The sequence below is a fragment of the Paramormyrops kingsleyae genome, chromosome 6, assembly GCF_048594095.1.
Source record: "Paramormyrops kingsleyae isolate MSU_618 chromosome 6, PKINGS_0.4, whole genome shotgun sequence".
NCBI lineage: Eukaryota > Metazoa > Chordata > Actinopteri > Osteoglossiformes > Mormyridae > Paramormyrops > Paramormyrops kingsleyae.
In genome coordinates, this window is record NC_132802.1 from 27,170,714 (window position 1) to 27,292,919 (window position 122,206).

General features: G+C 41.9%; 6 protein-coding genes and 1 non-coding gene across 15 annotated transcripts; 3 read left to right on the forward strand and 4 right to left on the reverse strand.

The window, feature by feature from the left end:
* The first annotated feature begins 10,748 nt into the window (after positions 1-10,748).
* On the forward strand, positions 10,749-26,428 carry slc26a10 (solute carrier family 26 member 10). The gene is made up of 18 exons (XM_072712957.1): positions 10,749-11,334; positions 12,932-13,042; positions 13,176-13,333; positions 13,474-13,638; positions 17,571-17,723; positions 18,226-18,308; positions 18,746-18,893; positions 18,972-19,085; positions 19,473-19,550; positions 19,670-19,765; positions 19,859-19,965; positions 21,037-21,106; positions 22,017-22,196; positions 22,366-22,420; positions 22,735-22,826; positions 23,114-23,168; positions 23,631-23,737; positions 24,794-26,428. Exons 1-18 carry the CDS (start codon positions 11,076-11,078, stop codon positions 24,830-24,832), a joined length of 2,070 nt encoding a protein of 689 aa, XP_072569058.1. The 5' UTR covers positions 10,749-11,075; the 3' UTR covers positions 24,833-26,428.
* A 7,074-nt stretch (positions 26,429-33,502) lies between these two features.
* On the reverse strand, positions 33,503-48,348 carry LOC111860628 (beta-1,4 N-acetylgalactosaminyltransferase 1-like). Its single transcript, XM_023844488.1, has 11 exons — positions 48,124-48,348; positions 38,642-38,882; positions 37,477-37,626; positions 36,307-36,413; positions 36,110-36,147; positions 35,784-35,964; positions 35,547-35,639; positions 34,966-35,153; positions 34,731-34,871; positions 34,175-34,412; positions 33,503-33,768 (listed from the first exon to the last, which is right to left on the reverse strand). The coding sequence occupies exons 2-11, from the start codon at positions 38,845-38,847 to the stop codon at positions 33,569-33,571; spliced, it is 1,542 nt and encodes a 513-aa protein (XP_023700256.1). The 5' UTR covers positions 38,848-38,882; positions 48,124-48,348; the 3' UTR covers positions 33,503-33,568.
* A 1,528-nt stretch (positions 48,349-49,876) lies between these two features.
* On the forward strand, positions 49,877-54,770 carry LOC111860629 (uncharacterized). Of its 6 annotated transcripts, none has more exons than XM_072712964.1 (6): positions 49,877-49,974; positions 50,276-50,381; positions 52,697-52,741; positions 53,015-53,441; positions 53,685-53,903; positions 54,326-54,770. In XM_072712964.1, exons 2-6 carry the CDS (start codon positions 50,279-50,281, stop codon positions 54,378-54,380), a joined length of 849 nt encoding a protein of 282 aa, XP_072569065.1. In that variant the 5' UTR covers positions 49,877-49,974; positions 50,276-50,278; the 3' UTR covers positions 54,381-54,770. The 6 variants fall into 6 exon arrangements, 5 of the variants coding, with proteins under 5 accessions (XP_072569065.1, XP_072569067.1, XP_072569063.1 ...); XM_072712966.1 differs by having other exon boundaries at positions 53,015-53,117; XR_011991933.1 differs by having other exon boundaries at positions 52,697-53,117.
* A 48-nt stretch (positions 54,771-54,818) lies between these two features.
* Positions 54,819-68,918, reverse strand: LOC111851085 (G2/M phase-specific E3 ubiquitin-protein ligase-like). 4 transcript variants are annotated; one of them, XM_072712959.1, is made up of 15 exons: positions 68,059-68,918; positions 59,715-60,571; positions 59,453-59,583; positions 59,055-59,364; positions 58,793-58,872; positions 58,606-58,649; positions 58,438-58,494; positions 58,259-58,336; positions 58,024-58,110; positions 57,444-57,760; positions 57,188-57,369; positions 56,569-56,741; positions 56,126-56,340; positions 55,295-55,385; positions 54,819-55,216 (listed from the first exon to the last, which is right to left on the reverse strand). In XM_072712959.1, the coding sequence occupies exons 2-15, from the start codon at positions 59,854-59,856 to the stop codon at positions 55,150-55,152; spliced, it is 1,974 nt and encodes a 657-aa protein (XP_072569060.1). In that variant the 5' UTR covers positions 59,857-60,571; positions 68,059-68,918; the 3' UTR covers positions 54,819-55,149. The 4 variants fall into 4 exon arrangements, with proteins under 4 accessions (XP_072569060.1, XP_072569059.1, XP_072569061.1 ...); XM_072712958.1 differs by having other exon boundaries at positions 54,819-55,385; XM_072712960.1 differs by lacking the exons at positions 59,453-59,583; positions 59,715-60,571; positions 68,059-68,918 and having other exon boundaries at positions 54,819-55,385; positions 58,438-58,462; positions 59,055-59,189.
* An 11,088-nt stretch (positions 68,919-80,006) lies between these two features.
* LOC111851103 (U1 spliceosomal RNA) lies at positions 80,007-80,170 on the reverse strand. The gene has a single exon (XR_002839939.1). It is a non-coding gene; the product is annotated as a U1 spliceosomal RNA (small nuclear RNA).
* Positions 80,171-82,396: 2,226 nt separating this feature from the next.
* On the forward strand, positions 82,397-92,986 carry LOC111851097 (glycoprotein-N-acetylgalactosamine 3-beta-galactosyltransferase 1-B-like). Its single transcript, XM_023825646.2, has 6 exons — positions 82,397-82,965; positions 83,418-83,479; positions 83,692-83,750; positions 84,786-85,051; positions 87,401-88,065; positions 90,184-92,986. The coding sequence occupies exons 4-6, from the start codon at positions 84,823-84,825 to the stop codon at positions 90,469-90,471; spliced, it is 1,182 nt and encodes a 393-aa protein (XP_023681414.1). The 5' UTR covers positions 82,397-82,965; positions 83,418-83,479; positions 83,692-83,750; positions 84,786-84,822; the 3' UTR covers positions 90,472-92,986.
* A 24-nt stretch (positions 92,987-93,010) lies between these two features.
* Positions 93,011-95,852, reverse strand: tac3a (tachykinin precursor 3a). Its single transcript, XM_023825647.1, has 7 exons — positions 95,741-95,852; positions 94,893-95,022; positions 94,642-94,747; positions 94,404-94,430; positions 94,258-94,311; positions 94,069-94,141; positions 93,011-93,134 (listed from the first exon to the last, which is right to left on the reverse strand). The coding sequence occupies exons 2-7, from the start codon at positions 95,001-95,003 to the stop codon at positions 93,116-93,118; spliced, it is 390 nt and encodes a 129-aa protein (XP_023681415.1). The 5' UTR covers positions 95,004-95,022; positions 95,741-95,852; the 3' UTR covers positions 93,011-93,115.
* Between the last annotated feature and the right edge of the window lie 26,354 nt (positions 95,853-122,206).

The following is a 122,206-nucleotide window of genomic DNA, read 5'->3' on the forward strand; positions in this document are numbered from 1 at the left end:
GCAGAGTCCCCATCATGATATAATTAAGAAGGTATAGAGGGTGGTTAATTGTATTTAATAATGAATACTTTATGAACTTTATTCTGTGTTCCATTAGGCCTAACTAATTTTAATGGAATCTAAGATTAGAACCCTATAGAAGAAGGTTTTAGCTTCAGTCGTCCAGTAAGTTCTTAACATGTTCATTGTTTTTAAATATATGGCTTCAGTGTACATTATTCAACTTTTTATTTCTACAATTTTTAATAAATGTTTGACTCTAATTTCACCTGATACCCATTCAGTATATTTTAACTACAAGTCACATGGATTTATGGAGGGAGTACTAGCTTTAAGCAAATTGAAAAGTACAGGTGATTAAAAGGATGTAAATGTTTGAACAAAATGCTTATAAAACACAATGATTAACCAAAATACAGTCGGCTTAATATATCCATTGTAGGATGTTCACAGCATATTTAAAATCCTCTTAAAACCATAGACTTTAACCTCATCTGGATCATTCCCAAAAGGTAGTGAGTGCTTGAAATATTTTATATACACTAAACAACTTGTTTACTTGAATATATTTTTCCAGTTCTTAAAGTTAAAAGCATTTCCAGTTTGGTAGTTCATAAATAAACTTTGCTGCAATTCTTTCAACAGTGTGAGTTGGGATAAGAGTAATTGGTGTAGGTGGTGGGTTCATAAACATAATTCCCTCAATGTAATTTCCTATTGGGCGTCTAGTGAAGGCGAAGTCTGTCGGGGCTATTTTTACCTCCGGCGCCTTATCTTGTCTGTGGGACAAACAAGACAGTGAACGGCCCCTCAAGTAGATTGAAGAGAGGAAGGATGGCCGTGTGGCCTGACCTGACCTTCTGTTCTCCCAGGAGGACGATGTATGGTTCTGATGTGGGTTGCAGCTCTCCCCTTGGCATTATGCCCCTGATATCATGGCATAATCTATTCTGTAAACATGTACGTTTGTCACAGTTTGTGGTCTTCAGGGTTGCCTACTGATACAGGCAGCACACCTCTCTGTTTGTTACCTTTTGACATACAGGAACCAAAGTATAACAGCCTTGCTAGAGAAGCAATGTCAATGATCACATAAGGATATGGAGACTGACACGGCATGCGCACACAACCAGCCAACACATACCAGTGTACCCTGAGCCATGGGGTCCCTAGCCAGGGTGGAGAGAGGGACAGCAGGGCTAATGATGGTGACAGGAGAGGCAGGAGTGTCGTACATCCACAATGATCCTGGAACCAGATGCAGGAGTTGTTCGTTGACAGTGGGGATAGGGCTTTTGTGTTTTACACCAGCAGTTAACAATATTCTCTCTGAGTAGAATGAAAAAATGTGAAAGTCTAGAATGCAAGATTGGTGAATGACAGACAGCAGACAGATGGAAATGGGGAGAAGAACAGAGATAGGGGCCTAGGTGCAGCGAGATGTCCAGCCTAATGGTTAAGGTCAAACCAGAAGGACGGGTCTTGGGGGGGTCAGGACAAGCATCCCATAAAGAAGATAAAGAACAATAGGAGGAACTTAAAAGACAAAAAATGTACAGCAGCCCCTCCCAGGCTAAGAAGAATGTAGCGAGCCAGCAGATAATACTGCTGCATAACCCTGGGGATGCATAACCTTCAAGGAGTACAGTGGAAACGCATGAATATGAAAAGCGTTTTCATGTCTGGCACTCATTAAACATTAAGGTATTTATTTATTTCATTAATATTTACATAACACAGTCATTGCGACCACAGTCAAAGTAGCTAAACATATCATCCCTTCACAATTAAATGTTAATATCCATTAGGGCAGTATTTTACAATCCTTTAACTAGTATTTATATTACCAGCAATAACTACTATTTACTAATGTTAACGTGAACTACTAGAAGTACTATTACTTATTATTATAGCTGTTGTCATGTTTTTTTTTACATTGTTATTAAAAAAGTTCAGTTTGTTTGAATGAGATAATTGTTACACTCTCTGATCCTGCACTGCATTATTAATCATTTTTATAACTTTTCTGGTTTCTCTTAGCTGTCCATTTCTTGGTGCAGATGGACTACCTTTGGAAATGAATAGTTCATATCTTCTTCCATTCTGCACATTTTTCTTTTTTACTGCTCATTTATAATATCTTGTTTAAACAGTCACCAAGCGCCAGTGTTCTTTCTCCACATTCATAGACTCTCCAGAGCTGATCGACACAATAGATGCATTCCATCTTATATCGCAACATCTTTGCATGGGCCAGAAGTGAATTGTAGGAACAGAGGAGCCAGGCAAAAACACTGCTTATACTTCGGCATATCATTAATCAGTCTGGAGAAAAAACAAGCTAGAAACAAAATCAGACAAACACCTTGAAGGGCTTGTTATCCTGAAGTCTTTTGTTTTATTTAGCTGTGTTTTCATTTTATTCAACTTCAGCAATCTACACCCACCAGCGAAAATAACTCAGCTTCAAATTTAATATACAGGGTCATGCATGGACTGGGGAGTGCATCTGAATGGGGGCATTGGGGGTCATGCCTACTTATCTCTTTGCTTTCAAAAAGCTCAAATATAACCTTCTGCCTTTTCGCTTTTCTTTTTTAATTATTAATTGTGTACACTTTTTTTTGCCTCGTAATGCATGTTGATTTGACTAATGTTGTCAATGAGGTAACATTAAATACATGGTAGATTTACATTACATTTACATTAACTGAACCTTCATAATGCATTAAAAATGAATTCATAGAACATTTATAAGCAACATGTATGTATACCTTAAAATTCTAACACACCTTAATAGCTTTAATATGCATTAATAAAAACATTATATAATTATATGATTATACTGTTTCTATTAATGTATATTACAGCTGTCATGTATTGTTCACTGCAAGTAACTGAATGCCGTGGTCTAAGGCATGTAAATGTATACTTACATGCTGCTTATGAATGTTCTATGAATGTACCATAAATGCATTATGAAGGTGCACTGAATGTTCTATGAATGTATAATGGTGCAGTTAATGTAAAGTGTTACCCATTTTTGTTTTTTGGAAAGCATGGATATAATTCAAACCATTATTAATAAAATTTCATCAGTTTGGATTAAATTATTTGTAGATTATTATTTCGCCTCCAATTCTGCGGTCCATAGGGTCATGTAGGTTATAATTTTGCATGGTTCACAACAAGTAATGATAGGGTGACAGAACATGCAACAGCAGCCTGGTAATAATCATTAAGTAATTAATCCTGTTGGAAATAAGTATATGTTGCATAAAATGCAGGTCTGTTTTGTGTAAAAAGTGTGAACATGCAGGTAGTGGGATAAGCAGTAATATAAAGACTTTTGTGTTCCCAACGAGAGGTGAGGGAGACAAGAAACTCTGCCACAGCTTTAAAATTCTTAATACATCTTTCTCTTTTATATTAGGGGAGCCACAATTATTACAAGGATTTTTTTCTTGATGTAAATAAGAAGTAGTGGGCCAATGGCCCAACTGTTCGTAAGAACAAAACAGAGCATAGTGGACCATTCATCATTAATTGATTAAATATCTGAGTAGTTATTTTATTGGTATAATTCATTTGCAGTCTATGGTATCAAAATATAACACTGCAGTTGAATTGTATTTACTGGAAATGCAGGTTTGTAACCTTATTCTCACATATACTAGTCAGCCATAACATTAAAACCACCTGCCTAATATTGTGTAGGTCCCCATGTGCTGCAGATCCTGTACAGTATGTGCTGTAAGTTGCAAGGTGGGGCCTCCTTGGATCGGACTTACAACTTCCCACAAGATCTGTCGTTTTGGAGATGCTCTGACCCAGTCATCTATCCATCACAATTCGGCCCTTGTCAAAGACCCTTGCCCATTTTTCCTGCTTCCAACAATCAACTTCAAGAACTTACTGTTCACTTGCCTAATATATAATGGCACCCATCACAGGTGCCATTGTAACAAGATAATCAGTGTCATTCACTTCACCTGTCAGTGGTTTTAATGTTATGGCTGATTGGTGTATTTCTTCAAAAGGTTTCTCTTTAATTGAGTTAAAATGGGGATACAGTTACCATTGATTAAACAAAAGCTATTTAAATATTTGAAAAGGCTCAGTAGCAGACACTGATTCAAAATATTGCGCATCAAGAAACACTGATGACATCATATCTCATCACCATCGTGACTGTAATGTTGGCAGGCTAAGACTGGTACAGTATGATTTGGTTCCACCCAAAGGAAAGGCAGCGGGCAGCTGGTCCTGGGAGAGTAGTAGACAAGGGCTCCATACGTGTGGTTCTGCACGAAGCCTAGCTCCTCTCTGGCTGGAAGGATTACATTTATGGTTCAGCCTTTGGGAGAAAATCAAAACAAATTCCCTAATTGCATTGTATTATTGTTTCGTTTTTCATAAGAGGTTGACTGAACTACTTAATAGATTGTGATCTGTCACTCCCTTTTTCAATTTGTTTCAACACAAGAAGATGTGCGTCTCCGTTGGTGGGTTTTTTTCTGACATATTTTGTAAGCCTTTAATGATCTTCACCATGATCTCTGTGGTGTCTCGTAGAAAACTGCCTCACCCACTATGAAATACTAGGGTTAGTTATTACATATGTGGGCGAACCAACCATTTTATTTAATTTTTTTATTTTATTTTTATATTCCCTCCAACACCCCCCCTCTGCGGAGGACTGCTTTATTTCTGTTTAAATATTTATTTATTTAAATTTTCTTCCTCATACTTCCTCAAGAGAAGGAGAGGGGGAGAGAGAGGGGGGGAAAAAGGGAGAAGAAGGGGGATAGAGAGAGAGAGGGAGAGAGAGAGAGAGAGAGAGAGAGAGAGAGAGAGAAAAAACAGATAATCTGCTTCACTGTCTGCTGAAGCGAGAAAACAACAACCAACATTTTGGACCTCTGATTCTTGCCTGTGTGTTTTCTGCCTTTGATTGCCTTCTTATTACTGACCTTTTGCCTGCACTTGTGTTTGACCTTGTTTTCCTTTCCTGCTTCTTGACCATGACATGTGCTTCCATATTAAACATCAACTAGTTCTCCACTTGGATCCTCTCAGGGCGTTCATTAAATAATACTTTGCCTGTTTTATAGATGCAGCTGAAGTGGAACAGAGGCTGACATGGCAAAACGATGAAATGCCACAGCTTTGGTGACCATGTATTGACATTGGCTTAATTCCCCACTACAAAATGAGCTTGCCTGTTGTGGAGACAAACAAGACCTGGAAAGGTAAATGCAGATGTCGGTGGTGGTGAACAGGTTGCGAAGGAGACCAACCTGAACCCCAGTGTTGCTCGCAACACGGATGTCAAGCCCTGAGGAGGAGAGACCTGAGCCAATGCAACTTGGAAGACCTATCAGCCCTGAGAAATGTCAAAGGTGGTTCCAGCACCAAATTTGTTTGAACTGTGGAGGGGCTGATCACCTCCATACCTGCAACCCAGTCTGTCCTGCACAACACTGCTGCCCACAATCCACTTGAGTGAGAACTTCCGCCATAATCAGTGTCTGTCACAGTCAATTTACTGTCCAACTGTCCTATGCAACTGTTTATCTGTTCCAGACTTAATCAATTCAGGATCTGTGGGTAATTTTGTTGCAGTGCTCCAGCTGTCTTCCAATCATCCAATCTGAGATATGATCAGTGAGTTTTTAACAGTCTACATTGATGATTTGCTTATTTACTTCCTGGACCAGGTGTCACATAGATGTCATGTTACCCAAGTGCTTCAAAGAATGAGAGAATATCACCTGTTTGCCAAAACAGAAAAATATGAGTTCCACCACCAGATAATTTCTTTCTTAGGTTATGTTGTAGGACCAGGAGAAGTACGGATGGAGGAGAGCAAGGTACATGCAGTGCAAGACTGACTAACTCCAACCATTGTAAAGGAACTTCAAAGATTCCTAGGGGTCTCGTTAAGTCTATCCTCTGGACACCATCACCAATAAAATGGTTAAACAGAAATCCTGAACCAGGAGATAGGAATCAACCTATGACAGTACTGCTCTTCTGACCATATGGACTGGAGTTGTTTCCTGCCATGGGTCATATATGCCCAGAACTCAATTTATCATACATCACTAAAACTGACCCCCTTTCACTGTGTCCTTCGGTATGAACCAACTTTGATCCCATGGACGATTGAAGCTTGTGTTGTTCCTGCAGTTGATATCTGGTTTCATCAGAGCACACAAGTGCAGGAGAAGGCTCATACTCGGCTATGGCGGGCCACGGACATGCAGCAGTGAATCGCTGACTGCTGTCCCCAACTCACACCACATTTTCATTCAGGGCAATGGGTATGACTGTTGACTCGTGATATCAAGTTGTGGTTGCCATGTTGAAAAGTCAGGCCATGCAAGATCAACCCCATCATCTACCAATTGCAGCCTCCATAAAAATTCCATATTGTACCTACCATTCATGTGTCCTTGTTGAAATCTGTCTTTATTGGTCCCATGGTATCTCCCACAGAGCTGTCGGTCCCTCCTCTTCTTTTGGAGACTGGGGGACCCAATGTATTTGGTGTGCATCCTCTTGTACTCTAGATGCCTGAGGGCAATTATTGAATACATGGTCAACTGGGTAGGCTACGGTCCTGCAGAGCAATCCTGGGTTCCAGCACGTGACATCCTAGACATTTTCCTGACTGAGGACATACAACACACGAACTGGATTCACCTGGCTCCTTATCCTTGTGGGAGGAGGACTGTGACATCTATATCTGACTAATCACAACCATGCTCAGCACCTGAACATTCCCATCTACAGCAACTGTCATCCTCAGAGTGCTGCACAGCACCAACTTATTCCAAGTGATGGTCTTCATGTCTTAAACCGGCTGTGTCACCCACAGTGCAAAGTAATGAGTTCCTGCACCTCACCACGTGTTTCTGTCTGCTTGAGAGCTGTGCCGTGTGTGACCTGTTTTTTCGACATTTTGGACCTCTGATTCTTGCCTGTGTGTTTTCTGCCTTTGATTGCCTTCTTATTACTGACCTTTCGCCTGTACTTGTGTTTGACCTTGTTTTCTTTTCCTGCTTCTTGACCACGACATGTGCTTCCATATTAAACATCAACTAGTTCTCCACTTGGATCCTCTCAGGGCGTTCATTAAATAATACTTTGCCTGTTTTATAGATGCAGCTGAAGTGGAACAGAGGCTGCCATGGCAAAACGATGAAATGCCACAGCTTTGGTGACCATATATTGACATTGGCTTAATTCCCCACTACAAAATGAGCTTGCCTGTTGTGGAGACAAACAAGACCTGGAAAGGTAAATGCAGATGTCGGTGGTGGTGAACAGGTTGCGAAGGAGACCAACCTGAACCCCAGTGTTGCTCGCAACTCGGATGTCAAGCCCTGAGGAGGAGAGACCTGAGCCAATGCAACTTGGAAGACCTATCAGCCCTGAGGAATGTCAAAGGTGGTTCCAGCCCCAAATTTGTTTGAACTGTGGAGGGGCTGATCACCTCAATACCTGAGGCCCAGTCTGTCCTGCACAACACTGCTGCCCACAATCCACTTGAGTGAGAACTTCCGCCGTAATCAGTGTCTGTCACAGTCAATTTACTGTCCTACTGTCCTATGCAACTGTTTATCTGTTCCAGACTTAATCGATTCAGGATCAGTGGGTAATTTTGTGCCAGTGCTCCAGCTGTCTTCCAATCATCCAATCTGAGATATGATCAGTGAGTTTTTAACAGTCTACATTGATGATTTGCTTATTTACTTCCTGGAACAGGTGTCACATAGATGTCATGTTACCCAAGTGCTTCAGACACTGAGAGAATATCACCTGTTTGCCAAAACAAAAAAATGTGACCACCAGATAATTTCTTTCTTGGGTTATGTTGTAGGACCAGGAGAAGTACGGATGGAGGAGAGCAAGGTACATGCAGTGCAAGACTGACTAACTCCAACCATTGTAAAGGAACTTCAAAGATTCCTAGGCTTTGTGATCTTTTACAGGAAATTCAACTGGAAGTTCACCTCCACTGCAACCCACCTAACCACTATGACCAAGCAAAAGTCCTTACGATTCACCTAGACAGGGGAGGCATAAGCCACCTTTCAAGAATTAGATACACTTTTACCTCGGCCCTGATCTTCAAGCAACCCGATCTCACTCTGTCCTTGACAGTTGAGGTAGATGCGTCAGAGGTAGGAGTCAGAACTGTGACCTTGCAGTGCCATGGTTTGCCTTCCATGTGCTCACCAGACCACAGTGACTGAGACCATCCTGTTTTTCTCTGTCAAGGTAGCTCTGGTACATTGAGAAATCATGGACTGACTCCAAGACACCCATCAGACAGCCCCCGGTCCTCCAGACACTCCGGTGGGAAAGCAGTACATACCTTTGGTAATTCATGCCCAGTTATTACAATTGGTACACACCTTGTTGAACTCTGTCACCCTGGAATAACCTGGACACTGAACACCCTTTCCTGCAAGTTCTGCTGGCTATCAATGATAGGTGATTTTCATTATGTACGCTCTTGTCCTATATGTGTTTGTTTCTCATCAAAGCCCTGGAACAACTACAGATTCCCCAAAGACCATGGTCCCATATTGCCATGGACTTTATAACTGACCTATCCCCCTCACAGGGGTACACTACCATCCTGGGGTTGTAAACAGATTTTCTAAGATGCCGCTTGATGCCTTTCTCTTGGTTGCCTGCTTCAATGTCGCTTGCTGAATGTCTCGTTGACCAGGTCTTCTGAGTCTTTGGGATTCCATAAGACATTGTGACATATCCCAGACCCCAGTTCATGTCCAGGGTCTGAAAGGCCTTTTGCACCTGACTGGACACCATCACCAATAAAATGGTTAAACAGAATGCCTAAACCAGGAGAGTTTTTTCGACATTTTCGACCTCCGATTCTTGCCTGTGTGTTTCTCTGGTTTTGGTTGTTTCGCTGATTGCCTTGCCGTCACCGACCTTCTGCATTCACCTGCCTTTTACCTTTTGGACTCTGTTTTTGGCTTGCTTCCCTGTTCTGCTTCACTGGTTTTGACCCTGCCTGTTGGACTTATCATTCCATGTTAACCACCAACCAGCTCTGCACTTGGATCCTCTCAGTGTCTTCATTACAGTAACTCTGACTAAAAACCTTCATTTCACAATTTGCTTTTCTTGCTGACTACTATTCAGGGTTTTATTAGATGATATCATTTTATTACGTTTTGAAATATTGATTTCAAAAATCATATATAAAGCATGTAAAAGCACAATAAACATATCCATTAATATGGCATTTCACACACTACAAGTGTTTCATACTTGTTTTTAGCAAGTATTATTATGAAAAAATATTTTATATTTTAATTTAAGTACTTGACTGACAATTGCAAGAGTTAAATAGCTCTACATATTTGTGATGAGAGTCTTTTTTACTATTTAATAATTTAAAATAAATGTATACAAAAGTTACGTATTTGAAGATTTTGAAACTACATATGAAGTGAATTATATAACATTAACAGATGTATTTTGTGATGTTACAGCACTATTTATATCTTATACTTTTTATATCTTATACTTTTTATATTGTTGTTCTGTAAGAAAAAACTATTTGGTTTACAGTTTACAGATTAACACTTTTAGATCTTTTTCAGCAGCTTTACATTTGACAGTGTATGAAATTTGACTACTATAAGAAAACTGTGAATAACAGTCACAAGTTACAAACATTTGCTGAAATTGCCATGAAACAATTTAATTTATAGAACATGGCAATATTAATTGAAAATTGCACAGTGGTAGATCCTGTGCAGTTGCCTACCATAGACATAATGCATGAGTGTAATCATCATGCATGAGTGAAACGTATCATTCTTGACCTCACACAGGGCTCTTCCTGAAACCAGATGAAGGTCACAGTCAATCTGACTAGATGGGTGAGCCCTTAATGTGCTAATCTTTCTTCATCAATCATCCAGGTACTCATCACCTCATCCCAGCTGTGACGTCATCAGAGGTGCCACACAGCCACCCACTCAGCAGAGGCAAACCTTGGCTTGATCAGTGGAGCACACCGTCCGTGAGTGATTAGATTTCAGTGAGGCCACTTTGCCTCCAAACAGCATTCACTGTTGCCATGTGATTAAAACAGAGGGTCACTGAAAAGAGACATCAGATCCCATCGGAAATGACCACTTATTGTAATTGTCGATAGAAGCGGTGTGATGTTACACCTACAACTGAACCTCAATGCCACTTTTATTTAGGTGCAGGTTTACTTAGGGTGACCAGATAATCCATGTCAGGGAGGACACTTTGAGCTACTTCGGGCTTTACAAACTACTTTCAAACTGAAAGGCCCCTGTGCTTGGCTAAATAGTTCAGCTCTTCCTGTGCTTTGACTGGTATGTTTCCTTGAGTGAAAGACTCATCCAGATGTTTCACATTAGCATTAGTGACACATGCATGATTATAGGAGACTGACCAATCAGCACACAGCAAGAACTCAGCGCTTAAGTGAAATCCAGGTCCCTTTAATTGAAATGGTAATTTACAATTCCTGTCCTAGCTCAGAGTGTCCTCCCTGACATGGATTATCGGGTCACCCTAGGTTTACTCAGAGATGTACATTCTGTCCTCCTAGTGCCCCAGACACCGATTAAAAGGGAGGGGCCTTGAACAATTAAGAACCATAATAATTTTCTGGTGGGTGTGTTTGTGTATATGTTTGGTTTAGAAAGAGACTTTCTTTCCTGCACTACTGAACAAAACGCCTTGAGCGGTAGGACCCAGAGGACCTTTAACGTCTACCAACACTCTTGGACAAGCGCACCTCAAGAGACCTCAGCCAAAAAGGGCGTAAGAACCTTTCCAGAGCGATTCAGTCGCGCTCTACAGAAGCTTAACACTGAACCCATTTAAATTAGCTTCTGACACTAACAGGAAAGTGGAATGGATCTCCTTACCAAAACTTTTCATATAAGAGGTCTTAGCAACTTTTCTTTGTAACACTTGGCATGACAATGTTTCTTGCGACAACGCGTGGACAGTGATTGAAGAGAATCGTCCGGGAGCGCAAGATGAGCGCATCAGTAGCCGTATATAGGAATATCTACACGGAAGATCAGTTCAGACAGTCGTATGGTACTGAAGTTGCCCGCAGTGAGCGACTGCGGGACAAACTGGCCGAGAGATGCAGGTGCTCCCGGGCGGCGTGGCTCCACCTGCTGAGAGAGCGGGTCCCGATTTTCAGCTGGCTGCCCAAATACAAGCTGAGAAAGTGGATATTAGGAGATACAATAGCAGGATTAACTGTCGGTATCCTTCACATACCTCAAGGTGCGTTAGATTGATACTTTTGTCACATAATTAATCGGTAAATTAATTTGTTTATTTGTGCTGAAATTATTTTCATACTTAACTGAGAACGGAATGCTCGGAGCAGTAAAATATCTACATATTACAAGCAAATTATTAGATATCATTTATTATTTATATAAAGATGTATTTCACAAAGTTATATTTAGCTTTCCACACTGAAGGCGCGTTTCTTCATATAGCAGCTTTCTCATAGGGTATCAGTTATTATCGGGATGACTAAAAATATTAATAACGATTATTCCTGCAAACACATTAATTCTGTCAGGCCGGTTACAGGAGGTATATTAGTTTGTGGTAACTTATAATAATGAATCTACTTTAAATGATGATGATGATTACTACTAGTAGTAGTACTACTAATAGTAGTAGTATTTTGCTTTTTACCTGTATTCTTCATTCACAACGATCATAAAATGAAAATAATTACTGTTAGCTGAGATGGCAATTACGTAACATGTAAATAACGTTCGCAGTATTATTTTTTGAGACTTAATACATGATTATTTTTATCTTTAAATATAATTAAATGCAATTACTTGATCTTCTATTATCCTTTTGTAAAATTTATTTTAACAGACGGGCCTGTTAATGTATTCCCTCATTTAATTATTTTAATTAGTTCATTTAATTTGACGCCTTTTAAATTATAGGACACATTACGGTCCCCGTGCAAGGTACATAAAATGTATTTTGTCTTAGTAAAAAATAAATGAATGAATGAATGAAGAAAAGTGTGTAAATACATTTGCCTGAATATACTACTTGGAACAGGTGCATGTGAAATTGGTAACCATACTGTCTTCATTTTTAATAACTGCTTAGAAAATACATATATAGTAAGTTTGGGTCATGTGTTTGCAGCAAGTTCAGGAGCTTTGGTTTGTGCATCAGAGATTCCATCCTCTGTAGATGCTTTTTCAGCACCTTTATCTGCTCCTGACTAATTGCCAGTTGTTGTACTAATAGGAGAATCAGCACAATGTTCCTAAACCAAGGAAATGACCAGCTCCAGATGAACCAGATATTCTTAATAAACTTAATTAATCTGCCGTGTTTAGAAGTCAAAATGGAGATAAATACATAAAAGTGACCGGGATCAGTTAGTTACTATGGTGATCTATATAATTTTCAATGAAGATACTTGTGGGTTTGGTTGAGATTAGGGTCTGTAGGTCTGCTCTTAATTTATTAACTGAGTTATATCTTTAATCTGCGTTATATATGTTGGCATAAGTGCGTCTCATAACTGAAAACGTATCAAATGTACTAATAATTAGAAAATACTGTACAGAAAAGTTTAACTTATACACCCACAGATAAAACAATACTAAATCTCAAAGAAAAATTATTATTTACAAGCCTACTTAAATATAAAATTATACTCACAGATCACTCACTATAATAGGATGATTTTGGTGTTGGTCTCTGAGTCCCGTGTTGTATAGAAGGTGGTTTACAGAGACAGACCTGTGAGGTAGACTGTCTTGTGTAGATGGATTTGACTGACTGACTGATTAAATGAGCCTCACCTCTATGCCCCCCTCCCTTTGTACAGGAATGGCATTTGCCCTGCTGACTTCAGTAGCCCCCATCTACGGCCTCTACACCTCTTTCTTCCCTGTCATCCTCTACATGCTCTTTGGCACGGGTCACCATGTCTCCACAGGTCAGCACAGCTGTTTACTTATGTAGACATGCATAAATGAAAAACTGTATATGGAACGCAATATATGCTGTGTATTCTGCTTGCTTAAAGTCTGTATTAAGTTGTTCGGTGCGTGTCTATGTGTGTGAGTCAGGTACCTTTGCGGTGCTGAGTCTAATGACCGGCTCTGTGGTGGAGCAGCTGGTCCCTTCACCCCTGCAGCTGAACAGCAGCAGCACGGAAGAGGCAGACTTCGAGGCGCAGAGGATCGGCGTGGCCTCCGCAATCGCCTTCCTGTCTGGAGTTATGATGGTAGGAATGTGACTCTCTAGCCCCTCCGAGGGGCAATGAACGCAGTGTCCTGGCTTCAGGGTTGTTTAATTGACATCTGTGTAATACTGACAAACAAGTAATGTTTCTTTTCTGTTCCCCCTTCACCCCGACTCCTCTAGATCTGTATGTTTTGCCTGCAGCTGGGCTTTCTGTCTACGTACCTGTCAGAGCCCATAGTTAAAGCCTTCACAAGTGCTGCTGCTTTCCATGTCACCGTCTCCCAGCTACAGAGCATGTTGGGACTCAGGCTGCCTCGCTTTACGGGCACCTTCTCTCTCTTCAAGGTGAGGCAGCAACAGTCCTGGCCAAAAGTCTTGAGAATGACACAAGTTTTGGTTTTCACAAAGTTTGCTGCTTCAGTGTTTGTAGATCCTTTTTTTCAGATGTTTCTTTGGTATACTGAAGTATAATTGCAAGCATTTCATAAGAGTCAAAGTCTTTTATTGACAATTGCAAGTTTATGTAAAGAGTCAATATTTGCAGTGTTGGCCCTTGTTTTTCAAGATTACTGTGATTTGCAGTCAATCAATTTCTGGGCCAAATCCTGGCTGATGGCAACCCATTCTTGCATAATCAATGCTTTGAGTTTGTCAGAATCTGTGGGTTTTTGTTTGTATACCCTTTTGAGGATTGACCACAAGTTCTCAATGGGATTAAGGTCTGGGGAGTTTCCTGGCCATGGACCCAAAATATCAATGTTTTGTTCCCCGAGCCACTTAGTTGTCACTTTTCACTTATGGCACAGTGCTCCATCATGCTGGAAAAGGCATTGTTCATCACCAAACTGTTCTTGGACGGTTGGGAAAAGTTGCTCTTGGAGGATGTTTTGGTACCATTCTTTATTCATGGCTGTGTTCTTAGGCAAAATCGTGAGTGAGCCCAGGTCTGCTGAGAGTGACGCAAGACTGATAGTAGTGCTCACCTTTTCTTCTCCGGACAATATTTTTTCCTCAGATTCATAAGAAAAAATGACTTTACCCCAGTCCTCAGCAGTCCAATCCCTGTACCTTTTGCAGAATATCAGTCTGTCCCTGATGTTTTTCTTGGAGAGAAATGGCTTCTTTGCTGCCCTTCTTGACACCAGACCATCCTCCAAAAGTCTTCGCCTCACTGTGCGTATAGATGCACTCACACCTGCTTGCTGCCATTCCTATGCAAGCTCTGCACAGGTGATGCCTCGATCCTGCAGCTGAATTAACTTTAGGAGATGGTCCTGGCACTTGTTGGACATTCTTGAGCAACCTGATGCCTTCTTCACAACAATTGAACCTCTCTCCTTGAAGTTCTTGATGATGCGATAAATGGTTGATTTAGGTGCAATCTTGCTAGCAGCGATATCCTTGCCTGTGAAGCCCTTTTTGTGCAAAGCAATGATGACTGCAAGTGTTTCCTTGCAGGTAACCATGATTAACAGATAATGAACAATGATTTATAGCACCACCCTCCTTTTAAAGCATCCAGTCTGCTATTCCAACTCAGTCAGCAGGACAGAGTGATCTCCAGCCTTGTCCTCATCAACACTCTCACCCGTGTTAACGAGAGAATCACTGCAATGATGTCAGCAGGTCCTTTTGTGGCAGGGCTGAAATGCAGTGGAAATGGGTTTTTGGGGATTAAGTTCAGTTTCATGGCAAAAAGGGAATTCATCTGATCACTCTTCGCATAACATCTGGAGTATTTGCAAATTGCCATCATAAAAACTGAGACAGCAAACTTTGTGAAAGTTAATATTTGTGTCATCCTCATAACTTCTGGCCATTGTCGTACAAGGTGTTATTTCACGTGTTATTTCAGTATGTACCAGATAGCTAGCAAAAGGCTACATGATAATTAAGATGTTTGTTGTAATGACAAGGATCCTGATTTGAATATGATGGCCAGTCCTGTAATTCCTGTTATATCAGTCAAGACATGGCATTTTAGCTGTAACCTGCTGGCGGTTGAGGGCCTTGCTGAATGGTCCACAGACAAGTGGTTGTTCTGCTAAGGCCAAAGCTTGATCTGACAACCTTCTGATCACGGGCATAGAGGCTTAACCCGCTCAGCCACTCACCCCCCCCCCCCCAACAAAAAGGGGTGCAATCAAGGGACAGAAGCAGGCAGAACCAGAATCCTTTTATTTACCATGTGCAAGTACAAGGAATCGTACTAATTTTACCCCATAAGAAAATCAGAAACTTAAAAAAACTGTTGATAAGGAACATTGCTTGATAGCACACATCAGCTTTACATATCACATAAATTAATGCTATTATTCATCAAAGTTGATTGAGTTAGTGGAGCTTGGTATATGCTGCTGTGGCCGCAAAATCATGGAAGTTTCAGAGGAGACTTGAAGTGTAGGTGGGAATAGTGATGGCTCAGCTGCCAAAACTCCTTTTGAAAAGGAGCTACTGGGGACAAACAAGGTAAAAAGATGTCGGTGGTGGGGTGGTACTTTGGCAATTTTACGTCCAACACTCAACAGACTGGTACTGTAAACTCCGCCAAGTTCTTGTGCCAACTAAAACTCGAAACACTGCCAAACAATTTCATCACCAGAAACTTTGCCATTCAGCAGAACATTCAAAATGCATGTGCTTACAGTCAGACACCAGCAATTACATTTACATTTACATTTACATTTACAGCATTTGGCAGACGCCCTTAGCCAGAGCGACTTACATAAGTGCTTTAAGACTCTACAATGAATTTTTCCCGATACTAGCTCAATAAAACCAAGGCTATGAATACCATCGATTTAATACTCTGTTGGGAAAGTGCGTTTTTTTTTATTTTATTTTATATAAAAGGAAAAAACTGAGTATAATGCCAGAAGTGCTAATTCAGGTATTTCTGGAAAAGGTGTGTTTTAAGTCGTCTTTTGAAGACATTCAGTGACTCCGCTATTCGGACATCTAGGGGGAGTTCATTCCACCAACTTGGTGCCAGAACAGAGAAGAGCCAGGAGGTGTGTCTTCCTTGTGCCTTGAGGGGTGGTGGGACCAGTCGAGCAGTGCTGGAGGATCGGCGAGATCGTGGTGCAGTGCGGGGTGTGATGAGGTCTTTTAGGTAGGATGGAGCCAGATAATTTTTGGCTTTGTATGCGAGCATCAGTGTTTTGAATCTGATGCGGGCAGCCACAGGAAGCCAGTGTAGGGAGCGCAGCAAAGGAGTGGTGTGGGAGAACTTGGGAAGGTTGAAAATAAGTCGAGCAGCTGCATTCTGAATCAGTTGGAGGGGACGAATGACGCTCAGTGGTAAACACGCTAGAAGCGAGTTGCTGTAGTCAAGGCGGGAGATGACGAGGGACTGAACGAGTATCTGGGTAGCCTGTGTGGAAAGAAATGGACGTATCCTTCTGATATTAAACAGGAGAAACCGACAAGAGCGGGAAACGTTAGTGATATGTGAGGAAAAGGACAGACGATTGTCCATGGTAAATTAGGGTTTCTACTTTCACTCTGAAGAAAGGGGGAGGGGTGCCACTCCCCAGGTCCCTGAAAATGAATCAGAAAAGAAAATTGTGAAATATGGGACAAGTTGTGTCCCATATTGGTTCAAAACATGATGATTCCATAAAAATACGGGACAGCTAACAACTCTACCAGCAATGTCAAATCTGTCCCCTGGAATGAGCAACGAGACAGTCAAAAAAAACATCTAGCAATAAACTCTACAGTCCGCTCATGACTAGTGTTATGCCCAATGGCTACATTGTATTTGTGTATGATTCGTTTATTAATATCAGATTTCAGTGTGCAGACCATTCAGTGTCTTCTTTCATTTTCTGAATCTGTATATGGGCAATTTTGGGAGAATTTTAAGCAAAAACATACTTGAATTATATTGTGATGACTGCTGATATGAAGAAATGACAGTGACAAAACATTTTGCCAAACCAGTCATCCCTAAATACTGTCAAATAAATAATAAAAAAAAAACAATAAATAGCTTCAAGATAAATAAGAGAGATAGAGAATAAGAGAATGGGCTATCACTAAAAATGCAAACATGCAGGCATATAAATAAGGGTGAGATGACAAGATGTGGGCTACAGACAGTTTGAGGGGTGTGCAGATAAGCTTTGAGTCAGTGGGAGTATATGCAGTGCATAGAGATTTGCTGTAGTCTTATAATAAATAAATGCTGATGCCTTGAGATACATACAGTATAAAATTATATTATTGTAATGGGAGGCTGTGTTACTGGAGTAAACATTCTGTGCTGATGACAGACCCTGGCCTCCGTGCTGGAGAACCTGCCCCTGACCAACCTGGCGGAGCTGGTGATCTCCCTTGTCTGCCTGGTTGTCCTCGTGCCGGTGAAGGAGGTGAACACGCGGTTCCGGCACCGCCTCCGCACACCCATCCCAGTGGAGATCCTCACTGTGAGTCTGAAGCCGTGTCTGCTTGGGGAGAAAAGGAGACACTTAATCAGCAAGGTTCCTGGCCCTGTGAATTTCATCACTTAATTACCGGACCCGGATTGGCTCGCGATGAATTTGTTAGAAATACAAAGAGTCACGGGATTAAAAAAGGTTTTACGTTAGATTGTGTTTTAGCACGTTGCGTACTGATTGTTGGTCCGATACTCAGAATAATAGAAAAGATTTCCCCTGTCAGATGACCATAGTAACTGTTTCAGTTTAATTATCAAAATAGCATCAAGAATGGTGACCTCCTGGTTAAAATTATAAGTTTAAATCCACATAAATAATACTTCGTTTTCTGGGTGACACCCAGTGTTCCCTGACTCTCTAAGCTTTTAGTAAGCTCTGCATCATGTATAAGTAGGTAGCTATGCTTTAGGCTGTTACCAGGTTACCAGGTTACCTGCCAGGTTAAGCACCAGTATCACCCAGGGCCTGTTGTTCTTGCTTCCCCCTGCAGGTTATCACCGCCACAGCAATTGCTTATGCTTTTTCATTGGACTCAAGATACGACATCGAGATAGTGGGAACCATTCCAGCAGGGTAATCATTTTTAAGGTTTTCCACATAACCGTAAGTTATTTAGAAAGTGTGTTTATATATTTTTACCCAAATATTTTTGGACTTTTTGAAAAAGTACAGGGTGAACCACCATAGATTATGGGGGGTGGGAGGGTTGTAGCCCCCCCCAATAATCAAAATCAGCCAATAACAAGCCCCATTAAATGGGTGGAGACCTCAACCACCCCCCCCAATGCTCAATCCAAAGTTTTCTGGGGCCCCAGGCAATGCGTCACTTGGGAGGCCCCTGTTCTCACCCTATTAATGATCATTTCCCCTCCCCCACAACCCAGAAAATTTGGGGGCCTGCGGTAACTGCCTGTTCGGCCTATAGCTGGAACCGGCCCTGTTTGAGTCCTTATTGTTAGACTTAGCTGAAAATGAACTGTTTTTAAAACTGGCTTTGCTTCTGTTGGTAGTTTCCCGCAGCCTCAGCTGCCTGCTCTGGATAAGCTTCCGCTGGTTGCTAGAGACACCGTCGCCATAACCTTCGTGGGCTACGCTGTGTCCGTCTCACTGGCTATGATATATGCCGACAAGCATGGATACTCAATACATCCCAACCAGGTACAGCCAGAGCCACACAGTCCCGCACTAGCAAGTCCTAGAGAAGTCAAGCTTCATGCCTGTGCATTTGTGTTCCAGGAACTTCTGGCACATGGAATCTCCAACACTGTCTCCTCGCTTTTCACCTGCTTCCCTAGCTCAGCCACTCTGGCTACTACCAACATCCTGGAGAGTGCAGGGGGATATACACAGGTAGATCTGTCTACTTCCTTTTGCAGCCCTTCAAACAGATGTTTTTCACCCTCCTTGTTAAAAAAAGAAATGAACGGACCAAGTACCTAATAACATCTAATCACATTAACTGACCATTTAACTAGAAAGTTGCAAAGTCCCAATGCCAAGAAAACCAAGTCAAAGTGATTTGCAGATACAAAAGATCACTGAAACTTACCCATTAGTCCAGTCATGTGTATAGACGTTTTCCTGAAGATGCTACAGAAGTTAATCTTCCCACTGATTTGGTCTCTTTTAGTAGATGATTTTAAGTAGTCCTGCAACATGACTTCATAAGTCCAGAAATAATGCTATTTTGTAAATTTGAGTTGTCTAAATTTGAATGTGATTTTCCTTTGTCTCCAGCTGTCAGGCTTGTTCACTAGCATGGTGGTGCTAATTGTGTTGCTGTTAATTGGCCCCCTCTTCCACTTCCTGCCAAAGGTAGGATCCTAGATGACAGAAGACTTAGCAGTGTTTATGTGAAAGAGAGAGATGGAAAAATAACTTGTTTGTCAGGCCAGCTGACTGATAAATATCTCTGTTCCCTGTTGTCTTCTCAGGCAGTGCTTGCCTGCATAAACGTCACCAGCTTGAGGCAAATGTTCCTGCAGTTTAAGGATCTGCCAGATCTATGGAGAATAAGCAAGATTGATTTTGTAAGTGCCTCTTGCTCCATGCATTAACACACAGACACACACACAGGCTTCCACTTTGTTGGGGAAACTTACACCTTTGCAATGTGGTTGAAGGTGGTGTGGCTAGTGACCTGGTTGGCAGTGGTGGTCCTCAATGTTGATCTGGGTCTAGCTATTGGTGTTGTCTTCTCCATGGTGACAGTCATCTGCCGGACGCAGAGGTGAGTGGTGGACCATGATTTGAAGTAGTCCTGCAACATGACGTTATAAGTCCAGAAATAATGATACAGTCGAACCTCGGTACAACGTACCCCGTTTATAACGTTTACACCAATACAAAGTTCAAATTTCAATGTCCCGAATTCGCGTAATGCATTATTCCATTTGCCGGTATCGCTTAGAACGTACACCTTTACAGCGTAAACTTCGATATAACGTATGATTTTCAGAGGAAAATAGGCAAACTGACCTTTGTTACAACGTACAGCCTCATCTTCCGAGTGCACGCACAATTCAGAATCAGCTGTTGCCGGCCAGCTACATCGCTTAGCTACGCCTAACTGTATGAAGCCCCCTTTTTTTCATGGTTTTGCATGGTGTCATGGTATCGAAATTTATTTCAGCCAATTGAATCATACAGGTGCATAATTTCGGTTTGACATTCGATTACAGTAAGGCGATTTGAACGATAAGCCGGTGTTCTGTCGATATATGCTACCTTGTCGAAAAATGCTAACATGGTGCTAATCGATAGCCCTAACCCTAACTCTTACCCTAACCCTAACCCCCCAAAACCCCTAAAACCCTTACCTTAACCCTAACCCTAACACCTAAAACCTAACCCTAATCCCAAGACGGTGGGATTTTGCGTTTTTTTTTCGACAGAACACCAGCAGTGGATTTTGCGTTATGTCGGCTGTCTATGAGTAACTGATATTAACCTAGTTTGAAGAATATAGTTCCTATTCAAAATAGGAACTATATTCTTCAAACTACACAAGCTGTATATCATAGTGTCAACTTGAGGGGTGTTTTATAAAAGTTTTTTTATATGCATTTTGTGTTCCATCATTAATTTTGAGGGACTTGGTTATAACGTACTATGGTTATAATGTACAAATTCTTAATGTCCCCCGAGGTACGTTGTAACGAAGTTCTACTGTATTTCTTAAATTTGAATTGTCTAAATTTGAATGTGATTTTCATGTGATGTAGTTACATGTCATGGCCACACTGTGCAGAGGGGCAGTGTTGCCTTTGCAATGCACTGCAACCCAAGTGACTTCTTTCAGGGCTGACTGCTCAGTGCTGGGAAGGGCTTCAAACACAGAGATCTACAGGCCCATTGAGAATAACAACAAGGTGAAAGCACATCGTATGACTTTCCTTTCCATCTTTGCATCATTAATAAAGCTTTAGTATGCGTGGTGTGTTGTGGAGTCCCTGACTGGCAACATAATTACAGAATTACTTCAATAGTAACTATGAAATGTTAGGAGTTATTCATAGCTACATAAATACTTAATCAAATGCAATTATTTTACAAATTAAATGTTAATTGATCAGTAACCAATCTACAAGATTATATGATAATAATCTGATGTAGAAACTTTTTGCACTTACACTTATTGAAGCCCTTAATTTTAACTTTCATAATTTAAGGAAACTAGTAAACTTTAGTGAGTTAGAGGCATTTTATTTAGTACATAATGTACATAATTTTATACATAAAGCACACAGTGGATATGGTTAATTAAGTAAATGTTGCTGTGGCATGTTGTAAAGTCTTGAGTAATAATACAATTCAGTAACTAAATACTAAATAAATGTCAGCATTTACCCTAATGCTGTGCAGAGACCTATTGAGGGGCAGGTGCAAGCCTCAGTACCTTTCAAGGGAAGCACTTTAAAAGATTTAGGCAAAAGAAGGAATTGCTTAGGCCAGAGGTGGCCAATCTTACTGTATGCAGGTTTTTGGGATAACCTGTAGGTCAGCTGTTCAAACCCAGGTGTGAGGACTCTTCAGCCAATCAGTCCTCTAATTAGTAATCTAATTAGGGAGTTGCAGCGAAGACCCGCATACACACCGGCCCTTTGCGGATAAGATTGACCACCACTAGCTTAGGCAATGTCATCGCCCTCCTCTGCACATGCCTGTTTGCTATACTGGGTGAGGCACCTGCTCAGTATACTCACTTCAGTATATAATCACTTACTGACCATCGCACTGAAACTCAGCTGGTTTTTCAATTTATCCTTTTGTTTCTCTCAGTGCTGCGAGGTCCCCGGAGTGAAGATCCTGACCTACAATGGGCCCATATATTATGGAAACCGTAGTTTCTTCCGGGAGGCCATGACTCGGCTGCTGAGCCTGACCCCGGAGAGGATCCGAAGCATAGAGAAAGCCAGGAAGGCTCGCGAGAGAAGGGACAGAGATGCCATCCCCACTGTGGTCAGATTCTCATACTTATATCCAGTGGAATCTAGACTGTTTAGGGAGGTTCTGTTGGGTTAAACTAATGATCAAAACTAATGGACAAGTAATACTTTAAAATAACCAAATGTGATTATGGATTTTTTTTGCATCTTAGTCACTTATATCATCATTCTGTGTCGTTCAGGAAAGCGGCGTGGCTAATACATCTTTTTCTTCTGAAAACGAATTCTTCAAATCAGGTGAGTTTAATTTAATACATTGTAATAAAAGAGCAAACATTTTTAAATCAAAGAAATCTGTGAAGACTAATTTTACATATAGTATTTATCAAAACAATTACATAGCAATGTAATTGTTATTTACTTGTAAATATTATAATTATATTCTTTTAAAAGGGCATATATTTAGTAGTATGAATCGATCCTAAAAAAGTTTGATTCCATGGATAACAAATATGGTTTGTATATTTTTCTTGTTTTAAATTATTTCATGGAATTGCACATAGTTTTCAGCTCCAGAATGTACTGATATGATTTGCTTTGGCGCTGGACAGACAATGCAGCTGACAGTGAGGTTCAGGTGGCGCTCATTGACTGCAGCAGTGTGAATTTTGTTGATGTTGCTGGAGCCAAGTTATTCATTCAGGTAATGTTAAGTGCAATGTAAAGACCGCTACATGTTTCATATCCTCACACAATCAGTAAAGCAATATTCTTACTTGTAAGAGTATTTTTGGTAACACTTTACTTGTAGGGGCACAAATAATGTAGTAGCACACAAGTAAGAATGTATTAATGTATTAATTAACCAGAAAGTGTCACTGATCCCTTCATTCACCTTTAATCAGTCATGATTAGGTTATTTCATGCAGTTATTATATTTGTTCATGAGTTACTAAGTTAAAGTAAGGAGTTACTGTATTTTCTTCCCAGATGTGTACTGAATGCCAGAAGGTGGGGATTCGCTTATACCTGGCAAACTGTAATGGTAGGTACAGTTAATCAGAATAAAATTTAATCTAGAAGTCAGTTGTTGATTCATTTCTTCTGTTAAAATTTAAGTCATGATCAACAGTTTGGCACAGTACTATTTTTAGTGCATTTTAAAATAACATTCTAAAGTTTTTTGACTAATCATCTTAGTGCATTTTTAAATAACATTCTAAAGTTTCTTTAACGAAATGACTGATACATCATTATTAATTCTGTAAATTTTATGTTATGATACCATTTTCTTACATTTATGTTTAGCATATTGTAAAATGTATAAGTTATATGTGTTGTTTATATAAACAATTGGAAATAGCTATCAGTAAATGCTTTGCTGGTATTTAAAATCTGATAACATTACATAAGAAAATGTGGTATAAAAATGATGATGAGCGCATAGGCAGGTTTATGTAGTTTGGTTTGAGACATGATGATGAACAGTCTACATTTGTCTCCTTAGAGAGAGTGTTGAAGATCCTGACCTCAAGTGGCCTGATGAACTACATGAATCCTCAGCACATTTTCGTTACGGTCCACGATGCGGTGGTCTACATTGAGCAGCAAAAGGTAAAAAGTCTTATGGATTTCTTCCTTATTTTTCAGAAGACATTAGGAGACGATTATGGATTCTTTGCCTTCAATTGAAATGAATAATGAAAGATTGCATGTTCTACAAAAATATTTGCCAGACTGAACTGGACATGCTTCTTTGGTAAAACTGAAAACAAAATATACCTGTAATGGATTTGGACAAATGTGCATACAGAGGTTGCATGTGCACCCTGTGTTGAACAGGTTTTCTCCAGCTACCTCTGAATTGCCCGTAGTGTATGTGCCCTAGGTTGAACTGGATCCTGTCTAGGATGTGACACCCCTGCCTTGTGCCCTATACTTTCTGGGATAGGGCTCCCTGGGATGGTATAAGCAGTTATGGATAGATGAGTGGATTGGCTCTGGACAACATGATCAGTTAGCAGAGGTGAAAATTTCAGGTCCAGAAAGTAAAAATCCAGACCAAGATTTTGTTTCAACCAACCAGTTGAGTGACTGTTGCTCATTTGCACAAAGTATATGTAACCCTGTAACATACTCTAGAGAATACATTCTATGTGTTTCTCACGAGTACACATTTACACCCAGTTGACTGCTGGGATTGTTGAGACAGAGGCTGCTGGGATTGCTGCACTGAGAGAGGGTGGTCTATACGCTGTGTACAGTTGTGTGCGTGTTGCAGAGGTTGTTTGGGATTGTTTGGGGTATATTTGTTTGTGTGTGTGTGTGTGTGTGTGTGTGCTCATACAGTTTATGTGGGTGGCTATTTTTTTTACTTTGGTCTGCGTGTGCGCTTGTCTTTCCTTGTTAATGAACAGTGCTAGTGTTACCAACAGCAAGTTGCAGCTGTGGGTGTAACATACTTGGCAAAATAAAGTGATTCTGATTCTGAAACTCTTTTATACACAACTGGTTGGTTGAAACAAAATCCTGGTCTGGATTTTTATTTTCTTGCGCTGAACTTTCCACCTCTGCCAGTTATGGCCCCGTTTGTGTGGCAGTAAAGGCCAGCACTCTGTTATCCTTTAGAAAGTGTTGACTGTGTTCATGGCTGTTGATTGTGTTGCACAGGAGAAGATTCCAGAAGGCACAAACACTATCTGGGTCTGAGATGTCCCCTTCCCCATCTGATGAATGCAGTCCACAACCCTCAGGAATAGAATGAGAAAAAGGAACCGTTTCCCTGTGAAAGAGGAGGACCTTATAAACTTTACAGCACCTTCAGGGAGACCTGTCTAGGGGAGAATCAGTGTGGCCAATGAAATGTGGGAGATTCCACATGAAATACCACAATGTCACACACTGCTGCACAGCTCTGGGATGATGTTGCATGTAAAATTGTAATGCTAAAGTGTGGGAAAGAGTGTTACTTTATGTGACTGAATTTTAAAAAGGACTGCAAATCACAATAATATAAATAATGGAACAAGCCTGGCATTTTAGTTGAAGTATGAATTTAATCTGTATTCCTTGATGATATTATGCCATGTGGTATATTAGTCATCCTATAGGAATGTATGGGTTCAGGATAAATGAGGCCATTTTACTGGACAAGATAAACTGAGACTGTGGTTCTTTGGGCAGGGCATGCTGTAGGCCGCTCTCCACTACCGTATACTGTAAGCATGCCAGCTAGAAGGCAGAGTGTTTCTGACACAGATTTGTGAGTCAAAAATGCTCTAAAACATATACTCAGCAAAAAAAGAAACGTCCCTTTTTCAGGACTGTGTATTTCAACAATAATGTTGTAAAAATCCAAATAACTTTACAGATCTTCATTGTAAAGGGTTTAAACAATGTTTTCCATGCATGTTCAATTAACCATAATCAATTAATTAACATGCACCTGTGGAATGGTCATTAAGACCTTAACAGCTTACAGAAAATAGGCATTTAAGGTCACAGTTCTAAAAACGCAGGACACTAAAGAGACTTGTCTACCGACTGTGAAAAACACCCAAAGAAAGATGCCCAGGGTCCCTGCTCATCTGCATGAACGTGCATTAGGCGTGTTGCAGGGAGGCATGAGGACTGCTGATGTGGCTAGGGCAATAAATTGCCATGTCCGCACTGTGAGACGCCTAAGACAGCGCTACAGGGAGACAGGAAGGACAGCTGATCATCCTCGCAGTGGAAGACCACGTGTAACAACACCTGCACAGGATCGGTACATCCGAATATCACACCTGCGTGACAGGTACAGGATGGCCACAACAACTGCCTGAGTCACACCAGGAACACACAATCCCTCCATCAGTGCTCAGACTGTCCGCAATAGGCTGAGAGAGGCTGGACTGAGGGCTTGTGTGTTCCTGGTGTGACTCGGGCAGTTGTTGTGGCCATCCTGTACCTGTCACGTAGGTGTGATATTCGGATGTGCATGTTAATGGATGTGCAACATTGTTTAAACCCTTTACAATGAAGATCTGTAAAGTTATTTGGATTTTTACAACATTATTGTTGAAATACACAGTCCTGAAAAAGGGACGTTTCTTTTTTTTGCTGAGTATATATGTAGGAATATGACTGCATTTAGTTCTGTCAAAGCACCAAAGGTGAATGGAGATTACACTTGTATTTTTAATCCTTTAATCATTATATCAAGATGCTACTTTACTTCTGCACATTTACAATGTTCATTAACTTTTCTATATTTCACATTCTGATTTAAAAATGTACATTTTCAATAAACATGCATTTTACAAATTTTTGTAGTTGTCATTTAACAAGATGCACCATACTGACATTTCATTGTGGATGCATTCATTTTTGGATACAATGTCATTTCTAAAACGTAACATAATCAAAATCAAGTTTACTACAATTATCAAAATGATGATATGGAAGTTAATCTATAAAAATATGGTAAATACATACCATGAATTCAAACTCATAGGCTCGTTGAATGTGTGATGTGAGCTGCATTATTTTTGTAATAAACTGCTATTTTGATGAGGAGAACATATTTTAATGCATTTACATGACTGCAGGCACATTAACATTCAGTAGAGCACTGTCGCAGTGCCCCCTGCTGTCATTCTCTCATCACTGCAATTTCACTTTGCTGCTCAAGATTCAAGATCTTTATTTGTCACATGCGTAGTCATACAAGTACAACACACAGTGAAATGCTCACAGCAAAAACAACTTACTCAAAAACAATTTCCTCACTTAATTTTTCATGCCAGTATAGAATTTTTTGATTTTGAAATCTTGAATCTCTAGGCAGCTTTCAAATCTGGTGTTTCTTATTGCTACAGTACTAACTGATATTAAATTAGCTCTATTAGATTTATGTAGCAGAGTTTATCCAAAGCAATGTACAATTGATTAACATTAAATTGATTAATCATTCTAATGTTAAGAAGGCCAACCAATTATGTACGCGTCAGGCATTTCAGTCGATTTTTGAAGTAGTAGACACTGTCGTGTTTGTACCGACTAGAGGCAGTGGGCTGGTGGTACTATGCATAGATTTTATCGCTCTCTGATTGGCCTCCCAGAAGTTTTCCGTGGGTGACTATGACATCATCACAGGAACCAACATGAAGGGTACCAAGACCATCAGCGTAAAATTCTGTATATGAGGAAAAAAACAAACCAGCAGGCTGCTAGCAGGATCAAAAACATAGTTAATGATTCCCATACTTGAAATGGGCATTTAAGTGTTTAACTTGCATATCTAAAGGTGATGAAACACAGGGCAACTTTTTGAGCAATAATGCCAGGCAATTGCCAACTAGGTAAGACAAAAGAAATTTGTTGCCCAATATCAATGGCAAAGTGCCCGAGCAACATTGCACAGCAATGCGGCTCTTGTTGCTGTCATTAGTTCAATGTATTTATGTGTTCTGGACCTGACAGGGAACACGAGGAACTGAATTTCCCGGCACAACTGGGAAATAGCCTAGATGTACATAATGACATGTGTATAACCTAGTATCATCAATATTGAGGTTGCATGTCTGTTCTAGCAGGGGGAACCAAATATTATTTCCTGAAATCCAGGAACATGAAATGGCTGAAAGTCATTCAGATACATATTTACATGTGCATAAACTAGTGTTATTAGTACTGAAGTCCAGAGTTGCTTTGTGTCTTTTTTAGCAGGGAGAACCCTATATTTTATTCTTAAGATAATAACATTCAGCTTTCATATCTATGCACGAATGTATTTTTGATGGTTGAAAAACGTATTTTTGATGGTTGAATTTGGTGTCCTGTAATTTCTGTGTTAGTATAGGAAACCATGCATCATGATGTTCTGATATAACTGGATTATGTCTGAATGCTTACAAAGACATTGTTGTCAGGAAGATGTAAGGATAAAGTCGCTACAATTAAGTTCAAATTAGAAATTAACAATATCACATTGATTATCACACATAATATAATATATAGTCCTACGAGCAATACTATTGTTTTTTGTATTTTCCCTCAAAACAGCCATTACCAGTAATTTAAGTAATTTTAATTATCTTTAAAAACAGAAAAAGTGAAATGACATGTAATGTAGGATGGTCACAAGACTATGCTGAAAATAGCTTGATCAAACCTAGCTAAATCTTGCTCTGATCGAGACACTGCGGTAAGTTCAGGTCAGGTTGGGGAGCATGTGCTGGTGCAGCGCGTTGCCGCACCCACCACACAGCGAAACTCCCTCGGGATCCCGGTTGGCGATCCCCCAGGCAGATACACGGTCCAGTCCCACCATCAATCTGCCGCAGCCTGGTGTTATGTGTGCGTCCCCTTGCCCTGGTCCAGCTGCTTGGGTCCTCAGCAATGAGGATCCTGCAAACTGGATCACCCTCAGGGAAACGCACCACATGGCCATAGTGCCGTAACTGACGCTCTCTCACAATGCAGGTAATGTGCCTCATTGGGGACTCCTCTAGCAACTGCTCATTCAACGCAAAGTAAAACCAGTGGTACCCAAGGATTCTCCGAAGAGACACAGTACCTAAGGAGTCCCAGTCTTCGTCTCAGGTCACTGGATAGTGTCCATGTTTCACAAACTACCTGGGCGAATATTTTGGACGTAAAGTTGGAACCTTGGTCCGATTGTACATACCTAGGAAGCCCGTACGTAGTGAAGAATTTAATTAGGCTCTTCACTATAACAGGAGTTTGAAGACTACATATGGGGATAGCTTCCAGGTAGCGAGCTGCAGCACACATCAACGTAAATAAATAGCAAATACCCGAGCGAGTCTTCGGCAACGGACACAGTCTATAATGACATGTTCAAAGGGTTCTCCGATTGCAGGGATTGGATGTAACGGAGCAGGTGCAATTATCTGATTGGGCTTACCCACAGCCTTGCAGACATGACAAGTTTTACCAGTTCAAGGTCGTAGCGATACGCTCAAAAATGGAAAAATAGGCATCCACCTCATTTTCCCGAAACACAGGAACAAGCCCGATATGACGACTGATGTCAAATCCCGAATTTCCAACTCCAATTTCCTGGGAGACTGGAGAACCTGAGGGAGAATGGAGGCTAGGTCGAGGAGCGCCTAGGGCACCAGCTCGGTCACGGCCGGGCAGGCCGGCTTGAGGGGTCGCACTCGGTGAGTGTACCTTACGTGGAAGGGGCACAGGTTTTTGTTCACCCAAGCTCATCCTTCGTAACGCCACCTCCTTATCAGCCTCAATCTCCACAGCCCGGACACGGAGTAGCTGAGCCTGGTACTCCTGCCTCTTTATTGCCAGTTCCAGCTCCCTAAGTCGAATTGTTAGAAGCAGTTCCTCCCTGGCTGAGCGAGGATCACCGAGATCCATGCGGACTCCCGTCCCCAGATCAACAATGCTGGCTTCTGCCGCAGTGGACACCAGGAGTGAACTGGATGCAAAACTCAGTGACTCGCCCAACTCAGGTAGGATACCCTGCCGAATTAGCTTGTCCTGTAGGACCTGTTTAAGAACCTGCTTGGAAGCTTCAGCGGGAACCAAAACATTAAAGAAGTCCGCTATTGCTAGCAGATCGTCTTTACAGCATCTATCGAACTGTTCGAGTGTGGAAAAAAGGGTGAAAGCGATGAAACTGGGCCAATACTACTAACACCACTACAACACCCCCCCACACACAAAAAAAATCCGCCAGACAAACACGAAAAGGAAAAAAGGATAGGACTAGCCCCCAATTTTGTTACGCTCCAGTATAGAGTTGGAGCCTAACAAAATGAAAGGGAAGGAGGGATTGGGAAGGACAAGACAACCAGAGCTAGGAGAAGGTAACACGGAAGTCTTTTTATAGTTTTTTTTATAGTTTTTCACACTTTACAAACACTAGGTGTAACGAACGTCAGGAGTGACAAAGGCTAAAGAAACAAACAAAAACATATCTACCGAATACAACCCCAAGCTAAGCTACTCGTAAGTGAACACAAAAAGGGTAAAACAAAACAACAATGCCTAAGCCTAACTCCCTAACCAAACAAACAGTAATCCCCACGTTTACGAAGAAACAAAAAAGGCAGACACCCCTTACACACACCTAGTGAAACACACAAACACACAGCCGAAGCAAAGGTATCCAGAGGGAAGATCAAAGAGGCGAAATCGAAGTACAAGCGAAATTTCAAAACCAAGCAGGCAGTCAAAACCAGGGCGAAGGTACAATAATGGCGAGGCAAAAATCGGAACCCAAGAACAAAAACAGTCATACATGAGCAATCATACAAAAGCAAAGCAAACGAAGAGCGAGCTAACAGGTGAGAAGCGAGCAGCGAGCAGACAAAGTGACAAAGCAGCGGCCTCTTCTGACGACGAACTGGAAACTGCTCCGAAGGCGAGGCCAGGTCCAGAAGGCGGAGGCGAAGGAGTGACTGACGAATGGGTAGGTGGCAGGATGTCCGGAGAACCTGTAGGCATCCTCCCGAACTTACAGCACGTAACACTTACAGCACGTACCCGAAACTAACTACATGTATCTCCCTTACGGCACGTATTTTCCTTACGGCCCATAATACAGGGAGCACCAGGACTCTAAAGACTTGGACCTTCGTCCTCTTGCAAAGATATCGCGAACGCCACATACCCCTTTCCAGCGACCTCATGACCCCCCATGCTCTTCCAATTCATCTACTGACTTCATAGGAACAGTCACCAGAGACATGAATGTCACTGCAGAGGTAGGTAAATCTCTTAACAAGGCTGACATTATCCCTGCAGACAGACACACTACTGATGGCTGTGCCCAAGAAGTCATTAAATGCCTGGATCTTGGTCTTTAACCAGGACACCCGCAATCCCAGACACTGAGACTCCTCGCTCAGTTTCTCGAGAGCACCGGTCAGAGCCTCCATTGACTCAGCATCGTCGGCATCAGATCACAGCATCGTTGGCAAAGTCAATGTGGTTAAAAATTGTGAATAGAAATATTGCTTGGGTACTAGAGATGTTTAGAAACATTAAATAGCTACTCTTTGATGCTGTTGTTGACAACAAAATGTTTGTCAAGTATGCCGAGGGATGAAGGACACAGGAGCAGAAGATGGAGCAAACAAACTGGGTTTATTTCAACCAACAGACTTAACAGAAAGGAACAGGATCACAGGGCATTAAGAATGGGAATGGGGGAGTTAATGCTGGGACTGGGGAGCCACTGTGAAGCACTTTTATTTTGTACTGCAAAGAAGGAAGTTAGAATAGTGATACTGAAAACGGAGGTTTTGACACATTTTAGGATACAAACTGTTTGGCAAACTAAGAAGTAAGAATAGCAAAGGCTTAAAACAGTGCTGAAGTATGGCTGCTAGGGAGGGGGAGGTTCCTTGACTTATGATGATATTGATCCATATTGATAAAAAGGCTGCTTTGAAAGAGGCAGCTCAACTGGCCATATCCAATGTACTGGAAATTTGGCAGTAGACAAGGGGCCAGGTTTGTTGGGGATGCTATCCTGTGGGTCCCCAAAATCCCCAAATGGGTGGCGTCCGCTGCCGAGACGCAAAACCCGGCTCTGCCCCCGAGGTTCCTGTGCCAGCAGTTCCTGCTCCACCCCCCGAGGTTCCAGCTCCAGTCCCCCTGGTTCCTGACCGTACTCCCGTACCCCCAGCTCCCATGAGTCCCCGATCCGCTGGACCCTGCTCCTGGGCCCCTGGCTCCCATGGCCCCTGTCCCCAAGGAGGTCCTGGACTGTCAGACCACCGCTCCATCCTCCTTGGTGGAGGAGGAGGTTGAGTGGGATCCCTCGAGGATTTCCCTGATTGCCCCTCTGAACTCCTCCGGTGGGTCACCCCAGCCACCATTCCAGCATGGCAGATCCCAGCCAGGACCTCATCTCTCTGTGTCCTGAGGAGGGAGAGGACACCTGCTCAGGCGTTGGTTCCCGCCCGCCCTGTCCCTTGACTTGCCTTCGGTCCCCCTGGCTTTGGCTCAGCGGTCACCTGCTGTCCCCCTGGCTCCAGCTCGGTGGTCGCCTGCGGTACCCACTGTGGCACCTCATCGGGCGCCTTCAGTTCTGCCTCCGGCACCTCGTCAGCCACCTGCGGTGCCCCCTGCTCTGACTCACCAGTCGCCAGCGCCTTTGCCGGCTGTGGCTGTGCCTTCGCCTGCCACGGCTTCTGCTCCCTCCTTGCCTCCTCTGGTGTCCCCTTCGCCTTCCTCCTCGCTTCCGCTGGTGTCTCCACCGCCTGCCTCCTCATTCCCGCCATCAGTCCCTCCAACTTCTTCCTCACCTCTTTCAGTTCCCTTCGGGCTCCCTGCCCTCTGCTTTCTTGTCCTCTGGTTTTGTGCCCCCTGTGTTTGCTCCCCATCCCTTTGTGCCCCCTGTTGGTTTATTCCCTGGTGCTATCCCTCTGTTGTCCCCTTTAGTGTTCCTGGTGTGTCTGTAACTCTGAGTTTAATTATTATTCCTTTCATAGATTCTTATGTGATGTTTAAAAATCCGTTTAAAGTTTAATTCCATTGCTTCTGCATGAGTGCTGCATGCGTTCTCCCACACAATCATAATCATTTTCATCCTTGCTGTTTAAATCACTCTTTTGTTTTATAAATACCCCAGTATTTATTACAACAAAATCACATCGCTAGGACAGCACGCTATATGCATGCTGTATTAGTATATTCAATAAAATACTTTTTAATTTCTTGTCATGCCATCCGGATCTTTTTGTTGTATATGTTATTACCTTCAAATCGTATTTTAACTTTGTTTATCATTATTTTCAAGGCAACGTTTGTATTGTGTTTAAGCAGACTATTTCCATAACCAATCGACACTGAAAGCATATCAAGTCCCACCCCAAGGTTCCAAAGTACCAAAGACAATTTCGGTACAGGAACTTTTGGTACTGGTACTCAATGAAAAAGCGAAAGTACCATACAAAATATACTGTACTTGGTGTGGTGGAAAAGCACCCTATATTTTACCCAGAAGCATTCCCAGAAAGTGATAAATGAGTGAAATTAAAAATTTTGCTGTGGTCTCTTAATTTTTTCCAGAGCTGTATATTTCCTGATGTCCCAGAAATACACTAAAGCAGATATCCTTAGTATCCCATAGTTTACTGGGCTGCCTGGAAGAGGCTCCAGGCTCTCATGGAAGATAGATGGCTGGGTGGCTCTATTCATCTGATTCACTGGGTAGCTTGGTTACCTCAAACCTCCAGGTTTGGGGGTTTCAATCCTGCTTCTGATCACCGTGTGAGGTCTGCATGCTCTCCTGGAATCACGTGGGTTCCTCCAAGTGCTACACTTTCCTCCCACAGTCCAAAGACAAGCAGTTGGGCTGGCATCTCTGAATTACCCAGGTACTGTAGTAAACCAACAACACTCTTTGAGGGGAATTGTTTAATAAACATCACAATGATTATTTATCGTAGTGTAATGAAGGTCAACCCCTCATGGACGAGTCAGGCATTTCAGTCGATTTTTGAAGCAGAAGACACTTTTCTGTTTGTTCAGACTAGAGGCAGTGGGCTGGCGGTACTTTGCATAGATTTTATCGCTCTCTGATTGGTCTCCTAGAAACTTTCCGTGGGTGACTATGACATCATCACAGGAACCAACATGAAGGGTACCAAGACCATCAGCAAAAAATTCTGCAAGAGAGGGAAAAAAAAAATCAACAGATTCACAGCAGGACGGAAAACATACATGAAGATTACCCTTCTTGAGCTGGGCATTTAAGCGTTTAAGCAGAATAATATCTTGTTCATAAAACTGTATGCAATGATGCCTGGGGTGACACAATAAAACTACATAACTGACAAAACTTAAATTTTCCTGTAAGACATCTAAAGGTGATGATACACAGAGTAACCTATTCAGCAATGTTGCTGGGCAATTGGCGATCAGGTGAGACAAAGAAATTTGTTGCCCAATATCAATGTCAAAGTGCCCGAGCAACGTTACTCAAAAATCACCGTAAGATAATCCAAACCGATGGACTCATTACAGTGGATGGGCTGGGGAAGAGGGGGGCAAGTCAATCAAAGGCACACTAACCCAGATGTGCTATTCTCGCCAGTTGAGGGTCAAAGCCCACTTGCTGCACCTTGTCAGTCCGGGCCAGGAAGAAGTTTACAACAGAATCTGTGACAACACACTTGGGAAAGCCTGGTACGACATGGTAGGACCCTTGTCTTACGTGCAGGCAATCCCCATCCTCATCCCCTCTCTCCCAGCTGAAGGTGTGTTTAAAAGTGTTCTTGTACTTCCCAAACTCAAGAACAGCTCCACCGACCTGAAAGCCATGGACAATGGTGTTCACTGTTATTTAGATATATCCTAGTGATATGATCCTAACGATCTCCACACAAAGATATTTCCAGAAAATATGTCGAGATAAAAGGTGTTTTCAGAGAAAAGGATAAAAAAAACTATATAATGTAATGGTAATGTGCCCAAATACAAAAAAAAAAACAAAAAAACACAAAATAGTACCATTAAATGTACACAAAAAGGAAAAAAAATGTTCAGAATATAGCCACAGCTCTGTGTGAGCTGTTTTTTTCTTTTTAACACTTTCCAGACATGCTGCTTTCCATGCTAACTGCCTCACCAGATCCAGAGTAGTCTTCTCCAGAACATCAACCAGCTTCTCAATTTTGGTGTCGTTGATGAAGATGAAGTCGTCATCCACCCAGAGCACATATTTTGTGGTCACCTGGGAAACAGCCAAGTTGCGACCTGCAAACCAGCCCTGATAGGAATAGTGAATGACATGTACAATCCCCTGAAATACCTTTTTGATCATTAAATATAAAATTTGTAGCAATCAAACCATGTTCCTTTACCTTTCCAAATGGCATTGTGTAGTGCTCAATGTAGGGTCCAGTCACTGGTTTAGGGTGTTCACTGTCATCTGCTATGACTATAGTGACGGTGGGGTAGAACCGCCGTATACTATTGATCAAAATTTGTAGTCTGTCATAGCGTATGAATGTCTTAGTAGCTATGGTCACAAGGTGACTGATGTTGTATTCTACAAGAGGACAGACAAACTAAATGTTTATTACAGAATGCATAAAGAAGAAGGAAGGGCTATAGAACAAAAGAAACAACATGTTCAGTGAGACACCATATTAGTAAACTGAATGTAAATAAGAGTCCATGTTCCATGTTCTGCTTCCTGCCAAAGGGTGTGACCCCTTAATTACACTCCTTGCACAGCTGTGTCTCTTTTTTCCAGTTACATGCGGTGGCTGTGACCATGTTGATGAGGGGAGAATATGCATAACTCAAAAGCTTGTAACGTTTTAGGAGAATAGACCCCATGTGAGTAAACTGAAGTTTAGCAAGCAATATTTCACCCCTAGAAGAGCAAAGCATCAGGGTGTTTTTATCTTTTCGACATAGAGAACCAACTGTAACTTACCTCCTTTTGGACCAGGATCATACAGCTTTGGAAGAACACCATGGCGGACTTTGACCGTGAAGACTGCCTTGTGACTTTCTGTCTCATATTGCACTTTAAAATAAGTGGCAATGGGTGAGATTATATTAATATTATTAACAATCAAAAAATGCAAACCAATAAGAATACAGTATTTTCAGACTAGTCTGCATTGTCTTGCTTTTCGCTGTTATATCTCGAATGCTGCTTTTGGCTAACCTGTGTCTGCCGTGTTGGGATGAAAAAGCGTGTTTGTGTAGGTGACGAACTGCAGCTGCTGGTTCAAGTGGGACAGGAAGTCGCTAGACAGCGTTATATGCATCGTCCCTTCACCTTTCAGAGTCACCCCCTGCACTATAGCTGTCACGTCAAATGTGCCCATTGTGGCCAACAAGGTCACCTACATGAGTGAATGGAAAAATGAGAAAGGGTGAAGAGTTAAATAAGGAAACAGCAATGTTTCAAGAAATGCAGCTTCTGTTTAATATCAGTGATGACTATTGGTAAACAGGGGAGACACAAACATTTTAAAATGGTTAACTCACTGAGTGACCTTTCCTGGGTTGCTCCTCTAATCGAAGTCCTGAAAGACAAAATGTGTTTAAGCAGATGTTGACATTTATTTCTCCATTGTTTAACAAATTTAGAGACCCTCAACCTCAAATGTTTGCACTCTGAGACCTTCAAACACTCTCAGAGATCTGCCTGATGTCATCAGTATAGTATCAATGCCTGCTCTCACCCGGGATGAGGATGGTTTTCTTGGGTTGTACTTCGACTCCCTGTGTGGGGTACTGTAAAGGGCTGTTGGCTTCTGCGATAAGGAGGAGGTTCCCTGCGTTCTGTGACCTAGCGCACCCAGAGGGAGAACTTTGTAAAACAGCAACTTCATCACACATTCACACACTGGACAGAACAATGACCATGTTTTTAACAACAAGAGCCCATTTTGTTGAAAGCTGTACATGCCAGTAATGTACCAGACGGGCTAGCCTTTGTCCCCTACACACATTAATGAGCCTTGGGCGCCCATGACCCCATTGCCAGTTCACCAGCTGGCCTTCCTTAGGCCTCATTTTTGGTAGGTACAGACCACTGCAAAATGGGAACGCCCCACAATCCCTGCTTTTGGAGATGCTCTCACTCAGTCGTCCAGCCGTCACAATTTGGCCCTTGTCAGTCACTCAGATCCTTACACTTGCCCATTTTTCCTGCTTCCAACACATCAGCTTCAAACACTGACTGTTCACTTGCCTGATATGTAATACCACCCTTGATAGGTGCCAGTGGAATGAGATAATCAATGTTATTCACTGCACCTGTCAGTGTTTTGAAATGTCATGGCTGATATATTCAGCTCTGGAAGAAATTAACAGACCACTATCTATATTTTGAAAATCTGCATTTTCAAGTCTTGGTTTAATTCTGCTGGCAGAGGCTACACTATGAGGCAGGCTGCTTCCAGGCTCAAAGTTTCTAAGACAGCAGTACACAAGAGAAAACAGGAGACACTGCCAGTGACCATAAATCAGTCAGGTGGAGGGCAGAAGCAACTTTCTAATGCCAAAAATGACCTTCAACTCCAGCAGTGCTTCATAAAGGGGAGGATGACCTCAAGTGACCTTCACAAAGAATGGGAAACATTAAGTGGTGTGAAGTGCACTGCTAGGACAATTCATAAAAGGCTCCTAGAAGCAGGACCAAAGACCCATAATGCAAGGAAGAGCCCTTCAATGAGAAGCAGGGAGTTGGAGTTTGCAAAAAATTGTATATTTTACACAGGCGCATACGCATAAATTGAAAAATGAGTTAAACCGAAAATTTTGCTGAGGTCTCTTAATTTTTTCCAGAGCTGTATGTAGAAATAAGAAGGACGGTATAGCCTGGCTGCGTAAAGGTCATGCAGGTCCACCTCTTTTGGAAGCTCTGATACTCCTGGGCTCTTCGGCGTTTTATCTCCTCCAGTTCTGAGGCTGGAAAGGATTCATGCAGCAAATAGATCTGCAAGTTTTGGTGAAGTGTCGCATGGTCTTCACAGCTGCAGTAGTTCAGGGCCAGCAGACTGGAAGATAGAGTAAACAAACAATTGTATCAAAAGTGGCGTGAACTATCATGCATTAATATACACTGTATTGCCAAAAGTATTGGGACACCCCTCCAAATGATTGACAGAGTCAATAGCTACAGACCTGCAAACTTCATGTGGCCTTAAGATTAGCTCAAGAACAGTGAGTAGAGAACTTCATGGAATGGGTTTCCATGGCCGAGCAGCTGCATCCAAGCCTTACGTCACCAAGTGCAATGCAAAGCTTCTCTGTCTGGCAATCTGATGGACGAGTCTGGGTTTGGTGGTTGCCGGGAGAACGGTACTTGCCTGACTGCATTGTGCCAAATGTAAAGTTTGGTGGAGGGGGATTATGGTGTGGGGTTGTTTTCCATGGGCTGGGCTTGGCCCCTTAGTTCCAATGAAAGGAACTCTTAATGCTGCAGCATTCAAAGCCATTTCGGACAATTTCATGCTCCCAGCTTTGTGGGAACAGTTTGGGGATGGCCCCTTCCTGCTCCAACATGACTGCACACCAGTGCACAAAGCAAGGTCCATAAGGACATGGATGAGCGAGTCTGGGGTGGAGGAACTTGACTGGCCTGCACAGAGCCCTGACCTGAACCCGACAGAACACCTTTGGGATGAATTAGAGTGGAGACTGTGAGCCAGGCCTTCTCATCCAACATCAGTGCCTGACCTCACAAATGCTCTCCTGGAAGAATGGTCAACAATTCCCATAAACACACTCCTAAACCTTGTGGACAGCCGTCCCAGAAGAGTTGAAGCTGTTATATCTGCAAAGGGTGGGCCAACTCAATATTAAAGCCTATGTATTAAGAATTGGATGTCATTAAAGTTCATGTGTGTGTAAAGGAAGGTGTCCCAATACTTTTGATAATATAGTGTAATAAGTAAGTGTCCAGACAGAGGATCATGCGCCATAGTTAGAATGACTGTAAGATGTAAGGTGAGAATGCAAGTTAAGAATGTGTGCATCTCCCTGGGTGACCAGAGGCTGGCCAACACTCACCCAGCGACGTTTGCCTTGATCCGGTAGGCGATGCTCCTGTTGCTGCCCGACAGGACTTGCTGCTGATCCCTTAACAGATTTTTGGTCATACTGCTTGGCTGTGATTGATGACCCATGGTGGTGTTAGCATCAGGAACCAGGAGGAAGAGGCCAGCAGCCGCTAGCAGCACTGCCAGCAGCAATGCCAGTTTGGGTTTGACATGCATTGTGTAGGGAGGCACACAGCAGCTTCTTGCTGCCCCTGGAAAGACAGCGTGGATTATCCATTTGCAGGTACATGTATGTGCCACACAAAAGCATCCTAACTGAAATAATAAATTAGCAAAAAGGGCTGCTTTCAAATGTCTCTGTAACTTACAGGAAAACAATACTTTGTGCAATCATATATTTACATTTTCATTTACCTGTCAGATGCTTATGTACGAGACAACAAATGAGGCAGATAAACATAAAAAGTGTTTCCCTGTCAAGTTAGGTAGAGGTGCAAGATAGTTAATGGAACGGCAGCTATGAAAAACGCTGCTTAAAACCATCCAAAAACATCAGAAAAGCAATATCAATAAATATCACCTACTGGGTTCGTACTGCAAAATACAAGAACTGAGCATCAAGTAGTGCAAAGTAAAATCACAAATGGAAAAGTCAATGAGAGTGTGCTGGTGAGTATCAGTGGTAGGATGGGGTTACCTGAAGTTCCCAACAGAGACTGGTCATAAGGCATTATTTCAAGGTCGAAAGGAACTCTGTAGAATGGCTCTAAAAAAAAGTATGTCACTTCTGGTGTTTGTTGCGAGAGCCAAACTGGTTGGGAATGCGTAGATATCGGTGAAATAATTGTAATAAATATTCAGAAGGAAAATCTGGCAAGTTAAATTATGTAATCAGACAGATCAATAATCTTCCGCAAGTTTACCTTCAAACTCAGATGGATTAACCACCTTCCCTGGCCGCTGACAATATCCGAGTAATTAAAAGCGTAAGTCACGATTACATGTTCTGCATCTTTGTTTCGTAGCTCCTGTGGCTGAACAGAGCAGATTGTCCTTCCAATGTTCTTGACACTGTCGTATGCTAAAAATTTTAGGTCATAATTTGCCCATTGGAGAGGTACAATAATACCCTACCAGACATTACGCAGTAAGGATGGGAAAAATATCGATTTTATGATTAACCACAGTCCTGGTTTTAATACTGATTCATGAAATCCCAAGATCAATTTTGTTAATTTATGCGTTTTCCCCTTCAAAAATATTTTTGCTGAATTTCATGTGTATCAGTCCTCTTATAGGACAGGTGTTGCAACTTTCTGTCACTTACTGTACAGGAGGTTTGCAATAGTATTGCGAAATTACCACGCAACTCCATCTTGGTGCATTGTCAGTCATGGGCTGTGTCCGAATTCGGGGGCTACAACCTTTGAAGGATGCGGTCAACAAAGGTGTAAACTACAGTTACCGCGGTCTGAAATCATACCGATAGGAAGGAAGAGGGAGGCTGAGCTCTATTTATTTTTTCACATAAATGGTTTGTTTAACTTACTTTCATAGAAAACATTACAATGACTGTCTAACTATAAAGTTGATGATTTCAAATGAGTGCGCGACAGGGGGAACACATGGGAAATAGCCTATGTGTACATAATTACATGTGTATGAACTAGTATCATCAGTATTGAGGTCCAGAGTTGTTGCATGTCTGTTTCAGCAGGGGGAACCAGACCGTAGAATATCCTGGATTTCAGGAAATAATGTTTTTCCCTCACATATGGGCAAAGTAGTATGTGAGGTGGCTGAAAGTCACTCAGATACATATTTACATGTGCATAAACTAGTGTTATTAGTACTGCGGTTCAGAGCTGCTGTGTGTCTGTTTTAGCAGGCGAACCCTATATTTTAAGCTTAAGGTAATAATGTTCAGCCTTCAAATCTATGCATAAACATATTATTGATGGCTGAAAAAGTGATTTAGCTACACATTTCCATGTAAACAGATTTGTATCACCAATTTGATGTCCTGTAATTTCTGTGTTAGCATAGGAAACCAGGCATCACGATGTTCTGATATAACTGGATTGTGTCTAAATGCTTACAAATATATTTGTTGTCAGCAAGGTGATAAATATAAGCAGTAAGTTGCTACAATTAAGTTATAATTATAAATTAATAGCATCGTCACACATAATATAGGTTAAGTCCTACAAGCATTACTACTGTTTTCTGCATTTTCTCTGCAAACCCAGCTATTATCAGTGATTAAACTAATTTAAATTATCTTTAAAAACACAGAAACATCAAAAAGACATGCAATGTAGGAACCTGCCTCCACAGGTCTGAATATGTTCTACCTCATGTAGATAATATGGTTAAAATGTGAAGCAGTTTGGGACAAATTCAGAGGTCGCCCAAAGTCCAACAATAATCCTTATAATGTGGCTGGCTCTTTGCAACATTCACTATTGGGTCAGTTTTGCTCTGTGCTCTGCAATACACTGTGATAATGTTGTTAGAAATTGTTACTTACTTAAACATTAAATATTGTTTAGGTACTAGCAATGTTTAGAGACATCACATTAAAATAGCTATTCTTTGATGCTGTTGTGCACAACAAAATGTTTATTTTATTATGCACCGAGGATGAAGGATGTAGGAGCAGAAGATGGAGTAAACAAATGGGGTTTATTTCAACCAAAAGACCTAACATAAAGGTACAGGATGACGGGGAATCAACACTGGGATTACAGAACACAGCTAATAGGCCAGGCCACAGATAAGATTGATGTTAATGCTGAGACTGGAGAGCCTGGGACTGGGAAGCACTTTACACAAAGACTAACAAGGGAGCAAAAAAAGAAGCAGCTGAAGTGAATCACACAAGGGCAGGAATGAGAGGCAAGACAAACACGTAACACATGTGGCTTGTTAGATTAGGGATTAAACAGTTAGGGATTAATTAGGGATTAAACAAGAAGGTCAGGTGGGCAGGGTGTTACTTATTGTTAGTTGAATAACACTGTACTGCAAAGAAGAAAGTTAGAATAGTAATGAACAGGCAACTGAAAATGGAGGCTTTGACACATTTTAGGATACAAACTGTTTGGCAAACTAAGAATGGCAAAGACTAGAAGCAGTGCTGAAGAATGGCTGCTAGAGAAGGGGGCTGATGTGTCCAGTTCACATCTTCCAACCAATAGTGACGTTCTTTGACTTTGAATTTTTACATTAATAAAAAAGGCTGTTTTGAAAGAGGCAACTCAACTGGCTGTGTCCTGTGTACTGGAAATTTGGCAGTATGCAAGAATACCACATCAGCGAATATACTCTGGGATTCGCATATTGAAGAAGCTTTATGATGAATATGCAAAGCCAACAGGCCTATTTTCAGCTGTAAATGAGAAAGTACAGCTCTGGAAAAAATTAAGAGACCATATTTTTTTCAAATCTGCATTTTAAATTTCTGGTTTAATCCTGGTTCTGCTGGCAGAAGGCTACATTGAGCGACAGGTTGCTTCCAGGCTCAAAATATCTAAGACTGCAGTACATAAGAACAATGTGAAGCACGAGACACTGGCAATGACCAAAAACCAGCCAGATAGATGGCGGAATCGACTTTTTAATGCCAGAGATGACCGTCAACTTATCCAGCAGTGCCTCATAAATCGGAGGATGACCTCAATTGACCTTGACAAAGAATGGGAAACATTAAGTGGTGTGAAGTGCACTGCTAGGACAATTCATAACAGGCTCCTAGAAGCAGGACTGAAGACCCATAAAGCAATGAAGAAGCCCTTCATGAATGAGAAACAGAAGAGGCAGGTTTGCAAAAAAATGTATATTTTAGCATAACTATAAACTGAAATGAGTGAAATTAAAAATGTTGCTGTGGTCTCAATTTTTTCCATGTGCATTTCTTCACAGTTCAAAGTTTGGTGGAATTTTTCATTTTTTTTTTACAGGTATCCCTCGTTTAATGTCCACATTACGTCTTGTAAAACAGATTTGGATGTTGATCAAATATTACCATAGTCACTGTAGCTATATTTCCGTATTTTCATTTCATGTATTAAATTACAAATCTTTGAGCAAACTTTAAAATGTTCACCAAGAGGCCTACCATTTGGCACAATTAACAATGGCCAGGCATAGAACAAAATTAGACTTGTGAAGGTCATGTCTCATGACATTTGGACCACCCTAATGAGATGTTTTTGCATATATGGCTTATTTTCCTCCACACTTTAATAGAAAGACATTAAAATGACAGAAAAACTGTCTATAAAGTAGCAGGTGCAATGCGTAGATACTTTATTGACGTTAACCCAGAACATGGATCTAAAGCTCATCAAGGGAAAGTCACCAGCAAGCGAACAGGCAAGGTGGTGCAGAAGAAAAAAACTGTCCTGAATCCACGTGTCCACATTCATGAGGAAACTGATGGACTTCCAGTGGGATTTCATATAATTTGAGCGTTGGGGAGATGCACTGTCAACCAACACACTGCAGGGCACACACACTGACAGTCATTCATTAGTGGCCAATTTAGAGAACCTATAGAACATGCCTTTGGACTGTGGGAGGCAACCAGAGCCCCCGACGGAAACCCACACAAACACGCGGAATGTATATAAAAATGTATATTTTAGCATAACTATAAACTGAAATGAGTGAAATTAAAAATGTTGCTGTGGTCTCAATTTTTTCCATGTGCATTTCTTCACAGTTCAAAGTTTGGTGGAATTTTTCATTTTTTTTTTACAGGTATCCCTCGTTTAATGTCCACATTACGTCTTGTAAAACAGATTTGGATGTTGATCAAATATTACCATAGTCACTGTAGCTATATTTCCGTATTTTCATTTCATGTATTAAATTACAAATCTTTGAGCAAACTTTAAAATGTTCACCAAGAGGCCTACCATTTGGCACAATTAACAATGGCCAGGCATAGAACAAAATTAGACTTGTGAAGGTCATGTCTCATGACATTTGGACCACCCTAATGAGATGTTTTTGCATATATGGCTTATTTTCCTCCACACTTTAATAGAAAGACATTAAAATGACAGAAAAACTGTCTATAAAGTAGCAGGTGCAATGCGTAGATACTTTATTGACGTTAACCCAGAACATGGATCTAAAGCTCATCAAGGGAAAGTCACCAGCAAGCGAACAGGCAAGGTGGTGCAGAAGAAAAAAACTGTCCTGAATCCACGTGTCCACATTCATGAGGAAACTGATGGACTTCCAGTGGGATTTCATATAATTTGAGCGTTGGGGAGATGCACTGTCAACCAACACACTGCAGGGCACACACACTGACAGTCATTCATTAGTGGCCAATTTAGAGAACCTATAGAACATGCCTTTGGACTGTGGGAGGCAACCAGAGCCCCCGACGGAAACCCACACAAACACGCGGACAGCAGGCAAAACCCACACAAACACGCAGAGAGCAGGCAAAATCCACACAAACACGCAGCAAGCAGGCAAAACCCACACAAACACGCGGACAGCAGGCAAAACCCACACAAACACGCAGAGAGCAGGCAAAACCCACACAAACACGCGGACAGCAGGCAAAACCCACACAAACACGCGGAGAGCAGGCAAAACCCACACAAACACGCGGACAGCAGGCAAAACCCACACAAACACGCGGAGAGCAGGCAAAACCCACACAAACACACGGAGAGCAGGCGAAACCCACACAAACACGCGGACAGCAGGAAAAACCCACACAAACACGCAGAGAGCAGGCAAAACCCACACAAACACGCAGAGAGCAGGCAAAACCCACACAAACACGCGGACAGCAGGCAAAACCCACACAAACACGCAGAGAGCAGGCAAAACCCACACAAACACGCAGAGAGCAGGCAAAATCCACACAAACACGCAGCAAGCAGGCAAAACCCACACAAACACGCGGACAGCAGGCAAAATCTACACAAACACACGGAGAGCAGGCAAAGCCCATACAAACACACAGAGAGCAGGCAAAATCCACACAAACACGCAGAGAGCAGGCAAAATCCACACAAACACGCAGAGAGCAGGCAAAACCCACACAAACACGCAGAGAGCAGGCAAAATCTACACAAACACACGGAGAGCAGGCAAAATCCACGTAGAAAGGCCCACTGGCCATTCAACCCAGGAATCAAACCCAGGACCTTCTTGCTGTGAGGCGGCAGCGCAAAATACTGTGCCACCATGCTTCCCACGAATATTAATATATTTACAAAAATCATCACTTGTATTTAGCCATATATTTAGTCAGTTATGTTCACTTTCTTACAGATGCATCTCCAAATGCGAGTACCAGGCTTACAATGACAAGGTCTCCAAAATCAATGGGCTTAAACAACCGGCAACCTTCAACCTTCTTCTAATTTCATGAAAAATGCATTAATCCATATGAGGTTGGAACTTCATTGCTCTCAAAGACCCCACCTTAACCCTCATGTGTCAGAGTCAGTCTGACAGATAAGTCAGCAGAGGCTCTAAACACCAAAACTACACAGACTGGTCTGGTGTTACCTTTGTTTTTGCTGTGTACACGAAAACAAACCTGTTCAAACCTGAGCAAATGATTCATGTTGTTTTAAAAGGCTTTTAAAAAGATGTTTCTAAAAAGTAGTCCGTAAACAACTCTGTTGAATTGTTGCTTAGAAATTAAAAAAGCTTTGAATTTTTGAAGATTCTGTGAATTTTGACAATTTGAATTTTGTAATTAAAAACAGCATATTTAATAATAATAATAATAATAATCTGTTTGGGGAATAAAATGCTTTATAGATTTTATTTGGTAAATATTAACTGCTAAAAAACAGTAAAAAGTACAAAAGTACAGTAATATCCTGCATAACTGATTATAGCAAAGTACAGTAATTTTTATATACAGTAAAATCCTGTAATTAAAAAGCGAATCTCCTGCCAGTATTTTACTATAATTTTACATGCTTTTTTTTTACAGTGTAGATAAAACTGCAGCTGTCTGTAGATGTTACTTTGAGCATCTTGTGGTAACACATTGAATATGAGTGCTCTTTTATGCCGAAATCACCCTGATTTGACAGTACAGTAGATGCTATAGCCAGAAGAGAACAGCTCCTGCACCGAAACAGCCACTTTTAAACTTGTAAGATAAGCAGATAATCCACACTTGGTGTTTTTTAGGTACTACAGGTTACTACAGGTTGTACAAACATCTTTTTTAAACGACAAGGCTTATGTGATTCGATAAATTGTTCAGTTTTTCTTGTGCTTTAACTGGTTTGTTTCCTTGATTGAAAGACTCATCCACCTATTTGACATTAACATCAGTGGCACATGAATGATTTTGTGAGACTGATGGAGCACCATGCCATAAGGCAAAAGTGGAAACTCCCCAGACCTTAATTCCATTGAGAACTTGTGGTCAATCCACAAGAAGCAGCTGGACAAACAAAAATCCACAAATTCTGACAAACTCAATGCATTGATTATGCAACAATGGGTTGCCATCAATCAGGATTTGTCACAGAAGTTGATTGACAGCATGCCAGGGCGAATTGCAGAGGTCTTGAAAAGGAGGGCCAACACTGCAATCATTGCCCTTAGTGTAATTGTCAATAAAAGCTTTTGACGCTTGTGAAATGCTTGTAATTACTGAAGCAGCAAACTTTGTGAAAACCAATACTTGTGTCATTCTCAAAACTTTTGGCCACGACTGTAGTGAGTGAATCAGTATTTAGCTCTCGTGTCTATGAGTATTTCCTCTCACGCATACAGCGCATCCGGCGCCACCAGGACCGACCCATGGCATGGGCAATATAAGCACATGCTAGGGGCGCCGTTCATTAAAAGGTGAAGCTTAGGCAGCCCAAAGGGTAGAAACGGAAAGAGGAAGAAAATTTGCATTTTTATTTTACTCTGTTTATCTACACCATTATTTCAAAATAATAAAAAAAAGCTTATTAAATAAGCAGATCTTATTCAATAAACAACTTTTTTCGGTTTGCCCAGCACCCTACTCCCCTCCATATCATGCACTGTCGGCGTCTTTAAGTTACTCTGATAGTGCATCATATAATTAACAGTATCTAATTAAAAAAGACATTACCATGTCAAAAAGGCCAAAGCCCTCCAGTGCCCAGCGAAGGAAAAGAAGAAGAGAAATAAAAATGGGAAAAAGTCAGAAGTAATAATCACTAATGACAATAATTACTGTCTGTGGTTTGTGGATCAGTGTGACTAGCTAGCTTGCTAGTAACACTAACAATTGCTACTTTAATACATAACTATAATTAACATCAGCTACTCCCTATGTAAATTCATTAGGGAAAGCTGGAAATACTTTTCAGGAGTTTGAGTATGGGGAATAACCTGCATGATTTTCAGAAATACACTTTTTCGTTTGTGTTGCTGCACCTGCACGATCCACCCACTGTGTCTGTCTCAAGACAACAATTTTTTTCAGATCCAGCATTCTCTGTTGGGGACAACTTACTCTTCAAAAGAGCAAGTTGAGGGAGGCGTAAAAACAATTTCCCCATGGGGATCAATAAAGTATCTATATATATAATCTGGGTGTAAAGGAGTTCCAAATGTCACTTCTTTTACACTGGGGTTCCAAATCCCTAAGGTTCCAAACTTTATTGTACCATATTGTATACCCCAGTCTTACATAAGTTCCCAGGATCTATTAGCTAACCCTATCCTTCATCCTAGGATGGCACCACTGACCAGTCATGCAATGGTACAGTAACCCAGGAAATGGCTGTAGCATAATGGCTCACATTATCCAAAGTATAAACACTCTCCAGGGTTAAGTTCCAATAAACCTATCGTAAGGTGAAAATGAATTTTAATTTAGTACACCTAGCCCAGGGTGTCAAACTCCAGTCCTGGGGGGCAGGAGCCCTGCACAGTTTTTGGTTTCCCCTCATTTAACACACCTGATTCAACTCCTTGTGCTAATTACAACACAGCTCTTGAGCTGAATCATTTGTGGTAGAATAGGACAGAACTAAGCTACACAGGTGTCCGGCCCCCCAGGGCTGGAGTTTGACACCCCTAACCTAACCTAAGAAATATCATAGCCTAGCCTTTAGCCTGCTTTGCTCAGAACACTCAAATTAGCCTACAGTTGGGCAAAATCATTAACACAAAGCCTGTTTTATGATGAAATGTTGAATATTTCATGTAATTTATTGAATAATGTACTGAAAGTGAAAAACAGTATGGAATTGGAATACCCATCATAAAGTCAAAATATCATAACACGGACCATCATAACCCACAGATCATCTGTATTGGACTGCTGATAGAGTGTCATTCACTTAAAAGAAGTTGTCCCATCACTTGTCAATAGAAGCATTCACACTAATAGCAGATGGGTTGCCTAACTAGGGGACGTGTCCCCCTGGGAACCAGAATTTCCTCCTGGGATCAATAAAGTCAATCTTTATCTTAAGCTTAAGTTCACAAAAGGTTTTCTCTTACCTTGTCCTATGTACACTCAGTGCACCCAGCAGTGTCGTTGGTTGTTGAGTCTCTCACGAGCCACCAGATTCTGGGATCCTGTTTGTGACGTTGACATTAAATTACTTCTTCATAGTCTTCTATCTGATTGAGAAACTAAGGGCTATATTGTACTAGTAGACATGAAAGTGCTTTTTGATGCACTGTTTTGTTGCATGTATTCTCTCATTGGTAGGGTAGTCACACCCACAGCTCTTAAACCTAAAAAAAAGAGGTGCAGTTGTACCAGTGTAATTCACCATGTGAGAAAATGACACAGTGATTTTGGCAACAAAACTAATGAGGAACATGGACTTATTAATTTTAGCCTCCTTTTTATTTGCCTTATATACAAAATACAATGAGATTGTTTTGCTTGTGGCACAAGTACACAGATCATACATACTGCCAAGACAAAAAAATACACAAATACACAAAACAATAAGAATAAAAAAGAGTGATATAGATTATAAGAAAATGTGCCCTTGATAAACAAATAAACATGTAGGCATATAAATAAATAACGGGCAGATGACAAGATGTGGGGTACAGACAGTTTGGGGTATGTGCACATTTACAGTGTGAATCGAGTTAAAATCCATAGAAATCCTTTTATTTTGAAAAAGAAAACATGGTGGGAAAGCCTACTATGCATATACTAGTCATTCAGAAAGAATGTTACAATGAAATACCATTTTGTTGTTTGGTGTAATTGAGAATGATTTAATGTTGCAGCTGCTGTGGGGGAGCTAGTCTATTTACACTGGGTGCTTTATTTTAACCCCTTCAGTAGATGTCGCCAAGCCAGAGACACTGTGTGGAGGAAGACAGTGCTCTTTTAATGTCTTTAAAAAGACAGTAGAGATTAATACCTCCACCTTTCTACTGTCTAGTCCAGGGGTGGGCAATCTTATTTATCCACAAAGGGCCGGTGTGTATGCAGCTTTTTGGGATAACCTTTAGGTCAGCTGTTCAAACCCAGGTGTGAGGACTCTTCAGCCAATCAGTCCTCTAATTAGTAATCTAATGAGGGAGTTGCAGCGAAAACCCGCAAACACACCGGCCCTTTGTGGATAAGATTGGCCACCCCTGGTCTAGTCCCAGACTAGGCCCCTCATACGTCTTGTACATCCTAGTCTGCTCATGATGGGACACCTCTTAGGTGGGCAGTTGGCCACACAAGATGAGAGGACGGGGGCCAGTGTTCACACCAAATCTTTGTTTATTACAGAAATAAATGGTAATATAATAAAACTGATTAACAACAGAGGCAAAAATTTTAGACAATTTAGACAATGAAGTTATATGATTATAGTCTAATTTTACATATTAAAGAAACTAAAATATTAAACAAAAATTTAAATATTACGGTAATGAGTATGTGAGAATGACCAATATTGTGTTATCCAAAAGCACAATCTTCCTTTTTGTACGGTGGCCGAGAGAGCTCAACGCGCTGCAACTCCAAGAAAACACATGCAAACATAAAAAAAACCACAACAAATTAAGAAAACGTCTCCATCAGTTTGACAACACAGGCGCTGCAAATACGGAAACGCGCTGCAAACACAAAAAAAGCGCTGCAAACACAAAAAAAGCGCTGCAAACACAAAAAAAGCGATGCAAACACAAAAAACGCGATGCAAACACAAAAAACGCGCTGCAAACACAAAAAAAGCGATGCAAACACAAAAAACGCGCTGCAAATAGCAGGGACCACAACGGAAATGTTTCAGGGGGACCTCAAAAAGTGACGAACCCATCTGGGAGCTCAGCTGACTATTTGTTCAGTGGCTTTTGGACAGAGCGGAGGTTTTGTCCGTGAACTGAAAGGTGGGTTTTTTTTTTGTTTATTTTAACATCCCGATCATACCATTAATTGGTCTATTGGACATTATTAGACTAATCTGACGAATCACACACATAACTGTGGAACGTTATTTTAATGCTATGTTAGCTAGAGTTACTCTGAGAAAAACTGTAGGCAACAAGCAAGTAAAACTAACCCCTGTTTTTTTTTTTTCCTGACATCTGCATTTTTAACTCTTCTGTGAAAATGTATATATTACAGGCATTTACTAGTTACAAGTTATATATTTTAGCACTAAACAGTCACAAACATTTCCTCCGCCAGGCTATGTATTGTCCATATTGTGGACACGATTTACCTGGACATGTTGGACGCTTTTGTGGCACCTGTGGTATCAGCATTCAATTTTTGGCACCTTTTCTACAGAATGGTATGTATATGTATGTATATATATATATATATATATGTATGTATATATATGTGTATATGTATGTATATATATGTGTATATATATGTGTATGTATATATATGTGTATGTATATATATGTGTATATATATGTGTATGTATATGTGTATGTATATATATGTGTATGTATATATATGTGTATGTGTATATATATGTGTATGTATATATATGTGTATATATATATGTATGTATGTATATGTATGTGTATGTATATTAGGGATGGCGAAAACTAAAAAATTTCTTGACCGACCACCGAGCCTCAGTAGCCGGTTGAAACCGGTTAACCGATTAGTTTAAAATATGGTACGCTATTTGAAATAACAGCCATTTCGAGCCGCGCCTGCAATTTCGCAACTCTGTCGCATCTCTCTGCCGCTCTGCCTCCCGCACACACACACACACACTGCCACTCACGTCACTTTTTTAAAATCCCCTACAGCGCGAAACATGAGTCCCGCAAACGCGGCGCCGAAGAGCTTGTTGTATGTAATCGTAGGACAAATGGCTCCTTAGTTTCAAATGGTTTGGGTACAAGGTGATCGCTTTGAAAATAAAGGCGTTTGTCTAGGTTAGAAGCTCATTTGAAACATTGCCACGGCTCATTTAAGAAAATGACAGCTCCGAAGAGACGCCGCTTTAGTTGAGGTAGTGCTAACCATAATAAAGAAAGATGATGATCATCATCACCTTATCGGTTACCACTGAAATGTAGATGTAATGTATTTCCAAATCTAAGCCCATCTTATGCGGAATGTTGCCTAATAGACTGCAACATGATAAAACCAATGGATAAAACAGGCACCTTCAGAATGCGTAAAAGACGCACCGGCCAAGGCAGGTCTAACTCACTGTGTGCCTTCTAATAACGGACAGGACAACTCTGTTGTATAATTAATATTATTTTTTTATTTTTCAAAAAGACAAGTGTCAACTTCTGTTAAGGGCAACATCTCCTAAACCATAACAGACAAAAACCTACAGCTATTCTTAAGAATAACATTAAATAAACGAAAAATTATTAGAATCTATGAATGAGAATACTGTAGCCAACAAACAGCTCACAGACAGGTGTTAAGGGTGCTAATTATTAAAACATAACAAAACGGTTTGGCCATTAGTTATTCTTGGAAAATAAATTAACGAAAAACAAGTTAAAGTTAAATTTCGCAAACCTTGTGAGCGCGCGAACCCAAACGCTGTGACCTCGCGCCAAATGTTTTTATTGGTTTATTAAGTACAAACAGGCGAGTTATGAAAAATTGAGTGTGAGGGATAATTTGTTCACTTAACACAAAAAGATGAGGAATGAGATGGCTAACTGTAGTAGCGTATAGTCCACTGTCTATAATAGCCTAATTTAGATATCACTTTTTTTTTTAACCGACTACCGACAACTTTGACCGGTTAACGTTGATACGGTCAACCACCGGTCAAACGGTCATCGGTTAACATCCCTAATGTATATATATATATGTGTGTGTGTGTGTGTGTAGGGATATGTGGAATGTATTGTCATTGTTGCATAAAAGTGAGACCAATTTTTAGCCAAGGCTGAACAATAAAGTATGACTAACTAACTAACTATAATGTCAAAGGTCAATTTGACCCATTTTCATTTTGAGTTGTCTGAAATACTGAAATACTTTTTTCCCTCTTTTTTTTGCTCCTTGAAATTCATTCACCTCATTTAGGGTCATGAACTTATATGCAAGTTGTGGACACAATGTGTTATGAAAAGTATGAATTGAACCCATTGGGTATGCAATGATTATGTTGAGTCATTCTGACCCTAACACTTTCACATGCATAGGTAGTTGGACATACCTAAAATAAAAACATTTCTTTGATGTACATTGTCTTATTCTCACTGCACTGAGAAGACGAAAGGGAGCTTTCCCACATTTCTTCTCAGTGCTGCTACAGACTTTGTCACACACAATCAGATGTACACTAATTTATTAACAAGTTGAACCAGTTAATAGTATGACATATAGAACTAAACACAAGTACATTGCACATGTTTTTTCAATATCAACATAGACCTCTCAATACGACCTGTTTAAAAATAGTAAGCTTAAATGCCCGTCCAATGCCAGGTGTTCTTTGTGCCTTTTAGTACCTGGATTTGTGCACAAATTTAGGTTAAATACATTTCTCAAACTGTATCAAACAGTTGACCTTTTTATTTCTTTGCTACTGCTGATACATTTTTATGTTTGTGTAAGATTATATTTGTGGATTCCTGCATTCTTAATGACACTGTTCTCTTTTCCCTTCAGATCCAGGATCAATGTCAGATGAACTCATGGAGGCAGGCCTAATAAGTAAATATTTCTCAGAGGGCCACACCTATGACGTAATCCTTGATTTTCTCAAAACAAGGCACAACATCTTCCTGAGCCTGAGCACTTTAAAGAGAAAACTGAAAAATGCTGGCCTAACAAGGAGAACAGACTATAGTCCCATTGAAACTGTCAATGCAGTGATAACACATGAACTGACAGGCTCTGGACAGCTTTTAGGTTACAGAGCTCTGTGGCAGACATTGCGACAAAAGTATTTCCTAACAGTTAAAAGGGATGATGTAATGCATGCAGTTCGCAGACTGGATCCATCTGGAGTTCAACTTCGTCATAGACGCAGGTTTATCCGAAGAGGATACTTTACAGCAGGACCAAACCAAGTGTGGCATATCGATGGGTATGATAAGCTCAAACCATTTGGTGTTGCCATCAGTGGCTGCATTGATGGATTTTCTAGGAAAGTGATGTGGCTAAGAAGTGGCAGCTCTAATAACAACCCCGGGGTAATTGCTTATTATTACATGAAGTGTGCATCAGAGTTTGGAGTTCCAGCACGTCTTCGCACAGACTGTGGGACAGAAAATGGCACTATGGTAGCCATTCACTGTGCATTAAGAGCACAGTATACAGATGATTTTGCAGGAGTCCTCAGTCACATGTATGGAACATCAACTGCAAATCAGCGTATCGAAAGTTGGTGGTCCTTTTTCAGAAAGCAGAGGTACATGTATCTATTTAGTCACTTAGTTTTGTGTGTGTGTGTGTGTGTGTGTGTGTGTGTGTGTGTGTTGTCACATGACAGAGGTTTTCAGCTGTCAACATTCATTATATGAGAATATTGAGAATAATGAGAATCTTTTTTTCCCCTGATGGTATAAAGTTTGCTTTACATTGATTTCATTTCCATATAAATTTTATTCAGCACTAAACTAAAACATTGTGTATACTGTCATTCCATCACTAGGACTCAGTTCTGGATTGATTTGTTCAATGACCTGAGAGAGAGGCACCTTTTCAACGGCAGCCACGAGCATAAGTGCCTTCTGCGTTATGTCTTCTTGGGCATCTTGCAGAAAGACCTTGATGAGTACAGAGAACTTTGGAATAACCACACCATCCGACCTGTTCGTCAGTCATCTTGTCATTCTGGTAAACCAGAAGCCATGTATCACCTGCCTCACAGGTTCGTATTTAATCCTTGCAATATGTGACCATATTCAGTAAATATCAAATAAAAAAAAAAATTCAGTTTATCATTAGTTTTTTACTTGATCAATTCCACACTTGACGATTATTACATTTTAAATCATAACTAGATTACTATTTTAAAAATAATTCAGACACTCTTAGACAAAAACGTACAATGCATGAAGCAAAAAGGTGGAAACTTCTGGTTCACAAAGTGTGTTTGTAGTAGAAGCAAATGTGAGAACCATATTTGACAACAGATGTTCTCAACATTAAGAGTCAACCTTTGGCTTATTTGTCTTAAAATTCAAGACTATTTAAAAATTGGGTTATAATTTTTTCATTTTAGGATTTATAGTTTTTATTACACATTTTTGTAATGAGTTTACTTATGTTTTGATTTCTGACTGGCCTTAGGTTTGATGCAAGGGATTGTGGATTCCCAGTGTCAACAAGTTATTCAAGAGTTTGAGGACATTCTGCCACCACAGCGCAGTCTTTGTGGCGATGGTAATCTCCAAGGTCAATTTACGGACTTACAGAGACAGAGTGGGCTTTTTTCACCAGTCAACTGGATAACTGCTGTTGAGAATTACATAACACTCAAAAATATGTCTGGACTTTAAAATGATTGTTGAAGATTTTTATTAGTCAGTATGTCAATGAATCAAGTATAATCAAGGTGAATCGAGCCATTTATGTATCTAGTTATTCTACCACTATTCTAAACCTATGTGTGAAATGTATAGAACATGCCTTGAGGAAAACTGTATAAAAGAGGGTGCGAACAAAGACTCCACAGATTGCTCTGTAGAGTTCTCTCTACCTTGTTGTCTCTGGCAATAAAGTCATCAAAACCCAAGACCCGGGAATATTTCTTCAAGTGGGACAGAGGGAAACCAATACATGATCAGTTTAGAGAACAACTTTATTTGCTCACTGCATATGTCATCAGTGTTTTACTGAACATCAATGATTGAAACTGTGTATAACAAATAAGTTTTGTGCAAAGAACATGCCATACATTTCTGTACTAAAAACCTATATTGTTTCTCAAATCTCACAATTGATTATATATTAGTATAATCAAAACTATTGTGGCTTTAAATGTTTAACTATAACAAAGGTATAACATAAAATGCCTGCATTTCAAAAGAGGAAAGAACAAATTGGCACATTTGCATTTCAATAAAACTTAACTCTGACCTAAACCCTGTTATATCAGCCAAAGATGTTTAGCTTTAAGGAAGCCCAAACCCAGGGGAGTTTTGCATGCCATAATCCATGGCTTCTTGAAAGTCTTCATACCTGGATAAAATTGGAATTTTTATTGTATTTGTACATACATTTGCCATGGGAAAGCGTGCACTCTTCTGAAAAACTAACTGTGGCTGTGGCTGTATTGCTGCAGGAGGAACTTCCTTCAGCCCAGTTCCAAACATAAGGACACCTTCCAAAGAAGGACTTGCCTCTTTTTCTGGTGGAACAAAATAAAAATGTTAGACATTATGGTTTTCTTTCTTTCTTTTTTTTAATAAATTGTAGCCATTCTTTCTTTCTTTGGCATCGTCTTTGCCTTCAAATGTTGCTACATTCAAATTACTGTAGTCATCACCTAGCAGCTATAATGCTTTGGGGGCAGCCGTGGCTTAATGGTTAGAGACTTGTAACTCAAAGGTTGCTGGTTTGAGTCTCAGGTCCGGCAGGGATTGTAGGTGGGGGAAGTGAATCTACAGTGCTTTCTCCACCCTCAATACCATGGTTGAGGCGAGTCCCTTGAGCAAGGCACCGAACTCCCAACTGCTCCCTGGGCGTCGCAGCGATAGCAATATGACTGCCCAGTCCTCCGGGTGTATGTTCACAACTGTGTGTGTGCACTTGGATGGGTTAAATGCAGAGCACAAATTCCAAGTATGTGTCACCACACTTGACCACACATCCCTTCCTTTCCTTTCCTCCTTTCCTTTCCTTGAGCACAGTGGTTATTTATTATTTGTAGTATGGAGGTGGTTTGTCATTTCTTCTAAACCACATGTAGCAAAATGGAACCTTGTTTAAATTCTTATGGACCGCACAGTATGCAATCGTGGATTAATCCCTTTGTTTATAATGCTCATTTAAGGTTCCTTGAACTGATGAAAAATTCTACTTTTTATCTCACTATTTGCTGCTGTGATAATTTGGCACATTTCTTATGATTTTAACCATAGATAATACCTTCCAGGTAGAGCAGATAATCTCGCCAGTAGCTCAGTACTCTGGCCTCCTCCTGACGGTTGGTGCTACCAGGCTGACTGAACTGCACATGGAAGATGTTCTCCACAGCATCAGCTGTCAGCTTGGTCTCAGTGTAGCACATGAATGAGAAGAAGAGTGAAGGATGCTGTTCCAAGGCATTGACAAAATCAAGTGTTGCCAATCCCTCTTTGAACCTACAAAAAGTGCCATGTCAAAAAGTTACTACAAGGGGGTTATGTGAACAACTATCAACAGATTTTCCATTTTGACAAGAAATGAGGTGACACTACTTCAGCCACAATATTTAGCCTTTATTAGTATAAAAAACTATTGATATAATTAAAGTAATCATGACAAAATACAAAATAACTATTTAACATTGTATTAAAAGTTTTGTTCACAGAAGAAGTAGAATATTATACCTTTGGATGGAAACATGGTTTCGGTAGATGAAATACCACTGAATGTAATCATCTACTACTTTCTTCTTGTCCTCCAGAGTCTTCATGAATCGATAGCAGCCTGCTGTCTGAAGCATGCTGGAGTATTTTTCTGTCAGTTCCTGGAGTTTACTCAGTGATGTAGCATTCTTTATCTGGGGGGGGGGGGGGGGTAATATAATCATTATCATTATTATTAGTTAACAGGCCACATTACATTTTTACACATTAGTAAGGCTTGGACTATTCATAACTTGTTTTAAAAATGGTTTGTTATGACACAATATAATATAATATAAATATAAAGGAATATGGGATTATTTGAAGAGTAATGTCACTTTCAAAAGAATTAAATACTGTGCCTCATTTCTATACGGTACATATTTAGACATATGTTGCATATTCATCATTTATGGTCTACCTTCCAGTACCTGTGCACATGGAATAAAGGCTTTTTTTGGCATAGCATATTTAATTGACCTTGGTATTGTCAAACATGCTATTTGTAGAGCAATTAAGACATCAATCCTATGGACAGTTTTGTGTCAGTTGATGAAAGTCATTACTTGAAATTGTTTGTAATCCCAGCCTAACAAATTACCTCAAGAAGGCCCCTTTTGACCTCATCATCAGGTATGTCCTCAATTGGGGCCTCAAGTGTTTTTACTTTACCAATTAGGTAAAGGAAGAGGTTTGGGGAAAGACAACGAGGCCCTGGACCGCCATGGACAATGGACACGGCAATCATTCTTCCAATGTGGAAATACTCATTGTCTTCTGCAGCTAAAAATGCCAATATTCCAATGTTAGGACACACTGATTTACAACATTGGAAAAACAATCACAAAAAGTATTACCTTTACTATCAAATGAGAGGTATTTGGCATTGTCTTTGCCTTCAAATACTCTCCTTGTTTTGATGCTGTCCATCAACAGAGTCAGAAATTCTCGAGTAGGCCCCCCGCTGTCCAAAGCCTCTTCCGTCAGCCCAGCATCATCTGTGAATTTCACCATCATGCTGCAGGTGGGATCAAATGAGGATCGCCTGAAACCTCTGAAGCCACCATCCCAGACATTCGCCCGGTTAATGTTAAATCTGCTACATGATGTTTTGTTAAGATTATGTGCCAGATTTGACACTATGTCTGCAGCTGTCAGCCCATCATGTCCATCACTGTAAAATAAAAATAATAATTAAAAAAACAGTCCACAAACAGAAAGTAAATATTAACAGTACTACTTCTTATTATTGTGGGTTATTTAAACTGTGTTTTTTTAGGTTTTTAGTATTTTAGGGCCCTTTAAAATGAGTAAGCTATACAACACTGCTGAAAAATAATAAGCGTCATTTGGCCATGACAACTTTAGTAATAGATTTTGAGTCCTCCCACAAAATCACATTCTTTTGGTCAAGTAGTATTTGTCATGTGACACTACCTGTCTTTCTCTGGCAGTTTCTCTACTTCCTCAAGATCTGAAGAACTGCTGTCAATGGTGATAGGGGCATAGATATGGGTATATGCACTGTGGAAGGGAAGTACAAGAACAACAATAACACAGTTAATCCAGAAAGTATTCTGAAACAGATGTTTTGTTATTTTTGCTGTAGTCTAGTACTTTAGTCCAATAGTTTTATTTAAAATCCAGTGGAAAATTATGTCTTATGACTGACCTGTAGAAGTCATTTGACTTGATTTCACCCACTGTAGTGGCCGTCTGTTTGGCAATTTCTGCACTCTCGGCATGTAGCACCAACACCACCACACAACACAATAAGAAATTAGAATAATAATCACAGAAATACCCAGAAAATAAACAAATTCTGGTGTATTATGTTATAGAATATGACATACTTGCCCATTAGATGACTGGGATGCTGATGGCGCAGATGTTGTATAGAAATTGTCACTGTGTTATAAATAACATAAATGGCTTTCTATATAGCAGTTTTAAAAATGAATGCATACTGACATTCATCTGGCACAGAGACAAAAAAATATCAGCAGAAATTTAACTTACCCATGTCTACGCTCTGGTGTACTGCTTTCAGGACTTGACCAAAGCTGTCAAGTGTAAACATAAAACCCTAAAGTCATTCAAAGTATGAGTATATGCTTTTCTATTTCTACTGGTTGAAATTTATTGCATTATAGCTGTACTGTAAACATGGAAATGCTGAACACCTCAATTCCTGAGAGGCACCTACCACTGTGTCAGAAAGAGGTGACATATTGGGTTGTGCCCTAATAACGACTTCATCTTCTTCTGAAACTGAATCATCTTGACCTCACAAAAAGATTTTATGATCAATCTCTATTTCCAATTACATGTCCAGTATCATTAAATATGTAGGCTGTAACTAGTTGGAATCCCACAAAGCACTTAAAGTACTCATAAGAACAAGTACTGAGTTTTTAGTTTAAATGTACATAAAATATATATAAAAAAAATACTATTTCAATACTCACTCTTTGACAACAGATCCTCAAGGGTACAAATGTACAGTGTGATCCTCTGATAGGCCTTTCCAATGGCCTCTTTGTATTTTCCAATAGTAAAAGGTGTGTCGGTCCCAGGGATATTTTTTATTTGAGAGCCATCTGGATAAAGCAAGACATATTCTCCATCTTCCATATCTTGATTGAAATCTTTTTGTTTTTTCAAAGCTGCTGCTAAAAGTTGCTCAGATGACCACTGGGGGTCAACATGTACAGGTAGGTTTTTTCCTCTCATGGGCCTCAAGCCATTCTTGGTCTTGTTCATGATCCCAACAGAAATCTAGATCATCGTTTAGATAAGATGGAACACAAATGATAATACTGTTCTGTCTGACAACTTCATTAACTTCAACAAATATTAAGCTTACCTTTACTGGTTTATCTGATATCTTTTTATTTTTTGAAAATGTTTTTCTTTCAGTTTCTTTTAGTTCTCTGTATTTCATAAATTGAAGAACAGCAGAAGCTGACTTCCCTGGAACGGCACATGCATCAGTCACTGAAACACAAACACAAACACAAACACACACACACACACACACACACAATCAAAATCAAAACCAGAGAGAAAAAGATGATCTAATTGTATAATTTATAATCTGATGGACAAAACAGATAAGAGAATATTACCTCTGGGCACAGCCTGGCACGACACCTTGTCCTCACCTGCAGGTTTAGGGGCATTCTCCAGGACAAAACTAACATTTTGCCCACATGAACTACAAAATTTGTATAAAGTTGGCCACTGAAAGCCACAGAATGGACAATACATTTTGATCTGAAAAAACAAAAACAAAAAAAACAAAAAATAACAATGTTACCGATTTCAGCATGCTTTATTTGTATTCCGTTGTTCTTTATTATTAAGGGTCTGAATAAATTGTAAAATATATTTTTTTCTATCAATCTGTAATGAATTGTGACCTGATTTTAACCATTAATGAAGCTCTGCATAATTTTGTCATGAACTTTGAACGTTACATTTATTTGCATATATTTATTTAGATATTTATTGGCAATTAAGTTAATAACGTTCCACAGTTATGTGTGTGATTCGTCAGATTAGTCTAATAATGTCCAATAGACCAATTAATGGTATGATCGGGATGTTAAAATAAACAAAAAAAAAACCCACCTTTCAGTTCACGGACAAAACCTCCGCTCTGTCCAAAAGCCACTGAACAAATAGTCAGCTGAGCTCCCAGATGGGTTCGTCACTTTTTGAGGTCCCCCTGAAACATTTCCGTTGTGGTCCCTGCTATTTGCAGCGCGTTTTTTGTGTTTGCAGCGCTTTTTTGTGTTTGCAGCGCTTTTTTTGTGTTTGCATCGCGTTTTTTGTGTTTGCAGCGCGTTTCCGTATTTGCAGCGCCTGTGTTGTCAAACTGATGGAGACGTTTTCTTAATTTGTTGTGGTTTTTTTTATGTTTGCATGTGTTTTCTTGGAGTTGCAGCGCGTTGAGCTCTCTCGGCCACCGTATTTTTGCAAGCTGAAGTAGCATAAAGAAAAGAATCAATTACTATTAATCTATATGGAATACATCATGAATCAGCAAAAATGCAGAAAGCATCCATGTGTCATACAAGCCTTAAGGCACGGGATAGACAATAATTAACGCAGTAGCTAAGGGCCCAAGTCATCCATTCTCATAAGTTAGTACAGCGGTACCTCGGTTCTCGAACTTAATCCGTTCCGGACTCCGGATCGAATCCTAAAAAGCTCGAGTTCTGATCGAATTTTTCCGCATAAGAAATAATGGAAAACCAATTAATTGGTTCCCGGTCCCCCAAAATTACACCTAAATATGTTTTTTTTTTTTTTTAGCATTTAAGCACAAAATGAACAGGATAAAAGAAGAAGAGCATTTCTTTCTTAATGGCTTCCAAAACGATAAAGATCTTATCCCAACGTTACCTCCGCTCCTTCCGTGTGCCACGCCCCCTCGTTAACCCCGTGTGATCAGCTGTTTCTGGTTGTTGTCATTAGTCCTCTGTATTAAGTCCGCGTTTCAGTTTGTTTCCCCAGTCCAGTCATTGCAACGTCATTGTGTTGTTTTGCCTGTTCTCAATTAAACCCTGTGTTTCCCGATCGCTTGAGTCCTGTCCCTGCTTCCCCAGTCCCGGCTCGGGAGATTGTGACAACCCCAAGCCATGCCCCAACACTGCACCAACACTAGACTATGCCATGCGGTCCATTGTTTATTTTTATTATTACTCTGTATTCGTTAATTTGTTCGTGAATAGCAAACTTTTAGGTTGTAACATTTGTACAACTATTACGTAACTTTTTCGTGAGCAATAGCTAACAAAATGATATAGCCTACAGTATTTTCAATAAAATAGCATTATCACCAACAAGCGCAGCTACTACAGCAAACAGCGTTACCTTTTGTTTCCACTCAGAGACGTGCAGTGACTCATTTCCTGGCGTGTACAATTTATATTAGGTCAGCGTTCACGGTTCGACTTATAATATTCAGATCGAGTTCTAGGTCAAACTGGTTTGTTCGACTTTCAAGAAATTCGAGTTCTAGTGAGTTCGAGAACCGAGGTACCACTGTAATCATGTTCATGTGTTCTACATGGTCTATGAGTCAACACCAGCAGAGAACAAAAGTGTGCAGTCCTGCATTCAGCATTACTTAGGTATTAATGTTTCTTGAGTTCATGATGTTTGTGGTTCCTATAGTAAAGTGGGTAAATGCCAATTCTTTATTAATGATCTGTAATGCTCTGGCTAGTCTTTTGTATTTAGTCCGTGTCTCAGTTAGTTTCCCCAGATCCGTCATTGTAGTGTCATGCGTTGTTTCTGTTTCCTCGTCAGTCTACCTACAATAAATCCCTTCTGTCCGCATTTCTGGCTGCAATCGCCTGCTTTCCGGCTTGCTTGCCCCGCACCGTGACAGAATGACGGATCTCCACGACAACACAGCGCGGCAGACCGAGCACCAGCGGCTCGGTCTGCTGCAGGAGGCTGTGTATTGGCGCTCCCAGCCTGAGGTACTGGAGGATCCCCTTGCCCTGGACATGGCCACCCGGGGCGCGGACCTCCTCACGGAGGAGCGCCCGCCCGGACAGCAGTACCCGCTCGAGCGGGCACGCAAATGTCTACGCCGCCTGCGGGAGCATCTCACGCCCCGCCCCGACTCTCTTCTTGGGGGCCTGCTCCTTGCTCCCCGCCTGGGATGACCCCGTCGCTACCCACCTGAACAGCGCCCACCCGGAGTAGCCACCTCCATTGGAGGCGTACGACTACCGGCCGGCGCGCCTGGGGCAAGGTGGGATACGCGCAATTAGGGACGCTATTCCCCGGGTGCCGAGAGCCCTTAAAGTAGCAGCGCCTACTCGCTCGGCGCCTCTCCTGCCGCTGGTGCCAGACCTGCACGCTCCGGACCTGCCCGCGGCACCGCCTGCTGCTGCTGACGCCGCTCTGCCCGCGGCACCGCCTGCTGCTGCTGACGCTGCTCTGCCCGCGGCACCGCCTGCAGCACCAGCTGCTGCTGCCGTCGCTCTGCCTGCGGCACCGCCTGCAGCACCAGCTGCTGCTGCCATCGCTCTGCCCACGGCACCGCCTGCTGCTGCTGCCGCTCTGCCCGCGGCACCGCCTGCTGCTGCTGCCGCCGCTCTGCCCGCGGCACCGCCTGCTGCTGCTGCCGCCGCTCTGCCCACAGCACCGCCTGTCCTGCCTGACCCGCCTGTCCTGCCTGACCCGCTTGTTCTGCATGCAGTCCCTGCAGCTGCCACCGCTCTGCCTGCGGCACTGCCCGAGGTGGTCGCGGTTGCGCCCCCTGCTGGCCGCGTGATGGCGGCACCCGCTGCGGCGCCCCCTGCTGGTCACGTGACTGCGGCGCCCACCGAGGCGCCCCCTGCTGGCCACACGCTCGCAGCCCTGCCGGAGGCCGCCTCTCCTGTCCTGCCCGCGGCCCTGCCTGAGGCCGCCTCTCCTGTCTTGCCCGCGGCCCTGCATGAGGCCGCCTCTCCTGTCCTGCCGGCGCCTGATCTGCCTGTCTCGCCTGTCCTGCCGGCGCCTGATCTGCCTGTCTCGCCTGTCCTGCCAGCGCCTGATCTGCCTGTCTCGCCTGTCCTGCCCGTCCAGCCTGGCTCTCCCGTCCAGCCCGCGGCTCCGGCTGCACCGCCTGCGGCCATGCCCCCTGCTCTGCCCGAGCCTACACCATCGGGCACCTCCCTCCTGACTCCCTCGCCCTTGCCCCGACAAGGCCAACACCACTCGGGACCCCGCCTTTCAGTGTCCCGTAAGGGATGAGGACACAGGCGTTGGATCCGGGTCCCGCCCTCCCTGCCCCCTGGCTCGCCCGTTCGGCCCCTGGTTGTGGCTCGGTGGCTGCCTGCGGGTCCTCCGGCTCGGGGTCGGCGGTCTCCGCCGGGTCCCCCCCTGGTTCTGCGGTGCCGGCCCTCGGTCCCGCCTCCGGCTCCATGTCGGCCGCCTCCGGGCCCCCCTGCTCCGGCTGGGCGTCGGACGGCGCCTTCACCGGCTCCGGCTACGCCTCCGCCTGCCGTGGCTTCCCCTTCCTGCCTGCCTGCACCGGTGTTCCCTCCTGCTCCCTCCGTGTCCCCTCCGTCACTCCCTCGTCCCGTTCCCTTAGCCCCTGGGTGGTCCCCTCCTGCTCCCTCCTCCCTCTCGCCTGCGGCCCCTCCAGCCGCTGCCCGTCGCCCACCTGGGCTCCCTCGGGCTCCCCTTTGTCCCCCTTCCGTTCATGTCTGGTCTCCCCTGTCTGCTCCTCCTCCTTTCGTCCCGCCTGTGTTTGCTCCTCGTCCCTTTGTTCCTCCTCTGTTTACCCCTGGCCCCTTCGTGTCACCTGTGGGTGTTCCTTCTGTGCCCTCTGTGTCTTCCTTCTCTGTCTGTCTGTCCGCCTTTCCTGTTCTTTGTCGGGTCCTGTCGTTCTTTTCGTCCTTGTTCCTGTTCTGTGTCTCTGTCCTGTTCCCGGTCCTTTGTTGATTGGTTTTGGTTTTTGTCTTCCAGGTCCAATTCCCCGGTCTTGTCTCGTCCGTCGCCTCCTCTCGGGCGCACCCGGTGTGCGCGCCTTTGGGGGGGGGTTATGTCACGCCCAGCTCCGTCCGCTCCCGATGTGTGCCACGCCCCCCTCATTACCTCGTGTGCATCCCCGATTGTGATCACCTGTGTCCTGTTATGTCTGGCTAGTCTTTTGTATTTAGTCCGTGTCTCAGTTAGTTTCCCCAGATCCGTCATTGTAGTGTCATGCGTTGTTTCTGTTTCCTCGTCAGTCTACCTACAATAAATCCCTTCTGTCCGCATTTCTGGCTGCAATCGCCTGCTTTCCGGCTCGCTTGCCCCGCACCGTGACAATGTGTGTGTATATATATGTATGTATGTATGTGTATATATATATATATATATATATATATATATATATATATATATATTTATTATAATCTAATGAAACATCCCAGTTATACTATCAAGCTAAATGTAAATGATTTTTATAATAATTTAAGAACAACTTTTAAAACCTTTTTTGTTAAATGTATTTCTTTGATGTGAAATGCTTGCAGGGTAAGGGTTAACTTGAAACGTACAGAGAAAGGTATAACTAATGATTGCACCATTAGTTAAAGAGTTAAGCAACACGTTACAGGGGAGTGGAGTTTGGACAGGGGACAAGATTAGGCATGACAGAGCTAAATGTACAATGTACAAGGTTTCACCCCAAAAGCAAGTAGTGCAGCTGCTACCCCAGTGGACTCGTGAAGGGCAGTACTGATAGAAAATTACACGTCCGCTAATCATTTATCACATTGCTGATGTTTCTCATCTACATATGAGGTCATCATGGTTTGCAGATCTCCGTTGACTCTCCCAGTCATGTTAGTTTGTTGATTAGATGTTGTCATTTTCTGTAATATTCCCTATTCCTCACACATATTCTTCAGGAAGCTACTGGTAAATTGTGGTCCATGATCTGAGAGGAGATACTTTGCTGTTCCCCAGTGTGCGTAGGTATTATCCATCAAGACAGAACAAATCTTTGGGGCCTTAGCATCCCTAAGAGTAAACAACTCCACATACCATGTATAGCAGTCAGGCTCAACAGGCCAAGCCTCTGCACCTATGATTGGAAAGTCGCCGGTTCAAGTCACATTTGTGGGCCCTTGAGAAAGGCCCTTAATCCCCAGCTTTATGGATGCCACTGCAGGTGGCTGCCCTTCACTGCCAAGCTTGCTTTTATGGAAAATTATTTAGCATTATATAACGTAGAATATAAGTATTAAGATATTATTAAAAAGTATGCCAAATATCCATGATGTAATCATTACAATGTAAACATTATAATGTAATCAACACAATGTAATCAACTGAGTATGTATTTGCACCTTGTATTAACCTAAGAGTTTTTGTTAGCTACTTTATATTATATCCTGAATCTATGAATATCCACTTTTATTAGTGTATACATTATCACTATGTTAAAGGACAAATATATTATCAACCCTCTAGTTCAGGGGTGGCCAATCATATCCGCAAAGGGCCGGTGTGTATGCGGGTTTTCGCTGCAACTCCCTAATTAGATTACTAATCAGAGGACTGATTGGCTGAAGAGTCCTCACACCTGGGTTTGAACAGCTGACCTACAGGTTATCCCAAAAACCTGCATACACACCGGCCCTTTGCGGATAAGATTGGCCACCCCTGCTCTAGTTAGTCAATGTGCAACAGGCTGACACTGCCAAGGTTTACTACTGAAGGAAGGAATTCGTCTGAGTTTACCAAAAGTTCACAGCTGAGCATTTTTAAAAAACCAAGTGGAGATGGTCGCGCCATCATTATGTTCAGCCGAGGGACCAAACAGTAAAATAAATGATGGACAAACTTATCACCTAGGGGTGTGGATTAAGGGAAAAAACAATGATTGGTTGAACGAACGATGATGCTCAAGTGATGAGATATTGTTGAATGATAAAAACTTAGTTTAAAAATTAGTGTAAAACAGTATTGGATACACTCCTGCAGGGTGTCCAGCCTTGGTTGTAACCTCGCTGTTGCAATAAAGACTGAATCTGAAGATCAACACAAGTGGCTCCTGACTCCTGATTGGGGGGGGAAGAAAACACCACAACACTTTCACCTCCATACAGTATGTGCCCATGTGTCATGGATGGGGTAGGTGAAAAAGAGAACGTTTGCACAGGGATCAGTAAAGTATCATTATTATATTAAGTAAACACATCAAACCCTCTAGACCAAGGGTGGCCAATCTTATCCTCAAAGGGCCAATTTGAATGTAGCTTTTTTGGATAACCATTAGGTCAGCTATTCAAACCCAGTCTAGTAATCTAATAAGGGAGTTGCAGCATAAACCTACATACACGAGACAATTCCCTCACTCCACCACTGCCTGAACCACTGCCAAACACTCCTTCCCAGAAACATGTGTGAGCTTGTACCAAAACAGCACTGACCCTTACATCTCTGGCATCTGTGTGAACCTGGCAGTGTGCCAGTGGATCTGTTCAAACTAGTACAGGTGTATTCTGCCAGAACATCCAAGCACTGAAAAGCAGACTCACAAGCTTTTGACCAATCCCATTCCACTCCTTTTCTTTTCAGTCTATTCAGTGTAACTGTGACATCACCAAAGTGTGGAATGAATTTGTGGTGCCACCCCATCATCCCCATAAATTTCTGCATGCCTCAGCGGAATTTGGGCAGCACTCACATTGTCTGGGCCTGTTTCCACCCCAACGGCTGACACCACATGTCCAAGAAACCGTATTTGAGACTGGATGAAATGGCATTTCTTAATGTTCAGTTTAAAGTTCAGCTTTGCACAGCTTTGCAAAGACCTTTTGTATATCTCTGACATTGGCTTGGTGATGGTGAAAACAATTATGGTTTCAATGTACACAAAACACATTTTCCCAGTGACTCCCTGTAAAACATGCTCCAGGAGTCATGAAATAAAGCTGCAGCATTTCTCAGTCCAAAGACTTTCACATGGAATTGGAAAAGCCCCACACATGTGATAACTGTAGTCTTCTGCTTGCTACCCTCATCCACCCTAACCTGCCAATAATCTGACTGCAAGACTAAAACGCTAAAACGTGAGGCAGACTGAAAAGAATCAAGGATCCCATAAGCAAAAGGCATGTTATAATTTCCCAGCACAATATGTAAACAAGTATTACAAAATCAATCATTCAATCCTCAATCACCACCCAAAAAGCCACGCCACTGTATCTCACCCAACCAGAATTGTAAATTATGAAGTATCATCATTTGTTCGCAAGCCTTGAATAAAATGTTATGGGTGAAGATGCATTTAAGTCTTTTGGGAATCTAAAAACTTATTAAGCACCCAACAATGGAAAAATCTTGTTTTCATTAGTCCTCTGTATTTTGTCCATGTTTCAGTTTGTTTCCCCAGTCCGGTCATTGTATTGTCCGTCTGCGTTTTGCCTGCCTTACCTGTAATTAAACCCTGTATTCCCCGATACCCTGACGTCTGTGCCTTTGTCTCCATTCCGTCACCGCTTGGCACGACAATATTATTATAATTAAATGTATTAATGGTTTATTATTAATATTAAAATAATGAATAAGAAATTTTTATTTTTAAATGTATTTTATTATATAATAATAATTACTGTTACTGTCTATCATTGTCTAAATGTATTTTTACTGTCTAAATATATGTATTAAGCTAGGGTAAACATCTACAATGCTATCGCAGCGAATGCAAGGCTGAAACTGAAGCGTTACCCTTTGTTTCCGCTGAGAGACGTGCCGCTTGACTCATTTCCCCGCGCGTACAAGTTATCTTAGGTCGGCATTTACGGTTTGAGATTCAGATCGAGCTCTAGGTAATTTTTTTTCGAACTGGTTGGTTCGACTTTTAAGAAATTCGAGTTCTAATGAGTTCGAGAACTGAGGTACCACTGTATATGCAATTCTTTCTTTCCGATAACATGGGAAGGAGACACAGGCTCGGACGGTGCAGACCTTGACAGGCTATGGTCATTATCCACGTGTGCTTTCCCGATCGTGCCCAGCTGGTCCTTGTTATGTCGGCTTGTCTTCTGTATTTAGTCCGCGTCTGAGTCAGTCTTCCCCAGATCCGTCATTAATGTATTGTCGCTGTCTTGGTCCTGCCTGCCCGAATAAAACCCCGTTTGCCTGCATTCTCGGCTTGCCTCGCATGTTTCCCGGCTCGCTCGCTTGCCGAACGTGACAGAATGACGGATCTCTCGAAAGACTCACCGCGGCAGGACGAGGACCTATGGCTCGTCCTGCTGCACGAGGTGAGTTATTGGCGAGAGCTGCCGGAGATCCAACAGGATCCTGGCTTATTCGCCCTAGCGGAGGACAGCTGGGATCTCCTCCAGGCAGTTACCCCGCAAACAGAGGTGCGCGCTCTCCTCCAGCAGCTCCTTGACAAGGTGAAGGAGAAGCAACCCCAGCCGCTCGCCTGTTCCGAGGCAGCCCCGCCTCCGCCTGTCGGTCCCAGTAGGCGAAAGAAGAGGCGCGGGGGGAAAAGAGAGGAAGCCGCCCCGACGATCTTCCTGGGGGCATGCTATCTCGCCCCAGCGCCCCTTCCCGGGGAATGTCAGGGGGAACCCCTTCTGACCCAGCAAAGCCAGAAGGTCGTCACAGCCCCCGGCGCCTTCACAGAGGAGCCGCCGCTAGCGGCGTATTTTTATCGACCGGAGCGTCTGGGGCACGGCGGCATAAGCGCCGTTAGGGACGCTATCCCTCGGGTCCCTAGAGCCCTTAAAGGGACGGCGCATACACGCTCGACGCCCCTCCTGCCTGCTCTGGACCTGTCAGAGCCGGACCTGCCGGCCACGCCGCCTGCTGCCTCCGCCGATCTGCCCGCGGCACCGCCTGCTGCTGCTGATGCCGCCGCTCTGCCCGCGGCACCGCCTGCTGCTGCTGTTGCCGCCGATCTGCCCGCGGCTGCGCTGCCTGCTGTTGCCGCCGATCTGCCCGCGGCTGCGCTGCCTGCTGCCGCCGCCGATCTGCCTGCAGCACCCCTTGACCCGCCTGTCCAGCCTGACCCGCTTGTCCTGCCTGCTGCAGCTGCCGCCGCTCTGCCCGCGGCACCGCCTGCTGCAGCTTCCGCCGCTATGCCAGCGGCACCACCTGACCCGCCTGTTCTGCCTGCAGTCCCTGCAGCTGCCACCACTCTGGCTGCGGCACCCGCCTCGGTGCCCCCTGCTGGCCGCGTGCTGGCGGCGCCCGCGACGGCGCCCCCTGCTGGCCGCGTGCTGGCGGCGCCCGCGACGGCGCCCCCTGCTGGCCGCGTGATGGCGGCGCCCGCGGCGGCGCCCCCTGCTGGCCGCGTGACGGAGGTGCACGCCGAGGTGCCCCTTGCTGACCACGTGACGGCGGCGCCCGTCCTGCCGGCACCTGAACTGCCTGTCTCGCCTGTCCTGCCGGCACCTGAACTGCCTGTCTCGCCTGTCCTGCCGGCACCTGAACTGCCTGTCTCGCCTGTCCTGCCGGCACCTGAACTTCCTGTCTCGCCTGTCCTGCCGGCGCCTGAGGTGGCTGCGGTTGCGCCCTCTGCTGGTCGCGTGCTGGCGGCGTCCGCCGAGGCGCCCCCTGCTGACCGTACGCCCGAGGCGCCTACCCAGGCGGCCCCTGCTGACCACGTGACGGCGGCGCCCGCCGAGGCGCCCCCTGCTGGTCGCACGCCTGCAGCGGTCTCTGCTCTGCCCGAGGTACCTGCTGAGGTGCCCGCAGAGGCTCACCCTGCTGGCTGCACGCCTGAGGTGCCCGCAGAGGCGCCCCCTGCTGGCTGCACGCCTGAGGTGCCCGCAGAGGCGCCCCCTGCTGGCCGCACGCCCGAGGAGGCCGCTCTGCCTGCGGCACCGCCTGCAGCTCTGGCTGCCGCTCAGCCCAAGGCGCCTGCCGGGGCGTCCCCTGCTGGACTCACGCCCCAGGTGTCTGCTGAAGCGCCCCCTGCAGCTCCGGCCGTCGCCACTCTGCCCGAGGTATTCGCTGGAGTGGCCCCTGCTAGTTGCTTGCCCTGCTCGCCTGACCTGCCCGTTCTGCCCTGCTCACCAGCAGCCATGCCCGCAGCTCCCCCTGCTGATGCTGCCGCGCTGCTTACGGCGGCCCCTGCGGACCGCTCGCCGGCCCTGCCCGTCTCACCGGTCCAGCCCGGCTCGCCTGTCGGCACTGCAGCCACGCCCGCGACTGCCGTCGCCGCTCTGCCTGCAGCACCGCCTGCAGCTGGCTGCTTGCCTGAGGTGCCCACGGAGGCGCTCCCTGCTGGCCGCGTGATGGCGGCGCCCCCTGCTGGCCGCGTGATGGCGGCGCCCCCTGCTGGCCGCGTGATGGCGGCGCCCCCTGCTGGCCTCGTGATGGCGGCGCCCCCTGCTGGCCTCGTGACGGCGGCGCCCCCTGCGGGCCGCGTGACGGCAGCACCCCCTGCTGGCCGGGACCTGAGGGTGCCTGCTGCGGCGGCCCCTGTTGGCCACGTGCTGGTGGTGCCTGTGGCTGCGTCTGCGGTTCCGGCGCTGCCTCCGCCTGCACCCACGCCTGCCGAGGTGCCTGCTCTGCCGGCGGCACCTCCTGCTGGCCGCACACCCAAGCCCGTCTCGCCTGTCCAGCCGGCCCAGCCCTGCTCGCCGGTCCTGCCCGTCTCGCCTGTCCTGTCCGGCCAGCCCTGCTCGCCGGTCCTGCCCGTCTCGCCTGTCCTGTCCGGCCAGCCCTGCTCGCCGGTCCTGCCCGTCTCGCCTGTCCTGTCCGGCCAGCCCTGCTCGCCGGTCCTGCCCGTCTCGCCTGTCCAGTCCGGCCAGCCCTGCTCGCCCGCAGCGCTCCTGGCTGACCACTCGCCTGTCCTGCCCGTCGCGCCTGTCCAGCCGGCCCAGCCCTGTTCGCCTGTCCTGCCCGTCTCGCCTGTCCTGTCCGGCCAGCCCTGCACGCCCACAGCGCCCCTGGCTGACTACTCGCCTGTCCTGCCCGTCTCGCCTGTCCAGCCGGCCCAGCCCTGCTCACCTGTCCAGCCGGCCGTGCCCGCGGCTCCATCTGCTGCTACGGCCGGGCCCACGGCCCCGCCTGAGGCCGCCGCTCTGCCCGCGGCCCCGCCTGAGGCCGCCGCTCTGCCCGCGGCCCCGCCTGAGGCCGCGGCTCTGCCCGCTGCCCCGCCTGCGGCCACGCCCGCGGCTCTAACTGCCCCACCTGTTGCCTCTTCGGAGGCTTTGACTTCTGTTCGCCCAGCATTAACCTCCCTCTTGACTCCCTCACCCTTGCCTCAGCAAGGCCGACACACCCCAGGACCGCGCCTGTCTGTTTCCCGTAAGGGACGGGGACACAGACGTCGGTCCCTGGTCCCGCCTACCCTGACTCCTGGCTCGCCCGTGCGCCCCCTTGCCGTGGTTCGGTGGCTGCCTGCGGGTCCTACGGCTCCGGCTCGGCTGTCGCCTCCGGATCCCCCTCCGGTGCCTCGTCGCCCGTCTGTGGTCCCTCCGTCGGCGCCTCGTCGGCCGCCTCCGGGCCCTCCCACTTCGGCTGGGCGTCGGAGGGCGACTACCCGGGCTCCGGCTACGCCTCCACCTGCGCCAGCGTTCCCTCCTGCTCCCTCCTTGTGTCCTTTGTCGGTCCCTACGTCTGTCTCCTTCTCCCCTGTGTGGTCCCTTCCTGCTCCGGTCTCCCTTCCGCCTGTGGCCCCTACGACTGCCTTCCCTTGCCCGCCTGGGTTCCCTCGAGCTCGCCCTGTGGCTCCTCCTTCCGTTGTTCCATCTCCTCGTCCCTCTGTGCCTCCTCCTTTCCCTTCTGGTCCCTTTGCTCGTCCTGCCTTTGCTTGTCCCTCTGTGCCTCCCGTGTTCACTCCCGGCCCTTTTGTTCCTCCATTTTCTGTCCCCTCTCTGTCTCCTTTCTTGATCTGCCTGTCTACGTTTCCTGTCGTATGTCGGGTCCTGTCGTTTTTCTGGTCCTTGTTCTTGTTCTGTACCTCTGTCTTGTTTCCAGTGTCTCGTTGACGTTCTGCTTTTGTCTTCCAGGTCCTGTTCCCCGGTCTCGTCCGTCGCCTCCTCTCGGGCGCGCCCGGTGTGCGCGCCTTTGGGGGGGGGTTCTGTCACGATCCGCTCCGTTCGATCCCGATGTGTGCCACGCCCCTCATTATCCACGTGTGCTTTCCCGATCGTGCCCAGCTGGTCCTTGTTATGTCGGCTTGTCTTCTGTATTTAGTCCGCGTCTGAGTCAGTCTTCCCCAGATCCGTCATTAATGTATTGTCGCTGTCTTGGTCCTGCCTGCCCGAATAAAACCCCGTTTGCCTGCATTCTCGGCTTGCTCGCTTGCCGAACGTGACATTGTGTTGCTGTGTAATCATTTGATAATTTATTTAATATGTGATTTGACCCTTATTTATACATATACCAATGTATAGGTGCTGCAAAAAAATAATTTCAGAACTTTTCCCACCTTTAATGTGACCTATAACCTGTACAATTCAATTGAAAAACAAACAAATCTGTTGGGGGAAAAATATGAAAAATAAGAAACCTACAATAAGCTGGTTGCTTAAGTGTGCAGAATCTAAAACTAATAATGAAACACGCCTGCACACGGTAGAGATCAGCTAGTGTGACCCTGATTGAAGACGCTGCTGCCCGACACCCACATCTCTGCCAGTGTTGCTGCCCTGAAAATCATCTGGATTGGGGTTTTTCCATTCCATAGAGTTATTTTTGTGTTATTCCTGGCTTGCCGTGGTTGCAATTAAAATAAATCATATTCCGACTCTCTGTCAAGCCCTCTGTCCCCCCTTCTGTAGGAGCACCCTGTGACAATCGCTGGAGAATACAGGGATCAGCATGGATATTTTTTTCCCTTTTTCTCTCTTTCTGTTGTCCAGAGATGCGGCACCATGTCTTATATATATATACATTTTATGTCTTACGATATAAAATGGCACCACATTTGTAATGTTCTTCCACATCTGCCCTGTTCTGTCGTACAGTGTGACACTGGAAAACGAGGCAGCTAAAGTTGGCTGTGTTTTAATAATAATAATGGACACTTTATTGATCCCCATGGGGAAATTGTCATTATACCTCCCTCAACTTGTTCCTTTTTTGATAGAGTAAGTTGCCCATGAAGGGCAGCCACCCAAAGCAACACCTAGAGGTTAAGGACCCACAGACACACTGAGGCTGGGTTTGAACCAGCAATCTGCAATGGTTTTGTGTGTGGAGATATATATATATATATATATATATATATATAGATATATATATATATATATATATACTGTATATACACTCACCTAAAGGATTATTAGGAACACCATACTAATACGGTGTTTGACCTCCTTTCGCCTTCAGAACTGCCTTAATTCTACGTGGCATTGATTCAACAAGCTGCTGAAAGCATTCTTTAGAAATGTTGGCCCATATTGATAGGATAGCATCTTGCAGTTGATGGAGATTTGTGGGATGCACATCCAGGGCACGAAGCTCCCGTTCCACCACATCCCAAAGATACTCTATTGGGTTGAGATCTGGTGACTGTGGGGGCCATTTTAGTACAGTGAACTCATTGTCATGGTCAAGAAACCAATTTGAAATGATTCGAGCTTTGTGACATGGTGCATTATCCTGCTGGAAGTAGCCATTAGAGGATGGGTACATGGTGGTCATAAAGGGATGGACATGGTCAGCAACAATGCTCAGGTAGGCCGTGGCATTTAAACGATGCCCAATTGGCACTAAGGGGCCTAAAGTGTGACAAGAAAACATCCCCCACACCATTATACCACCACCACCAGCCTGCACAGTGGTAACAAGGCATGATGGATCCATGTTCTCATTCTGTTTACGCCAAATTCTGACTCTACTATTTCAATGTCTCAACAGAAATCGAGACTCATCAGACCAGACAACATTTTTCCAGTCTTCAACTGTCCAATTTTGGTGAGCTCGTGCAAATTGTAGCCTCTTTTTCCTATTTGTAGTGGAGATGAGTGGTACCCGGTGGGGTCTTCTGCTGTTGTAGCCCATCCGCCTCAAGGTTCTTCACAAATGCTTTGCTGCATACCTCGGTTGTAACGAGTGGTTATTTCAGTCAAAGTTGCTCTTTTATCAGCTTGAATCAGTCGGCCCATTCTCCTCTGACCCCTAGCATCAACAAGGCATTTTCGCCCACAGGACTGCCGCATACTGGATGTTTTTCCCTTTGCACACCATTCTTTGTAAACCCTAGAAATGGTTGTGCGTGAAAATCCCAGTAACTGAGCAGATTGTGAAATACTCAGACCGGCCCGTCTGGCACCAACAACCATGCCACGCTCAAAATTGTTTAAATCACCTTTCTTTCCTATTCTGACATTCAGTTTGGAATTCAGGAGATTGTCTTGACCAGGACCACACCCCTAAATGCATTGAAGCAACTGCCATGTGATTGGTTGATTAGATAATTGCATTAATGAGAAATTGAACAGGTGTTCCCAATAATCCTTTAGGTGAGTGTATATATATATATTAATTATAATCTAATGAAACATCCCAGTTATACTATCAAGATAAATGTAAATGATTTCTATAATAATTTAAGAACAACTTTTAAAACCTTTTTTGTTAAATGTATTTCTTTGATGTGAAATGCTTGCAGGGTAAGGGTTAACTTGAAACGTACAGAGAAAGGTATAACTAACGATTGCACCATTAGTTAAAGAGTTAAGCAACACGTTACAGGGGAGTGGAGTTTGGACAGGGGACAAGATTAGGCATGACAGAGCTAAATGTACAATGTACAAGGTTTCACCCCAAAAGCAAGTAGTGCAGCTGCTACCCCAGTGGACTCGTGAAGGGCAGTACTGATAGAAAATTACACGTCCGCTAATCATTTATCACATTGCTGATGTTTCTCATCTACATATGAGGTCATCATGGTTTGCAGATCTCCGTTGACTCTCCCAGTCATGTTAGTTTGTTGATAAGATGTTGTCATTTTCTGTAATATTCCCTATTCCTCACACATATTCTTCAGGAAGCTACTGGTAAATTGTGGTCCATGATCTGAGAGGAGATACTTTGCTGTTCCCCAGGTATTATCCATCAAGACAGAACAAATCTTTGGGGCCTTAGCATCCCTAAGAGTAAACAACTCCACATACCATGTATAGCAGTCAGGCTCAACAGGCCAAGCCTCTGCACCTATGATTGGAAAGTCGCCGGTTCAAGTCACATTTGTGGGCCCTTGAGAAAGGCCCTTAATCCCCAGCTTTATGGATGCCACTGCAGGTGGCTGCCCTTCACTGCCAAGCTTGCTTTTATGGAATATTATTTAGCATTATATAACGTGGAATATAAGTATTAAGATATTATTAAAAAGTATGCCAAATATCCATGATGTAATCATTACAATGTAAACATTATAATGTAATCAACACAATGTAATCAACTGAGTATGTATTTGCACCTTGTATTAGCCTAAGAGTTTTTGTTAGCTAATTTATATAATATCCTGAATCTATGAATATCGACTTTTATTAGTGTATACATTATCACTATGTTAAAGGACAAATATATTATCAACCCTCTAGTTAGTCAATGTGCAACAGGCTGACACTGCCAAGGTTTACTTCTGAAGGAAGGAATTCGTCTGAGTTTACCAAAAGTTCACAGCTGAGCATTTTTAAAAAACCAAGTGGAGATGGTCGCACCATCATTATATTCGGCCGAGGGACCAAAGAGTAAAATAAATGATGGACAAACTTATCACCTAGGGGTGTGGATTAAGGGAAAAAACAATGATTGTGATTGGTTGAACGAACGATGATGCTCAAGTGACGAGATATTGTTGAATGATAAAAACTTGTTTAAAAATTGGTGTAAAACAGTATTGGATACACTCCTGCAGGGTGTCCAGCCTTGGTTGTAACCTCGCTGTTGCAATAAAGACTGAATCTGAAGATCAACACAAGTGGCTCCTGACTCCTGATTGGGGGGGGAAGAAAACACCACAACACTTTCACCTCCATATGTGCCCATGTGTCATGGATGGGTTAGGTGAAAAAGAGAACGTTTGCACAGGGATCAGTAAAGTATCATTATTATATTAAGTAAACACATCAAACCCTCTAGACCAAGGGTGGCCAATCTTATCCTCAAAGGGCCAATTTGAATGTAGCTTTTTTGGATAACCATTAGGTCAGCTATTCAAACCCAGTCTAGTAATCTAATAAGGGAGTTGCAGCATAAACCTACATACACGAGACAATTCCCTCACTCCACCACTGCCTGAACCACTGCCAAACACTCCTTCCCAGAAACATGTGTGAGCTTGTACCAAAACAGCACTGACCCTTACATCTCTGGCATCTGTGTGAACCTGGCAGTGTGCCAGTGGATCTGTTCAAACTAGTACAGGTGTATTCTGCCAGAACATCCAAGCACTGAAAAGCAGACTCACAAGCTTTTGACCAATCCCATTCCACTCCTTTTCTTTTCAGTCTATTCAGTGTAACTGTGACATCACCAAAGTGTGGAATGAATTTGTGGTGCCACCCCATCATCCCCATAAATTTCTCCATGCCCTTAAGATCAGCGAAATTTGGGCAGCACTCACATTGTCTGGGCCTGTTTCCACCCCAACGGCTGACACCACATGTCCAAGAAACCGTATTTGAGACTGGATGAAATGGCATTTATTAATGTTCAGCTTAAAGTTCAGCTTTGCACAGCTTTGCAAAGACCTTTTTTTATATCTCTGACATTGGCTTGGTGATGGTGAAAACAATTATGGTTTCAATGTACACAAAACACATTTTCCCCATAAAACATGCTCCAGGAGTCATGAAATAAAGCTGCAGCATTTCTCAGTCCAAAGACTTTCACATGGAATTGGAAAAGCCCCACACATGTGATAACTGTAGTCTTCTGCTTGCTACCCTCATCCATCCTAACCTGCCAATAATCTGACTGCAAGACTAAAACGCTAAAACGTGAGGCAGACTGAAAAGAATCAAGGATCCCATAAGCAAAAGGCATGTTATACTTTCCCAGCACAATGTGTAAACAAGTATTACAAAATCAATCATTCAATCCTCAATCACCACCCATCAGATAACAGTCTTTAAATAAGAGCAGTCCAACAGTTCTCAGTGTAAATGACAATAAATAAATAAATAAATAAATAGATAGATAGATAGATAAATAAATAAATAAATAAATAGATAGATAGATAGACAAAGCTGATGATATGGCTCAAAATTGGGTGTGGTGACCAGAAGAAAGCCAAGCCACTGCATCTCACCCAACCAGGATTTTAAATTATGAAGTATCATCATTTGTTGGCAAGCCTTGAATAAAATGTTATGGGTGAAGATGCATTGAAGTCTTTTGGGAATCTAAAAACTTATTAAGCACCCAACAATGGAAAAACCTTGTCTTTGTTTTTGTGGTTAAGTTTTTATTATTATTATTATTATTATTATTATTATTATTTTGTCATTATTTCTTTGGTAGTTTTATGTTGAACACCTGCCATAATTACCAATGAAGCAACTTCACTTTATACTTTTCCCCCTTTCTTACTATCTTTTCTTTATATACTTGTATTAATATTTATATTTATCTTTGTTGATGGTTGCAGCAAAATATTTTGTAATCACTGGCCACATACTTTTCTAATTTCCCCTTTATTATTATTATTATTATTACTACTGTCACGTTCAGCTCCGAATGCTCCTCGTGTGTGCCACGCCCCCTCATTACCTCATGTCGAACCCTGATTGTTCTCACCTGTTGCCTGTTCCGTTTTCCTAGTCTCTTGTATTTAGTCCACGTCTCGAGTAGTTTTCCCCAGATCTGTCATCGTCTATTCCCATGCGTGAGTACCCGTCCTGCCTGTTTGCCTCCCCATAAACCCCGTTTTGTCTGTCAACCTGGCTGCTCTCGCCTCTCTCACCGGCTCGTCTACTCGCACCGTGACAATTACCATCTTTATTTGTATTTTCTTTTTATCTTTTTTACAAGTGCACCATCTCTCATGGGCCATACACCATCATATACAGTGGTACCTCAGAACTCGAACTTAATCCGTTCAGTACTCCACATCGAATCCTAAAAAGTTCGAATTCTGATCGAATTTTCCCCTTAAGAAATAATGAAAAACCAATTAATTGGTTCCCGGCCCCAAAAAATTACACCTAAATATGTTTTCTTTAGCATTTAAACACAAAACGAACCGGATAAAACAAGAAAAGCATATACTGTACTAAACACATCTAAGCACATTTATCAAAACAGTAATTTGTAAAGTAAGAAAATAAATGTATCCAAGCATTGTGTAAAGTTAAAAAAAAACAATGTGTCCTGCCCCGATCGTCCACTCCTTCCGGGTGCCACGCCCCCTCTTTAACCCCGTGTGGAATCCCAGCGTGATCAGCTGTTTCAGGTTGTTTTCATTAGTCCTCTGTATTTAGTCCGCGTTTCAGTTTGTTTCCCCAGTCCGGTCATTGTATTGTTTGTCTGCGTTTTGCCTGCCTTACCTGTAATTAAACCCCGTATTCCCCGATACCCTGACGTCTGCGCCTTTGTCTCCGTTCCGTCCCCGCTCGGCACGACAATATTATTATAATTAAATGTATTAATGGTTTATTATAAATATTTAAATAATTAATAAGAAATATTTATTTTTACATGTATTTTATTTCATAATAATTACTGTTATTGTCTATCATTGTCTAAATGTATGTTTACTGTCTAAATATATGTATTCAGCTAGTGTAAAAATGCACGATGATATCACAGCAAATGCGAGGCTGCAACTGAAGCGTTACCCTTTGTTTCCGCTGAGAGACGTGCCGCGTGACTCATTTCCCCGCGTGTACAAGTTATCTTAGGTCGGCATTTACGGTTTGAGATTCAGATCGAGCTCTAGGTAATTTTTTTTCGAACTGGTTGGTTCGACTTTTAAGAAATTCGAGTTCTAATGAGTTCGAGAACTGAGGTACCACTGTATATGCAATTCTTTCTTTCCGATAACATGGGAAGGAGACACAGGCTCGGACGGTGCAGACCTTGACAGGCTATGGTCTTGTGTTGCTGTGTCATCATTTGCTAATTTATTTAATATGTGATTTGACCCTTATTTATACATATACCAATGTGTAGGTGCTGCAAAAAAAATAATTTCAGAACTTTTCCCACCTTTAATGTGACCTATAACCTGTACAATTCAATTGAAAAACAAACAAATCTGTTGGGGGAAAAATATGAAAAATAAGAAACCTACAATAAGCTGGTTGCTTAAGTGTGCAGAATCTAAAACTAATAATGAAACACGCCTGCACACGGTAGAGATCAGCTAGTGTGACCCTGATTGAAGACGCTGCTGCCCGACACCCACATCTCTGCCAGTGTTGCTGCCCTGAAAATCATCTGGATTGGGGTTTTTCCATTCCATAGAGTTATTTTTGTGTTATTCCTGGCTTGCCGTGGTTGCAATTAAAATAAATCACATTCCGACTCTCTGTCAAGCCCTCTGTCCCCCCTTCTGTAGGAGCACCCTGTGACAATTGGTGGAGAATACAGGGATCAGCATGGGTATTTTTTTCCCCTTTTTCTGTTGTCCAGAGATGCGGCACCATGTCTTATATATATACATTTTATGTCTTACGATATAAAATGGCACCACATTTGTAATGTTCTTCCACATCTGCCCTGTTCTGTCGTACAGTGTGACACTGGAAAACAAGGCAGCTAAAGTTGGCTGTGTTTTAATAATGGACACTTTATTGATCCCCATGGGGAAATTGTCATTATACCTCCCTCAACTTGTTCCTTTTTTGATAGAGTAAGTTGTCCATGAAGGGCAGCCACCCAAAGCAGCACTTAGGGGTTAAGGACCCACAGACATACTGAGGCTGGGTTTGAACCAGCAACCCCTGGATTACAGGCACACAGGCTTAGCCCACTGAGCCACACACTGCCCCATTTGGGGGAGAGTGTGAAAACAGTCCCCCACTACCAGAAATTATGCAGTTGAGATTCCCACATTTGGGCAATTCGCAGAGGTCAGCACAGCCGCAGTGCAATGGCTGGGCCTCACCCTGGGTGAACCACCTTTGTGATCATGGTATCTCCCCTGCCGGGTCAGTATTTAACATTAGTTCTGGGAATGCAATTACAGCTAGCATCGGAATTTCAGCAGGAAACGCATTACTCCCATTCTGCTGGATGCCTTTGTTTCAGATGCTGGAACAAGTTTGTAGTGCTGCTACTTTTGGTTTTAACAATTTTTTTACAAACCTTGCACCTGGTCTGTTCCACGTCTGACCTCGCAAAACCAAACCGTGTCTATATGATTGAAGTAACATGCCCTTGTTCTGGTATTACTGCGTCTTCTTCAGCCGTATGAAATGTGCGTTCTGTAGTAGCAGCCATGTCCTTTCACTGATGTTTCTGAAACAGTCTCTGTGCATGTGCAGACCCAGAGGTCTCGGGGGAAAGAACGCCAACATCCACTTGTGGTAACTAAGAGAATTACAGGTGCAGACTTGTGTAGAAGGAATTGTGACAGAGGAAGCATTAGATTAGAGCCGATTTTTCAATTTAAGTATTTTTCACATCGATTTAAAACAAAACTCGATCAATTGAATTAATTCAGCTTAGATCCAATAGGCTACCACCTGCTAGGAGAATGAGGCTGGATTTCGCCAGACTCCAAGATCAAGCTGTTTCTGTTGCGTTTGCATGCATTTTGTGTGAGGAACCTGCAGACTTGGATGCATCTGCTGACTGATGTGGGAAACCTTCCATGATAAGACCCTGAAGGTTGCCGAGGGTTGTGTTGGTGTTGCTAGTGTTCCCACAAGGAGGTGTTTTATCTCGCAGGGCACCCTGGATATTATTGAGAGGAGTCGCATTGCACAACATGGTGGCAACTCCAGTCTGTACTGGGAACTGAGGAGGACGGCTGTGAGGGCTCTGAGGGCAGATAAGGAGGCACGAATCTATGAGCAGGTGATACACCATGTGGTCTAGTGACCCACGTCCTGCTTACAGAGGAATCGAAGCATTACGCGCATCTGAATCTGTTCCTTGGAGACTTGCAGTCAGGGCAGGTGATGGAACAATCCTTCATCCATCAGCGCATGCTCCCCAACCTGACCTGACCTATAAACAAAGCACTGTATACAGAGTACAATGAAATTCTTGCTGGAATGCCTTCTCCACAGACTACAGACAATTAACAGCTACGTTGCAAAACAATAAATACTACGTGCAAAATACTAACTGCTACGAGATATCTCACAACATATAGTATCTTACAATGTATATAATACAACATTCAACATAAGGGAGTAAAGTGCCAGGGCAAAGTAGCAATATAAAGTGGTGAAGTGATGTCCTTAAGTCTTGAACTCCATTGAAGGAACTAACCATAGAGCAGAAGTGGAAACATCAGATAGTCTAAGAGAACTTGATTTGTAATGTTAATTTAAAGTGGTGCCGGGCATTCATTGGATTATCAAAGGCATGGGCTCTCAATTGGTGAAGGCCCACCCCAAAAATCTTATCAGGGCAGTGGACCTTATTTTTGTTTCGCCGATGGAATTTTGATCTTGGAGGGAAAAAAACTTAGTATCCACTATCTATGGCCAATTTTAGTTATACAAAGTCACTCTCATATCCACTTGTAATACTTGGTATCACAGGTTGCAATAAACCATATGTGGAGGCAACATTCCGATAGCCAGTGGCCCAGCCTGAGGTGTAAACAGCGTCAGATGAGCTGGAGAAACATAGGCTGGAGCAGAATGTGTGACTGATATAAGGATGTGGATCCACTGCAGGATATAGCTGGATATGTGGTGAAGAAACTGCGGGACAGGGGGTTATTCTACATTGTTGCAGAGAGTGAAGGGATGCATCTGAGTGTAAGCGACAGTGAAGAAGCTGTATGGTCCTGTTTGGATACTGAAGTCATCTGAATTGCTGCTGCTGATGGTGGTGATAATAGGATTAGGGTGAATTACTTATGAGGAGGTGTTTTGAGAGTGCTTCATAATTTATTACTATTATTTAAATTCAGTGCCTTTGTTTGGGCAGAATCATTTTGGACTATGAGCACAAATGTATCCCTCCATCTTTGTCAACTTGTCAGTCTCTATTCATGTGTGGTTCTCATGCAGTAACCATAGCAACCGTAGGTGGCAACCATACAGTCCTAATATCATAGTAAAAGTCTCTCATGATGCTCATATTAGCTGGTGATTGTATTGCACTTTTATTTTGAATTGTACTTTAATGCATGAAATAACGCTACATTCGCCATATTGTGAAATATTTTTCATTACACTTTCGCATTTGTGGCCAGATGTAATGCGCGGGGCTTTTTGTTTTATAAGTCTAGAAATATAATCAGCAGATTTAACGGTCTCACGCAGCTATAAAAGGCCAAGAAAGGGCGGGTTTAAAATAGACTGAAAGAAGCAATAGCCAATCGTTGCTTTGGATATGAAGGTTAGAGGGTGTTCCCGAAGCTCAGTATAATTCCTCTTACTAGGTACGTTCTGAAGGGCTGTCTGTAAAGTGTGTTTAGTCCACATTGTCTGTTCTGTGCTGTTGTTTTTTTTTAATTATAATTATAAATCTGGATCGAAATGTTTCTGCAAGTTTCAAAGAGCCTGAAAGTGTGAGACTTTACACTATAACATTATTAGAGGTTTAATACGCTACTAAGCAAATAATCACGCTTCCGGTCAGCAGTCTGCGCAGAATCGTACCGCGTCCGCAGCTCCCGTTGCTGAAATTTCCAAGTTACAATAATTGAAAGGCACGTGTGCCATTCTAGAGGATATTATTGTACAGAGCATTAATTGCCAGTGGATGACTTACAGTATCCTTCGGGCCGAGACGTTTAATGTCTGCTTCCGAGTCACTGCCATCAATGTGAGTATTATGTTAATATATACTGACATTTAGTAAAACCATGGAAAGCTGATTAGTTTTAAGTGTTGGTACTGCTTTGTTGGTTTACCCTTGTTTATATCATATAAATGACAAGATGTTTGTAATTTTACTACTTTGGTGAATTGCATATGATACTAATAATAAGGGATGTTTCTATCGAAAACTCAAGATTTTTCGTCATCCGAAGAATCACTTAAGCAAGAGACGGCATTTAATCTAATCGTGTTTTCTAAGAAAATAATTTGGTCAAAGTGAATGCTTGGATCGTTTCGGGTGACCTACGAGACACTCCACGAAACATAATTTTGGTCACAATTTCTTGGGAAATGCACACATTTTTTTGCAATGCGGCTGTCGTTTTCTGTCACGACAATAAAAGGGCGCGTGTTATTAGCTTTTCATTCATTTTGTATTTTTATGTTTCTGCGTAGGCGACAGAATGACCTGCTGTGACAGAGAGGAACACGGCCTTCCCCTGACGTTTGTTTTAACTGTGAGTGACTGGAAGTGTTTTGCCTACGTTTTGTCCTTCGGCGTTATGCGCCGCACTTTCAGTTTTTTTTTTTTTTTTTGGATGGTTGAAACAATGTCGTTATACCCGAGATAGCAAATCTGAAAAAGATAAAATTCTGTTGTCAGGTAGTCTTAACTTAAGTTGTTTGTTAACCAGAGCCCTGTTAATGTTTTTTGTTTCCTTTTTTAAAGTTAATAATTAGCCCAGTTCCGGGACCTTCGTGATAGGGATCAGGAAATTCATCTCTTTGGTAAGTCTGTTGTAGTTGCTGGCCCATTAAACTGATCTAAGTTGGCACGAAAGTGGCAAAATTGTGTTGTATTATCCGTATTGCTGTCTTTGGTGGTGGTTTAAGGAGACGATGCTGTTACTTGTAACTTTTAATGCGTAACATTTATGTGCCTGAACACGAATGGCGTTATAATACTTTACCCGAGGGAGCACAAATAATGTAGTATTATGGCTACTTGCACAATAACCACAAATTAATTGTTGATTGCAAGCTGTTATCATGTGTGACAATTCATTAATGATGAACAAACATCTCATCTCAGGCAAGTAATATATTTACTTTATTTTTCACATTTGTATTTATCATACAGTGTAATTTATTGTTTGTATAGTGTCGCTTTTTGTCTGTGTACGAGAGAGTATCAAGCTGCCGGAAACAAATTCCTTGTGTGCCCCAGCACACCTGGCGAATAAAAGCTGATTCTGATTCTGATTTATCTGCTAATTATGTGAACCTTTATGGACTACTGAAGTAAGTACTGAGTAACGCATGTGAAATACTGATATCATGTTTGTTCATCATTAATTAATCTTTACACATCTTTAATATTAAGTAGTTTGTTCATGATTTATACTTCAGTAGTAACTGAGCTATTACTAAGTTTTTGTGTCCCCTCAAGTAGTTACAAGATATAGCTTTACAAACCCAGAAACATAAAGGAAAGCAAAGTTCTTTATGAAAAATAAATATTAAAATATAACGCTGATTTGAATTTTAAGAAGGATGTACAGATATGTAAAACATATTTTTATAATTTTTTATATCAAAGCATCAAATCAAAGCAAACTTGTGGGTTTTGGAAATTTTTCTTGTGGTACTGGAAAAGTCATGGAAATTTATTCTGCCAGAACATTTACCGTTAATCCTCTGAGCAAGGTCCTTAACCCCAAATTGCTCCAGGGACTGCCTTCCTTCTTAACGAATGTATACCACTTTGGATAAAAGTGATTTCTAGATAAATGAAACCCCTGTCCATTTGCTGCTTCTTCTCAGATATGCGGTGGTAGGACCATCCAGGCAGGCAGGGGGGATGGCCATGAAAGTTGTCAGCTCCAGGTGCTCCTTCTACCTGGGCTTCCTGGTGGGAACCTGCATGCTGTACTTCCTGCTGCACCAGGCTGGGTTTAATAAGACCCTCCCCAAGCTGTCTGATGGCCTGGGAACAACAGCCAAAGCTCTGCCTAAACAGGGGACCGAACACAAGGACTGGAGGGTGGAGGGATCTGCCCTTATCAATCAGAACCATGCTCATCACTCGGGTAAGAAGGCTTCAAATTTTATATGTCCATGGCTGCTATGTCCTGGGCATGACGTTAAGTGGCATCTGGCCCTGCAAGCTGTCCTCCAACTTGCAGGGAAAGAAACATTTGGGGCTTGGTGGTGGGATTGGCACTCCAGCCACCATAACACAACTTGCAACACCTTGAAAGAAACAGGCACGATATTCTTCTGCTCTCTGTGGGAGTAGCTCTGCTGCAGCCGCCCACAGGAAGGCTGCACGCACCATGAAGGGGATGGGGGAAAGCCTTCGGGAGTCTTATCCCCGGACGAGTCAAAGCCGTCGGACAGCTAATAGGCTCAGGCCTGTTGGGGGTCGGGGCTGGTGTAATGCTGAGGTGTCGCCTGATGCATGGCAACACTTGGGTCCCAGTTTGAGGCGACCCATCCGGGCCATGTGTCTGCCTGGGGGGTCACCAGCCGGGATCCCGTGGAGTTTCACCGTGTAGTGGGTGTGGCAAATAGACTAATCATGAAATCAAATTTTAGCCCGGTTAATTGCCATTGTTAGCAATATCAGTTGATAACACATTACACGCAGTGCTTTACGTATAAAACTCCGTAGTAACACGTCCACAGATAAGTTGGACAGTATAGTGTGTGCGACCGATTTAATGAGCCACAAATGAGAAGTAGTGCTTAAATGGTATGAAACTACAACTTTCCCTTCTGTTGAGAAAGGGTGCAGCCATCCTGGATTCTGAACTCGGAATCCTCTGTGCTGCTCTGAGATATTTCTCGGATCTCCGAGAAACGGGAGTGCGCATGTTGTCACTTCCGACTTCAAAACTCCGGAATCCGACTCGTAATACGAGTTCCGAGGGCAAATGGAACGCACCAAAACTGTCTGAAATGGGTTGAAAATGACTGCAGATGGGTTGAGTTAAAATTTTTAATCAGATTAATCATGATGATGGATTAATTCGCGTTAACCCATTAATTTTGACATCCCTACTATTAATATATCTCATCTGCAATCACCTAAAGGATTATTAGGAACGCCTGTTCAATTTCTCATTAATGCAATTACCTAATCAACCAATCACATGGCAGTTGCTTCAATGCATTTAGGGGTGTGGTCCTGGTCAAGACAATCTCCTGAACTCCAAACTGAATGTCAGAATGGGAAAGAAAGGTGATTTAAGCAATTTTGAGCGTGGCATGGTTGTTGGTGCCAGACGGGCCGGTCTGAGTATTTCACAATCTGCTCAGTTACTGGGATTTTCACGCACAACCATTTCTAGGGTTTACAAAGAATGGTGTGCAAAGGGAAAAACATCCAGTATGTGGCAGTCCTGTGGGCGAAAATGCCTTGTTGATGCTAGAGGTCAGAGGAGAATGGGCCGACTGATTCAAGCTGATAGAAGACCAACTTTGACTGAAATAACCACTCGTTACAACCGAGGTATGCAGCAAAGCATTTGTGAAGAACCTTGAGGCGGATGGGCTACAACAGCAGAAGACCCCACCGGGTACCACTCATCTCCACTACAAATAGGAAAAAGAGGCTACAATTTGCACGAGCTCACCAAAATTGGACAGTTGAAGACTGGAAAAATGTTGTCTGGTCTGATGAGTCTCGATTTCTGTTGAGACATTGAAATGGTAGAGTCAGAATTTGGCGTAAACAGAATGAGAACATGGATCCATCATGCCTTGTTACCACTGTGCAGGCTGGTGGTGGTGGTGTAATGGTGTGGGGGATGTTTTCTTGGCACACTTTAGGCCCCTTAGTGCCAATTGGGCATCGTTTAAATGCCACGGCCTACCTGAGCATTGTTTCTGACCATGTCCATCCCTTTATGACCACCATGTACCCATCCTCTGATGGCTGCTTCCAGCAGGATAATACACCATGTCACAAAGCTCGAATCATTTCAAATTGGTTTCTTGAACATGACAATGAGTTCACTGTACTAAAATGGCCCCCACAGTCACCAGATCTCAACCCAATAGAGCATCTTTGGGATGTGGTGGAACGGGAGCTTCGTGCCCTGGATGTGCATCCCACAAATCTCCATCAACTGCAAGATGCTATCCTATCAATATGGGCCAACATTTCTAAAGAATGCTTTCAGCACCTTGTTGAATCAATGCCACGTAGAATTAAGGTAGTTCTGAAGGTGAAAGGGGGTCAAACACCGTATTAGTATGGTGTTCCTAATAATCCTTTAGGTGAGTGTAAACTTCAAGGTATGCTTTAAAGTTATGACTTTTTTAAAAAGAGTTGCCATATATTATTTTTGTACTAAATGAAAACAGCCCTTGACGTCAACATAAGTTTTGCTGGGTGATTGTTTAATAATAATAGTTCATTTGGTTTATAATAGGAGAGGACAGCCGGATTGCAGACGAGCTGTATAAGAAGGTGCGCATTTTATGCTGGGTCATGACCAGCCCAAGTAACTTGCAGACAAAGGCACGACATGTGAAAGCTACCTGGAGCCGGCACTGCAACGTTCTGGTCTTCATGAGCTCAGAGGAGGACCCGGATTTCCCCACAGTCAAGCTCAGCACGGGGGAGGGCCGTGACCAGCTGTACTGGAAGACCATCCAGGCTTTCCACTATGTGCTAAAGAACCATGATGAGGAGGCCGACTGGTTCCTAAAAGCGGACGACGATACCTTTGTCATAGTGGACAACTTGCGCTGGCTTCTGTCTAACTACACGCCTGAGGAACCCATCTATTTTGGCAAGCGCTTCAAGCCGTACACCAAACAGGGCTACATGAGTGGTGGTGCAGGCTATGTGCTCAGCAAGGAGGCCCTCCGCCGCTTTGTGGAAGGCTTCCGAACCAAGGTGTGTACCCACACCTCGTCGGTGGAGGACCTGGCTCTAGGGCAATGCTTGGAAAAGATGGGCGTGGCCGCGGGAGATTCCAGGGACACCCTGCATCGTGAGACCTTTCACCCATTCGTGCCTGAGAACCATCTCGTTGGCACGTTCCCCAAGAGCTTCTGGTACTGGAACTACTGCTACTATCCCATCGTAGAGGCAAGTGTGTATGTATGTATGTATGTGGGTGGGTGGGGGTGTCTGGAATCTTGGTTTGGCTCATGCCATAGGCAGCCTGATCTATTCTCCTGGTTCTTTTTTCCCCAGCAGACAGTAAGTAGATGAAAGATTGATATCCCTCTACTCAGGACTCTCAGGAAGAAAGCCATCCAGTGTGATTAATAAAGAGATACAAACTAATTGTAGACCATAATTTAGTGTTTAGTCATTTTCAAAAGTTGAATTTTTTTTCCTGCATGAAACCTTCCCTGGGATTGCTGTTGTTGAAATTATGACGTTATTATGATGTATGTTTGAACTTCATTGCAGGGGAGAACACAAAAATTTCTATGAAATGTCAAATTTCCAGGGGTGCCATTATTATTTCAATCTGTTTTCTGTGCATGTGCATGCATCAGTGTTTAGCACTAGAGGTCGACCGATATTGAATTTTACCGATACCGATAGCTAGGTTGGTCCGTACTTGCCGATAACCGATTAATTAACCGATAGTTTTTAAAATGGATACTGGATAAAAAAAAAAAACTAAATTAAAACACAACACTACATGTAAAATAGTACTACACTTTATTACAAAAACCAAACAAAAAAACAGTACTGAATCATGAAAATGTGCTATATGAAATAAATATGAATATATTAATAAATATTGAGGTAAATTAAAGACATGCTTTCAAACTGAAAGAAAAAGTAACACTCCAAATAAATAAATAAAAAGTTACATACAAAATGAATTATAATAATAATTATATAATTATATAATATTATAATTATATATAATATTAATTATATAAATGTATATTATATGTGTAGTCTCCCACTATATTTGCTTCTATTTTGAAAACTTTTTTCTCTCTCCATAGGCAGAGGTTGACCAAACTGTTTGTGTAATCTGTTAACAACGCTCATTATATACCCGTCTTTTTAGGCAAGAACCAGATAATGAGTTTCACGTCATGAAATGGTTTTAATACGAAGGGAGCTGTATTACGTGATAACAAATTTAATAAAAACATCGTAAGTTGGGTCTATAATAGTAATGATTTCATTTCAAACAACAAATATATTATATAGAGAAGGTGAGCAAAGTATCAACAGAGCTTTTTGAAACTCCGAATCAGTAAAACACTGCGTCGCAATAAGATTCACTGTTTCGAAGCGCTCCAGTCGGATCACCCCGGCAAATCGCACCCTGTGCCTGAAGATAAAAAGAACTGAAATCGAATGCATTCCTGATGGTAACAATCATGACATTAAACATTTGGGTCGGACTTGCGTGTATTTTTGCCACATTATTTTGACCGCTTGATGTACTGCTAATGTTAGCGTCCTCTCAGCCTTGTCGACAAACATACTGCTGTTCTTTCTCCAATGCAGAATCTAATCAACAAATGAATTACTTTATATTGAGATGAAAACATGTACTGTAGTGTACTGTATACATACCTTTTCGCTGTCTGTGTTTTAAACGTGCATTTGAAGTGTCAGCGTTGTCCGTGCACCGCGCTCTCTCCAGGCAGTTTGCGCTCTCCTTGCAACTAACAGTATCACGTGTCAAAACAAAAGCATGTGCTTTACAGCGATTTTCGCCTATAGAGGCGGCACTTGCCATAGATATATATGTTGGCTCTCGCACTGTATAAGGACAACGGACCGTTCTCAGCCGCTTCAGCTCTGACGCAACCCGGAAAAACTATCGGCGTGGATTTTTGCCGATAACCGATAGTTCCGGGAATCAACTATCGGTGCCGATTAATCGGCAAAACCGATACATCGGTCGACCTCTATTTAGCACAGTGATTTTCATCGTACCCCCCCCCCCCGGTTCTTGGTTTTCTGTAGGACGGTTTAACTGACAGCTAACCTGTAATCATATGTAGGAGTTTGTTTGCTACGGCAGGTTCCTGTTGAAAAGCAATGATATTGTTGAGTCAAACTGGTTTGAGGTACAGTGCATGCTTGTAAAACAGTAAAAAGCACTTTATAAAAGTCATAAACCCTCATGTATTGCTGAGCTAAAAGGACTCAGATAGTGAAAACTGCAGCACGTTTTTACTCCCCCTATAATCTTCTCTCTCCTTGCCCCTTTCGTCCCAGGGCCCACAGTGCTGCTCAGACCTGGCCGTGTCCTTCCACTATGTGGACGCTGAGATGATGTACCTTCTGGACTATTATACCTACCACCTGCGGGCCTATGGGTACCGACACCGCTATCAGCCCCCGCTGCCTGAGAGCCTGGGTGTGTTGCCGCAGACTGTGGGGGGGGCCGGGCTGGGTAACGAACCGGGAGTCGGAGGGAATGCCGCGGAACAGGAAGCTGAATCGAAGGCACGACTGGAGGCGGAACCTGCTGGAAACAGAACGGCTGTTCTGGAGAAGCAGTAGTAGTACTGTAATTAGGAGTGAGGTGTGCTTGTGTGCCCAAGGCCTGTCTGACTTGTGCATATATAATATGACGGAAGGTGCACATTAACAACCTGTTATTCTGTCGGCTTTCTGTTTGACTGTCCCAAAGATTGCATTATAAAAATGTTTACTTTGAACGGTCAGCCCTTTTTACGTCAGTCACAATCGTTTGTGTAAGGTAGGTCCGTTGTGTGATGATTTATTGGTTCGCTGTTTGGGCATTGGCATTTCAATTAAGGTTGAATTATGTACAACAAGAATGGCTGAGGCATGGTTCATAACGTGTGGATCAACCTGTCTAAGTTAATTAGTTATCACTGACTTTCTTCTCTGTGGTACTATGTAAGGCTAGTCCATTATTTTAATGCCCCTATTTTATCTAGTTTGGCAGGTGGCCCCTTTCAGTGCATGACATGAAAGCCTACTCAAGGCACAAAGTAGGCACGCCTGGTTTGGTTGTGTGCCACCTACTTCTTGCTCTGCAGGTTGCATGCGTCATTGATTTGAAGTTATGCTCAGAAAGCACCATCCTCTCGAATAGCTTAACGTTAAGTTCCTGGCCGCCAGTAGATGGCGCTGTAAAGTGAGGATGGGGAGGGGGGGGGGAGACAAGCCCAGCCATCTAAACCACCTGCTGGAAAGTGAAGTTATTTGTGCTGTATGGGCCCACGTATTTTTAATGTGTGAAGGCCGGGCCGTTTTAGAGAATTTGGTGACTGTTTTTAGGCATAAGGGAAGGAAAATAAGTAGGTGTATGTTTCCCAGTTTGTTTTAATTCATTGGGGATAATCTTTCAGGCTTGTATATATGACGATTTTTAATGTATGTACAGCAACCTGGTGTTTCAGTTCTGTATATTTACTGGACCAGAATACTTGGGGTACTCACCTGAATGACAGCTGTCCACATGGTGGGAGGCCCCACATGGGCTTATGTGGAGAAACATCAGGGAGCGAGAGATGACAAAATATATTATGATTGATTTATCAAAGGAATTTTAATTATCTCCCTGCTTATTGTCTAAGTATTGATCAGTTGTAATTAAAGTTTGGATTGGGATGTTTTTAGTTTTGGTGTTTGTGTACTCAATGCACTTCACACCTAAGTGTTGATTTCTCTCTTCCTCTGTAAATAAGCAAGATATAGGTTTTTTTTAGTCTGTGGATATTTTGTAGATTAAATTATTTCATTTCTGTAGTGTCTGCCTGTGGACTTTTGGTTAAAATTGCAGATATCTGATCTGACTTTTTGGGGGGTGTTTTTGAGGCTTCCTCATCATATGTTACAGTATTGGGAACCAAAGCTCACTCAGTCCTCATGTAATCCACCTAAGAACTTTGATTACATTTCCAAAGCTCACTAAGACCTTCTTGAAAGCGTATCCTATGGACTGAGTGCGTTTTGAAAATGTATTCTTCACTTCATCATCATCATCATCTCCAGGTTGAGAACGCATTTTGCTGGTTTAGATTACTTTCCTAAAGCCTGAGCTTGTATTACCCATTACTATAGTTTTTACATGTTTTTACTATGGTATAGCACAGCTGCATTGCACCATATGTAAGCTGAAATCTCATTGATTTTGTATCATGTAGGGGATCCCTGACCAGGGTTCCACTGGGCCACAGAATGCTGAGAGTTTGTGGAGAGGTTGGTTAATTTAGAAAATTAAACTATATATTTGCAATTTTTCATGAGCCCTCATGTTTGTGCATTCTGTTTGCATGTGAAAAAATGGAAACCGTTAAGTTATGAAATCTCCTATCGATCCCAGCCCCCTCATTTCACCAACATCAAAAGGTTGAGAAGCCTTTATGTGAACAGCATTCACTTAATTTTTTTTTAATCACCAAATTCTGTTTCTTAAAGCTGTATGTGATTTTCCCCCCCTTTGTTTTGTAAAGGGTATTTTATTACCCTATGCTCTTCCACTATATCATGAAACTGTCATGTAAATAAGTTTGGGAGGTGTGTCTCTTTTTAAAAGAATGTCTTTGGCGTCTTCTGTGGAGGCTGATTGCTGTGAACAATCACTGTGTATAAAAATGTCATGTTTCAAGTCAAATTTCAGAACTTGCTGTCCCAAAGACATAGTTAGGTTAATTATCATCTCTATATTTCCCATAATGTGTGCGTTCATTGTGATGGACGGACATTTGTTTGGAGTGTTTTGCATTGTACCTTGTGATGCCTGTGCTAAGCGAATGCCTGTTGCGACCTTGTACTGGATAAGCAGTTGGAGCAAAGATAAATGAAATTGTTGATTTGGTAAGAAGTCATGCTTATCCAGTTTGGGTTTGTGATGTTGACTCTTTCCCATGTTATAACAAGGGTTATCCAGCAAATATTGAAATCGAGGTAGGAGTTTTGCAAAAAGTTACTGTGGAATCAATTATCTCATGTTTATTTACAAAAACACATTGTTGATTCTTTAAAAATTATAATGCTCTCTAAACCACAAAGGCTCTTATCAATAAAACTGACAGAATATAAACCTTTTCATCTTGTTATATGACAGACGCAGTTGTTTCTTTCCCCTTTGCACCCTGTAAAATCTGGAACAAAAATTTATTCACTAGGCAGAGTTCAGATATTTTCACGCAAGTGCGATGGGAACGCTGAACTACTCTTCTTGGCGAGACCTGCAATGAAGCAGTAAAGCATTCTAGTTAGACTATATCTGAAATCTGGTTCAATATGATGTACCTTATAAGAGTCACTGCTGATGTTTCATGTCAAGTGGGTCTGTATTGTCACACTAACCATAATTAGGACACTGCATACGGTCAGACAAAATAATGTTTCCTGGACCAGCTATATGTATACATAAAGTGCATATGTTAAAAACATTAATACACAATGTAAAAAGTAAACGATGATGAAATATTACTTGAACTACAGAGAGGTTCATACACAGCACTTTATTTGTGGGGAGAAATATTCACTGTTCATAAGTAATGACTTCTGTCAATATAAAACTGCTGACATTAACCATCATGGGTTTTGTTAGACATAGAAAATTGAATCTATATGTAGTAATTTGTGGTAGTTGGTAGTTTCTAGTCTAACCACAGTTTTTTAATCAGTGTGTTTTTTTTTTTGATATTCCAATCTGATATTGCAAATGGAAGCTGTGGTTTTGAGTTTGGAACTTCTCTGTGGGTGGTGGTGCCTTAATGGTTGTAATTGAAAGATTGCTGGTTCGAATCCCCAGCCGGAAAGGCACCACTGAGGTACCCTGAGCAAGGTACCGCCCCCAAGCACTGCTCCCTGGGTGCTGAATTAGCTGCCCCCTGCTATGACACATATGGTTTAACTACAGAGGACACATTTCATTGTTGTGTGCTATGGTGTGTCAACAATGATCACTAAATTCTGATTTCCAGATACCTGCTCTGAATTGTCTAGAAACTGATTTGACAATTTTTAAGCTACATTAAAATGGCCAGTTAAACTTAATTTTTTATAAAACAAACTGATATCTACAATGAGATGCCGAACTAACAAGACTTGAGATGATTATCCTCATTTCTGCTGAATCCCTCAATTGTGCCTCAGAAAGAAAGCTTTATTCACCTCAGCTTGCATTTATTGAAGAAAATCCCAACCCTCCTCACAGGGTACTCTTGTCTCCAAGGACGGGATTCATCTGTAAGTACACGAATAGCTCGGTCACTGAGTGATGTGAGGTGCATGCTGAGACGAGATGGTGAAAAAAAGGAATATACAGTACGTAGCAGAACGTCCGAGATCACATGCACTCACCCATCTGTGAACTCCTGCGACCCATGAGTCCCACAAAGACATCATGCATGTCCCCTGTAAGAGACAACAGGTTGTTTCTATACGTAATTAATGTATCTATTACAAACGCCATTATAAAATGATTAAGCAAAACTAATTCGGCTTACTTTTTCGTAGCGGTGAGTTGTTTGTGCCTGGAGAAAAAGAACATGTCTAAATTTCTTACTCTTATGTAATGATTTACATGAACAGAATTAATGGCTAGTTTTCCACGGATCACGCTACCCCGCAGTGTTGCTGTTTGACCGCGTTTTTAATATTTCAAGCCTTAATTGCCAATTTTGTCCATATGGTAAGTAAGTAAAGGAAAAAAAATAAAATTACATATGAATAAAAATTACTCACCGCTGCTTCTCCTGCCCATCAGTCCCACGAAACTATCATAATCGATATCGCTATACCGTTTCAGAAGTTCGCGGGGAATGTTAGACAATCCACGACCCTTCTGTATCTGCAAAAAAATCTCCCATTATATTTATATATATATATGGCGTTTTTACTTGTTCTAAAAGAACCGAATGATGACCACTAGTATCAAAGTCTACATCAAGCCATGCAGATCTAATAATACAACTAATAATACAACTGAAAGGTACCTCCAGCTCCGATCTGTGTGGCTCTCCGATCTCCTGCTCTTCGCAGCTGGACTGGCAGGATGGGAAGCTCATCATGATGGACAGAACCGCCAGCAACAAACTGCTCCTCATCGTTTCCTGCTGGATGCACCTATAAGCACGGATAAGTGTGGATGGGGTCACACGTCAGTAGGGAGTAATCTAATGGTAAAATGTATTTTTTGGAGACAAGTAATAAAATATGTTATCGGATAATATAAAAAAAGAAAATATAAAGATTTAAAGAAACATCTGAAAAGGAAAGACTCTCATATCGCACAGTGTAAAGTACTTCTGACGTTTTGAAAAAAATCAGCGTCATGTTTGTAAAGTTTCCATAAATATATCTGTCAGAAACAATAGAAAAAACTGCAATATGTTTTCCTCACTTGTTTGTGATTATGCAGCATGTTGTACTTAACAACAATAATTTGAATCTGAATCAAACATTTGATATCTAAGCTTGAGTAACGGGCACTGTATTTTTCGTATAAAGGATTAATTAATTACAACCCAATTGGAGGATTGTTTTGTGCCGTAAAACAAGAATTACCCAACATAAATTAAAAATGTTGAGAGAATTACATAAATAAATTTTAGAAATGTAGTCTAAATAATATAATACTATAGGTTTTGTATTTGTATTTAATAAAATAAGCAGTTGTTTTACATCTTTAATAAAAACTAAAATGAATTAAATCAGAACAATAAAACGATTATATCTGATAAGTACGATAATTTAAAAAGCAATACTACTACTACTACTACTACTACTAATAATAATAATAATAATAATAATAATAATAATAATAATAATAATAACTTGTTACCTGTAATAAAGCTATCTGATATTATCGACTTGAAAGGACAAACAGCAGCGAATGTCTTTCTCTGGCGGATGGAAGAGAAGTTACTGCCTTTGAGATGCTGTAGAACCGCTACAGTGAAATACTCATCCATGTGAAACGCTGGATTATGGAATGTTCACGGCACTCCAATCAGATGCGACTTGGTGGGCGTGGTTTCAGGTAGCCTCTCTGTTTCTGTCACTGAGAAGCCAGTACCTCGTAAATGCGACGATAACGACGCAAACACTGGGCTATATCGAACTTCTCGTTGTGACAAAGGAAAAAATACTTTTAGTAATAAAAATGGATTCCATATTTGATTGCTCGACACTTATGCGCCCTGTAATATATAAACTGTAAGAACTGTGACAATAAATTTTGAAAGTCTAAAATATATTCATAAATACGTCTTAATTGTACAAACAAACTGTATGTCTTCTGTTTTATAGTTGATTTTATCAGTCACTGCAGTGAATGGAGAAATTGAAGAAAAGTCTAGTTGCTAACTTATGTAATCCAAAAACAATAAATGTGATATGATTCCTTTTGCTCCATCGTTATTACACAACAAAGTGATAATCTTCACATTCAGATACATTAATATAATATATTAAAATAAAGGATGCAGTTAGGGTACATGGGTACATTCATTTTTAAACTATTGGAAATTACATTTATCTCTATATTGACACCTGATGACTGTTGGACATGTAAATAAAATAGTTTTATAGGCTAATATTTAACTTATTATTCCATTTTTTTTTGGAAGTTTTATGTGAATTATGGCAAGTATTTCAATCCATCTGTCCATCCCTCCCTTATTCCCTAGATCCATGTTTTGCTCCATACATTCATGTAACTAATCAAACATTCCATGATTATTTTCCACATTATAATAAACTTTTACTAATCGACACAAAGTGATTAAGAACTTTGAGTAGCATCCTCTGAATGACAATAGGTGGGTAGGGCAACCATATTATTGAGTTAGCATGTCTGATATGAATTGCCACCTGTCACCTACAAAATCACTTCCTGTTTTGTGAAAACAATTATACAATGTATTGCACCTTAAGTGAACAATTATTATAAGCAATCGTGACAGTGTACTGTACCTAATGACACAGACCAAGATGTTGTGAGAACACAATATCTTTGAAAGACTACAACTGGCATCCCTTCAGTTAGGTGAATTTGTGAATCTGTTGCTCTTTTTTTCTGTTTTGTAATGAAGTAAGTGAGCAAGGTCAGGTGATCTTGCATCAAACCAGTGGTAGCTGGTTCTGAATCTTATTTAGACACATTAGGGAGCATTGTTATTAGATGGCAAGGCTTACACAAGGCTAATTGGATAACTGGTTAAGCAGGCAATACAATTAGGTGGTAAATGATATAATAAATAATAAATGACATTGTATGCATATTTAAAAAGATATAACAATCAATTCAAATCAATGTATCTATTAAGATCTGACATTAATAGTGGAAAATGTATCATTATGTGCTGTGATACTTAAATTTCCTGTCTAGTCAGCTTCATAATACAGAAATCCAGTGACTAATATTTTAAAGTACTATGGTGTGCACTTTGAACTCAGTGTGCAATCTGGCTGCAAGTGGAATACAACATGACCCAAATGCCTGCACACCCCCAGGATGGCTGTGCAAGTGGGGAGGGCATTTGCAAAAGGGGAGAGTTCAGAGAGTACATTTTACAAAAGGTTACCAGCTTTCTTTTGACTTCATATGTTTTATTCATATGTTCAGATCTATATTTGCCTAAACCTGTTTTCTGCAGATTACTCTGTTGAACTGGGAGAGAGGTGGAAGGCACAAGATCTGACAGTTGCGGGGGTGGGTAGATAATTAACTGTATTTCTGCATCATTTATGACCAGTCCTTTCCTTCATCATGGAGTCATATCCTGTGGCCTATCAGGCAGCCCCCCCCAGGATATCTCTGACGACACTGCATACAGGGAGGACGAGGAACTACCTCTCCCATGGGGCATCCAGGCTGCATCATCAGGCCTAGTCAGCAAACTCATATGCCTCCCTCATGGTGACATTGCCTTTAAAACAAAGGTAAACAATGTCTGCAAATGGCAACAGAGAGGATGGGTCAATCTGAAACCAGAGAGTGTTTCAGAATGTAATGCTTTACTTGATTAGTTGTTTGATTTAGAGAAACACCAGCAAACTGTCATGCTACAAGAAAAAGACTGACTTTTATGGTGCCCTGCTAAAGTTGAGGACAAATATTAAATTGCAACAATAATAGTGTCCAAATTAATTACAATTAATTCTGACACCACTATTGATGCCATTACTGTAATTTTAATGCATTTTAATATATTATTTACAGTAGTAAAATTCTATCCATGCTAGACCTTAACCAGGCTAAGCAGTTAGAAGATGGATGGATGGATGGATAGATGAATGATGGATATATGGATAGATGGGTGGATTGAAAATCATTAAATTTAAATAGCTGGAAAATTTTTCATGATTTATAGTAAAGAACCTGTCTTGTACTGTTCAGTCGTTGTATGTATGACCCTACAAGTCACAATGCTGTTTATAATTCAATGCATCAATGTCGTCCAGGCTACTGCATGAACGTAACAAATTGCAGCTCAACACTTCAGATGCTCTGTCCAACACCGGATGGCTGCCCTCAATCACTGCAGAATCACAGCCTAAAAACCACAAATCAGTTTGATTTATTTGTTCTGTGGTGTAATCATAGGGCTTACAAGTGATGAGTTTTCAGATGCATTTGTAAACCTGTCCGTGGGTCATGAATTTAGTCTGTGGTGGTAAAGTTTGGTCTCAAGGCAGTATAGACTTATGCAAAAATGTCATGCCTCCGGGCGGCTCGGGTGCAGGAACGTGGCACAGTGCAGGCACAGAAGAAGGGCGGACGACCCACTGGCAGCTCCAAGAACACAAAGGGGTTTATTAAATAAAACAGAAAATACTACAAACACAAAACAAAAGGACCACGAGGGTCAAACACTAAAGGGAATAAACTAAGACTAAATCACAAAACCAAATACACATCAAACACTGAAAATAGCAAAACCATCAAACATCGGAACCATCGAAGAACAACAACAACACAACACACAACAGTGAACTACTGGGGAACAGAAGCAGGAACTAAAGTACTAAGGGGTAACGAGACTAACACAGGACATGTGAGACTAATTAATAAAGACCAGGGAAACAGGGCACAGGTGAAACTAATAACCAAAGGAACTAAAAAACAGGGAAACTAGGAACTAACCAAGGACACAGGGAAACAGAAACCAACACTAGGGATTTAAACAGGTAAAGACACAAGCAGGGGCACAAGGAACAAAACCAAACCCAAAAACCACCAGATACAATAACTAGAAATACTAAGGAGCAACATACAAAAACAGGAGGCAGGATTCAAACACAGGACAGAAAGGTACACAGACAACCACATGCTCAACACATTGAGCCACATGACCAGACAGGTAACAGGGGAGAACAAAGACTTACATGAAGGACGGGATGACCAGCAACACCTGCTGGCCAAACGGGGAAGGGACACGGTAGGTCCACAGTAGGGGCTGACCCTGACACAAAAATCTCTCAAAATTTATTCTTATGTTCTTTAATTTAACTTTAGAATGAAATGATTTTACCGCAATTTTAGATCTGAGAAGATGTATGTGTGCAATTTGCATTTTTACCCATGTGACTTGGGTTTCCTCAGGGGACACCTGTTTTCTCTTGCAGTCCATCATTTATTGCTCTTATACCTTTTATTGCTTGTTATGCCTGTGTATGCACTATGATGGATCAGCATCCCATCCAGGATTTTCCTTGCCTTGTGCCCTGCTCACCCTGGTACTAAATAAGCAGTAGATGGATGAAAGGATGAATGAAAATATGACCTGGGTGACAATACACAGGGCAAGTTTTTGAGTAATGTTACTGGACAGTGCTGCTGACCAATGTTGCTCAGGTATTTTCCTATTGATACTGGGCAACAAATCTCTATTTGACCAACTTTCGTCAGCAGTGGACAACCTTTTGCAGTCATCCAGATCCACATTAGTTGCCCTTTGTCTCACCTGGTTGCCCGTTGCCCGGCAACATTGCTTAAAAAGTTACGCTATGTATCATTACCTTTACATGTTTTGTTATACATTTATTTCACCCATCCATCTTTTAACTCCTTATGCTGGATGTTAGTTAGCCTAACTCCATGTACTTGGACTGCTAGAGAAACCTACATGACACAAAATATGGAAGAGTAGAGATGGGATTTTCACTCCAACCGTGAAGGTGTGACATAACAGTGCTACCTACTGATTCCCTCTGTGATTATTTTTTATGTCTATATAGCAGAATGAGATAATGCCTGTAGCTGTGGTTTGAATTAGAATCTTAACAACTTTAAAATGCTCCAGAAAAAATCCCCAAGAAGTCACAAAAAATGACTTTAGAGAATGCATATATTGTAAATAATGTTGGATCAGTGAAGTATTTATATAATGAACATGTAATCCTCTAGGATGAGAATAATTTTCCATGATACTGCAATGGATATTGGTTGCACATATTTAACATTTAAAGATTTATTCAAAGAAGAAATAAAACAGTGACGGATCATCTTGGTTGTCTTCTTTTTTGTTTAGTAAAAACATTGTAATGCTTTGTTGTATTGCTGTAGCTGCTGTAAGAAGCTGAATAGAAAGTATCCTTAATTGAAGGAGCATATTGTATGAGAGAAAAATAATAAAAAACGGAACCCATTTCTATTCAGGATGAAATCTATGGGTGTTGATGAATTATTCTTACAGTCGACAGTGGTGTCCTCAATGTTGAAGGCTGTCATTTTTTTCTGCTGCTGATGATGGGGCAAAGGGCCAAACAAGACTGAAGGAAATCATTTCCATACAAGACAGAAAGAAGGAAACCCTTTATGCCCCTAGAGCCCCATGCAATTGAAAGCCCACAGCAATTCAAGAATCAGTCTCTCTCAAGCATGAAAATAAGGCAACCGAATTTTAAGGTTGATGTGACGCACTTCCTTTGTTCTTGTGATAGTCGCATCTGTCCGAGCTGGTTTTTAAAAACATTATGTTTGGGAGAGCCGTGACAAGTTGCAGGGCTCAACAGCAAAATTAGAGAATTGTTGCTACAGTATGTGGGCTGAGAAAAGTAGCAAAGAGAAATGAAGGAATTGCTGTAGCGAAGGGCACCAGATAAGATATGACATCACCATGTGGAGAAAAAAACAACTGCGTGAATGGAATTTATGCAAAAACTTCAAAATTTAGATTTTATGTCATTTGTATGGGGTGCCAATGATGTGAATTACTATCTTCATGACACAATATGTAGCCCATGGGTATCTGGGACCCTGATATCAGAGAATCCTTCCATGGATTAATGTGATGCATGCCCCTATGTCATTTCTGGGAAAAAAAAGATCTATATCTGTTCTTGGGCTGTCAAGGAGATAATGGAGATGGAGGGAGGTAGGGCAGCTGTGCCTTACCACCCAGAGATGCCACTGGCTTGAGGGTTGAGAGGTTGAGTGCATGTAGAGGAGTGACAGACTGTTTACCAACTTACTTGAAAGGCACCCGCAGTCTTCTTGGCCTGACGGGGACACATATACTCCCAAAAATGTGGCAAGCATTTTTTTTGTTTGTTTTTTCAGTTTTTCGTTTGTGTAAAACATGGGCTCTTTTTATTTCAGGACAACAGAGTTTTTCACTGTCGGTGCATGAATGAGGAGATAAGGCTTCTTGGATTTTTATTAGGCGATACAAATGATATTTCTGGTGACATTGTGTATTTACTGCCTGTCACGCCAGGCCAGGAAATAGTAGGCTGTGGTGAAACAGGGAACATTTCCTATGGTCTTTTGGTTGATAAGTGGAAATCAGCATCTCTCTTGGCTTAATTTCTAAATGACATAATTTTAATTTCTCTCTGAGTAGGAACAACTTGCATTTGATCTATCCACATTCAATTCCATGCCAATTCAGTTTAGCAGCTTATCGGGACATGGGAGGAATAACATGAAAATAAGCAGGGTGACATTTAAAAGTGTAATACTTTACTGAGCCATGCACTTCTGCAGTCATTCACACATTGCACATTTCCACATAAAATCTGCAGGTTCTAAGATGTAGGTAGAACTACACAATATATATTTAATGGGTTTTGCAGGTTAATTGCATTAAATTTCCTTTGTATGAATATTTTTAAGGCTATATTCTTAAAGAAGAATGTATAAAAGAGAAATTAAAACGTTCATTCAATGGTATGGAATGAAATGAGCTGATTGTCCAAATGTACAAAGAAACTTCACTTAGTTGTTCTAGCTTTTTGCGGCATACCCTCATTCTTACGGTCTGATTCATGATGAGCAGGATTCATTCAAATGGACCTTGCTTTAAAGGCAGTACTTTAAAATCAGGTTTAATACATTACAAATAAACAATTTGTGCCACTACAGATCTTAGACAGTTCCAACTTACCTTAAAGTTTAAATCCTATTAAACTGTGGTGGAGTGACACTGTGGTAAGAACATTACAAGTGAGAAAAAAACATGATGTTTAGCATTAATGCAATGAAGACAATCCAAGGTATATCCTACATTCATTTGATTATTCTGCTGTTAACTTGGAAAAATTTTAATCTATCTTAAAAATCTGAAAAATATATTATGGAAACTGAGAATTGAGGCATATGCATACATTTTTTTTCTGCCTTCATAATATAAAAAGGTGAAGTATATTTTAAAGTCATATACAAGACGACAATGCACAATACACAAGATGGCACAAGTTCACAAGTTTTTACAGCCATTTAAATTAAAAAATGTACAGATAACAAGCAAACTGTTGCCATTTTACAGCTAAAATAAACATTTAAAGTATTGGACATGATGCTTGCTTAACTCTAACCTGATTGGCCTAAGAAGTTTAAAATTGCATGTTAAAAAAGTCTGATGAATGTTAACACCGGGGAAAATGAATCCGAAAAAATATGGAAATTAAAACAAAAATATCTGAGTAGAAAGGCTTAATAATGACTTAATAGTGTGATTCTTTCACAAGTTAAGTTATTTCACAAAATTATTTCACAAATTGTATTTTGCTAAGATATGATAATATGATAATATACCCACAACAGCACTCGAGCCACATTTGTTCGCTCTGATATTTAATTTATTTTTAGATATAATATGACTTATCATTATTGTCATTTTCATTGATGGTTATATGTCAGTCTGACTAGTTTAGACGGGTAATTCTATCACCTCCTGTATCTACCACTGACAGATGGCCAGGAGGGGGAGGATCTGTCATGCTGTGAGGACGGCCAGCTGTTTGACATTAAGTCTCCGTGAGCCTGGTCACCTCACCAAGTATCAAGCAGAGACTGAGGCAGGCAGCTGTGATCCTTTCTGACAGGCCAGGAACACTAACAGCTCGTTTATTGAAACCTCTGAACCTGCCTGATCACATGAAGTTAATTTGCACAATTTACAACATACTACCTAAAATAATTTGAACGGTTGAGTTTAACTGCAAAATGAACCGAATAAAACAAGAAGAGCATATACTGTACTAAACACATCTATCAAAACAGTAATTTGTAAAGTAAGAAAATAAATGTATCCAAACAATGTGTCCTGCCCCGATCGTCCGCTCCTTCCGTGTGCCACGCCCCCTCGTTAACTCCTGTGTAATCCCTGTGTGATCAGCTGTTTCTGGTTGTTGTCATTAGTCCTCTGTATTTCGTCCACGTTTCAGTTTGTTTCCCCAGTCCAGTCATTGTATTGTAAGTCTGCGTTTTGCCTGCCTTACCTGCAATTAAATCCCGTATTCCCCGATACCCTGACGTTTGCGCCTTTGTCTCCGTTCCGTTCGCTCGGCACAACAATATTATTATAATTAAACGTATTAATGGTTTATTATTAATATTAAAATAATGAATAAGAAATCTTTATTTTTAAATGTATTTTATTATATAATAATAATTACTGTTACTGTCTATCATTGTCTAAATGTATTTTTACTGTCTAAATATATGATTCAGCTAGTGTATACATGCATGATGCTATCACAGCGAAAGCAAGGCTGAGTCCGAGGTCGGCCTTCATGGTTTGACTTCTGAGATTAAGATTGAGCTCTAGGTAATTTTTTTTCGAAATTGTTGGTTCGACTTTTAAGAAATTGGAGTTTTAATGAGCTGAAGAACTGAGGTACCACTGTACTTAATTTTAAAATCTTAATTCTTGTCTTCGTTTATTTTATCTTTTGCAGATCCATATTACTACAATATAATTAGTTCATTTGATTAGTATATATTACATATCATGTTATATCATCATATCATATTCAAAACCTCAAGACATTGTTAAGGTACAGTACAGCTCTTTTCACACTTGGTTTTAAAATGCGTCTTGGGTGATTGGATCACAACGCAGCCAAGACACATCGCCGTTTACATCTCTGTCTGCGTATCTCCAAGGGGTTCAGCTGACCACTTGTGTTTAGATTTTGCTACTACCCTGTACATACTCCTTGTCGGGGATGCATGAAGATGCACTGGCGTTTACACTATGAATCACATGTGGATCACCTCAGGAAGTGGGTTGAGTGATGGGATCAGAGTACGTCTTGGTGGTCGTTTACACTTGTATTTAGTGCTGTCCACTTGCGGTTCGATTACCCAAGACACATTTTAAAAACAGGTATAAACAGGGCCTATGAAGTAGTTTCTGGCTGATATTAGCTGCTTCTTTAGCTGCAAAGTGAGATATTCAGCATAAATTACAAACATGCTGTGCTCAAGCTCATAACAGAAGTTGCAACCAGGAACAGGCTTCCAAGGCTGGTGATGAGTGGAAACACAGTTGAGAGCAGGAAAAGAAAGCAAACCTGGGGGAGAGCCCTAACTGCACCTTCTGTAAATAAGGACTCAAAGCAAGATACGGATTGACTAAATGATATATATTCCTATGGGAGCAACTGGGGAAAGTCTGAATAGCATGGGGGGGGGGGGGGGTGACAGCTACATGTTTAATGACTTACAGCACTAAACAGACGATGAGAAGCGCTGGTTGTTTGTATGGGAATATCTGCCACGATGACTAATGCCTGCAAATCTCAGAGCTCAGGGTCTCCATGTGCTGTAAGCAGTCCCTTCAGAAGTCCAAAAAGGACAGAGGCAGGTGGTCTAAACCCTGCAATACAGCTGAGCAGCAGAAGCTCTATGAGGATGCGGACAAGGTGACGTGGAGAGTAGACTGTAAATCAGGGGTGGCCAATCTTATCCGCAAAGGGCCGGTGTGTATGCAGGTTTTTGGAATAACCTGTAGGTCAACTGTTCAAACCCAGGTGTGAGGACTCTTCAGCCAATCAGTTCTCTAATTAGTAATCTAATCAGGGAGTTGCAGCGAAAACCCGCATACACACCGGGCCTTTGCAGACAAGATTGGCCACCCCTACTGTAAATGATGACAACCATGATAGTGATTGTTGACCACCGAGGGGTTTGGTGTTGAGGAAGAAAGGGTAGCCTAGCATGACAGCAGAAACCAGAGGGCAGGAAGAATACACCACACCAGGAAAGAACTTAAATGACTGAGGAAACATTACCAAGAAGTATGAGAAGAAGAATGAGCACCAGTGGCAGTCTTGTGCAGAACCAAGCGACACTGAAGAAGGAGGAACAGGGCTAGGAAATGGACTGCCTTTATTGATACCAAGCAACTTCTCGGGCAGAGAGACAGTTATGTTAATGTTATGTGTTGATGTTGCTATGCTGATTTTGTGTAGGTACAATTCACTATAGTAGTAGGTGTGTCAAGGAGCGTGGACAGGCAATGCCTTGCATGACACCTGTTGAATTGCCATTGGCTGCTCCGGAAGATGTGCTTATGAGTGTGGTTAATTGAGGTTTGATTGCACACATTGGAAATAGCACACTGAAGAAGGCACTACACTGAAATATGTCTGTGTGAAAACATTTTGAAAAAAAAATTAACATAAATCCAATCATGGTAAGTGTGACCTTTTCTTGTTTGTTAGGTTAATCGGTTAAGATTGGCAGGGAATGGAAAGCAGAGGATGCAGTAGAACAGGTAGAGTTACGATAGAGCCCTGGTTCGGGCACTGACCAGAGGTCAAGCAGGACTGGGAACCTCCACATCCCCCCATTAGATAATGCCCAGGGAAAGCAGCAGTAGCAACTAGTCCAGAGAGACATGAGAGCAGCTGTCAAAGAAGAGAGGCCCAGCAGGGCAGAAGGAGTGAGACTTCAAGGCACCTGGACCAGATGGGAAGAGGTTGTTGACAGGAAGATCTTTTGGACAGACTTCTAGAGGGCAGAACCACACTGCATTATGTTCCTGGTCCAGGGAGTTCATCATAATCTCCTCAGCCCATCCAATCTGCACTGCTGGGGCCTAGTGGAGACACCAGAGTGCTCTCTTTGCCATATCTAGAGCAGCTATCCGAAGCCTAGAGGGGACAGCCAGTAATGCCGATGGTATAACCAGGTACTTAAGACCATTGCAAAGACTGGAGTTCTAAACCCTCAAAGTCAGCCACTCACTTCATTAGACTGGAGAGAATCCTGAAACAATATCACCACAACAATACACCATCAGTACTTCTTACCATGGCACAAGATTGGCACTTCTGCGAAACCATACTCAGACCTGATATCATCCTGGTAGCAGAGACAATAATGAGTGTCTATGGAGGCAGGATGAAGAGGCTTTGCTAGGCAGACCCTGCACTCGCCATCACAGGGGAAAGGAGTGGGAGAGCTATCTATAACCAGGGATTAACATACCTGGTACGCAAGTACACATTCACCTTTAAGAGCGATACATGTGGTAATCGTTTGTTGTAACAGCGCAAATGTGTATGTATTTTATGTGCATTTGCGCCGATATTACAAGAAATTATCACGTATTTTAACCTTTATATGCTGATTCGTACTTCATTTGCAATATAGAGGTTAAAATGCACGGTAATTTCTTGTCATATCGGCACAAATGCACATAAAATACGTACATATTTGCGCTGTTGCATTAATCGATTGCCGCACGTATCGCTTTTAAAGGTGAATGCGTACTTGCGTACCAGGTATGCCAATCCCTGTCTATAACAACACAGAGGTTGTAGAGAAGGCCTTCAGATGGCTCCACAAGCAGAAAATAAGTCTGGGAGACTGCTGCTAGGGCACAAGCTGAGAGCTGATCAGCCTCAGCTGGGTCACATGGATGTGGGCCTGATGTTCAAAAGACTCAAAACACCCAACGACCTCATGTAACATCATTGATGATGTGCCTTAGCTTAGCGTCAGTAGATGTATTACTGTAACCGAACCAGTATTTAACTGATTACAAGTCATTATGTTGATTTGTCTAGAAGACAAGATTGTGCAAAGTTACACAGAAATAAGGAAAATTTGATATCAGATAGCAGGCTCAGTCAGCATCCCTGGAGCAGACGAGGTGAAAGGTCATACTCAATGGCCCAGCCATGGGATAGAGAGGAAGTCACAGAATGCACGGATCTCTAATCCAATGAGGTGCACATGAAATCTGCCTTATGTGCCACATTATGTAATTGGTACACGATGTTTTTGGGAGCTAGACATCCAAGTCCACTGAGGAGGGCCCATCTTTTGGATTTGAAAGTGTTATTGTAGTAGGGGTTGGCATTGTGCTTGTGTCAGAGCTGAGCTTTGTATAATTCCACACTGCCACTGTGATGAGCAGGGTTGGTGAACCCACTATGCCATCTCCGTGTGTAATTCCCACCTCTCAGCACAGCCTAGCTATCTTAATAATGGAAAATATTTACGTGAAAATTGCTGCATGTTGGGGAGCATGTATGGGTCAAGCAGTAACAGAAAAAGAAATTGAAGGGAAGAAACTATTCTCAATTGCACTGAGCATCGATTGCAACAAAATCCATGGTCAACAGAGGTCTTTGTGTGTTTATTTGTGCATGCATATCATTATGGTGTAAATCAGGGCTGCCCGATTCTGGTCCTGTAGGGCCAATCTGCAGCAAAGTTTGCAGACTTCCCTGCTCAAACACACCTACTAAACCTGACAATCAGCTGGTGAGCTGAATAAGGTGTGTTTGAGCAGGGAAACCTGTAAACGGTGTTGCAGACTGACCATCCAGGAGCACAACTGGACAGCCTTAGTGTAAATGCATGTATTATGTTGTTTGTACTAATAAATTCTTCTAATTTCCCAACTGCCAGGCTTGAAATATCACTCAACGCTTAAGATTTTTGGGTGCCCACAAATGTAACAATGCAATTTCAGATCCAGGGCCATTAAAGAACAAAAAATATTCCTCATGGATGAAAACAGATTTTTCTGGAAATCACATCACCTCATTCCAGAACCTAACAGACAACTGCAGATTTTGCTTGTAGGACTACTGGGTGCCAAATGACACATATGAAAATGTGATAATGGGTTACTGATGGGTAAAACAGTACTGTGAGTCCTCCAAAGCCATTAGCATTGGCTGTATGATGGTCCAGAAAAAAGACAAACAAAGCATGAAAGCCTATTAATCGCAACTGATGTAACTGTGTTTCACTTTCCTCACCCATTAGATATGGGTTATTGTTTTATAGCCATGTTGGAATATTAATACTATCTGACGAGTATAGGACAATCCATCCTTTGAGAACTTCTCTTAATTGCACTGATAAAAGTGAAGATACTGCTATGAACATACATTCTATACATCAGAGCTGGGATGTTTAGTCCTAGCCTTTGGGAGTTTCTATATAGGCAAACAATTATTTCAGCCATCTCCTTACTCGCCTTTAATGGACTTTCACAGATTGCTGCTTTAAAAAAACACATTTTATTACATTTAATCAGTTAGAAGCAAAATGTGATGGTCAGCTTAAAGGCAGTGAGAAGAACAATGATAAAAGAATACTAGAAATTGTATATTGTTATTTAAGTACTGATTAATATAATCATCATCAACAATAAGTAAGGATAACAAAGTAAGTCACTGGATTAAAAATGTGGTTTTATTGTAAAATTTAAGTTAGCATAAGCACAGGGATTTGATCTGAAACAGAACAGATCATTTGGTTTCTTTCTTAGCTAAGAATAAGATTTGGAAATGCATTGCATTAATAAAAAATGATAACAATACAATAAATTATTTTATATATGGTAACATTAACATCAAATAACATACTTGACGGTTACAGAAATCAGCTTTATCTAGTTTAATTGAACATAATACATAAACAGTGTACAAATCATCATATTGTTAAATTATAGCAATACTGGTACCCACCCTCTTGGTTAACAATTTCATCTTATGGCTGGGATTCGGAGGAAATGATCCCATCGATCGTATTTCATATTTTCTTCATTCTATTTTCATTCCATCATTGCTCCCTTTTATGTGTGTGTGTGCTTTTCCACCATTTCTGTGTATGACCGCACACGTTTGTATGCTAATGATAATGGAATATAAGATGTGACATCCTGTTGATAGGAAACCATCCATTTCCTCCCCTTTGTTGTGGAAATGTACTGCAGGCAGAAGGGAGATATGAAGCTCCCACAGTCCACACATGCGATTGATGATCTTCTGCTCTACTCTACATTGTCCCTCACCAATTTGACAACTGTCATCCATAAGTAGCTGCTCATATTTTTTTTTAGATAATTCTTTCCCAGCTTATCTTAATCTTTTTTCACAGATATATAGTGATAAAAAACTATAAGAAGGAAAAACTACAACAGCATTGAATGATATTTGAGAGAAATTTTAACATGTACCCATAATTCAGTCATTCTTAATAACGTCTATTTGGTTGGAATGTGTATGTGTGTGTGCGCATCTCTGTCTGTTATTTGTTACGACCCCCAGTTGTTGTATCCCTGGGGGTCGTAACATATATATAAAAAAAACAAAAGACAAAGAAACAGAACGGTTTCTGCCTTTCGTGGCTGAACTATCCTCAAGACCAGATTTACCCAGATGCCCATGGGCTAATTTTTCATCCATGCATCAGAAACAGACAAAAGCAAGTCTAAAGTCTCTACAGAACTGACCAAGAAAATAAACACCATTTCACTGTGCCAGTGTGCTTCTCTCCTCATGAAACTGGAACAATCTGTTAGTATAAAAATAATAAGTACATTTGTTTGGATACCTCATTCATATTAAATAAAGAGTTTCTCTATTTGTCTTACTGGTTCTTTGATTCGTGGTTAGGATTAATGAAACCTTAAGCATAGAGACTGAGCTGGTATGAACAGAGTAGAAAGTGAGGAGGGAAATATCACAAGCCGGAGAGGAAGAAGCCTCTTGATTGACAGCATCATTCATCTATTTCTGCAGATATCACATCCTCTAATTAAATATGAAGCAGTGGTTTTTGTTATATATTAAACCTAAATGTCAATTTTAATACCACTCCTTCTGTTGGTATACTGCCATAAAGTGTTAATCTGCAAAATGATGACAGGAGACAAACTTAAAACACTTATTAAGCTAGTAACTTTCATACTTTATTAACATTTACGACATCACTTTATGATTTTTGTGGCTCTCAGATACATATTTCCAAACTAAATGTTCTGTTATCTTGGAAACAGATAACTTCCCACATCAATGTGTTCTGCACATGTTATTGTCTGCTATATGACTGTATTTTACTACTTTCTTAACATCAATTTTTGGCACCTTAGATATCTTGTTTGGTTTTAAAAATATGGTTAAATATCTGGAAAAAACACATCAGAATTTAAACCCTAAATTATACAAATTTGGTATATTATGGAGTTTAAACTTTTGGGAAGGCTCTTGATAAGTGGTAGATTTTACATCTACCTTCACAGTACTGGCATCCTGTACAGAGTGCACATTTACCTTGTCCCCTTAGCTGCAAGGGCTATGCTCTACTGTGACACTGACCTGGGTAGGCAGCTGAGTCTATCTGCACAGTGTAAAAGCAGGAGTACTGAACAGCTGATCAGGTGTGTTGTTTCTTAAGATCAAATAACTTATCCATATGTCACACAATGAGAATGACCAATAATGGAAAAGCATTTTGAATTCATTCACTTTTTTAATCAAAAAAATCTTATTAAAAAAGCAATTGTAGTATACAATTACTGTTAATTTAATAACTGTTACACTGGCGTGGAGCAGCCGAGCGGAAAAGCAGGCGAGCGGAGCCGGACAGACGGGGTTTTTTTCGAGGACAGGGAGTATACGGGGAAGCACGACAACAAACAATACAATGACAGATCTGGGCATACTGACTGGGACGCGGACTAAATACACAAGACAGGCTGAATTCAACAAGCAAGAGGTGAGTACAATCAGGAAGTCATACAAGGTAACGAGGGGTGCGTGGCAAACACGAGGATCGTACGAGCTGGGCGTGACAATACAGTACCTGCCAATAGCATAATATTTTTTCCATTCTAAATGCGATAAAAGTAATAACTTTTATTACATTATGAGTAAATAGTTATTACATTATTAGTTCAGAAAAGGTATTAAATTTTCAGCCAGTGATTACATTATCGATTTTTATTACCTTAAGAACGGAAAAAAATATTATGCTATTGGCAGTTACTTCATTAACAGTAGTTATTTAATTATTGGCTGCTACAGCAATCTTAACTCAATATCCTCTTAATATATAGGTGCAGATAAGCATTTTTTGTATCTTAGAGACCTATGATGCAAGGTCTAAAAATTATTTATTTTTATTTATTCGTTCATTTTTTTAAAGATTGTAGGGTTTGAACCAGCACATACCTGTAGCACAATGGCAGATCAGAATGGGTGGAATAACCCAAATGGGGCCTGTCTGACTCCAGGAATCCAGGTCAGTTCAGCCACAATTGTCTGATTCAATGTCCTTGTTCCTTGAATAAGGTATAGGAGCAATGGATAATAATAATTTTTATTGATACTTTATTGATCCCCGTCGGAAAATTGTCCCTATGGCTCCTCCAACTTACTGCTTCAGAGAGGCTGGGGGTTAATGGCCTTGCTCATGCAGATGTATTGAGGCCTGTCTTCCTGACCACAGACACAGAGGCTTATGTCACGCCCTGCCCCTCCTGCCAGCCTTGCCCCCCAGTTCTCCTCCCAGGCGTGGTCATAACAAGCCACGCCTGTGGTATATTAGCCTCATCACATGTCCCTGCCCTCAAGGTAATTACTCCCAGCTGTCGTATATTAGGTCCAGTGTTCCCCATGAATACATGGCTCGCTCCCATGGCAGATCCAGAAGAGTCAGTCCCAAGGCTGATCCTGAAGAATGCTCACCTGAGCAACCCGCATCCGTACTAGGCGGAGAAGGTGAGGCAGGTTTTTGCTGTGCTGAGAAGGACAACGCTGCCCTCCGCTCCTGAGGAGGATGCCCCACTCACCCCAATGCTCTCTGCAGATTCGCCTGCCTTTGTTCCACTCACTGACTCCAGTATTGGGGGGAAGCAGCAGAGATAACCAGATAATTCCCAGGCTGCTTCACCGTCCGTCCTAGTGCTTCCGGCTTCCTGTTCTGAAGTCGGCATTGGGTCAGTGCTGCAGGCTATCGACCCAGACAGAACCCTGATTCTCGCGCGCCCCCCACAATTGATAATTGGGTCCAGCAGCGATGCCCTGAAGCCCTTGGCTACAGTAGCTCCCGAAGGATGAACCGGAGGCTGAAGAGGCTCTGCTGCTTTATGCTCCTATCCACTTGCCCTGGCCTATGCCCCCTCTCTGTGGTCCTCGCTGCTATACAGTATATATGATTTGTGTAAGGAAGATAGAATACGCAATAAAATGTGAGATACCTTTGTGAGGGTCATAAAATTAGGAAGATAAGTAGCACCAGGCGGACAAAGGCAGCATGATCGTAGCAAAGGATGAGGAGATTTGCATGCCAGGACAGACCACACTCTTTATTCCCCCAACTACACCTTGCTGCAGCCTACGGGAATGGGGCAGAACGAGATGTCACTCAGTTACCATATATGGGTGAAATGACGTTAATGGTACTGCAGGCGGATCAGGGGTTTAGGGTTAGGGTTAGGATTAGGGTTAGGTTACAAGGCGTAAAGATGGCAGATGACATGGTATTAGTTGTTGTTTAGGTTGTTGTTTCGAAATATATTTTTGTTAAAATTTTAATATGCCTGCCAATTATAACATTCTTCATAATTTAAGCAGCAACGTTAATGTGTATATTTTCCTAATCTCGTGTCAGTGAATCGAGAAACCTAATGTTTCTATACCGATGTGTTCTGCTTAAAAACCCATAAAGGCATGCACAGTGTTTGTAGACATTCTGTTGCTTAGACTAGTAAACACTAAGATCCTTCAGCTCTTCATTACCATGACACAACAGTCTAAACAACAAATGCGCACCGTGTCATCTGCCATCTTTGCTTCTTGTACCCTTATATGGTAATTGCGTAATATCTCACTCCACCCACAACTCACTCCGCCCCTTCCCGCAGGCTGCAGAGAGGCCTGAACAGGACTGTGACAGGTGCCCAACAAGCAACGAACCGAATATAACCAGGGAGAGTCGGGGAGGCTAGACACTGGACATCAACGTACACACACGAGGGACAATTTATATACAGCTAAGGACACGCGAGGATCGCACAGGGTGCACATAAGACACAGGAAAACACTTGCGCATTGGTTTTGACCTTAATCACAATTTACACCTTGCTTTCTTGTTTTATAATCTTAGCATGTCCGGGGGGGTTTGACAGCCAGTTGACCTCGGACCCCCAGAGGTTTTTTTTTCTCCATACTTGAGAGTTTTTGGTTCCTCTGCTGTCATCTGGCTTTCTTTCTTTCATTTCTTTAACCGTCTTCCCACGACAATGAATTTCACTTTGAATTATTCTGTACAAATGATGTGGTAATGTATTAGAAACACCCATTTAAAGCACTTTGGAGTGACTCTGTTCCAAAAGGCACTATATAAAAATAATCTGAATTACACTGAATACTGTTACATGCATACTAAAATCACATGGCACAGGAAAGTCATAAAAGCAGACATGAGCTTCATTATTATTTCCCATTTTGGAAATAATAGAAAAAGGGAGATGAACTGCTCAAAAACAAAGGAAAAACAATTATTATGGATGAAGAAAAACAGTGCTATTTCATGTGGAGCCGGTGAGATTACCTGACACTTGTATTAACAGATATTAGCAGACATGCTATCATTATGTCCACCAGTTTCACCAAGTTAAAGTGTGTCACCGTAGCCCCATTCTCCAGCAATTCTTCAGTCTTTGTGGCAAATGTGATTCCATTGTAAATCATCAATACTTTTGATCCCCAATTATTATACAGATTGAAGTGCTGATGCTTTGATTACAATCTGTGTGTATGTGAAAACAAGGGCTGTAATTAAATTCATGGCAAAATGCTATTGATGGGGCTAGCTACAGTATGGCTCTTTGTTAGCCCTCTGGAGTTGGCGGAATCTGACAGAAATTTTGCCAAACTGTTTAAATAAGTCTGTGAGTTTTTGTCATATACACATTTAAAAAACACCCTCAGAAACCTTGGATTGTCTGCTTTTCAAATATATATATAGGTAGAAACTAAATATATTTTTACAGCTTCGAGATACGGATAGAAAGAACATAAGCGCCTGCGTCAGAATGGATTGTGAGTGTGCTGGCATTGTGGGGTGGCTAACCTTCAACACAGGGCCTTCTGCTGCTGTATCAATACATCTCAGCATCACTTCTGTTAGACTGCCTTTGGAATCTCTTCTATATTCCCTGTTTTTGAATTATTCTGTAAAAATGATGCAGGGGTATATTAGAAGCACCCATTTAAAGCACTTTTGAGTGACTCTGTTGTGAAAGGCACTATATAAAAATAAACTGAATTGAATGCTGTTTCTTTACCTTATTCTATTATGTCATAAAGACAGATTGAGCTAACAGTTGTGAAATTGTGATTGTCTGCATGTTCATTTATAGGTATACCAATCCAATCTACATATCATGTCTTCTTCATTCTCTAACCATTCATTCTCCATACTTTTCCGGACTGTACTCAGGGGCTGAACTACAGTAAAGTTCTTGGTTGGGGGGGTGGGAGTTGGCACCACCTCAGAAGATGCTTCTTTGGGTAACTGTGCTGGATCTTGCAGACTTGAGGCTAACAACTGCTGCTTCACCCATGTTCTAAACAGCAAACCAAGCAAAACTTGCTTTTCCCCATTGTGAGAGTTATTAATTGCAACATAGTCATCATGAATAATTCTTGCTGGAGGTGAATCAAGCGTGCACACAGAGACACCCCTACTCCTTGGTTTGGTAAATATCCATACTTTTTCCATTTTCCATGCTTATCTAGACTTGAATAACACCAGAATCAAATTCCATAATTTTTCATACTGAGTAGGAGCCCTGTGTAATCTCCACAGATCCTGCATGATGATCTAGCTAAATGTTTCTGTGTGTTAGACACAAGTCTGCTGTTCCTCAAAAATATATCTCCAGGAAAATTTGAGTTATCATTTTGTAACCATAACATTATCTCTAAGAAATGTCTGACCTGGTACCTCCTCCTCATCTATTGTTGACAGATCTGACAGAAGATGAAGGATCAATTCTGCACCATATACTGTAGAACTAACTGGATCTATGGAGTTACCCTGGGAAATAGCAGCTTGCTTTGCAAGGCTTTTAATAAATGTGTAATTGTAGAAATTCTGTAACATCATAATCAATGTGATGCCCACCAAAGGACCAGCTAGCCAATCCTAAACTGTTTAATGCTCAGTCCCTCCTGAATACTAAAAGGATGCCTGTAGCTCATTGGCTTGATTTAATTACTGTGGTATAATGGTGCTCAGTTACATCCTTCACCATATTTGTTTGTGGCTGCCCAGGTTCTGACTTCTGTTTGTTGTTTGGGATTTCTAACTGCTGATTTTCTCATGTTGTTGTCATCAACTTTGTGGCCTGTGTTTGGATTACAGATTCAGATAGTTCAGTTTTCCATGTTCAGCTGTCTAATGACCTACCACAGGTTTTTCGCCTACGACTGTTGAACACAATTTTGGAAATATACCTGGTTTTATCTGAAGTGAATCCTCTATTGCCTCATCATTATGAACAACATAGCAGCCAATTTAAAACCCAGATTTAAGACCATAACTTTTTTAGTATTTGCATTTATTTGTTCCCAGTGAATCTATACTGAACACATAGATATGTGAAAATATATCACCCAAATGGTTTGTAAAAGAAAAACCATCAGATCTTGAGAAATAACAAAGGAACAATAGACTATCAAAACCACAGAGACTGGATTTTTCTATAGGCATTGAAGACATTTTCCTTGGTTCTGTTTACTGCTTTACTGTGGACCATTCTCAAAGAGGACTTTATTACTAAATTAATTATTCATTGAAAAATGCACACCTGAACCAAACCTTGCATTGTAAGAGCTTGAGATCCAGTGGACATTGAGTGGTACTTGCATAATAGGAGCTATTCTTTTCTGTCTGAATAGTCACAGCAGAATTAAAACAAAAAGACATGGACTCATATGTGCTGCTTGCTAAGCAAGATGTGTGACATTTTGTTTGGTACAAAAAATGGTCATTTATATTTAGGTCTTTTTATGTGCCAATACGACTTCTAGTGTCGTGGAGTTTATACTTTTCTGGCACACAATATTCACTTAAAGAAACAAAAACTAAGCATAAAACCTGGTACGGTTGCAACTATTAGGATTTTCATTATTTGGAATATTCAGATTATTATTAAGTTTATAATGAAAATACAACAATTGTCATATCTCTTAAAAATAGAAAGACTGCTAATAATTGTTTCACAGTTTTATTGAAAAATTACTGAAAATCAAATCATTGAAAATTATTTACTGAAATTATGCTATATTTATTATGTCTATCTGTTTGAAACTAGCACTCGGTTGCAATAGGATAACTGCCCTCCTGATATTTTCCTTTGTATTGTTGCAGTATGTATGTGTGCATGAATGTCATAGGTCTGTGTGCCTATGTGTATGTATACTGAGTATAAGCTACTGGACACCTAAATTGCCTTCTGGAGAAATACAATATCTATCTCTCTCTCTCTCTATCTATCTATCTATCTATCTTGTCTTTCTGCTTCAAATGCAGATTGTGCTGTTGTGCAATGGCAGTTTGTCTTTGCATATTTTGCACTGCACAAAACTATCTGCCACTTGTGTGGAAAAAAATGCCAGACCTCTGACTGTTATGGCCTTTGACTGCAGTCTTGGTTTTCTTTCCCTCCCTCCACCATTTTCTTGCTCATTTTTAATTGATATGCAGGTAAGTGTTGCTGCTTCCACTCTGTGTTAAGAATACAGACTGAAACTGGAAGGTTCTGTAGCTCTGTCATTGATGGATAAGCTCCCATTAGAGATTCTTCTAATGCAGCATTTCCCAATCTGGTCCCAGGGGGAGCAAAAATGTGGACTGTCTGGCAGGGACCTCAGAGGGAGCAAAAACATGGACTGACTGTGTATCCCTGAGGACTGGATTGGGAAACACTGCTTATTTTTTATTTCAAACATTTTCATTTATTAAAACTATCAGATATTTGTTGCAGCTCAAATTGGTTGCAAACTAAAACAATTTAATATCAGTATATATGACTGGGCTTTTACTGGAACCAAATTAACAATATCTTCTGCACCAGTAACAGTAATTCTCTGCCCACACAAAGCACAGCATGACACAGCTGGTCATAATACAAAAGGCTGGCCGCTTCTTTCTTTGTGATCTCATCGATCTGACAGAAGGAAGAAAATATCACCATTTTAACAGTTAACAAAGAAAAACCCACTTTCATGTCAGTTCCACAAACAACCTTAATCTTAACAAGGCAAAAACAAGCACGACCCAGAACCTAAAGCAAAGTTCAACAGCAATCTACCCTAATTAGTTAACAGACACTTTAATGTAGTCTATTGTCTACCTATAGGAATATTTGACAGGAGACAGTAGCATAGTTTGATGCCCATAAGAACGATCTGAAGGTCTTCAGAAACAAAGAACCTGCAGCCATGTAAGAGGCACGTTATACAAGTCACAATCATACTATAAACCCGTCCTTTTTTTCTAGAGTTCTGAAGCTAGAACTATTTACTCAAAAGAGTAAATATGGACCAATGATATGTTTAGGTGAGACCCACAAAACTGTGCTTCAGTCAATAATTTGTAGTTGTGCTGCTTGCTGTTACACATTAGAAATATAACAGAATGTATGTTAACACGCATCTGTTATCATTGTTTCTTTTTTATGCATACAATAAGCTAAGGGCTGTCTTTGAAATATTGACGTAGCTCGCACTGTCTCACCCCTCCAGGGTCGGGGGTTCGAATCCCACGTGCATTCTGTATGTTTTCAGTCTGCATGTTCTTCCTGTATCGCTGGTTTCCTCACATAGTGCAAAGACGTGCAGTTAGGATAACTGGCATTCCTGAGTTTCCTGTGGCATATGATTGTGTGCGAGTGTGCATGTGTTCCCAGCAATGCACTGGCATCCTGTCCAGGGCGTGTCCCCAGCCTTGTGCCCAAAGCTCACATTTACATATTTAGCAGATGCTTTTGTCCAAAGTGAAGTACAAGCAAGGCAAATACTATATTGCAAACATTCATGTTGTCAAGGAGTCAACTAGGCAGAAGTGCAGTACAAGTGTAAGCAGTTTTGTAGCAGGAGTTACACCACAGCTACACCTAACTGTTAACAAAGAAAGAACCTTTTAAGGCTATGCGAGGGCCAGTAAGTGCAACATAAGAGCTGTCACAGCGGGGGGGGGGGGGGGGGGGGGGGGGGGGGGGCATGGTGAAGGCAGCAATGAGGGTGACGATCCACTGGTAGACTCAGGGTTTATGAAAGGAACTGAGCACACTTGGGAAAAATACAAAACAAAGGACCACAATTAACTAACAATAAACCAACATAACATAAACAATACAAAACTAACAAAAACAGGCACTGGGCAACACACCAGGAACAGAACTTGGAGAACCAGCAGAGTAACACGCAGTAACAAAACACAATGACTGACGCAGCGGCTGACCATAGGCAGCCACTTAAATGCAGAAGAACACCAGGACAGAGAAGGAACAGCTGCAGATTACACTTAAATCAGCATGAAACTAAGGAAGCTTAACATACACCAAATTCAGACACTAGGGGGCATAACACAGAGGGCTGACTACACTACACAAAACCCAAAATCAAACAGGACACAAGCAGGGCAAAACAAACAGGGAAGCGATATAACTGCAACACTGGGATCAGCGGAAAAAAAAAAAACAATAATTAAACAAAACAGTCAGGGCTGGGTTTGAACCAGTGACTGTAGGATTATAGCTATTGTGCTATTTGCACAACCCACCCGAGCCATGCAGCAGTCCCAGAAGTAAGGGAACAAACAAGGGTTAGACAGGGAGTGAGAAGGCGGGATGGCCAGTGACACCTGCTGGCCGAACGGGGTAACGACACAAAGTGCAGGGGCGGATGGGTGCTGACCCTGACAAGAGTATTCAAAGATCAATCAGGTTAATAAAGAAATTCATGGAAAAGATGGGTGTTCAGGCATTTCTTGAAGGTGGAGAGGGAGTCTGAAGACTGGACATGGTTCAGCAGCTCATGCAACCACCGTGAAGCCACAAGAAAACCGCCTGGAGTGACACTTCTCACGTAGCCAAAGGAGCTCCAAGTGGTGTTGGTTTGCTGGCCAGGGGGGGAGATGGGACATAGGTATCCAGGACCCTTTTGATGGAGATGGGTGCCAGTCCATTCATGGACCTGTAAGCCAGCAACAAGGATTCCAACTATAATGCTGATAAGGAGTCAGTGAACAGAGACAAGGAGGGGTGTGACATGAGAACGACTGGGATGACTGGATAACAGATGTGCTGCCGTATCTTGAATCACCTGCAGTGGCCTGACAGCACAAGCAGGTAGGCCTGCCAGTAGTCAAGTTTTGGGGTAACAAGTGCCTAGACTAGCTACTAACTGCATAATTGGAAAGAAAAGGCTGGATCTTCCTGATGTTATGCTATATCGTGTGGGATATGCCCCCCCCCCCCTGCAAACCTTAACCAGAGCAAGTGGTTAGAAGTTAGGTGGTTGGTTCAATAACCAGCTTTCCTATAGCATGTGCATAACGTGTTAGAATAAATGGAACTGCACAGGCCTCAAGCCAATAAGGGGGAAACATTGCCCCCTAGTGTGCAAATGTTTTAAATGCGTAGCCAGCTGGTTGTGGTAAATTTGACCCACAATACACAGCCAAAATGCCATAAAGGAGAGCTTAACTTGCACAACTATATTTCTGGAAGCATACAAGACTTCCACACAGTGTTACAGATCCAGACACCATTGTTTCACCCGTTATTTATATTTACATTTAATTATTTAATAGACATTTCTTGTGTAAAGTGACATTTAAGTGAGGTAGATAGTACATTACAAGCACACAGCCTTCAAGGAGTGACATAGGCATATATGTGACTAGGCTGAGCTTCCAATGAATGACCAATACAATTATAACACATTACAAAGAACATAACAAGAACCTAATTAAGGAGTTATTCAAGTTAAAGACAAGGATGAAAAGCATCCGTGATAAAAAAAGAGACTAGCTAAGTGATCACAGATAACAGCAGGTCAGAGCTTTGGGGTTCATTGAGATGTTCCTGGAGCTGATGAATCTTAAAGCATTTTTTGGTTGACAGTCAAGTCGAGTTTATTCGTACAGCACGTTTTCATATACAAAGGTCATTCTGCAATATTCAAACGGAACCTAAGTAATTCTAAGAGACAGAAGCTAAAGACCCATTTCTGGTTTCTCTGTACTGTTTGGCATGTTATCTATATTTAGCAGAGAATCCTGCCTCAACCATTTGTTACAAGTGGTCTCCTAGTCTTGCTGAAGCTGTATTGAATTGGAAACCAGAGCTCAATCATGAGCTAAGACTAAAGCATAGAAATTAAAATCACAACTAACCATGGTTTACATAGTAAGATTGAATGGTGCCGATTGCTATGAAGCATGATTGCTGACGGTGTTTCGATATGAACTTCTCCAGCATTCCTGTTGCTGCCACCACCAGTGTTTACACAGACACATAGGGAGTTTACTGCTTCATATTTCTCCTGCTCCCAGCTGCTCCAGAACAGACAGCCTTAAGTGGGCTTGGAACTGGTCCCACTCTGGGTTCACGGCAGAGAAAGCCGGTCAAGAATCCAGCAGGCACCAGAACCGTACACAGCATGGTAATTCAATACAGAGGACCAGTAACACAGTGTTAAAAGACTAAGTACCAACCACAGGATTAATGTAGCTAAAGTAATATAATGTATAAATGTAACATATTTGCTGGATGAGTGTCCCCTGCGATGGGCTTATGCCCCATCCTGGATTGTTCCCTGCCTGACACAGAACACCACATTGCACAGCTAGCTAAGTGTCTCTGTTGGCATTCAGCAACCTTACAGGGACCTATGATGTTGGGTCCATGTACACAGAAATGAAAAAGGTGATCTTCAAAGGGTGTTTTTACCTTTTCTGTAGACCAAGTAGCCTAAGCAATCATTTTAGGATGTGTTCTGAAGTGTGAGATGTAAAAAGAAGATATTAAATCAGATTTCCATATTACATCATTAGTCCAAGTTACACCAAGAACCGATTGTGTTCATGTCCCAGGATTTCTTAAAGATCTGTAAAATTTCAGTTTTAATGACTAATCTCCTCTACGTATGTTTAAAATGGGCAATCATGTGTAACATTGTTAATTTTGCAGTTGATAAAGTCTGACTTTTTTAAATAAGCTTTCCTCCAGATGAGTTTCACCTATGCTGGGAAGCTTTTACTTCTGATATAGGATTGAATTTAATCATCCTGTAATAGTATGTTGTTGTAAGACATTCAATAAAGTCATAAGTGAAGGTCATGGTAATTAAATTTTACAATATAACCTGGATTTATTTATTTTCAAAGTGACTTCATTCTGGACCCCAAAAAAGACAATAGTTTTTACAAATGGGGTATTAATTCCTAGTGCACTGATCCAGTAAGCGCTTGGTGTTTAGTATGTTTTAATTAAATAATTTCAGACTCCAGCTGAATGTTTTAATTGATGAAATCCATTTTTTAAATTTTAATTACGGAAGGAAAGGATATAATACACAATTAGGATGCATTGTTAGTCTAGAGTCTAAGCAACAATATAAAATATAACATGCATTAATTCAATTGAAAAAAGTGGATTGAAGTAATATAAAGCAGTGTAAACACAAAAATTGGAATTAAAATTTTTCTGTGTAGAATTGGAATTCCTCTTTCTTATGTAAAAACAAT

Coding starts and splice junctions, on each gene's coding strand:
- slc26a10 (XM_072712957.1), top strand. CDS start 11,076: ATGAGCGCATCAGTAGCCGTATATAGGAATATCTACACGGAAGATCAG. Junction 13,639..17,570: donor GCACCTTCTCTCTCTTCAAG/GTGAGGCAGCAA, acceptor TGCTGATGACAG/ACCCTGGCCTCCGTGCTGGA. Junction 18,894..18,971: donor ACTCAATACATCCCAACCAG/GTACAGCCAGAG, acceptor TTTGTGTTCCAG/GAACTTCTGGCACATGGAAT.
- LOC111860628 (XM_023844488.1), bottom strand. CDS start 38,847: ATGCATGTCAAACCCAAACTGGCATTGCTGCTGGCAGTGCTGCTAGCG. Junction 35,640..35,783: donor TCCCAACACGGCAGACACAG/GTTAGCCAAAAG, acceptor CTTATTTTAAAG/TGCAATATGAGACAGAAAGT. Junction 34,413..34,730: donor AGAAGACTACTCTGGATCTG/GTGAGGCAGTTA, acceptor CATGGCTTTCAG/GTCGGTGGAGCTGTTCTTGA.
- LOC111860629 (XM_072712962.1), top strand. CDS start 50,279: ATGTATTGTCCATATTGTGGACACGATTTACCTGGACATGTTGGACGC. Junction 50,382..52,696: donor GGCACCTTTTCTACAGAATG/GTATGTATATGT, acceptor TTTTCCCTTCAG/ATCCAGGATCAATGTCAGAT. Junction 53,442..53,684: donor TCCTTTTTCAGAAAGCAGAG/GTACATGTATCT, acceptor TTCCATCACTAG/GACTCAGTTCTGGATTGATT.
- LOC111851085 (XM_072712958.1), bottom strand. CDS start 59,856: ATGTATTGTCCATTCTGTGGCTTTCAGTGGCCAACTTTATACAAATTT. Junction 56,742..57,187: donor TCAAAAGGGGCCTTCTTGAG/GTAATTTGTTAG, acceptor CCCCCCCCCCAG/ATAAAGAATGCTACATCACT. Junction 56,341..56,568: donor AACCATGTTTCCATCCAAAG/GTATAATATTCT, acceptor CACTTTTTGTAG/GTTCAAAGAGGGATTGGCAA.
- LOC111851097 (XM_023825646.2), top strand. CDS start 84,823: ATGGCCATGAAAGTTGTCAGCTCCAGGTGCTCCTTCTACCTGGGCTTC. Junction 85,052..87,400: donor GAACCATGCTCATCACTCGG/GTAAGAAGGCTT, acceptor GGTTTATAATAG/GAGAGGACAGCCGGATTGCA. Junction 88,066..90,183: donor GCTACTATCCCATCGTAGAG/GCAAGTGTGTAT, acceptor CTTTCGTCCCAG/GGCCCACAGTGCTGCTCAGA.
- tac3a (XM_023825647.1), bottom strand. CDS start 95,003: ATGAGGAGCAGTTTGTTGCTGGCGGTTCTGTCCATCATGATGAGCTTC. Junction 94,431..94,641: donor GATGGGCAGGAGAAGCAGCG/GTGAGTAATTTT, acceptor CTTTTTCTCCAG/GCACAAACAACTCACCGCTA. Junction 94,312..94,403: donor CAACTCACCGCTACGAAAAA/GTAAGCCGAATT, acceptor TGTCTCTTACAG/GGGACATGCATGATGTCTTT.